Source organism: Lactuca virosa, chromosome 3 (genome assembly GCF_052849685.1).
Source record: "Lactuca virosa cultivar CGN04683 chromosome 3, Lactuca_virosa_CGN04683_v6, whole genome shotgun sequence".
NCBI classification, from domain to species: domain Eukaryota; kingdom Viridiplantae; phylum Streptophyta; class Magnoliopsida; order Asterales; family Asteraceae; genus Lactuca; species Lactuca virosa.
In genome coordinates, this window is record NC_136428.1 from 53,596,785 (window position 1) to 53,740,963 (window position 144,179).

The following is a 144,179-nucleotide window of genomic DNA, read 5'->3' on the forward strand; positions in this document are numbered from 1 at the left end:
ACTTCGCACTGCTGAAAACTCGTTGAACACTTCTGACTGCTAACCGACAACTTCTGAACCGCTGACCCTTCGGCTCCCCGAACTATCAATACCCAAAACAACATTTAGACCACAATAAACCAAAAGTCAGACATGGTCAAACTTGGTCAACGTCAACGGTCAGAGTCAACATCCAGTTGACCTGACTCGCCGAGTTGGTCCACCAACTCATCGAGTCCATATTACTCCAACCCCATAAAATCTCTGAATCCACTCTTCGAGTCTAGCAATAACTCGACGGGTTCTCCTTCAACCACACAATCGGGACCAACTTTGTCGGGCTCGCCGAGTTCATCCTTGAACTCGTCGAGTTCATCATCCATGTATGAATGTATCTAGTTTGTGACTCGCCGAGTTATATGAACAACTCGTCGAGTCCATCTTTATAAACTAAGGAGATTGTCTTAGACTCGCCGAGTTCTTCCTTGAACTCGTCGAGTAAGATGAGCTTCATAACCATTATGGACTCAGACTGGCTGAGTCCCTTTCCAATCTCAACTCATACCCTTAACAGAAGGGTTTTGGGGCAAGAACTGGCCTGACTCGCCGAGTGCCTCAACTAACTCGCCTAGTCTCTCTATGTCCAACATTATTCAGACGATTTCAGACAAGCTCAAGGCATCCACGACCCAGATCTGGCCTCCTAGGATCGAGATATCACACAAAGCTGCTACCTTTGCACCCTTGCATGGCCCTTTTTGCTCAAAAGGCCATAATAAACACTTAAACTTTGCATGGAGAGGTATAATGTAACGCCCCGATTCTCAGGTATGGATTTAAATAAAAGGTTATTTGGTTTTATGTCCTACTCGACGAGTTGGTTGCCCTAATCGTCGAGTAGCAGCGGGGTGGGATCGCGGGTTTAGTGACCTACTTGCCGAGTCCATGAAGGGACTCGACGAGTAGGAGCTGGCAGATGAAACCCTAAATCCCGGGGTTTTGCACCCTATTTAAAGGAGCCTCAGCCTCCTTTGGCCTCTTTACAGTCTTTGAGAGCTCAGTGAAACCCTAATTCATGTGGTACTCTTCTTGGTGTGATTTAAGCCTTGGAAAGAAGGTTGGCTAGGAGGGAAAAGCTTGCAGAGCAAAGGAGTTGAAGCAAGGAAGGTGTGGGAAGCAGAACTTACCTCAGCTTAGAATTGCCATTAAGTGCCTTTTTAGCCATGCATACACGTAAAGTTTGCAACTTTACGTGAAAAGCATGCCCTAGAAGCTTGGATCTGTAATTTGGAGCCATTGCATGGCTTAAATGAGTCTGTATGGCTTAAGGGCTGAAGGAACTCGGCGAGTCGCAAGGTTGACTCGACGAGTTGTATGAAGATGGCCTTGAACTCGACGAGTTGGATGAGCAACTCGGCGAGTCCGATGAAGATTGCCATAGACTCGACGAGTTGTATGAACAACTCGGCGGGTCGGATGAGTTTTCCCCAAGTTATGAAGGTGTGTGTATCCGTCGTGTTGTAAGAAGGAAACTCGGCGGGTGGCCTTAGGGTTTCGATTGAAAATCGTAGGAACTCGACGAGTCACCCCGGTGACTCGGCGAGTGGGGAAGAACTTCAAGGAACTCGGCGAGTAGTTGAGGGTACTCGGCGAGTTAAGGTCAACATGGACTGTTGACCTTGACTGAGGACTTTGACTTTGACCAGGGGTTGACTAGTCGGTTTATGGAGTACCTTGTGAGGTTAAGGACTTATGAGTATTTCGTACTATGGTGATAGGTGGGGGAGTCTTTGGCAAGTGATCCGAGAGTTGGGACTTATCTACCGAGTCGACATCTGCGAGGTGAGTTATCCTCACTATATCGATAGGGTCTAAGGTGTTAGATTTTAGTATACTACAACATCCTATGGTGCACATACAACCCTAAATACCTTGGATCTATGTTTTCTCTATTATACATGCAAATATGAAGTTTCCAAGATATTACCCTATACTAGCATACAAATATCATATACTTGGGTAATAAAATAGATAGAATACATACCTTTTTTTTATGTAACTTGTCTTCATGAAGCTTGAGTGCCTAGTGCCCCAAGTGTGACACCTCAAATGGTTCACACAACACCATGAACACTTGGAATAACCTTGAGAATAAGGATACTTTGGTTCTCTCTAGTGAAATCGGCCTTGCCCTTTTGTGTACACACACTAGTGCCCATTTCACCAACCAAGGACATCTTTATATAGTGTGGAGATTAGGGTTAAACCCTAATACCTATGACCTTTCATTTCATATGATCCATGGGTTAAACACTCCATGGACTATCCATGAAAGCTTAGCCCAACCTAAATGAACTTGGCCCATCACACACATATATCTTAGAGTCCATATTTAATTAGTTCCTTTTGATCACTTAATTAATTATAAATTAATTCTTGATCAATACTAATTAAATAATATGATTATATATTAATATATTAGAACTTATAATATATTAATATAAATCACTAGTATCCTTTTTCCTCATCTTGTCTATCCAATTGTTCCGATGCCATGCAACCCAAATGGACCATGGCGGGTCGGGTCAAGTCTTACCAATTATAGTTATGGACTTAGACATTAATCCAACATAAGGCACCAAGGCCGACCCTTTAGTTGTTATCGTTATGGTATGTTACATGTGGATATGATCTGTTAGACCGGAATCAGGATAGACAGTATGTTATGCTTTTATGATCCGTAGGGATTAATATGTTAGTGACCTGCTAGGTCAGTGCTCTAGTTATGAGTGATTGCTATGTTTGGTGATCAGTGAGATAGATATGTTTGATGATTGTATATGCCAGTATATATTAGTTATGTGCACATGATTAGTAGCTTGTTGCTTGGGTTGAGGCGGTCCTGCTCTGTGCTGAAGGCCAACACACCCTATGAGCGGTCCGGGGAGACTGTAGGCCCACGTGGCGGTCCAGTCATGCCGAAGGCTCGATATAGATTCAGTTGGACTGTAGGCCCTGTAGGGCGGTCCAGTCAGGCCGATGGCCCAGTATGTATGTTGATTGATTGATTATTACGGATATGGTATTATCAGTGTGGTATTGATATTTTGGGGGTAGCTCACTAAGCCCTCGGGCTTACAGTTTTCAGTTTATTGTTTCAGGTACTTCAGGAGTTCATGGCAAGGCGAAGGCGTGACCGTACCGCTCCTCATCCTTGTGATCTGGCTTTTGGGACACTCTGGTTGAATAATGATTTGAAAACATTTTCGTAAACAATACTATTGGGTTTTATTTATGCTTGAAAAGTTTAAATTGGGCGTAAAATTTTGGATGTTACATATAATAGCATAAAGCTTCCACCTTTATGCCTCTACTGTTGGGTTTTGAGCATTCTAACACTCCTATGGTGTACATGCAACCCTATAAACCTTGGATCTATGTTTTCTCTATTATACATGCAAATATTAACTATTCCAAGGTTTCATCCTAACTAGCATATTATGAAGCACCTATACTACAAAGTTCTAGTTAGATGACATACCTTTTGATGTAGCTTGATGTCTTCAAGCTTTAAGAGCTTAGCCCCAATAGTGTGGAAGCCTCAAATGGAATCACAAATCACCAAAACACCTTGGAAGAACTTGAGAGAATATGTATGCACACTAAAATCGGTCCACTCTTATTTTCACACACTTGTGCCAATTTTGTGAGCCAAGGACCCCTTTATATATTATGGAGGATTAAGGTTACATCCATGTAAACCCTAATACCCATGACCTTTCATTTACATAGGATCCATGGGTTAAAAGCTCCATGGACCATCCATGAAAGCTTAGCCCAACCTAAATGAACTTGGCCCATTCCATATATATAAGAGTCCATATTTAATTAGTTCTTTTTGATCACTTAATTAATTCTAAATTAATTCTTGATCAATACTAATTAAATAATATGATTCCATATTAATATATTAGAACTTATAATATATTAATATAAATCATAAATATACTATTCTCAAAAGACTATCCATATAAATTGTGCCGGTGAAGTGCAACCCAAATGGACCATGCCGGGTCGGGTCAAGTACATACCAAATATAGTTATGGACTTAGACATTAATCCAACAGTCTTCCACTTGGATAAGTCTAAAACTATTATTGAGTATGACTTCAAAACCTAACTGGCAATCGTAGCTCTTAAAGCCGCTGTCGAACTCTGACCTTGTCAATGACTTGTCCATTAGATAAGGGATCATATATTCCTCCATTCTAGATATCATATGGACTGAGACATGGATTATAATCATTCTCTCTGTCCATGTGTTGTTTCCCGATTTCGATTTATGATGACTGACTGATTGAACAAATCAAATCAGTCCTGGCTTGGCCAAGCACTCACATGTGTCATCGCTAAATCATCGAGGGGCCTACAGATATCGCTTTTATCCCGAAGGTAAAAGGAATGGATAAACTTCGACTCATATGGCTTGTTCTACTACTTGTTGAATCATACACAAAGGCACGTTTTATAACATCGAGTTACCAAATGCGTTTTCGTGCAATCAATGTATAACCAACTCATAGTAACAACTCATATCTCTAGGTTTGAAGAATATAATATATTATCGTCTTATGATCACTCGTGATAAAATCCATGAAGTGATTCAAATGAGCGCGGGTTGAATCCAATACTCAGAACTTATGAGCACCCATAAGTGTTGTAGCACCACTTTGTCCACCAACTTGGACCTCTACAAACCAACCCATGACAGTCTTGATTCATATCTACTTCCAACATATGACCGACTGTGGATGGTTTGAATAACTTAATCATTCAGTGAAGAGCGACTTAGTTATTCTGGAAGTCAAAACATGCAAAGTGAAACACAAGAATAAATGAATCAAATATGGTATCAAACCCTATGAACTGAAATTCATATATATATTCTTGACTAAAGATGATTAAGGTCTCAATCTAAGCCTTTAGAACTGAAATGAAGTATATCCTCTCCCTTAATTATAGCAAAATAGCTTTTTCAATCCCTGCAGCCTCACGAATTGAAACTTTTGTTTTCTATAATTAACAATGCTAACATGCAACACTAACAATAATTATCATGCTCCCACTAACATGATGATTATTAGCATAACACTTATGCTCCCACTAGCTTTGACATATACTCAGAAATCAGTTGGACTTCTAGAAATCAATACTTTATTGACTTTCTTACCAAAGTTCAGATTTCTGATACGAGATGCTTTGATAAAACTTTATCAAAATCATACATCTTTCCTTAGATAGCATGCATGTGTGTCTAAACAATTTCAGAACTATGAAAAGGGATGTCGTAATCATAGTCTCAATTGTTTAGACATTTTGCCATGTGCTTCAAATCTACTTGGTGGAAGTGTTTCCTCGCCATCATTTTCATGAATCGGAGAGAAACCTTATGACCCTTAGATTTTATGGTGTATGTGTTCTTATCCATGTGAATCGTCAAAACCATAGTCACAAGACAAGGATAATGACAAATCCAAACTCATATGGACTGAACTTATGCAATCTTAACTTCTTGCCACCTGGCAGTACAGGGCCTGCCATTGCTTCCAAGTTGTTATGCAACCAATTGAGAACTTTCAGAACTCCTATGCAAAGCCAACTTTAACTGGAATGGGCACAGAATATGTCAACACGATAGGTTATAAACCTCAAGTCGTGTGCTAGTGAAGAACCTCAGGTTTTATTCTTGATTAGTTCTTGAAATTCTTTTTAGGATCTTTAAGACTCCCACTATCCTCTTGACATATAAGACTATCTTGCCAAATATTCAAGAGATAGTGCGGATTCTTTATCAAGACAAACACTTCACACAATTGGCCTTAGTTGGTCTTTGTTTTATCCAAAACATCACAACTTACCAATTTCAAATGTACAAGAGTAGGACACTTTTACTCTTACATTTGACAAGTGTTTTAAAGATTTCTTTAAGATATGTCACTCAAGTTACAATCTTGGAGTATGACTCTAAGAATTGTTTTGGAACGAAGTATGACTCATCTTCCTGATCTAACCATTTCAACAATTCATGACTCCTCTTCTTAGTCATAAGAATGCACTAAGATGACCTTTAGAGGACTAATTGTGATATGATTTCTAAATCATTAAGATGATCACAAACATGATACTAAAGTACTCTCCCATCTTTTCAGATTTGAGAAACTTTTATCTTTCTGCCGAAGTTGATTCTTCCCATTCGTTCTGCCATACATTGAAACTTTTCCAATGTTTCACAATTATACTTAAACTTGTAAGTATAACCATATTTACTAAAATTTAGTAAATCAAATAGTCTTAACGAGCTTTGTGGTGGACATGACCAGTGCACAAGAATGTGTACTCGATCCCTTTAGTCCTTCACTTGACTCACACATCCATGTGAACAAGTAATTAGTCTTGATTTTCCAATGCTTGAAAGTTCTCATTCATCATACTATTCAACTTGCATGATTCCAAGTTTCGGTCCAATTGGAACTTGGGTGATGAGGAACTTTCCTGATTTGGTAAATTTATACACTACCAAAAATGAAAGAATCAAATCCATTTTCCAATATTGCTGTCAGTGGAATCATATAAGCAACAATTTTCCACAAATGCCATTGTAAGGATACTTCAAATAAATAAAATTAAACAATTTTCTTTTATTTTAAAACTTTGCGAAAAAACTTATCCTTACAATCCACATGGAAAATTGTTGTTATCTATTCCTTAGCAATATATCATAACTTCTTAAGCAACTGCTCAAAATTCTGATGCGATCGAAATTCACCTTCACGATCAGAATCAACATATACTTCCTTTAAGATTTCTCTCTATTCTTTGATTGTTAAAACATCAACATGTGACCCAGTCACATCATGTAATGAGGATCTCAAAATAGAACTTAACAGAGTTAGATAATGGGCTCTACCTGATGTAGAGTCAAACTTATTGACTTTAACATCCTTAGGTAAATTTGGCAGCTTTGCAATCAACGCCCCTTCCTTTGGCAAAATAAACATATGGACCCTTTGGTAATGGGACTATCTCAGACTTAGCCTTTCTCTTTACCATTTGGTCAACCGGGTTGACTATGGCCAATCCCTTTCCATTGGGAAGAGAATGTTTTTTCTGGATTTCCAGTGTCACCATTGTCACTGTCCATAAAGTTTTTAGGAAGTTGATCTTCTAATCAAATTTGCTTTACTATCGTTCCAAATCATTGCTGATTCAGCAGCACCAAGCAAATAGATATGATCATTAAGGTTCATGTCATAGTCTGTTTCATAGTAGTCCCAAATGAACTCACTATGTGACTTAGAAAGTGATTGAACATCCAACTTTCTCAAGACTTTGACACCCAACTCTCCCGGCTTGTCAATATGTGACTTCATCTCTATGATGTGATCACACATAGACCTTGCTTGCCATTAGGGCTTGAGTGACCTTGAACTTGTGGGTTAGGGAGAATAATTGGAGGAGGTGGAGGAAGAGAAGTATGACTTCCATGAGCCAAACTCGGGAAGTCATATTCATTAGGAAAGCTTGGTTTGGGAAGATCATTGTTGTCTAAACCAGACATCAACAATGGGAGAAATTCACGTAAAGTTGATTTAAGTCCTTAATATAACACCCAATAAGATATATTAAGGCTAGGACCCAACAAACTATTTTATAACTTGGAAGAGGGATGCCGTAATCCAAGCTATAAAATATTTGAAGGTAGGTGAATGACGATTCACCAATTTCCACCAAGATAAACGAAATGTATTATTAGGTTTTAATTGGTTTTGAAACTCCTAGATTCTTTTGAGATTCATTGAACTTTTCAATGGCATGTTTCAATCTCGAGTGTGTCCTTCAGGTTTTGTGACTGGGATGCCGAGGATCACAAAACAAGGTGTGAAGTAACCATGCAAATATACTTGGTACCCTTAATATTTACCCCTCAATCGATGTGTCGGTTAACCACACACGCTCCAACGATACTATGATAAACATTAAGTTACCCTTTGCCTACCTTGTTAAGTCCAGGTTAGTGTGCCGGTTAACCACATACGCTCCACTAACAGCTTAAACAAAGTGCAAAGTGTAATTTCATGGATTAGCACCTTATTCACATTTTCCTAAGTAGCTAAGATTGGGAATTTATAAGTGTTTAGTTACATAGTATTTATCATTATACTTATAATGAAGGGAGAATTATAGTCCTTGTCCTACCTGTTCGGCTAACAACCCTCCACCGGTCAAGGAAGCGGTGAGTGAGAGTGGACACCCATTAAACTGCCATTTTATAGGCGGTAACCTTATACCCCCCTTATAGACCGACTTCGTGAATGAGGCCTACTAATGGTAAGACGACTTGCTCTTATACATATAATATATTAAACTTTTAATATTATAATAGTATAAGGGTGTATTTTAGACATTTAAAATACTTGGTGGTTTAATCTATTAATTAAACTAGACTTTTAATTTAATTAAACTCAAACCATATATTTATGGAGTAATAATACTCTTTTAATTAAACGCTTTAATTAACTATTAATAAAGTCCATAAGAGTTAATTTGAACTATTCAACAAAACATCATAATTCCAATTATTAAACTCAAAATTAAAACCATTTAATTAATTGTTTAAGTTATGAACCCAAGAGTTTTAGAATTCAATTCTTTTTTTCATAAAAAACTTTTCTCAAATTCCAAAACTTGAGGGCAAGTTTTGTAATTCTTGAAAACCTTTGGATTCCATAACTTATGGAATTAATGGTGTTTTATGATGAAACTTTCCATGTTCCATAACTTAAGAACAAGTTATGGAATTCTTTAAAACATTAACACCAAATTTTGTAACTCCATAAAAACTTTGAATCAAATTTTTTTTTTAAAAAAAACTTTTATATCCATAACTTATGGAAGTTTCAAAAACCCTTAAGATTACAACTTAAAAAAAACTTTTGAGCTCCAAAATTTTATGACAAAATATGTAACTCCTTAAAACATTTAGATCAAACTTTTAAAACTAATAAAATAATCATATCATTTTATCTTTTACTAAATTTGACCTAATTCAACTCATATAACAAATGATTCATATTTTACAAATAACTCGTTTTTCACAAAACAAGTAATTATCTTAAAATTTGACAAACGTCATGTTTTTTTTTTTCCTTTTTTTTTCAACTTGAAAATAAAACATTTGCATCAATATAACAGAAAACAACCCATGGCTCTGATACCACTGTTGGGTTTTGAGCATTCTAACACTCCTATGGTGTACATGCAACCCTATAAACCTTGGATCTATGTTTTCTCTATTATACATGCAAATATTAACTATTCCAAGGTTTCATCCTAACTAGCATATTATGAAGCACCTATACTACAAAGTTCTAGTTAGATAACATACATTTTGATGTAGCTTGATATCTTCAAGCTTTAAGAGCTTAGCCCCAATAGTGTGGAAGCCTCAAATGGAATCACAAATCACCAAAACACCTTGGAAGAACTTGAGAGAATATGTATGCACACTAAAATCGGCCCACTCTTATTTTCACACACTTGTGCCAATTTTGTGAGCCAAGGACCCCTTTATATATTATGGAGGATTAGGGTTACATCCATGTAAACCCTAATACCCATGACCTTTCATTTACATAGGATCCATGGGTTAAAAGCTCCATGGACCATCCATGAAAGCTTAGCCCAACCTAAATGAACTTGGCCCATTCCATATATAAGAGTCCATATTTAATTAGTTCTTTTTGATCACTTAATTAATTCTAAATTAATTCTTGATCAATACTAATTAAATAATATGTTAGTGACCTGCTAGGTCAGTGCTCTAGTTATGAGTGATTGCTATGTTTGGTGATCAGTGAGATAGATATGTTTGATGATTGTATATGCCAGTATATGTTAGTTATGTGCACATGATTAGTAGCTTGTTGCTTGGGTTGAGGCGGTCCTGCTCTGTGCTGAAGGCCAACACACCCTATGAGCGGTCCGGGGAGACTGTAGGCCCACGTGGCGGTCCAGTCATGCCGAAGGCTCGATATAGATTCAGTTGGACTGTAGGCCCTGTAGGGCGGTCCAGTCAGGCCGATGGCCCAGTAGGTATGTTGATTGATTGATTATTACGGATATGGTATTATCAGTGTGGTATTGGTATTTTGGGGGTAGCTCACTAAGCCCTCGGGCTTACAGTTTTCAGTTTATTGTTTCAGGTACTTCAGGAGTTCATGGCAAGGCGAAGGCGTGACCGTACCGCTCCTCATCCTTGTGATCTGGCTTTTGGGACACTCTGGTTGAATAATGATTTGAAAACATTTTTTGTAAACAATACTATTGGGTTTTATTTATGCTTGAAAAGTTTAAATTGGGCGTAAAATTTTGGATGTTACATATAATAGCATAAAGCTTCCACCTTTATGCCTCTACTGTTGGGTTTTGAGCATTCTAACACTCCTATGGTGTACATGCAACCCTATAAACCTTGGATCTATGTTTTCTCTATTATACATGCAAATATTAACTATTCCAAGGTTTCATCCTAACTAGCATATTATAAAGCACCTATACTACAAAGTTCTAGTTAGATGACATACCTTTTGATGTAGCTTGATGTCTTCAAGCTTTAAGAGCTTAGCCCCAATAGTGTGGAAGCCTCAAATGGAATCACAAATCACCAAAACACCTTGGAAGAACTTGAGAGAATATGTATGCACACTAAAATCGGCCCACTCTTATTTTCACACACTTGTGCCAATTTTGTGAGCCAAGGACCCCTTTATATATTATGGAGGATTAGGGTTACATCCATGTAAACCCTAATACCCATGACCTTTCATTTACATAGGATCCATGGGTTAAAAGCTCCATGGACCATCCATGAAAGCTTAGCCCAACCTAAATGAACTTGGCCCATTCCATATATATAAGAGTCCATATTTAATTAGTTCTTTTTGATCACTTAATTAATTCTAAATTAATTCTTGATCAATACTAATTAAATAATATGATTCCATATTAATATATTAGAACTTATAATATATTAATATAAATCATAAATATACTATTCTCAAAAGACTATCCATATAAATTGTGCCGGTGAAGTGCAACCCAAATGGACCATGCCGGGTCGGGTCAAGTACATACCAAATATAGTTATGGACTTAGACATTAATCCAACATCTACTACTCTGAACACCTCTAAATCTGGAAGGATCTAGCTTGGGGACGTCCAAATCCCACAAGACATCCTTCTTGGACCATAAACTCCATAAAAAGGGACATAAAGAGATCTATCAAACTAGAAGTCAAGGTGAGAACTTGATTACCAGGAAATGAAGAAGATGAAGCAAACTTCCTGGATCTACAACCTTCTCCTTGGACCTTCAACCTCCTTCTTCTTCTTCTAGACTTCAAGAACACTCTAAATCCTTCAATAAGGCTCACAGACTCAAAGAGAACACTAGGGTTTCGTGGGACAGGTTCTGGATAATAGGGGCTACAAATGAGGCTGATAGAATGAGAATAAGATGCTTAAATAGGGCACCAACTCCTAATTTAGGGTTTTCCCCAAAACCTGGCCAACTCGCCAAGTCAGTCCTCTGACTCGTCGAGTAAGTCACTTATCCTACGACCAAAATCGCGCCTCTACTCGTTGGGTCACCCATCTACTCGACGAGTCACTCCCTTATCTTGAGGTTTTCTTTCCTTTCTAGGTCTTCTGAATTCAGGGTGTTACAACTCTCCCCCACTTAAACTAGACTTCGTCCTCGAAGTCCGCCATGGTCAACTACCATACCATCTGGTTACCACTTTACCACCGGCTACACACTCCGCCCATCCGATCCAAACCTGGAAGGTGTCATCTTCATAATGACCCGATCATTACTACTTCGAGTACAACACTTTTACTCAACCGGTAACCCTACCGATACTCCTGTTACACTTACCCTTGATACACAAGGAATTTACCCTTTTACCCTGCACTGTCACTGGCCTTTCCAAGGCACTTTCCACAAGCAACAAACCTTTCCAATCTCCTTCGAGGACCAATACTTTGCTGAAACCGCAATCCCGGCCACTACCAATGCCGGCCATCATACCAGTACTCACGGAATAAACCCATATACAATGGTCCAATTCTGAAAACTCCACCCAGCGTGAGAATTCAGACAATCCTTCGAGCAACATATCCCTCTCTGCTACGTTTAAGGCTCAGACGAGGACAGCATCACCAAGCCAAATCATTTACTCTGAGATCATTTGATTCCGCGGTGAGCAACTCAGCACCACCCGATCAGCTCAAGGCTTCTTGCAACAAATCCCTCACCATCATTCCTGCATGAAGTCCTGCTGACTCCCATCCGCCTACCGGATGAACCGAGACCACCCTGGTCCCAACTGATCTATCATTACTCGAAATACCGGTCCCCCCACCGGTTACCGAATGCAAGAACATTCCCTCAGTCGCTCTCAGCGACTTAAGAAGTTACAACGACTACCAGAATTGCTCTACCAACCCAGCCACTCTGGCTGTAGAAGATCTAGGATCCCCGATCCCCTACCTTACCCTAAGGTCTCTACCAGGTCTCACCTGTTGCTAATAGAACTCGGGCCTCGCCCACGGGTCTCACCCATCTATACTTCGGTGCGGCCTCTCCTACATGTCTCACCTATCCAGGGCTATGCAGACCCCCTCCTCGTCTAATCTCAACTAGCTAAACTTTCCTGATTCTTATCATGCTAACTCGGAGATACGGGCCCCCGCCCACACTCCGCAAACTAAGCTGCTAATGAATGCTACGACTTACCCGCAGTCTTACTGTTGGATTAATGTCTAAGTCCATAACTATATTTGGTATGTACTTGACCCGACCCGACATGGTCCATTTGGGTTGCACTTCACCGACACAATTTATATGGATAGTCTTTTGAGAATAGTATATTTATGATTTATATTAATATATTATAAGTTCTAATATATTAATATATAATCATATTATTTAATTAGTATTGATCAAGAATTAATTTATAATTAATTAAGTGATCAAAAGGAACTAATTAAATATGGACTCTTAGATATATATATGTGTAGTGGGCCAAGTTATTTTAGGTTGGGCTAAGTCTTCATGGATAGTCCATGGAGCTTTAACCCATGGATCCTAGGAAATGAAAGGTCATGGGTATTAGGGTTTAACCCTAATCCTCCACACTATATAAAGGGTCTTATGGTTCATGAAATTATGCTAGTGGCTAGTGTGGATACACTAAAGAGGGCAATAACCGATTTCATAGTGTGAGCCAAGTATCCATATTCTCTAAAGGTTTTCCAAGGTGTTTTGGTGATTTGTGATTCCACTTGAGGCTTCCACACTATTGGGGCTAAGCTCTTAAAGCTTGAAGACATCAAGCTACATCAAAAGGTATGTCATCTAACTAGAACTTTGTAGTATATGTGTTTCATAATATGCTAGTTAGGATGAAACCTTGGAATATTTAATATTTGCATGTATAATAGAGAAAACATAGATCCAAGGTTTATAGGGTTGCATGTACACCATAGGAGTGTTAGAATGCTCAAAGCCCAACAGTGGTATCAGAGCCATGGGTTGTTTTCTGTTATATTGATGCAAATGTTTTATTTTCAAAGTTGGAAAAAAAAGGAAAAAAACATGACGTTTGTCAAATTTTAAGATAATTACTTGTTTTTGTGAAAAAACTAATTATTTGTACAATTTGAATCATTTGCTATATGAGTTGAATTAGGTCAAATTTAGTAAAAGTTAAAATGATATGATTATTTTATTAGTTTTAAAAGTTTGATCTAAAGAGTTTTTTGAAACCTCCATAAGTTATGGATATGAAAAGGTTTTAAAAAAATTGATTCAAAGTTTTTTATAGAGTTACAAAACTTAGTCTTAATGTTTTAAAGAATTCCATAACTTGTTCTTAAGTTATGGAACATGAAAAGTTTCATCATAAAACAAGTATTTAACTCCATAAGTTATGGAATCCAAAAGTTTTCAAGAGTTACAAAACTTGCCCTCAAGTTTTGGAATTTGGAAAAAGTTTTTTTATGATAAAAAAAAAGAATTGAATTCTAAAATTCTTGGGTTCATAACTTAAACAATTAATTAAATGGTTTTAATTTTGAATTTAATAATTGGAATTATGATGTTTTTATTGAATAATTCAATTATCTCTTATGGACTTTATTAATAGATAATTAAAGTGTTTAATTAAAAGAGAATTAATAATTTCATAATGACATGGTTTAAATTTAATTAAATTAAGAGTATAGTTTAATTAATCGATTAAACCACCAAATATTTTAAATGTCTAAAATACACCCTTATACTATTATAATATTAAAAGTTTAATATATTATATGTATAAGAGCAAGTCGTCTTACCATTAGTAGGCCTCATTCACGAAGCCGGTCTATAAGGGGGGTATAAGGTTACTGCCTATAAAATGGCAGTTTAATGGGTGTCCACTCTCACTCACCGCTTCCTTGACCGGTGGAGGGTTGTTAGCCGAACAGGTAGGACAAGGACTATAATTCTCCCTTCATTATAAGTATAATGATAAATACTATGTAACTAAACACTTATAAATTCCCAATCTTAGTTACTTAGGAAAATGTGAATAAGGTGCTAATCCATGAAATTACACTTTGCACTTTGTTTAAGCTGTTAGTGGAGCGTGTGTGGTTAACCGGCACACTAACCTGGACTTAACAAGGTAGGCAAAGGGTAACTTAATGTTTATCATAGTATCGTTGGAGCGTGTGTGGTTAACCGACACATCGATTGAGGGGTAAATATTAAGGGTACCAAGTATATTTGCATGGTTACTTCACACCTTGTTTTGTGATCCTCGGCATCCCAGTCACAAAACCTGAAGGACACACTCGAGATTGAAACATGCCATTGAAAAGTTCAATGAATCTCAAAAGAATCTAGGAGTTTCAAAACCAATTAAAACCTAATAATACATTTCGTTTATCTTGGTGGAAATTGGTGAATCGTCATTCACCTACCTTCAAATATTTTATAGCTTGGATTACGGCATCTCTCTTCCAAGTTATAAAATAGTTTGTTGGGTCCTAGCCTTAATATATCATATTGGGTGTTATATTAAGGACTTAAATCAACTTTACGTGAATTTCTCCCATTGTTGATGTCTGGTTTAGACAACAATGATCTTTCCAAACCAAGCTTTCCTAATGAATATGACTTCCCGAGTTTGGCTCATGGAAGTCATACTTCTCTTCCTCCACCTCCTCCAATTATTCTCCCTAACCCACAAGTTCAAGGTCACTCAAGCCCTAATGGCAAGCAAGGTCTATGTGTGATCACATCTTAGAGATGAAGTCACATATTGACAAGCCGGGAGAGTTGGGTGTCAAAGTCTTGAGAAAGTTGGATGTTTAATCACTTTCTAAGTCACATAGTGAGTTCATTTGGGACTACTATGAAACAGACTATGACATGAACCTTAATGATCATATCTATTTGCTTGGTGCTGCTGAATCAGCAATGATTTGGAACGATAGTAAAGCAAATTTGATTAGAAGATCAACTTCCTAAAAACTTTATGGACAGTGACAATGGTGACACTCGAAATCCAGAAAAAGCATTCTCTTCCCAATGGAAAGGGATTGGCCATAGTCAACCCGGTTGACCAAATGGTAAAGAGAAAGGCTAAGTCTGAGATAGTCCCATTACCAAAGGGTCCATATGTTTATTTTGCCAAAGGAAGGGGCGTTGATTGCAAAGCTGCCAAATTTACCTAAGGATGTTAAAGTCAATAAGTTTGACTCTACATCAGGTAGAGCCCATTATCTAACTCTATTAAGTTCTATTCTGAGATCCTCATTACATGATGTGACTGGGTCACATGTTGATGTTTTAACAATCAAAGAATAGAGAGAAATCTTAAAGGAAGTATATGTTGATTCTGATCGCGAAGGTGGATTTCGATCGCATCAAAATTTTGAGCAGTTGCTTAAGAAGTTATGATATATTGCTAAGGAATAGATAACAACAATTTTCCATGTGGATTGTAAGGATAAGTTTTTTCGCAAAGTTTTAAAATAAAAGAAAATTGTTTAATTTTATTTATTTGAAGTATCCTTACAATGGTATTTGTGGAAAATTGTTGCTTATATGATTCCACTGACAGCAATATTGGAAAATGGATTTGATTCTTTCATTTGTGGTACTGTCTAAATTTACCAAATCAGGAAAGTTCCTCATCACCCAAGTTTCAATTGGACCGAAACTTGGAATCATGCAAGTTGAATAGTATGATGAATGAGAACTTTCAAGCATTGGAAAATCAAGACTAATTACTTGTTCACATGGATGTGTGAGTCAAGTGAAGGACTAAAGGGATCGAGTACACATTCTTGTGCACTGGTCATGTCCACCACAAAGCTCGTTAAGACTATTTGATTTACTAAAGTTTAGTAAATATGGTTATACTTACAAGTTTAAGTATAATTGTGAAACATTGGAAAAGTCTCAATGTATGGCAGAACGAATGGGAAGAATCAACTTAGGCAGAAAGATAAAAGTTTCTCAAATCTGAAAAGATGGGAGAGTACTTTAGTATCATGTTTGTGATCATCTTAATGATTTAGAGATCATATCACAATTAGTCCTCTAAAGGTCATCTTAGTGCATTCTTATGACTAAGAAGAGGAGTCATGAATTGTTGAAATGGTTAGATCAGGAAGATGAGTCATACTTCGTTCCAAAACAATTCTTATAGTCATACTCCAAGATTGTAACTTGAGTGACATATCTTAAAGAAATGTTTAAAACACTTGTCAAATGTAAGAGTAAAAGTGTCCTACTCTTGTACATTTGAAATTGGTAAGTTGTGATGTTTTGGATAAAACAAAGACCAACTAAGGCCAATTGTGTGAAGTGTTTGTCTTGATAAAGAATCCGCACTATCTCTTGAATATTTGGCAAGATAGTCTTATATGTCAAGAGGATAGTGGGAGTCTTAAAGATCCTAAAAAGAATTTCAAGAACTAATCAAGAATAAAACCTGAGGTTCTTCACTAGCACACGACTTGAGGTTTATAACCTATCGTGTTGACATATTCTGTGCCCATTCCTGTTAAAGTTGGCTTTGCATAGGAGTTCTGAAAGTTCTCAATTGGTTGCATAACAACTTGGAAGCAATGGCAGGCCCTGTACTGCCAGGTGGCAAGAAGTTAAGATTGCATAAGTTCAGTCCATATGAGTTTGGATTTGTCATTATCCTTGTCTTGTGACTATGGTTTTGACGATTCACATGGATAAGAACACATACACCATAAAATCTAAGGGTCATAAGGTTTCTCTCCGATTCATGAAAATGATGGTGAGGAAACACTTCCACCAAGTAGATTTGAAGCACATGGCAAAAGGTCTAAACAATTGAGACTATGATTACGGCATCCCTTTTCATAGTTCTGAAATTGTTTAGACACACATGCATGCTATCTAAGGAAAGGTGTATGATTTTGATAAAGTTTTATCAAAGCATCTCGTATCAGAAATCTGAACTTTGGTAAGAAAGTAAATAAAGTATTGATTTCTAGAAGTCCAGCTGATTTTTGAGTACATGTCAAAGCTAGTGGGAGCATAAGTGTTATGCTAATAATCATCGTGTTAGTGGGAGCATGATAATTATTGTTAGTGTTGCAAGTTAGCAATGTTAATTATAGAAAACAAAAGTTTCAATTCGTGAGGCTGCAGGGATTGAAAAAGTTGTTTTGCTATAATTAAGGGAGAGGATATAGTTCATTATCTTTAGTCAAGAATATATATATATGAATTCATGTTGGATTGGTTCAACTTAAGGAAATTCTATATATTGCGTTCTCAAAAATTCGATTATGATTACGGCATCCCTCTTCATAGTCAAATTTTGAAAACATGGCAAATAAAAATATTGTAGCAAAAGACTGGTCTAGAATCATGTCTTTATGTGAGACATCATGAATCGTGTCCCATTTGCTTTGGGTACAGGATCGATTGCATGTGCTATAATATTTGTCCTTTCTAAATTTTTCCAAATGCCGAGAGGCATTAAGAAGGGAAAAGGTCTAAAATTGGATATGACTAAAATGATTAAGCAATTGTCGAGGACAATCTAAGGTTTTACCAAAGATTGGTTGCTCAAGGACAGTTAGAAGTATACTGTTAATATTGGAAGGACCATATTGACATATTCTGGAAAAGAGACAACTCTTGTTCAGAAGTAGTAGTCAAAATAGGAATATGGAGTTGTCTCCATAGGTGGATGTTATATGTGCAAGATTAGAAAACTTAATGCAAGAAGGATATTCAAAGCAATGTGCTTTGATACTTCGTCTCCATGGAATTGACCTCCATTGGAATAACCTGTAATGACTGATGACAAGTCTTTGTGACTTTGTACATATTCATTACAAGAGGGTCTGTGCATATAAGTTTAAAATCTAAACAGATTTTGGTAAATGTTAGGAATTTGAAATTCTCACATTTTTCGATAAGGATTTGGGAGTGTGAAATTAGAATCATTGAAATTATGTTTAATTGGTTTATTTCACAAAGTAAGGATCATAGACAAACATAGAGTGCATACTTGGTGTATGGCAAAGCTATTGTTTAAGAAAAACATAGTGTACATGCTTGGAGCATGGGACAACTAGTGTTTTTAATTCAAGTATAAAGTTGATAAAACCGAAACAATGAATAATGAGTAATCAGTATGGTGATAAATAAAAAGTGTTTTATTTATATTCATAGTTTGATACCATATTAGATTCATTTATTCTTGTGTTTCATCTTGCATGTTTTGACTTCCAGAATAAATTAGGTTATTCTTCCTGAATGACTAAGTTATTCAAACCATCCACAGTCGGTCATATGTTGGAAGTAGATATGAATCAAGACTGTCATGAGTTGGCTTGTAGAGGTCCAAGTTGGTGGACAAAGTGGTGCTACAACACTCATGAGTGCTCATAAGTTCTGAGTATTGGATTCAACCCGCGCTCATTTGAATCACTTCATGGATTTTATCACGAGTGATCATGAGACGATAATATCGTATATTCTTCAAACCTAGAGATATGAGTTGTTACTATGAGTTGATAGTACATTGATTGCACGAAAACGCATTGGTAACTCGATGTTATAAAACGTGCCTTTGTGTATGATTCAACAAGTAGTAGAACAAGCCATATGAGTCGAAGTTTATCCATTCCTTTTACCTTCGGGATAAAAGCGATATTTGTGGGCCCCTCGATGATTTAGCGATGACACATGTGAGTGCTGGCCAAGCCAGGACTGATTTGATCTGTTCAATCAGTCAGTCATCATGAATCGGAAATCGGGAAACAACAGATGGACAGAGAGAATGATTTATAATCCATGTCTCAGTCCATATGATATCTAGAATGGAGGAATATATGATCCCTTATCTAATGGACAAGTCATTGACAAGGCCAGAGTTCGACAGCGGCTCTAAGAGCTACGATTGCCAGTTGGTTTTTGAAGTCATACTCAATAATAGTTTTAGACTTATCCAAGTGGGAGACTGTTGGATTAATGTCTAAGTCCATAACTATATTTGGTATGTACTTGACCCGACCCGGCATGGTCCATTTGGGTTGCACTTCACCGACACAATTTATATGGATAGTCTTTTGAGAATAGTATATTTATGATTTATATTAATATATTATAAGTTCTAATATATTAATATATAATCATATTATTTAATTAGTATTGATCAAGAATTAATTTATAATTAATTAAGTGATCAAAATGAACTAATTAAATATGGACTCTTAGATATATATATGTGTAGTGGGCCAAGTTCATTTAGGTTGGGCTAAGTCTTCATGGATAGTCCATGGAGCTTTAACCCATGAATCCTAGGAAATGAAAGGTCATGGGTATTAGGGTTTAACCCTAATCCTCCACACTATATAAAGGGTCTTATGGTTTATGAAATTATGCTAGTGGCTAGTGTGGATACACTAAAGAGGGCAATAACCGATTTCATAGTGTGAGCCAAGTATCCATATTCTCTAAAGGTTTTCCAAGGTGTTTTGGTGATTTGTGATTCCACTTGAGGCTTCCACACTATTGGGGCTAAGCTCTTAAAGCTTGAAGACATCAAGCTACATCAAAAGGTATGTCATCTAACTAGAACTTTGTAGTATAGGTGTTTCATAATATGCTAGTTAGGATGAAACCTTGGAATATTTAATATTTGCATGTATAATAGAGAAAACATAGATCCAAGGTTTATAGGGTTGCATGTACACCATAGGAGTGTTAGAATGCTAAAAGCCCAACACTTACATCACTCCTGGTCTCCAATGACCTACCGCCTTCCGAATCCAATCATATTGTGGCCCACTCACATCCGGGCGGCTGCCCGGCCCTATCTTAAACTATCTGAAAAACCTTGCCAGCGAATCACGCATCTGATACACTCGTATTGTCGAATAGGAACCGACGAATGTTATGGGCCACCCCGTAGTCTTACTATACTCGTTCTGCCAACTAGTGAATGCTACGGGCCACCCCCATAGTCTCACAACACTTCTACGCTACCAGCCAACTAACGTTACGGGCCACCCCGCAATCTCACCACACTTCTACACTATCTGCCGTCTAATGCTACGTGCCACCCCGCAGTCTTACTATACTAATGCTACGGGCCACACCGCAATCTAACTATACCCATATACGATTGCTACGGGCCACACCGCAGTCTTACAACTCCCTTACTTTACCTGCTAACTAGCGAACGCTACGGGCCACCCCATAGTCTTACAACACTCATACACTATCTGCTAACCGTTGCTACGGACCGCCCCGCAGTCTTACCACCCTTCTCTTACTATCTGACCACTGGTGAATGCTATGGCTATCCGGTAGTCTGACATCACCTTCCACACCGACTGGCTGCTAGTTGATGCTACGGCTAACCCATAGTCGAGTATACAAGCACAATCTAGTACCCCCAAGCTGTACTCATGTCCCAACTAAAACTCCCAACCGATTCTTCTGCAATCTGCTATCAGACATCCCGAGAATGCGATCTCACAATTGGCAAGTTTTCCGAACTTCCAATTCACACTATCCTCAATTCATACAGCCGCCTGGGCCGTCTTTCTCCCTGACAGGAGAGCGAAACTTATCCCAGTTTCAAAACCGCTTCTGCTCCCATAACATGATTGTTTCTCCCCCACTTAGCTTCGACTAAGTCTTTACGGCACGCGAAAATCCGAGGATTTCCATTACTTCCTCCCTTTCACAAAAGCATGATAACTACCATCGCCTTAATATTGCTAGCGATCCGTCACTAGCCCACTCCAAATACCGAATATTGGATGAACACTTCCTGCATCCCCGATACTGATAATCCCCTGAGCTCAAACTGACGTCCTTAAGGTCCGAATAACTAATGCTCAGAGCAACCTCTTTAGTGATAGACCACTTCCCTTGATGCTTCCAAAAGCTATCCCAAACATCAAGACTAGAACCACCGAACCCTGATGATGGTGGATGACTACTCCATGGACCCTGCCCACCGACCCCCACGTAACGCTCTTGAACTGTTTTCGGCCGTAACCGAGATAATACTGGACACTTCGAACCCGAAGTGAAAGATGACCTTACACTAGCTACTAATATTTCTGGTATGCAATTGGCATATGACAATTCTGAAAATACAATCCGAATATAAGCAGAGAGACAACTTATACATACTATCACCCGAGACCGAGGTAAGAACAATCCTAATACATATAGAATCGAAAATAGCCATTGATACATGCCTGCAACATTCCCTGCTGTAATCCAGATCTCCCTCATCTGTCACTGCAAGGCTCTACCCTCTCACCCATCCGTAATCCTCAAAGTTGTCGGGGCAGACGAACTCCCTGCTCCTCCCCTCATCGTCGGACAGTCGGCCTTCTTGTGGCCCACCTGATTGCAGTGAAAACATAATGGGCTTGCCCCTGTGGGCAGTCCCTAGTGACGTGACCCTCACTGCCACACTTGTAGCAGCCTGAACCCCTGGAACGACAAACTCCCTCGTGCAGTTTCTCGCACGTGCTGCACTGACTTCGGCCCTGCCGACCTACTAATCGCTGATCTGAAGTCTTGGGTCTCTTCCCGGGACCCTCCAAAGTATACATCTGATCCGACCTCCTCTTCGCAATATGCTCAAAATCAATCTCCCTTTCCCGCGCCCTGGCAATCATAGAGTTCAGGGTCGGGCATGCCGAGAAGCTGACATGCTCCCGAATATCAGCTCTCAACATGTCATGATAGCGGGTCCTCTGCATCTCATCATCCCCTGCATACTGAGGCACCAATAAGGCCCTCTCCCGAAACTTGGCGGTAATCTCCACCACCGACTCTGTCGTCTGTCTCATGTCTAGGAACTCCCTGGCCAGCTGCAGAAGCTCCACAGCCGGCGCAAACTCCGCCCTAAACCTGGTCACAAAGTCGGACCAGGTCATAGCCTCAATGGCTGAGGCTCCCAAGGAATCACCAACTGACTCCCACCAGTCTCTAGCTCTGTCCCGCAAGCATCCTGCAGCAAATCGAACCTTCGACCCCTCGGGACAGAAGCTCGTCAACTGTGCAGACTCAATGTCTGCAATCCATCTCCTGGCAATAATGGGGTCCTTCACCCCGTGGAAGTCTCGCGCGCCACTCCCCCTGCAGCCCTTAAAGGACAATGTGCGCGATTCTGACTGGCTGGATGTCGTATCACTTCGGAACGCTCTGAGGCGATCCTCCATCAGCTCAATAATCCCTTCCTTGATCGACCCGAAAATGACCGGGGTCGACTCAAGGATACCTCTCGTGATCTCAGACGCGATGAACTCGCGTAGCCCGTCATCAACCTGCTCGGTTCCTGCCCCCGAGCCTGATCCTGATCCTGACCCAGATCCTGCTCCATGTCGTGTGGTCACCATACTGAGAATAAACACATAAACGTCAGGATCATACATACTCCCAAGAGGTCTCACACACCATCCAAGTTTCCCGGTTCCATCTCGGCCCTCCTTGACTCGAGTACGGATCCTCTGCTTCCAGTAGTACGGGCCCATACTACCTTCCACATCTATCCGTACTTTCCTCAAGGATTGCTTCAACTTCACCAAGTCCCTTTGCCGATACCCTTTTCCACTAATCTCGTCCTAGGCTTTCCTAGGGCACCCTCCGACCTACTCTCCGCCATCAGCTGCACTAGGAATCCCTACTTCCTTTCCCTAACTAGCTTGCGAACACTGCTACATATCCGCTCACTAGTTAGTTAAAGTTAGTCAGGACCCCTATAGCACAAAGCAAGCAACATTTGTGCATTGATTAACCACATCAAACATAACATAATTAGGCTATCCTACTGCTGACTAGACAGTCCTAGCATGTAGCTCACACAATAGGCATTCAAGGCATCCTCCTAGATCCTCAGCCCTAACCTAGCATGCACTTCTCAGAATCATATATCAGGCATAAAAGGCATCCTCCTAGATCCTCAGCCCTACTCTAGCATGCAGTTCATATAATCATATCATGTCACATATCAAACATGTATTGGTATTTTGGGAACCACTTACTTGAGCTCGGTCGATTGCACGCATCACACACCTTTTTCTTTTCAAAGTTCTTTTCTCCTTTCAAATACTTTTCAGGTTCCTTTTGAAAATTTTCATATCAAGCCCTCAGTTTGAGTCCAGACACACCCGAGAGTGTGCCCGAATCCCTCAAACCAAGGCTCTGATACCAACTTGTAACATCCCAAAATTCAGGACCAAAAATTTCGTTTTGGATTAATTAAAAACCGCTAAATAAATCTTGATCAATCATTTAATAACATTCTCAATAAGACATTTATCAGAGTTTTAAATCCCAAAGATCATCTAGTGCGGAAAACATGGTGTGATGCGCTGCGATCTCCCCGAGCTCCTTCCTTGGAAAAACGTTAATACCTGAAACAAATAACTGAAAACCGTAAGTACGAAGCTTAGTGAGTTCCCCAGATACCACATACCATACATATCAACTGATCCATACATGCCATACGTAACCATGAGCCATACATAACAAACATATCCATAATCAAGTGAGGTGCTATGTGCCAAACATAGTCTTGCTGTATTGCCACGGGCCGCACGTGGTCTTTCTTGTCAGGCCTGGGGCCACTCCCTGGGTCTTACAGACAAGTGCCAAGGGCCACCCCCTAGTCTTATATGCAAGCATCACAAAGACAACTATACATACTACTCTACTAGGCTACTCAACATACAGTGTACCAGGAGCCACCTCCGGGTCTTTCATTCATAATAGCATACAGTGTGCCAGGAGCCACCTCCTGGTCTTTCATGCATGTTGCCTAGGGCTAACCCCCGGGTCTTCCTACCATTCATAATAACATACTGTGTGCCAGGAGCCTCCTCCTGGTCTTTCATGCATAATGCCTAGGGCTAACCCCCGGGTCTTCCTACCATACATAATAACATGGGCCGGCATTGTGGTCGTATACCCATACAAACAGTGAGGAGACTCACCTCGCACTGCTGAAAACTCGCTGAACACTTCTGACTGCTAACCGGCAACTTCTGAACCGCTGACCCTTCGGCTCCCCGAACTATCAATACCCAAAACAACATTTAGACCACAATAAACCAAAAGTCAACCCTGGTCAAACTTGGTCAACGTCAACGGTCAGAGTCAACATCCAGTTGACCTGACTCGCAGAGTTGGTCCACCAACTCATCGAGTCCATATTACTCCAACCCCATAAAATCCCCGAATCCACTCGTCGAGTCTAGCAATAACTCGACGGGTTCTCCTTCAACCACACAATCGGTACCAACTTCGTCCGACTCGCCGAGTTCATCCTTGAATGCGTCGAGTTCATCATCCATGTATGAATGTATCTAGTCTGTGACTCGCCGAGTTGTATGAACAACTCGTCGAGTCCATCTTCATAAACTAAGGAGATTGTCTTAGACTCGCCGAGTTCTTCCTTGAACTCGTCGAGTAAGATGAGCTTCATAACCATTATGGACTCAGACTGGCTGAGTCCCTTTCCAATCTCAACTCATACCCTTAACAGAAGGGTTTTGGGGCAAGAACTGGCCTGACTCGCCGAGTGCCTCAACTAACTCGCCGAGTCTCTCTATGTCCAACATTATTCAGACGATTTCAGACAAGCTCAAGGCATCCAAGACCCAGATATGGCCTCCTAGGATCGAGATATCACACAAAGCTGCTACCTTTGCACCCTTGCATGGCCCTTTTTGCTCAAAATGCCATAATAAACACTTAAACTTTGCATGGAGAGGTATAATGGCATAAAGCTTCCACCTTTATGCCTCTACTACTCTGAACACCTCTAAATCTGGAAGGATCTAGCTTGGGGACGTCCAAATCCCACAAGACATCCTTCTTGGACCATAAACTCCATAAAAAGGGACATAAAGAGATCTATCAAACTAGAAGTCAAGGTGAGAACTTGATTATCAGGAAATAAAGAAGATGAAGCAAACTTCCTGGATCTACAACCTTCTCCTTGGACCTTCAACCTCCTTCTTCTTCTTCTAGACTTCAAGAACACTCTAAATCCTTCAATAAGGCTCACACACTCAAAGAGAACACTAGGGTTTCGTGGGACAGGTTCTGGACAATGGGGGCTACAAATGAGGCTGATAGAATGAGAATAAGATGCTTAAATAGGGCATCAACTCCCGATTTAGGGTTTTCCCCAAAACCTGGCCAACTCGCGGAGTCAGTCCTCTGACTCGTCGAGTAAGTCACTTATCTTGCGAGCAAAATCGCGCCCCTACTCATCGAGTCACCCATCTACTCGACGAGTCACTCCCTTATCTTGAGGTTTTCTTTCCTTTCTAGGTCTTCTGTATTCAGGGTGTTACATCAAGTTTGTGACTGGGATGCCGAGGATCACAAACAAGGTGTGAATAACCATGCAAATTAACTTGGTACCCTTAACTTTATCACCTAATTGATGTGCCGGTTAACCACACGCGCTCCACCAATCTATGATAAACATTAAGTTACCCTTTGCCACACATTGTCAGTCCCACGTTAGTGTGCCGGTTAACCACATACGCTCCACTAACGACTTAACAAAGGTGCAAAGTGTAATTTCATGGGTTAGCACCATTTCACATTTTCCTAAGTAACTATGATTGGGAATTAATAAGTGTTTAGTTACTTAGTTTTTATCATTATACTTTTAATGAAGGGAGAATTAGAGTCCTATCCTACCCGTTCGACTAACGACCTTCCACCAGTCAAGGAAGCGGTGGGTGAGAGTGGACACCCTTTAAACTGCAATTTTATAGGCAGTAACCTTATACCCCCCTTAGAGACCAGCTTCGTGAATGAGGCCTACTAACGGTAAGATTGACTTTATCTTATACATATCTATATAATTAAAATTATAATAATAGTATAAGGGTTGAATTTTAAACTTTTAAAATTCTAGGGTTTGATTTGGAATTAAATCATTCATAAGCAAAACTTTACAAATTCCAAAACTTGAGGGCAAGTATTGAAACTTTTCAAAACTCTTGGATTTTCATAACTTATGAGTTTAATTAAAGTTTTAAAAACTTTAATGAAGAGACTCTTGAACATCCATAACTTGAGGACAAGTTATGAAGTGCATAAAACTATTTATGAGAAAAAGACTCTTCATTGAGTTTTAAGATTCATAAATGTGACTTTTCATATAACTTGAGGAAAAGTTACAAAAACACATTTTATGAACTACTTTTAGATCAATTTGGATTGAAAACAACTAACACATAATTTTTTCATTAATCTAAATTAACTCACAAAACAAGGTAACAAAAAAAACATTAGGTAATCCATAACTTGAGGACAAGTTATGGAGTCCATACAATTTCATTAAGATCAAGAATTACACTAACAAACAATTTGCATATAATTTCTATGATCTACCAAAACTCATAAGCATGAACAATCCATATCAACAATTTTCAAGAATCATATAAACATATATAAAACTTGAAACTTTGATAATGACTTTGAAATTGGTTTACCATAATCATTACCACATCAAAAACAGGTTTTATAAGTCCAAAACAGTTTAAGGTAATGATTCTAGACCAATGCAGCCTTAAAAGTCGAAAATATGATGTCAGGGGCTTCTACTCGTCAAGTGTATGAACCTACTCGACGAGTAGGATGAATTTCTTCATGGACTCGGCGAGTCCATCAGTGGACTCAGCGAGTCCGGTGCCCAGGAAGCCAAAATTTTCGATTTTTAAGCTATTTCAGCATGTATAACTTGAAAACAAGCCTAGGCTCTGATACCACTGATGGGTTATGAGCATTCTAACACTCCTAAGGTGTACATGCAACCCTAAATACCTTGGATCTATGTTTTCTCTATTATACATGCAAATATCAATTTTCCAAGGTATTGTTCTAACAAGCATAATATAAAGTACATGTAATATAAAATCTAGTAGAATTACATACCTCTTTGTTGTAGCTTGATTCCATGGAGCTCAAGAGCCTAGTGCCCCAAGTGTGACACCTCAAATGGTTCACACAACATCAAAACAACTTGGAATAACCATGAGAAGAGATACTTCACTCTAGAAATCGGCTTGCCCTCTTGTGTATGCACTAGTGCCGATTTCACCAACCAATGGGGTCTTTATATAGTGTGGCTATTAGGGTTACACCATGTAACTCATGACTTTACCCATTCCTTATGCTTCATGGGTTTTAACCTCCATGGAGTATCCATGGGTCACCACATGGGTTAAACCCAACATAAGGAATCATGGATCATAAGCCCAGATATATAAGAATGAATGATTTACACAATCAATCCCCATATATTTAATTAGTCTCTTTTGATCACTAAATTAATTCCAAATTAATTTTTGATCAATACTAATTAAACAATATGATTTCATATTAATATATTAGAACTTATAATATATTAATATGTCACAAATATCCTCTTCTCACAAAAGGTTTATCCAAATGTTCCGATGCCATGCAACCCAAATGGACCATGCCGGGTCGGGTCAAGTATATACCAATTATAGTTATGGACTTATACACTAATACAACACTAGTTATGGACTTAGACACTAATCTAGAGAAATAAGCACCAAAAATCTAGATATCGGCTTATTGACACATAAAGCAATGAACTTGAAACTCACAATAGGTCGAGAAGGTGTTAAAATGGATGATGGTGATGCTTGAATGCAGAAATGATGGACTAGATGCTCTTCCTCTTCTTCTTTACACCTCCAAAACTCCACCAAAAGTTCAAGAACACAAGGAGAGGCTAGGGTTAGGGTTTTACTGAGTTTAGGGGTGAGGGAGGCTGGTTTGGAACCCTAAAATGGATCTTATGGGGTTTAAATACGATGGAAACCCTAAAAGATCGTGGGCTTGGGCTGCAGCGTTACTCACGTCGTGAGCTCTTAATGCTCACGTTGTGAGCACAATTTAAATCAATATTTATGTTTAATCTTTTCTCACGTCGTGAGCTCCAACTACTCGTGTCGTGAGCACAGTTTTTTCCAGATCCTTTCCAACTTCGAACAGTCATATCTTCTTCGTTTCAACTCCGTTATCGACGATCCTTATATCCACAGAAAGGTGACGAGAAGCCCTACACTTCTAGCAACTGATCATAGTCTTAAAGCTTCTTGAACGAGAACCCAAAATTCATAAAGGCCCAAATTAACAAATTACGATTATACCCTCGGCTCCGAAACGCCGTCGAACACTCAGACTACTTAGACACACACAACATGGAATTCAGTGAGGAACTTGTAGGGATCTTCGTTTTCAAGGCCTCTAAAGGTTGGGAGTAGATGGATAAGACTGGATTTTAGTTCAAGGTTTATGGCTGCCGTATAGGTGATACAAAGAGGTAGTTAAGTAACCTTTTGCCTCGCCCATTGGCGAAGGGTTTGTTCGGGCGAGTTAGGTGGACCACGATTATTGTTTTTGTTGTTATTATTACCTCTGTTTCTCCTTGGTCTCCCATGGTAGAAGTAGGAATTAAGGTTTCTATGTATATGAAGTTTGAAATATTGTGAGCGGGTGAAGAGAATGGAGTGGTATTTTTGGATGAGGATGGTTGAGGTGAGAGTGAGAGGGTTTCTGTTTCGGTTTCCGACACACTTGAGAGGGGTATGTCCTCCCAAATGTTAATGACCGGAGGGGTATATGATGAAGAAGTTTCGGAACCCGGTTGCCTCTTACGAAACTTGGCTTGCTTCCATAATCTCTTTGCAGTCTTCTCTATCTCCGTGTCAATCGGAAATGGTGTGCCTGTATGAAAAGATCTAGGCATAAACAATTATTAACATTGTGTCCCCGACAACGGCACCAATTTGTTAGGTTGTCAAACCCAACAAATGATAGGGTACAATATACTCCAAAAGAACACTGTTATATTGAACTAAAAGGTAGTACAGGGCAAGCAGGGCCGAACCACAGAGACACAGGACAATCAGTCTATGCCTCTTTGCGTAAGTTACTTTGGTCACCAAAAGTAAAAAGGGGGGTTTTGTAAACAATAATTCAAGTAAAAGCTTGAAGAAACAAGAAAAATGTTGACTAATTGAAATAAATTCAGAATTTATGAAAGACTCCAACTCTATGTATGACAATCTCGCAATGTGATTCAAAGATGACATGACATGCACTCAGTTCTACCTAAGTTGGTACTTGAAAGTGTTAACAAGCTCTAACACTTCCAATTCACCAAGACGTCAAATTCATAATAAGCTCTTTGAAAATAGCATAGCCTTCTAATTTAAGTCTAAACAAGCTCTTATATAGAAATCAAAAGGTTACAATAAGCTTTATGTGAATGTTCCCAACAACACTCAATACTCCTCACAAGCTCGAGAGCGTAAAAGTGTGTGAATAAGATTTACATTAAATTCATTCAATGGAAATCAGTTTAGCGCTTGTTACTTGGTCCAATTTACAAAACAATTATAGATTTTGCAATTAGATAACTAAAATGACTTAACCCTAATTCAAATGACCAATAAGAATTACAATTAAAATCAAACATTTGATTAAGACAAAATCAAATTCACTAGATAGAAATTGAAAGAAAACATCAAGTCATATGATTGAAATCACAACTAAAACGTCAAAACATGAAGTTGGAGAAACTAGGGTTCTAGCCACACATGGCTATAGAACAATCAACAAGTCTAGAAAAGATGAAATAATCCGCAAACAAGACTTACAAATCTAATGAAAAATGTTTCCAAACGATTACAATCGAAACCTTGCAAAAACCTTTGAAATCTCCTTGCCAAATGTGCTATGATATGAAGCGTGTCTGTCCCATGTCCCAAAATCCCGAGATAGGTTAAAAAAGAAAAACCGTCAAAAGGCAGTTTTTGGGTCGAACACGGCCCGTGTCAAAATAGAGTAAATCAACACGGATCTTCTTCCAAAGTAAGTTGCTCAAAAATGCAAAACTGGACCAACACGGCCCGTGACAAAATAGGCTAAATCAACATGGGTGGTGTTCAGCATGGTCAACGACTCCTTTTTGGTCAAACACGCCCTGTGCTCGTTTTTTATTGCAAATACAACACGACCCGTGCCCACATCTGCTTGTAAATGCAAACTTGATTTTTTTTTTCAATTTCTTTGTTTCGCATCAAATCATCCCGCCATCTTCACCCGTGCTTCCCGACACCTTCCCAAAACGCGTTTCCACCTTCGGATCACCTGAAAAGATCATAAAAACGTGCAAATAAGATTGTTATAGAAACTAACATGACTTATAATAAAATGCATATAAAATGAAGTAAACTACACTAAATGGATGCATAAAATGTGCACAAAATGCACCTAACGAAATTCTACCTAAATTATTTATTTATTTTTTTCAAATTAGTTTTTAAAAGCTTTCTTATACTTTTTTTCCGACTTTTATTACATCTCTTTTCTATAACATTTTTGAAATTGTTTAAGACTTTTTACAACATCTTTTAATATATATATATATATATATATATATATATATATATATATATATATATATTATAGCTTTTTGTATATTACTTATCACTTTTTTTTTAAAAATCTTCTTAAACTTTTTTTACAATATTTTAAACTTGTTTTTACTACTTTTTCTAAAATATTTTAAACTTTCATACAACCTTTTTTACATACTTTCTTTATAAAAAAAAAATTCTAAAAACAGTATAATAATATAAATATTTTTGTTTATCCTTTTTTTTCGATTAAATATGTTAAAACTTTAAGGTATAAACGAAAGCATATATATTGATATATTGTTTTTAGAAATATCTTCATTTAAAAAAATTAAATAAAGTATATATAAAATGAAAGTTTAAAAAAATTATAAAAGCACATTTAAAACGTTATAAAAATGCCCTTGTAAAAAGTGTACAAAAGCAATAAACGTAAACGTAGAGGTACCATTCAATGTTCAAATGTTTATAACAAAAATTTCGTGAATTGTAGTTTATTTTAGGGAAATAAAGGTTGGGCTCGATGCCGAAGAGTAAAAATGAATCCAGTCCACTTCTACTAGACCACCACCGATCAGCATGTCCTCGCATTCTATTACCGCTGCCACGGCAGCGGCGGCCGCCGTTAAGCAACTGTTATTTCATCCTTCATTCACCTTATCGCCGTTGCATTGCTACCGCCGCCAAATTTCCTCTTCCCTTCTCGCAGTCGCCAGTTATTCCACTACCTTATCTGCTTCTACTCGTAACAAGAAAAAGCTAAACAGAAAAGATAATTCCGTTACCGGTACTAGTCGTAGAGTTCTAATAGATTCTGTAGTGAAGAGGAGGACTCGGTCGGATAAAAAGTTTGATGAGGAGAGCTTTCGTCAATTTGGTGACACCGAGAGTCATATTCCGGTGATGCTAGGTGAGGTATTGGAGGTTTTTGATTCTCTCAAGCTTCAGACGTTTGTCGATTGTACCCTTGGAGCCGCCGGACATTCATCCGCCGTATGTGAATCTGATTCCCCCTTTCTCTATTTTTTATTACATGCTTGATTTTCGAATTCATTTTGTTGTTATTTGGTCAAGGATCCTTTGATAATGTGTAGCCCTGGAATTTGGAAAAGGGTTTTGTCGATTGTACTCGTGTCTTTTGGGTCTGATGTTAATTTCTTGTGCTGGAGCTAACAGATAATTCAGGCTCATCCCGAGATGCAGTCATATGTTGGACTGGATTTTGATCCTGTTGCCCATGAAAAAGCAAAAGCCAGGATTGATTCGATCCAAAGTTCCATGTCCCATGACTCGACTTCCAACCTAAAAACACATACCTTTTTGCGAAATTTCAAGAACATCAAGTCCACAATATCTGAGGTAGATGAGAAGCTTCTGACTTCAGGAATTGATGGGATCCTAATGGACTTGGGAATGTCATCCATGCAGGTATGTAAACTGTTAACCATTTCACACATGTAAAGATCCATGACCTTCAATATTAATGTTTTACAAGTATATATATGCAGGTGAACAATGCTAAAAGAGGATTTAGTGTGCTTTGTGATGGACCCCTTGATATGAGAATGGATCCCCAGGTGAGAATCAGAATTAGCATATGTAATTAATTAATTAATCATTGTCTATATATCTTGTTCGTTTAACTGATTAGAACAGGCATATTACTATTACTATTATAGGCAAGTTTGACAGCTGAAGACATACTAAATTTATGGCCAGAGGCTGAAGTGGGACGAATTTTACGTGATTATGGGGAAGAGAACAATTGGCGTGCACTTCAGAAGAGGATTGTTAAGGCCCGATTAACTGGTGGATTGCATTCTACTAGTGATCTAGTAGATCTTATAAGGAGTTGTACATCTGGTGGAAAAGGTGAGTTCAATTGTTACAATCTGTTTGGTGTGATGGAATGGAATCAAACAGGAATGAGAATGAGTAATGTATTTGTATTTGTTACAGGAGGGAGGCAAGGTTGGATAAAGACAGCAACAAGAGTGTTCCAGGCTTTAAGAATTGCTGTTAATGATGAACTCAAGACACTCGAGGCTTCGTTATATGATTGTTTCAGGTGTCTTGCACCCGGTGGGAGGCTTGCTGTTATATCTTTTCACAGTCTGGAGGACAGAATCGTAAAACAAACATTTCTCGATATCATCAAAAGCAATTCAGTTGATGGAAGTGGAAGCGCGTCCCCTGATCTGAAAAATGTTGAAAACGAGCCATGGATCAAACAGATGATTGGAGGTGTTGGTGGGACAATCCTTACAAAAAGACCCATAACACCCTCTCAAGATGAAGAGAAACTCAATGTTCGCTGTAGGAGCGCTAAGCTCAGGGTAATACAAAGGGATTGAAGCAAGATAGATCCCTTTGTAGGCACCATGTGATGGTGACTCATACATTTAAGTATCTGTCAGACACACACATACATGATGTGATGTGTCTGATACATACAATATGCAGTATGTGTCAGGCACGTTAATATTAACGTGCCTGATACATCAGGATCTACAAAATGTCTATTTGAGTACTAACCAGCTGGTGATACTTTGATCGGTTAGGTATTTGTGATTGGAATGTCATCTATTTGAGTTATAAATAGAGACTATCGTTTTTGTAGAATGCATAGAATATGTTTCTAGAAAGTATTTAGAGGCTTGGAAACGGCTTTGTTTGTATGGACTTGTAAAGAGCGCGATAAGCTTTGGAATGGTCGTTGGCTTATTTTCTGTTTACACTATATAATATATTTACTTGGTTTATATGTGTTGAACCAACTATGGTTTCTTGCGAAAATGTTGTAAAATTGTTATGGTTTCTAAGAATGAAAATTTTAAATAGATTAAGAAAGTCTTTAATAAATTACTTCAGTTCAAATACATGTAATCGTTACCGATATTTACTTCAAAAATGTATATTTGTAAATTATTAGTGTAAAATATAAAATAAAATAAAACTTTTTTTTTCGTTGAAGATACATATATATGTGCTTTTTATTATTTGTATTTGATTATAAATCAATTATTTTAAATTTATGTCGAATAATTTTTAAATGAACTTAAAGAAGTATAGCATTTTTTTTTAATTTCAGATGAATATATATATATATATATATATATATATATATATATATATATATATATATATATATATATATATATTTTTTTTTTTTCTTTTTTACAGCAACAGTCGTTGGCGGGTTGTTTGGTCAATAGCAGTTCTCTTTATCTCTCTCTGACACAAACACTCACTCACAACCACACACCATTTCCACGAGCGATCAGGTAAATCGGGTTCTTTCTTAGACCATAGACATTGCTTACCTTTTTCTAATTTCTTTCTAGTTATTGCTAAATGCATAATTGAATAGCAGGAGTATATATATTTCGTATTGGAATGATGAAGGTTTTCAAATTTGAAGCTTCCCTGATTCTTCCAAAAGCTTTTCATTCCCAGGTTCTTTACTAACTAACTACCATTGAGTTTTAAGAAATACATAAATTTTGATAGATATCTCCAATTTTCATGTTCTCCTCCCTTCAACGAGAGCTCCCAATGCACAATTATAAAAAAGTTGGAATTGGAAATTGAAATTACAGCGACATCAGTTCAATGGCCTACATTTCATGATTTCAAACATGTGGAACCTTAACTTGATAATTGTGAATTTGTGATACAGTTATTTAATTATCTTATGCTAGTATAATCTTTAATATTCTTTTGTTTTGGCACTAGGAATCACGTAATCGATTTTGTTCCAGGAGGAGATTAAGCATTATTTCCAATAGCAGTAATGAGAAATTTGACTCTAATGTCAAAAAGGCTAAATTATCTGCTAGGAAGAAGGATCGAGTCAATATTCCAAGCTACAATGACCTACATGGAAGAGGGAAAAAAATATATCCAATTAGGGAATTTCTAAGCCATCCATCTGGAATTGAAGCACTTCTAAATACTCAAGCCCTGCAAAAATTTGAACAACTCGATCTTACCACTTACAGGTTCGCATTTTGCTGCTTTCTTTATAACATAATGATACCATTTACAGGAGTTGCTCGTGTTCTTGCTTTTTAATGAGAATTGTTTTGCAGGTGTACTTTGCCACAACTGAATTTGCTAAACTTTGAGGTCTCTCCTGTGATAGATTTGCGTGTGACCCCAACAACTGAAGATTGCATGGTGGAGTTGTTATGTTGCAAGGTAACTAACTAACTAATGCCCGGAATTTAGTTCCTGGAAACAGATACAATATGAAATGATAATGTAAATCTAGGAAAAAGGTTTTTCAATCAAAGTTTAAATTCATTTTTTTATTTATACATTTTCTGCAGTTTGAGGGTTCCGAAGTCGTGACACAACAAAATGAGCATTTTTCAGGTATTTGCTCAGACTTGATATAATTTTGATAATGATGTTGTAAACTTTGTTTAATTTGTGTATACAATTACTAAAAACATGAAATACTTTGATCCAATTAAATTACAATGTTTGACTTGATACGATTTGATCGAAGCAAAAGGTGTGATTATTTGTCAAAAATCTTAGATACCCACCCTCCCATAATAACAAAGAGACGCAACATCAATTTGCTTGTAACAACAATAATGTCTTCTATAATATTATGGATTAATTGTGTATATAATACAGCGGAGATGACAAATTACATAACTTGGTGCACAAAGAACTCTGAACCATATCTGGATGTTGACGTGAAGCTAGATCTCACTCTTGAGGTATTTTCTCTACATTAAACATATCATGTATGATTTGTGATTTACCCCATTCCATGCTAGATTATGCTTTAATTCATTAATTTGTTGATTATGTAGATATACACCCAACCATTTACCATGCTGCCAACATCTGCTGTAGAGGTTCCAGGCAGCTTGTAAGTACATTTACTCTGTTTCATAGGACTTGAAACATGCAGTAATATTAAGTTTTTTTTTTTGTGACATATTATTTTATATTACAGAATGATGCAAGCTTTAGTAGACAGACTTGTACCCTTGTTACTCCAACAATTGATACAAGATTACGGGAGATGGCTGCTAACACAGAATCCAGAATCCAACCTCATCACATCAAATTTAGCATAACTACTGTTTTCTCATAATTCTGTTTACAAAACTAATAACAACAATTTTTTATAAGAAAAAGTTAAGACATGTAGTTATAGCCTTGGCATGAAAATGAAAAATCTCATATGGAAACCAAAAGGCTGCTAACATTGTAATGTAGGTGAGCTTACTGACCAATCGCACAAAATATATGTGATTGGCTAATTAGCCACCAAAACTGTAATTATAAATCAGAAATGATTATAAGATATGTAGTTAATAGACTTGATGTGATACTAAACGAATTCCAGTCCCACATAATAAGACTGTTTAACACAATAATGTTGGTGAGCTTACTGACCATTCACATATCGATTATCATCATGTGAATGGCTAATTAGTCACCGTGTAAAGCTTTCAAATTGGAAAACCCTAAGGACACAAAATAACGTTCTTCAATGGCAGATTATGAGCATTTAAAACTCACAACCTAGAAATGAAGCATGCAGGTGAATCCTACTGTTAATCTACCAAGAAACAATAAATAACTATTTTACCCAATTACATTTATAATCTAATGAATCATGTCATTCCTATGAAACGATCCTACCTGACCCATAAGTTTATGAATTATGATGGATAACAATGCACAAAATGAAGTGCAAAAAATCAAACTCAACAAAATCGAAATAGAGAAAACAAGGCATAAGGAGAAACATATCAAACCAAGTAAGCGACTACAAAGCGTATACACATTTTGAAGGGAAGTGAGAGTCGAGACGGAGATATTATTATGTGTCCTGTCCTGTGCGATGCTAGGGTTTGGGTGGGCCGCTAGCGTTTTTTGGGCTTTGGGCGACTAGAGCAAAATAACTGTCGGCCAACCCAAGCACCAGAGTTAAATTATGGTTTGTTTATTAAAATTAAGGGATAATGTTATTTTAAAAAAAGAATTAGGAGCTTTTAAAAAACTCGAATTAAAGAAAAAACATGTGGTTCGACAATATAAATTTTTAACTTTTATTTTAACAAAAGAACTATTAATTCAAAAATTATTTTAAGTAAATTTTCGGAGCTTTTAACTTTTGATTTTTATGTAATTTTTTACACTTCTACAACTTCCACGTAGTTTATCGAGCATTTCTACACATATAAAAGCTTCGGTTCCAGCTACCGACTGGTTTCGTCAAACGCATGTCATAGATGTGGTGTTCAGTTATTTTTTCTAGATTTTGGGTTAATCAGATATTTTTTTGATAATCATGGTCATATGTTGATATTTTCAGAAATTGTGGTTATTAGGTGAGACATGTGTAAATAGAATTGACTTTTGAAAAACAAGCTATTAAACTCGGAGAAGTTCGTCGACTTTATGCTCGGTTCCACCATGGCATGCTCGGCAAACACCGGCCCACAATGGTGGCATGCCAAAGTGAGAGAGAGCCCACGACAATGGGTTGTTTGGGAGAGAGGACAAGTTGAACTTCCACCTATATTTTGACCATATTGAATGTCATTTTTTTACCCACACATCTAAATGGTATGTTGTGTTTGTAGTGTGGCAAAATTGATGATGGCTGATAATTGAGATGACATTGTCACAAGCATCCCTACAATCTCAGTGGGAGTAAAAAGAAGTTTAAAAAAAATCATTAAGTAATGACGAACATTTAATATTTATTTTAACTTATAACGGTGATAAAAGAAAAAAAAATCAATAAATCGTTGCAAAGCACAATCCTAAACATCCTCTAATAAAGGCACTTATCTAACTTCTTTTTTATAGGCATTGAGTCTAAACTGAATAAGTTTGTTCAAATTTGTTGACTTATCGTCTAATAAAGATGCAAATGTCTATATGTATTAAGTAGATATATAACCAAATGCGATTAGGTTGCATAGAAAACACAGTATCATAGATTCGTGGGTCTAAAAATTAAGTCTAATATCTGGTTTTGAACTCTCACGCAATTAGCATGCGCGTAATAAAAAGGCAAATGTTGAGGGCTTAGTGATTAAGAGGTGTTGCTCATTCACTCATTGGATAACATACATAATTTTTTTTTTCTTTCTAGAAATACTCTTTATATATGTACAATCAAATACTGACGTTGGCTCTTATTCAACTCATTAAGAGCTAAACAAAAAATCACTAGCCAAGTATCCGTAATAAATAATGATGGGCCAATAGGTAATTTCACTAAAGGACTTAACAGAAATATTGTATATTTATCGCAACTCAAAACAAAAAGGTGCTGTGTTTTGTATTGCATGGGGATATTTTTCAAGGTAAAACGTAGACATTGTATTCATTGTAAATTGTGTTATATCATATGTTCTTTTTACTTTATATATGAATAATACGATCCCTTACTTGCAATTGAAGGATAGATCCAGATAAACATTTAAATGGGGCAAATTCAAAACAATGAAATGTTTTATGTATAAAAAATTATAAATTAAGCGTAGCAAATAGTTATCATTTCCTTTTTGACATGAGAAAAGTAGAATCGCTAGAATGGCTTATATTTAATTTTCACAGTTTTTGAAAAAAGAAATTCACGTTAAACATGTAAGGTTAAAATAATTATCATAATTGTATTTGATAGTTATCACCTGCTAGTTTTGAACGGAATAAAAATCTCAATTTTGATTAAAATATGTGTAACAATAAATTCTAGAGTAAATTATAGTTTTGGTCTCTATAGTATACATCTTTTTATAGGTTTGATTCTTGTTTTAGAAATTTGATACCACTGTCCACTGATCTTTATGGTTGGTAAATCCTTTAGTTTTGATCCTTGAGACATGATCTTTATGGTTGGTAAATCCTTTAGTTTTGATTCTTGAGACAGTTACCGTTAGTCTTGTTATTTCCTTTAAAATGACAAGATTGCCCTCAAACTAAAATTGACAAAACCTAAAACCACGAGGACCATTTCAATAAATTCACAGGAAACTCATATAAATCCTTAAACCCAAGGCCCAAACATTGCATCACTCACCTCTCTCCCTCATCAACCTCCACTATGTCGTCGTTTCCATCTCCATTGACATTACTGCCTTCGCCTATGCCGCATCTATCTCTCTCACTCCAGTCTCACTCGTCTCTCTTGCTCCTGTCAAATCTGACACCCACTCGAGAAATCATTTATGAAGAAGATCGTATCCATATACGGCGACGCAACCACCGATGCCTCCATTGCCTTTCACATTCGTAACGTCTATCTCGCCCGCTCATGTCAACTTTGTAACGTCCCAAAATTTCAAACAAAATTTTCGTTTTGAATATAAGTAAAATATTCATTTTCCATAAAAAAGATAGAATTACTAAAGTGCTTAACATCATAAAACCATGCCATAAAAAAGAATGTATCATAATCATGTCAAACCAACGAAATTCTAAATCATAATCAATAATGATGTGCGTGCAGTGCAATCAAGTTGAGCCATTTCCTCCGATAATAGAACTATCTGAAAAACATTTAACTTTAAAATGTAAGCACAAAACTTATTGGGTTCCCTAAAATACCACATACCTTGGGCATGTGGGCTTTTGTCATCATCCCTCATACCTGTAGGCTCACAGCACAACACCGGTATTGCCATCATCCAAACGGACGTGTAGGCTCGCGACACAACACCGGTATCGCCATCATCCAAATGGATCTGTAGGCTCACGAAGCAACACCGTTATTGACATCATCCACACGGACCTGAAGGCTCACAACACAACATCGATATCATCATCATCCAAACAAACATATAGGTTACAACATAGCACCGGTATCTCCATATTCCAAACGGACCTATAGGCTCATAACACAACACCGATATCAAACATCATCCCATACTAAGCATGTAAACAAACAGACAATACTTAACTAGTCTAACTAAGCATACGATCACATCATAACATTACACAAGCATTCTACATACACTAAATCCAATAATGACATAAGTAATATAGTGAGAAAATTCACATTAATACGAAGATATGAAATCACGCACTCACATGAACCCGCAAAATGAATCAAATACACACACCACCTAAGTCAAATAGAGGTCAAACCTCGGTCCACAATTCAAATCCTCAAAGTTTAACCAAAAGTCAATGGTCAACGATCAAAGGTTAACACGTTGCGACCCAAATACTAGTTGCTTCGCGATCACATGGCAACCAAAAAATTGTGATTTTCTTCCTAAACTCGCGTTGCGACCCTTCCTTGGTCGCGTCATGATTTTCAAGGCATAAGCCTTTTTCTTACTAAGCAATTAATCCCTTCAAATTAGGGCTTATACTTTCATATTTGAATCTCACAATGGACTTGATGGATAAAGTTTCCAACTTTATCAAGATCTATGCCTAATCACATTCAAACTCAAACCCTAACGCATAAATGATCCAAAATGGCTAAGAACTTGTGTATAGATCAATGGGAGCCCATGCATGCCCTCTGTCACACCCCCAAACCTAGGATGGCGGAAACGTCCGGGGGTGGAGGACTTCATGTATAGTATCACAACAACGAACATAATAATGCTCAAAGTATAGACAACCAACATAAATATAATTGAAAAAGTTATATCATAGTATATGTTTACATGTTTCTGAATCAATTACATTATGTTGACAAAAATACAATGTTTGACGCCTTAGCGTTCCATCCTCCAAAAGCGGCCAATTACATGTTTACTGATTTCCTGAGAATACAAGTAGTTTTGAAAAAGTGTCAACAATTAAGTTGGTGAGTTCATAAGAGTTTTGTTTGAGTAAAAAGTCGTTTTCCTTGTAAAAACGATAGAGTATGATTCCAAAAAATCCAATATTTTCCTTATAAAAGTCATGTAGTCTTAAAAGTCACGACCGAAATGTACAAGTATTTTTCCATACTTAAAGTAATTCATGCAGGTTTAAATCGACATAAACTCGTTTAATTTAGAAGTAAAACTCGTAAATCTTATGTTTTGTTAACACCCCATGTGAGTTATTATAACCATACTAAGACTCAGACGACCTCATAATACGACGTTCTTCAGGCGTCGCAAGTTAAATGATACTTGTCACCTCAGACCTGCCGGTCTAGCTGTTGCATGCAGCTCAGGTGCGGGTTTGTCAGACCCAATATAGATCTATACACAACTATCACGCTCTCCATACAAGAGACTCTGGTTACAATTTACAGGACTTTTGACTTTGTTACTATGAAGGTAACACGAAGCGAATGTCTCACAAATTTATTCATTAACAGATTTACGTGAACTGAACTGAAAACCCCTTGGTAATGAGTTTGACCGGTTAATGAAACATAAACTATACCTATTATAGTTTAACATAATTGTTTGTAATGTGTATGAAACATAAACTATACTAACCATAGTTTATCATAAGTGTTTGTAATGTAAAAGAACATTTTTCTGTGATGTAGATTTATAGCAAAAACATAACTAGGTTTATTATGCCTCATTTTGTAATAATAAGGATTCTTACAAATTAATGTCTATTTTTTTGTTATATAATTTTATCATAACAGAAAACACATGCAAAATATGAAGTCATCAAGGTTTAACACTTTGCTCAACATGTTACAAGTGTTATGAAAGTTGTAAACTGTAAATTCGTTTTTACCATTTTTGCACTGATTTAGAAAATCACAGAAAATTCATACGAAACCGAAAACTAGATCCGTAAACTCTGAGAGTTTAGAAAATGTGTCTAGTTTGTTCATAATTTTTATTATGATTTTTAGAAGTTCCTAAACGGTGTGAAAACGTTCATATTCACTGACTGGTCCGAATTCATAGCTACAGTGATAGGCAGTTTTGTAAAAATCACCATAATTAGTAGAAAAGTCGTATGAACGTGTGCAGGTAGTCATTTTAAAGGTATAAACCTGAACTATTTGCATCTAATACAGTTTTGAAAACTAAAATGTTTAAGTTGACCAAAAAAGTCCGTGAATGGAGTTAAACTTTTCTGATGAAAGCTGTTGAATGAGTTTAGTTGTGTTCTTGGTGTTTTAACTTGTATCCCCCCCCCCCATTAAAACTTAAGAAAAACATGAAAAGATAGGGGTATGAACTCACCTTGTGTGATTTCAGTGGGTGGATGTTGAAGAAAGGTAGTGTTCAACTCAAGAACACTTAGAAGGTTGCTTGAAGATTCGAAGAACTAACACAAATATGATGAAGTTTGTGTAAACAACCTATGATTGGAGTAGAAAGGAGTGAAATAATCATATGGAGGATGATAATACTTACCAAAAGTAAAAGAAAAGTCTGGAGAATAGCCTTGAATCTCGAAATTTAGAGAGAGAAAGTGAGAGAGAATGAAGTTTGTTCTTTGGTGGAAAATGAGGGGAATGAGGGAAATGTGAGGAGAGGGGAGGGCTTTCCAGCTCTTGACCAAGTGTGTGGCTGAAAATGGTGGGAAAAGTACTATGGAATGACTAGGTATGGTGGAAGGACAAGGGTGGTTCATGGAGTGGGCATGGGGTGGTTACTTGTGTCATACACTAAAGCAAAGTCAACACTCCACCTCTAAGCCTTACCCATTAGATTTTTATTCTTAAGTAAGGATTTTCCTAAAAACATAATTAAATATGAATATTTAGGGTTTATTATGTTAAAATACGAGTTTGGGTGAAAATCCCGTGTTAAAATCTCGAAAAACGGGCTCAAAACGCTAAAAATATTGAAAACTGGGCAAAAATTGCCAATTTTCGAAATTCAGGGCCGGAGGTTCGGTTCCAGCTCATAGAACCGAAAGTGGATGAGGAACCGAGAGTAAGGTTCGGCTGTGAAGAGTCGCTTCTCGGACCGAAGGTGCGAGGGGAAGGGCCGAAGGTCAGGTCTCGGTCCGACATAACCAGGGAACCGAAATAGACCGAATCCTCGGTCCATTTCGGCTGAGAGGGTTTCGGTTCTGATGCCAAGTTCGGTCCTCAAGGTGCTTCCAACAGCTTCGCTTCTGACAAGGTTTTGGTTCCTTAAGGGAGGTTCGGCTCCTTAAGGCTGTTTTTCGGGTAGACTTCCGGTTTCGAGCGGTTTTCGACTAAATTAAGGGTCGGGATGCCCCGAGTGATACGAAGAAGTTGAGAGGGATTTTGAGAGAGATTTGGGAGAGATTTTACACTCTTGGAGAGATTTCTCATACAGAGAGAGATTTGGGAGAGATTTCGCATACTTAGAGAGATTTCTCATACAGAGAGAGATTTGGGAGAGATTTCACATACTTGGAGAGATTTGGGAGAGATTTCACATTCTTGGAGAGATTTCTCATACTTAGAGAGATTTGGGAGAGATTTCACATACTTAGAGAGATTTGAGAGAGATTTCACATACTTAGAGAGATTTGGGAGATATTTGACATACTTGGAGAGATTTGGGAGAGATTTGACATACTTGGAGAGATTTTGTATACTTAGAGAGATTTGGGAGAGATTTCACATACTTAGAGAGATTTGGGAGAGATTTCACATACTTAGAGAGATTTGGGAGAGATTTCACATACTTAGAGAGATTTGAGTGTTTGGCTTTGAAACGCAAGGTCCGCAAACCTCGTTTAGCCATGTTTAAGGGTCTTACACACCCCCGAAGGGTATGTAATAGTGTTTTATCGCTTTACTACCTCACTTACCCCGATTAGGGTTCAAGAAATCTAAAAATACAAACTTTTCAAGTGATGATTTCTTATTAAAATAGTGAGTTGTACAGTAATTACATAAAGTGAACCCTAGTATACAAGAGTTAGTAGAGTTGACCGGTTTGACTTGTTGACTTTAATTGACTTTGACTTGACCAGAATTTGACGGTTGTCACACCCTCTTTTCTGTCATATTAAGTCCAAAAATCATCTTAATACACTTTATAGGGTTCTCGAGTTGCTCAAACTCCAAGAACGTCCATCAAAAGGAACCAAAAGGGACATATCAACAAGATTTATGAACTAAAAATCATAAATGTGGAAGCTTTATATATTCTAAGGGTCCAAACTCAATCATGAACACTCTCAGGGGATAGGGTTTGTTTTATGAGGAGATGGAGGTTGTGAAATGATGAACCCTGGGGTTAGTATCTTTATATAGGGCCCAAGTGAAAGAAGAGGTTGGATCTTCTTTGATTTCCCTTTCTTTCTTCCCCTGCAACTATAATCTCTTATTTTTTAATTTAATTAGTGGTTTCATTTCCATTCATTATTTTTATTTGATTATATGATAAGATTTTGATTTGATTCTAATTTTTGGTTTGTGATTTAAATTTGGTGCAGGTGATAGTATTAGCGGTGCTAGTGGTTGGTGGATGATGGTGATGGTGGTGATTGGCGATGGTGATAGTGGTGATTGGTGGTGGTGACAATGGTGTTTGGTGTGGTGAGTCCGACAACGATATTGGTGGAGCGGTAACAACAATAATGGTATAATGTGGTTATGGTGGTGATACAGAGATTATATAATTTAGTAATAATACTAGTTTTAAGAAACAGAAAAGACAAAATCAGAAAAATGCAAAAATATGGTCACTTTAGTTATTTCATACGTACTTAACGAAATAACATCGACGAGAAATGTGATACTGATGGGGACCAAAACTGAAAGATTTCCCGACCATAAGAAGTGTCAAATTTTATTTTATTTTTTTGAACGGCGAAATTTTTATTAAACCGCTAGCAAGCAGCTAGGGCAAAGTAGAACAGTAGAAAAGACAAAAGTACAAGAATTACATCAAAGGGAAAATGCACCAAGAAGACCAATTTAAGGAGGTACCCCTCTCCTGTTTTTTATCCACATGAAAAGAGTTCGCCTTAATATCTTCAAAAATATGGGCCTGAGATGGAGTAATATTGTTAAAGGAGCAGTCGTTTCTGGCTTTCCACAAAGACCAAAGAGCAGAAAAAATGATCGCGTGAGTCATCTTTATTTGAGAAGGCGATTTGGCAAAGGAGTGGGAGGCAGAGAGGAGATGTTCAACAGAATTAATATCAGAGAGATCAAGCTCGCACCAGTATTGAACCATACTCCAGACATCTCGAACCCAACAACATTCCCAGGGAAGATGTATAACATATTCAACACCTGCACCACATAGATCACATGTACCAGAGTTCAAAACAACTCCTCTTTTTATGAGATCAGTTTTCACAGGTAACCTATTCAGTACAGCTCGCCAGGCAAAAAAGTTGATTTTAATAGATACCAGATTATTCCAAAAGTGTTTATACTCAAGTGGGGGATAGACTTTTGACTCCCAAGCTCCACGTAAAGAGCTCACAGAGAAAACCCCAGAACTGCAACCACGCCAACTCCATTTATCATATGAGGTACCGATAGAAACCAATGAGAGGTCGTTCAAACAACTATCAAGTTCCAACAGTTCTGTGATGGAGCTAGGAGGACTCCGCCAATTCCATGAGACAACCAACGAACCGTCCATTTTCTGACATCTATCTGCAATGGAACAAATTTTAAAAGGATTCAAGAGCAAAAAGAGAAGGGTATTTAGATCTAAGATCAGAATTCCCAGCCCAATTGTCGAACCAGAAAGAAAAAGAGTTCCCAATCCCTATTACTCTTTTGAACATGTCTTGAAGCGTAATATTTTGAGAACCGAAATCAGAAATAGTGCCAACAATATTTTTCCAAACCCCGGAAACACCTAGCCGAACATGGAACATTTTCCAAGATCTATGTAGGGAGTGCAGAGACTTGATCAGATTGGACCATTGGGCAGACGATTCCACTTTAAGCCTCCAAATCCATTTGGCCAATAGAGCCAAGTTTGAGGCTCTCAAATTTATCACACCCAAGCCACCAAATCTTTTAGGCGTTAGAACTTTATCCCAGCTAACCCAACAGATTTTGTTTCTAGAGTCACACCCACCCCAAATAAATTTTCTACGGATTCTATCGAGGTCATCTATAATCTTCAAAGGAGCTTTAAAGAGCGAGAAGTAAAAAAGGGGTAGACTCCCTAAGACCAAATTAAGTAGAGTAATTCGTCCGCCAAAAGAAAGTGTTTTTGCCTTCCAATTTGACAACTTGTCACAGAATTTGTCGAGGACGGGCTGCCAATTCCGAACCAATGACATATTGGACCCAACCGATAAACCTAAGTAAGTGAATGGAAGAACAGAAGGCTGGCAGTGAAGGAAGTGAGTGAAAGTTCCACAGTGCTTGAGTTAACACCAATACCAAAGACTCGACTTTTTGAAAAATTTACCTTAAGACCAGAGGCTAAGTTGAAGCACCTTAGAATTCTCGCAAGATTGAGGAGATTAGCTTGTGACCATTCTCCGAATAAAAGAGCGTCGTCAACATAGGAGAGATGCGAGAGACGCGGGCCATCATGAGGGAGGTTAATCTCTGAAAAAACACTTAGATCACATGTTTTTGTCATAACCGCATTCAGAGCCTCCATTGCAACCATGAAGAGAAACGGGGCCAGGGAGTCCCCTTGCCTAACGCCCTTGGAGACTGAAAATTCAACAGTTGGGGAACCGTTTACCAGAACCAAGGTGCGAGATGAAGAGAGGCAACCCATGATCCGTGTGCGCCAAAGCTGAGGAAAACCCAATTGTTCCATGATCAACTCCAGGAAAGACCAACTCAAGGAGTCGAAAGCCTTATTAAAATCCACCTTAAATAGAAGTGCCTGTCTTTTAGATCTTTTTAACCAAGAGATGACCTCATTGATCATAAGAGGCCCGTCTAAAATGTTGCGTCCCGCAATGAATGCAGACTGAACCTCTCCCACAACCGAGCCAATAATAGTCCTGAGGCGATTGGCGAAGACTTTTGCAATCACCTTATAAATGCATCCAATTAGGTTAATCATGCGATAATCCGATAGAGAAATCGGATCCTTGGTCTTTGGAACTAGGGAAATAAACGAGGAGTTGCACCCCACGTTGAGAGTACCACCTGTGTGAATCTGGTTAAAGATATTCACGAAGTCAGCTTCAAGAGAGCCCCAAAAGAATTTAATGAACTTGAAAGAGAAGCCATCGGGCCCGGGGGCTCGCTCATTACCACAAGCCCAAACAGCTGCTTTGATTTCAGAGGATATGAAAGGGGCTGTTAGATGAGCTGCATCAGAATCCGAGAGAGTGCGATAAAAATTACAGGAGAGCTTTGGTCTAGATATGAAGGGTTCGGAGAACTTATCATTAAAAAAAGAAAACACCTCATTTTTTATAGCAGCAGGATCAGTTGTCCATATCCCATTAATGGAAAGGCCATGAAGACGGTTATTTGATTGATTGGAATCAATAATCCCATGAAAAAATTGGGAGTTTTCCTCGCAATCCAATGCCCACTTGATCCTAGCTTTTTGTTTGAGATCAAGGCACCTGTTTTGCTCAAGCTCTAGTAATTTCTTTTTCCATTCCAGCCGATTCTCAAGTTTCACACTAGAAAGGCCCCTGGATTCTGCAATAAGATCAAGGGCATCGATCCATTATCTCAGTTTAATCAGCTCACCTAATTCCAATTCTCTCTTTTTGGCATTCCAATCCTTGATCATATTCTTGATCCGCCTAAGCTTACAAGATAGGAGTTTGTCGGGAGGACCCGTGAAAAGAAAAGATCCATTCACGATGTTAACAACCTCCACCAAACTAGTATCATTAAGCCACCTGTTGAAAAATCTAAAAGGAGATGGACCGAAATCCACCACCGCAGTGCTTAACAGGAGCGGACAATGATCAGAAAATTCCCGTGGTAGTCCGTCAAATTTTATAAACCTAGAATCTAACCTACACAACAATATATACCTCACGGACCAAAATAGTAATTTACTAAAAATTCTAATATCATGTTTTTGTTCGGTCAAAGTTGGAGGAGATATTTTGAAAAAGAAAAAAACATGACACGGGTTATGGTCCAACAGTCCAACTTATATGAAGCGAGCGTCGGTCGCACGTATGAACAATCGTTCTCCCACGTGCGACGCCACTCTGTGCTAATTGGTGACGCTGATGCCCTGCCCCATATTTATGTCTAGAGCATCTTCTCTCTCCCCTTCATGATCACACACACACACTCCTTTTTCTATTAGGGGTTTCTCTACTTTACAGCTCAAACTTCCGGCTTCTACTTGCTCAACTCCTCAATTGCAGATCCAAAACACGGTGACTATCAGTTCTATACTGATTAAATTTGTTTTTTATCGGCTTAATTTCAGTAGCGATACATGTAATTTACTTGAATGAAGCAAAAGTAGCTCCAGTTATAGCTGCCTTACTAGCCTTCTGATTGTGTCTAGCCACAATGATGATTTCTGATTTGCTAATAGTGGATAACGTTTGAATGTCTTTATAGATTACACTGTCATTTAGGGGTTTTTGCATATGGGTTTAATACCAAAGGGGTGATAGTAATGATTAGAATAAGGGGCATGTAACTATTATTTCCTAAACGTATCGTTGTGATTGAGGACTATATCAGTACCATGTTAGGTGTTGGGTAGCTATCTGAACATTGTACTTATTCATGGGCAGGGAAGGAGGACATTTCGGCCATACTGCTGCAGAATTTGTACACCAGAAAGAGGAGAGATTAGAAGCCACTTCAATGGTATTATCATCTTCATCTGTATATGTAAAATCCTCAAATCCTCAACATGTGTAAACTGTAACATACATTCATATTCATAAATTGCAGAGGGTTTTAAGCTCGTGACTTCCTTTTATCCTCGTAGATTATTGTTAGCTTAGACATTCCAAAATTCTGTTGTAATGATTGTTCACGATGTTCTTGGTTTACTCTGATAAGCATAATCTTGCTGCATAACATTTCTACTTTATTTTGACCAAGTTACCTTCTAGGATAATATGGATCACTTGCTTATGTTGCAGGTGCATACATGTTATTCTTCTGATAACTCTAGTCATAAGCTATGTGCACTCTGCGGGGTTTTCTTAAAATGTTTTATCTTTAATTATTTCATCATTTTGCACCTACCTGGAAGCTGTGGTATATTGTATTGGAAATGCTTAAGCCTGATTTTCACAAAAGGAAATGTGGTACCCTTAATTGATGCTTTTTCTTTGTTTCTTTATTCACTCTCTTATCCATTTTATAAATCTTATTTCTTGGGTGGTGCTGATGTAGATATTTTCCTTATCTCTCTCTTTCTCAGGTTTCTAATAATAATAGTCGATGAACTTCTGGTCTTCAGCCTAAATAGAAAGTTGTCTTCTGCTGCCAGGTTATACTTTCATCTCAGAGCAATCAAATCAACAAATTATTAATTTTTAAATCTTTCACGAATCACTTGTCCTAATTCACAAAAGATGCATATGATGCAATAATGGTTGTTACTTAATGCAAATAATTCTTGTGATAAATTTATATATTTTCTTTTCGTGTTATTGAATTATTCTCTTAAATGGAAACTTGTACATCCTGCAGCTGCTAGATGGTCACGTTAATCAGCAAATGTGTTTCCAAGGGAGATTTTTTGATGCCTTGTGTATCAGATGATCTGTAGGAATTTTATTTATTATGCTCAATCAGCACAGCAATGGGAATTCTCCTTAAAGATTTTCAAGGGTCATTGCCATTGTACATTCTATTGCTATGTTGTTTGGTGGACATATGCCAAAGTCTCACTGCAGATGGTATGTCAACTTTATTCCTTCTTATTTGTTGTTGTTTTTTTTTAAGGATGTAAATGACCATCTTCAAATCATAATCATATTTTGATATCAGTATGTTTTCTATGATGCAATCTTTTAAGAATTTTAGAATGTTTTGTGTTAATTGTTTAGGTGAAGCTCTTGTGAACTTCCGGACAAGCATTATTAGTTCAGATGATGTTCTTGGTCAATGGAGACCAGAGGATCCTGATCCATGTGGATGGAAAGGGGTAATATGTGATCAAAAAACCATGAGAGTTATATCTTTGAATGTTTCCAATCACAAGTTAAAGGGACTCATATCACCAGATATTGGAAAGCTAGATCACTTGAAATTCTTGTATGTGATTTTTAAACTCTTTTTAACAACTTTTTGCATGCTTAATAGTTAATACAACTACTGATGCTGTATATGTGACATGCTGTAGAGATCTTCATTACAACAATTTTTATGGAGAAATTCCTCCAGAGTTGGGAAATTGTACAGAGCTGCAAGGATTGTAAGCACAAGTTGTTGTAATATGATATGATTGGATTATATTCTTGTTTTTTGAGATATTGATGATCGCTTCCTTTTTTTTTCTGTTGTTATTATTTTGACAGATTTTTGCAGAATAATTACTTGAGTGGATTTATTCCTACTGGATTGGGAAACCTTTCGAACCTTCAAACATTGTAAGTTAACTCTTTTATGGTAGCTTTTGAACACTTTAAGTACAATTATAAAAGCTGTGCATTTGAAATTGTATCATCTGATAACTAATATACATTTTGCTTCTTGTTGCAGGGATATTTCTAGTAACTCTCTTGATGGTAGAATTCCCACATCACTTGGGAATTTGAGGAACCTTCTAAACCTGTAAGCATGATTATTTTCTTTTCCCCATTTGATCTTTTTTAAAATATTATTTTCCAACCTTCTACTGACTTTAATTCTTTGTTACCCATGAAGCAATGTCTCATCCAATTTTCTAGCTGGGCCAATCCCAACAGATGGTGTTTTTGACCAATTTGGAAGTAACTCGTGAGTTCTGAACTTAAATTTCCTAATTATCACATATTTTATTATCTAAAAAAATGAAAATAAAAATGTGTTGTAAGGCAAAGTTGGTGCTTACTTTTGGTTGGATACCTACAGGTTTGTTGGAAACAGTGACTTATGTGGGAAGCAAATTAATAAGTTATGCAAAGATGAAGTTGGAAATCAACAGCCTACAGGTTTTATTTTCTTCCTTGTAAAAGTTGTTGGTTGACTTTTTACATTTGAGTGATTTATTTTGTTTGTGTAGGGAGTCAAAATGTGAAAAAGAATTCTGGAAGGTTACTTATTAGTGCTTCTGCTACTGTTGGTGCATTGCTTCTTGTTGCCCTCATGTGTTTCTGGGGTTGTTTTCTCTATAAAAAACTTGGGAAAAATGATGCAAAAGGGATTGCAAAGGATGTGAGTGGAGGTAAGTAAAGATTGAAATAAGTTTTAAATAGAATAATATGAGCTTTATAATTATTAATAAGAGTATTTTTTTTGTTATTGATTGGTTCAGGTGCATCGATTGTGATGTTTCATGGAGACTTGCCATATTCATCAAAGGATATAATAAAAAAGCTGGAAGCTTTAAATGATGAGCATATAATTGGTGCTGGAGGATTTGGAACAGTCTACAAGCTTTCAATGGATGATGGAAACGTTTTTGCTTTAAAAAGAATCGTAAAATTAAACGAAGGATTTGATCGTTTTTTTGAGAGAGAGCTTGCAATTCTTGGAAGCATCAAACATAAATACTTGGTGAATTTGAGAGGATACTGCAATTCTCCAACTTCAAAACTCTTGCTCTATGACTACTTAGCAGGTGGCAGCCTAGATGAAGCTCTCCATGGTAATAATTTTGTTTTATAATAATTTTGTTGTTGTGATTGAGATTGAGGGAGGAATTATTTGTTATCAGAAAATGGTGATGAACAACTGGCATGGGAGACACGGGTGAAGATAATCATGGGAGCTGCAAAAGGGCTGGCTTATTTGCATCATGACTGTTCCCCTCGAATTATACACCGTGATATAAAATCAAGCAACATTTTGCTTGATGGAAATTCCGAAGCTCGGGTTTCTGATTTTGGACTTGCAAAACTGCTGGAAGATGAAGAATCTCACATCACCACCATTGTTGCAGGAACTTTTGGATACTTAGCTCCAGGTAACAAACCAACATCAATCAAAAAGTATATGTACATGTTATTTAATTATTGTTTGATGCAGAATACATGCAAAGTGGTAGAGCAACAGAGAAGACGGATGTTTATAGTTTTGGTGTGCTGATGCTTGAGGTTGTAAGTAGAAAGAGGCCCACGGATGCTTCTTTCATAGAGAAAGGCCTTAATATTGTTGGCTGGGTATGTCATGTGATGTCATCCATCTATTGTTTGTCTTTTGTGGTAAGATACATGTTTTTTTTATTTCTGTTATTTGATTTAATTTTTGATTTTATTGCAGTTGAATTATTTGGTGACGGAGGATAGGCAGCGAGAGATAATTGATGGAGAGTGTGAGGGGGTGGAGGCGGAGACATCTGATGCTCTGCTGTCGGTTGCAATTCAGTGTGTGAGTCCGAGTCCTGAAGATCGGCCCACAATGGACAGGGTCGTCAAAACACTTGAATCCGAGGTTATGACTCCATGCCCAAGCGACTTCTATGATTCTGCATCCGATTGAATTCCATTTTCTGCAAAATTCATTTTCCACGTCATCACCCAATTCCAATCCATTCTTTCAAGCAGTAAGAAGAGTACCAATTTTTTTTGGGCTTGTGTTATTACAAATTTACCCCACCCCTTCCCCTTCCCCTTCCCCTTTTGTGATGATATAACATTTACTTGGTAATTAGTTAGCCACATGTGTATAGGTAATAGGACCTCTTTCTTTCTTGGTGATGATGCCATTTCTGTATAATATGCTCTGCTCACTCTTCTTATTTATTTAAAATTCAAAATGCAAGTTTTTCATCAATAACATTTCATTTCTCCTGCAATAATAATAGGTCCTGTGTCTTTTTCATAACAGAAGAAAACATGATTGCAGAAATTTGTATTGTATTTGTGAGGTGGATGATACATGTCTCAAAACACATTAGCGACCAGATCACACTCTCACAAAAATAAGTTAATCACTCACTCTACTTGTACATAATTTTCAAACTTCAAAAATTAATCTTATTATTATTATTATTTTTATTCTATTTCTAAATTTATACCTTTCGTCCATAATAGAACTTAGAACCCTCATCACAACATTTGAATGGACACCTATATGTTGATACAACTAGGTCAAAAAGAGAAATAAACCAAAGAAAAATCAATTCATTTTAATGCCCTTGCTGTTTCCAAGTCAGGGTTTTTATAAGATAACATACAAAAAATGTAAGGGAAAATGACGTATAGGCCCTATAATGTTTTTAGGGTTTATCTATTTAGCCACTTAACTTATTTTGTGGCTTAATAAGGTAACAAATTACTCTTTGTCGGGTCGATTAAGTCCTTATTTCAATTGTGAAGGAGTTAGCCGGTCATTTTAAGTCCACCTCCTTCTACTAACACCACATCGGATGCTGACCGTGACTTTCGTCTAATGCCATGTCATTAATTAGTCGCTTCCTTCTTACTGTCGATATATGCTTTATAAAAGAACCCTTTTACCTCCACTGTTCAACACTTCATCGATAAACCTTTTTTTGTGAGCTGCTTCTGCATCCTCAAGCATGGAACCTGTATTCTTACAAGTAGATGTCCACTTCCAAGGAATGTTCGCCAGAAACCCCATACGCTACACCGGTCGAATTACTCAGAGGTTTTCGGACATCGATTTCGCAGGAATGGACAAGGATGGGTGTGTTGCGTTCATCGAAAGGTTCACTGGGGAAAAGTGTGAGAAACTCTATTACTGCCAACCTGATATTGATTTTCCAAAAGGTTTGACTCTAATCTGCAATGACCCCGATTATTACGACTTCATAGCAATTGCATATGAATGTGGTGTTATACTCCCTATGTATGTAGACCATTTTGGGAATAGTAACACACAGGAATGGTTGGATGAACACAAAAATGAGTTTGTTGGTAACGTACAGGAAGAAGTACTTGATGGTGTAGGACTGGTTAAGGAAGTTGCAACAGGGCATCGGGATGTGGGTGACACAAACGATGAGGAAGCGAATGGCGGCGATGCTGACGACGAGGATGAGGATGTCGATGACGATGAGGATGACCATCATAAGCCTCATTTTTTTATAAAGGGTAATGAGATTCAGGTAGACATGGGTGAGAAAGCAGGTGTATGTGAGGCAGTAGAAGAAGACATGGGTGACAATGAAGATGTTTATCCCGAATTGCCAAACATTTTCAATGATAAGCTCAATTGGAAGGAGCAGGAACCTGTTTTAGGTATGAGGTTTGAGAGTCCTAAGCAATTGAAACACATGCTTTGTAACTATGCTGTCGCGAATGGTTATCAATTATGTTTTGTTAAGAATGATACTAGGCGATTACTTGTCAAATGCTGTGATGGAAAATGTACTTTTAGGCTTTGGGGTTCTTGGATGAGTGTTGATAAGTATTTCCAGATAAAGTCTCTTATCGGTGAGCATAATTGTGCACAAAATTTCAAATTCGGATCAATTGTGACTTACAAATGGATAGGGACCCACTTTAAGCACCAATTTTATAACAATCAAAAGATGAGCGTCCGATTACTTAGAGAGGAGGTAAAAACCGCTTTTGGGATTAATGTGAGTATGAGTCAGTGTAGGCGAGCCAAGAATTATGCATTGAGTCTAGCTGAAGGCACAATAGCTGAAAATTATGCAAGAATATGGTCATATGGTGAGGAGATTAGAAGATCAAATCCTGGATCGACAGTTAAAATTTGTGCTGATTCAATGCCTGATGGTAAGAATTATTTCAGCAAAATATACATATGTTTTGCTTTGGTAAAAGAGGGATGGGGGGAGGATGTAGGAGGATCATTAACCTGGATGGTTGTTTTCTGAAAAGTTTTTGTCAAGGGGAGTTGCTTTGTGTTGTGGGTAGAGATGCTAACAATGGAATATTCCCGATTGCTTGGACAGTTGTTAGTGTGGAAAACAAAGATAATTGGAAATGGTTCATAGAAACTCTTTCAGAAGATTTGCAATGTTGGAATGATGGACATGGTATGGTTCTAATTTCGGATCAACACAAGGTATGGTTCAAAACTAGTGCATGTTCTAAAATTACTAATTGCTATTCTAATTTCAAACATTAATGTGACTTATGTAGGGTTTGATTGAGGCAGTAAAGGAAGTATTTCCAGCAACCGAACATAGGCAGTGTGCTAGACATATCTATGCGAATTTTAGAAAGAGATTTAGTGGATCCAAGTTTGAAAATATGTTTTGGAAAGCGAGCAAGGCAACAACTGAAGCACAATTTAATGTAGTTATGAAAGAGATTGGAAAATTAAATCCGGAAGAAGTTGTGCATCTTATGGATAGAGATCCAAAGACTTGGTCTTTGGCTTTTTTCAGAGTTCATAATTCTTGTGAGTTAGTAGAGAATGGTTTTTCAGAGAGTTTTAATAGTGTGATTTTGGATGCCCGGCAGAAACCAATAATAAGCATGTTAGAGGACATTCGTATATATGTGATGCAAAGGATGGTGACTATGAAACTAACCGGACAAGGATGGAATCGTTATTCTGTTTGTCCAAATATCAGAATACAGTTGAATATGCTCCAGACTGAGCAAAGGTTTGTACATTTATCCAATTACATTAGTACCTTACTCTTCACATCTCATGATATTTGCGGTTTTCATCTATATATGTAGGCATTGACAGGTCATATCTTGTGGGGGGATGAAGTTTGAGGCAAGGAAAATGGACGAGGCGTTTACTGTTGATGTTGAAAAAAAGGAATGCAGCTGCAGGCTATGGCAACTTAATGGATATGGCTGTGTACACTCAGTTGCCACCTTAGCCTACTTAAATATCACACCTGATGGTCCATATGTAGATCCAATGTACTTGGCTGCATTATACCATAATACTTACAAACAGCCAATCCATGGTATGAATGGAAAAAATTTGTGGCCTTCTACTGACTTGATACCCCCTTTGCCTCCATTGAAAAGACGTATGCCAGGCAGGCCAACAATAAAGAGAAGAAGAGATGCTTCTGAACGGATGGGAAAACACACTGTCTCCAAGGCAGGGAAGAAAGTTTCTTGTAGTATATGTAAGGAGAAAGGAAACAACAAGGCAACTTGTAGTAAAGGTGTAGGGACATCCAAACAAAATGGAACAAAGAAACAAAAAACTATACCTACGCAGGAGTCTGTAAACGTTGCCACAGGGGTTGGGGATGATGAGGTAATGGTAGATGCTAGTGATGCTTTGGAGAGGACTGGTAAGGAAGAGCAGATGGTGGGAGTCAATGGACAGGAGGAAGGGGTGAAGGTCAATGCTCGTGTTCATCAAGTCAAGCATGTTAAACCGCTTAACAAACGAAAGAAGTCAGAAAGAATCATTAAAATGAAGCTTGTAAAAAATGTGGGAGGTGAAGGTAGCAGTCTTGCAACGGCCATGGAGTTGGATTAGATAATTGTTTGTTATTTGTAGTGAATGTGTGTTGCAATAAACAAATGATCTACGTATGTTCTTTTATGGTCAACTATGTTGTTTTGTTATGTGGTAAGTTGTTATATGGAATGTTATTGTTGTCCCGTGCCACGAATATGTAGGGCTTTTATGGGCATTTTAGTCATTACAAAGTAAATTGACCAATTTGGATGTGGGGGTAATTAAGTCATTGTAAATTGACCATTTTGGGTGTGGGGGTAATTACGTCATTGTAAATTAACCATTTTGGATGTGGGGGTAATTAAGTCATTGTAAATTGACCATTTTGGATGTGGGGGTAATTAAGTCATTGTAAATTGACCATTTTGGGTGTGGGGGTAATTAAGTCATTGTCAAAAACAGGGTACTTGTGACTTAATCCATTCAACATGAAAAAAGTCCATCTTTAGAAAACTTCCCTATATTTTTTTTCCAAAAAAGGTTTGCAGACAAGCAGACACAATGCATCGTGTGCAAAGATATTGTTTAGTTTTGTCCCTTTTCCCAAACTGCACCATTTGTGGTCCCTGTCTATGTGCATTAAAAAAGTATATTCATTTTGCTTTGGCTTGTGGTCCCGTCCCAGTCGATGGACATCCACATGATTGGCTTGGGAACAAGTTCTTGAAACATATATAATCCCCAAATGTTTCTTTCTTTCATGCACACATACAGATACAGGTGTAAGACAAATTTTTTTAATAATAACATTTTAAAACACATTTCAGTCATGGGTTTGTTTACATCACTTTCTGCTATTGAATAACCTATTACAGATCATCGACAAAAAATTTCATCAAAAAACGATGACCATCAGCAGCCCAGGCAACACCACCACCAAATCTACACACCAACATCACAGACTAATACCAGCAACACACTAAACAACATAAATAACACACCAAAACACAAACCCAGGACTGAAATGCTTCAACCTACACAACTTTTTTTAGTTAAAGAACATATACGTCACCACAGACACAGTAACAACACCAACAATCCCAATACAATACTTCAGCTTCTTACGTTTGTTGTGCTGGAAGACCATCTTCACATATGCTCCTTGCAAAGAAACGAAATGATTTTTAAGATCAGCAACGATATTTGAGATATTCGACTGACCAGCGCGAACGTCATCGACCTCACGGTTCATGGCATCCAAGTCTCGATTAACTGCCTGACGGAGCTCACGCAATTGGTCTTGGAAGTCCTCCCGTATAAGAGATAGTTCCAGCTGGGTTTGCAGTAGATTGATGGCCATGTCTTCGTTGGTTACACCATTCGAATGATTCTCATCCATGTGACGACGGTAGTTTGGAGACCAGTTGTGTTCTGCATGTGCGATCGAAGGCATTTTGGAGTAAACTTAGAGACGAGATTGGGGTAATGAAGTTTGCAGATGTGCCATTTTAGGTCAAGAAAGTCTTGATTTTATATGGAGTCGCTTGAACAGTCGATCCTTGCTCCTTACGATTCACCTTCAATACGACGTCGTTGCGGTAGTTCGACGCCTTTAAATTCTTGCCATGTCATCGCTTACGTGTTAGGCTAGGTTTATGTGGCAACGTATACCGGCTACAATAGGTGAAAGGGATTATATTGATAGGTAACAGATACTTCGTTCCCTTATTAAACCACAAAATAAATTAAGTGGCTAAATGGATAAACCCTAAAAACATTATAGTACGTCATTTTCCCAAAATGTAACCATATATCTTTCCAAGTCCTTGTCCCACATTGACAAAGTTAAATCACAATTTTATTCGCCCAAAGTCAAATCTCTATAACCTTTAACATACACGTTTTTTAACAGTTTAAAAATGTCCGATCCACCCCTTTGTTTGTAGGTATGATATATTTTGTGTCTTATAAGTTACAAAAGATTTTTGTAACTTGTCCCTTATTTGATTCTAACCTTATAAGATTAACGCTTAAAAGTTAATTATAAATGTACATCTTCTAAAGTACATTCATTTTACATGTAATTTGCCTATATGGTATAAATTCATATTTGTTTATGCATGAGATCTAGACAACCATATTTATCAAACACATATTTATTTTTAGAAGACTATGAAGCATGTAAACACTTGCAAGTTAAGATATATCGTTGTTACACATCTAGAAACTCAAAATGAACAAATACACACATCCATACATTTGATTAATATCAGTTGACTTTTCAAATTTCAAAATTCTAACACTTAAAAAAAAGATTTCCACACAAACAAAAGGGAAAAAACAACAGAAAAAGATAGTAAAAATGAGATGTGAATATATCAATATGATAGAGATAAGGGCAAGTAGAAGCTTATTTGGTTGCCTGTGCAATTATATTGCTTATAGAATTTGCTTCTTCTTTAGCAGCCTCCACCAAAGAATCCTGCAAACACAAAAACCACCAAAACTTCAGCCACTCACAACCCGCCACATGGACATGTGCCACCGGGATTTTTAAATCTTACCTGTGCTGCCACTAGACGGGCCACCGTCTTCTTGCTCGATTCCTGAAGCTCTCCTGCTATTAGCACCTCATCCAGTATATAATAAGCCTGCAACAAAACATGACAGAACACAACAGAACAGGTTGTACTATCATACTGTGTTTGACTGTTTGACTTTGACTGAGACTGATGTGAATAGGACAAAAACTGAAAGCGAAAACATACCTTGTGAAAATTAAAGATCAGGTCCAGCTCACAAACCTATCATACACAAATTCAAAATTTTATAAAATACTAAACAACACATTTCCAATATTTCTTATAGATTAGATGGCTTACACTTCCGAAATAGCGATCTAGAATCTCAACATAATGATGAATAATTTCAAGGACTTCCAATTCATTGTCTTCCTGGTTGATGCACATACAGAAGTAGAGACTGGCATATCTGATAAGTTTTTTTATTTTTTTTAAAAAAAAAGTTACAAAAAAATGAGCAATAAAGCTTCTTTAAAAATGGAAACGTTGTATTAATTTTAAGGGATACCGTTTATAAACGACTTTAAATCCTCTCCACTCAACAAAGTTGCAAAGCTTGGGACCACGTGTGAGAATCATCCCACTCAGCTCTCGTATTACCTACATAAAGTCCATGAATGTCAGTAATATTATGAAACATAAGAAAAAGTGAAATACATAAATCAAAAAGATGACAACTTGTTAATTCTTGCAATTACATACCTTACTTCTTTCTTTCTGGGTATAAGGTGAATACCATTTTGTCAACCTGACTTTTCCTTGTCGACTTATTAACAGAACAAAATGAATCTGCAACAAAAAATTAGTTATAACATATCATTTCCAAGTTTCAATGCCACAAATGCTCATATCTATACATTTACACCAATTGCATAAATGATAAATCTAAATTCCTGATTTTATAAACTTCTGATCCTTACTACTCTTGTTACATTTGACCTGCACTTGCAGAAAACCTAGTTCACAACATGATAGATTTAGATGTCACTCAATTAAGTTCATGGGATGCATCACCCCACCACAAGAACCCTAAAAGAGAAATAACACAGTTCTAGTCGTTGTATAGTCCCTTTTGTTCCACAATTAATGCTCATTCTAGAAAGAAGCATTGTTTCAAAATAATTAGCGTGAAAAAAGGCACTATCCTAGTTCCTGAGCACAATCAAATGCATCCTTGGTCTATGCGAACATTGAGAATTAATGATGATTGTTAGATGGTTTTTTCTAGATATGTAAGCAACTGATGATAGAAACCCTAATTCAATAAAATGGTTATGAAAACGCAACTAGTTAAAAAGGATTTACAAGCTCTCACCATGGCTCAAACTTCTGCGAGAAAAACCTCGTTTGCCGTCAGATCCGATCGAAAACTCTACTGAAGAAGATGAAATAACCTCGCATTTATTACAAAACTTGCCCAAACTAAAAGAGAAAAAAATCTACGTGTATATGAAAATTCAATCAGAATTTAACAATTATTTTGAATGATTAAAACATAAAGTGGTCGGGATCAAGAGATAGAGAGGAGATGGAAAGTAAACCTCGAAGAGAGAAAATTGAAGGGTTGGATTTGCCTTGATCGTCGCCGGTGGAACAGAGCACTTCTATACAAAGGGACTTCTATTTTGTTGAACAAAGTGTGAATCTATTTCTTATCAGCTTATTATTACATGTATTATATTACACGAAAAATAATTTATTTTTTAGAAATTTTTATAAGAAAAATAAAAAATAGTTTAGGCATGTTGTTCGGATATACCTGGCGGGTTTCGGGTTTTGGGTAAATATCAAGTAAAACTATAACCGAAACCCGAACCAAATTGAATTTTGGGTATTTGGGTTTCGGGTTGGGTCGCGTGAATTTTAAGATACATGCCTATCGTTCGGATATATCCGTCGGGTTTCAGGTTTTCGGGTAAATATCAAGTAAAATTATAACTGAAACCCGAACCAAATTGAATTTCGGGTTGGATCGGATGAATTTTAAGATACTTGGTTTTTTAAACAATAAATCAAAATTTCATTACAAAAAATATACATACATACTAGGCCTATTTTTTAATTAAAACAAGTGACATGTATATATTTTATTATAAAAATTAAAAATCATAAGATAAAATTGCAAAAATGTCCTTAGGTATGCATTTTTTTGGGGTTTCAGTCTAAACCTTGATTTTTTTTGGATTCATGGTCCTTTTGGCCTAGTTTGTACGTAGAATTTGTCCCCAGACTTAACTTCCGTTAAATTGTTGTTGTTAACCCCCTCATGTGCCTCCCACATGAGGGTATATTTGTCTTTTCATTTCTAAAGGACCATTTTTGCACCTGAAAAAAATATATCCCCATTTAAAAAAAAAAAATTAATACCTATTTATTTATTTTAATAATTAAAAAATAAAAGAGGTCTCTCTCTCTCTCTCTCTCTCTCTCTCTCTCTCTCTCTCTCTCTCTCCATCTTCCCTTTTCTTCTTCCCAAAAAACATTGTTGAAGAAGCATCACCCAAAATCCCATGTCGAGCATCAAACAAACAAACACGCCCTTGGATGGCTATTTCAGGCGAGATCACGAGGAGCTACAACCCCAAACACCCCACCTCAACCGTTGTTGTTGTAGCTGTTCTGATTCCCTTCCGAATCGTTGTTATCGATGACGAGAAAGAAACCACGATGAGGCTCGCCGGGGAGCAGCCTCGCCACCTCCTTCGGTTGTTCATCGCATCTTCCCCCCTTCGCACATTTCCTCACCAAAGTTGCTATCGCAGCTTACCTGTTTCCCTCGGATCTTCCTTCCTTCCTTCTCCTTCGCAGATCAATGCTTAAGCAGCCCTTGCTGTTTCCGATCTTATTCTTCCTTCATCGGTCCCGATTGAGCACCTGTGACACTCCCTTTGATCGGCGACTGCATATGCCTCCCTCCCATGTGTGTTTTGATGCCGGATCGGGAAAAGGAACAGTGAAGGAGGGCTCGTCGGAGATCGACGCCACCCCTCCCCACAATCGCCAGCCACTGCCGGAGACTCCAATCTTCAGTCTCGTTCGTTTCTTTCCTTACTCGATCTGAAAACCACATTTATTACAAATCTGAAAACCAGGGTTGGAGATGGTGGTTGAAAGGTGGTGTATGGCGGTGGTTTGTGTGATATGCTTGAAAGATGAAGACGTTGAAGATGATGAAAATTGACTTGAAGGTTTGTGGCAGGGAAATGGTGTGTAATGTGTGTGTTTCTTCAGGTTTACCACACAACGAGAGAGAGAGAGAGAGAGAGAGAGAGAGAGAGAGAGAGAGAGAGAGAGACATCTTTTATTTTTTAATTATTAGAATAAATAAATAGGTATTAATTTTTTTTAAAAAGAATGAGATATATTTTATTCAGGTGCAAAAATGGTCCCTTAGAAGTGAAAAGACAAATATACCCTCATGTGGGAGGCACATGAGGGGGTTAACAGCAACAACTTAACGGAAGTTAACTCAGGAGACTAATTCTACGTACAAACTAGGCCAAAATGACCATGAATCCAAAAAAGTCAAGGTTTAGACTGAAACCTCAAAAAAATACATACCACAGGGACCGTTTTTGCAATTTTGTCGAATCATAATGTGAACAAGTTACCATTCCTCTTCACATGGTTGGTTTTCATCTATATATATATATATATATATATATATATATATATATATATATATATATATATATATATATATATATATCCTTTTTCTTTTTCTTCTTAATTCAATTTTAATCTGTTTTTTTTTCTTGATTAAAAGATTGTTATTACAATTGTGATTTTCTTGACATTTAAGCATTTGGGTATATGCTTCTTTGTGAGGTAAACTTATTATGATCATGAGCAAAACATTTTATCAATTGTTTTAATACTGGGAACAAAATTTTACCCTCCAAATAGTTTATATTTTACCTATAAATTTTGAGTTTAATTACCGATTTACCTATTTTTATTGTTATAAAAGATTGATTTTAGACATGCTAAGTGTGTTAACATGGTCCACACATTGGAATTGAGAAATGATCACTTACCCAACTTTTGCAGCTGATCTTTATTTTTTTTTAAATTCCTCTCTGGGTACTAGTAATTAGTAAACACCAAAAGGGTAGTTTAGTCTTTAGATATATTCGTGGGTACTAGTAATTAGTAAACACCAAAAGGGTAGTTTAGTCTTTAGATATATTCGTAGGGTTCGATGGAAGAATCAAGAAATAGACGAGGATTTTTTTGACGTGAATGATTGGGAATGAGAGTAAATAACATTATGGATAAGCGGATATTAACTAACTAGTTTATAATCCGTGGGAACCATAGTTACAAAAATAAATTAAATTTTTATAGTAAAAACTCAAAATTATTAATCAATTATTTTAAATAAATTCTTAATTAAGAGATTTTTTTTAGTTATATAACATTATAATCATTGATTTAAATAAATATGTGAAATTATATCACTTTATAATTTGTATTAATTTTATTTTAATTTCTATTTTAATGTTATTAATTTAATGTAATTAGAGTGAGAAATTTAAATTTTAAAATAGAGAATCAATAGGTTGACAAGTGGTATGCATTAATTAAGATGCATAATAGGGTGACACATGGCAAAATGAGAATAAAATATGCATTAATTAGGAGACTAATAGGATGACACATGTCAAAAGAAGAATAAAATTATTCTTTTATTAGAATAGGAAGATGAACCCTTTATTTTTAAAATAAATCGGGTATTACCCGAAAATATATCTGACCTAATAAAAAATTAGGTTACCCGAATACCTAAAAATATATACCCAACTTACCTAACCTGATTTGCCCGAATTGAAAACGGGTCGGACGGGTAATTCGGGTTTCGGTTATTTTCGTGTAACGTCGAGTTTCAGCTATGTTTCTTTTTAGTAAGTTTATATGTTGGATGTTGGATTTCTGGTGGCCACGGCGTGGTGATGGAGTCCCACGGCGTGGCCAAGGCCAAAGTTGAGCTTTGAGCTAGCGCCACAGCATGACTTCTATTCGCCACAGCGTGGCCGTTGTTTAGTGGCAAACCCTAATCTGGGGTTTGAACCCCTTTAAGGGAATGTGATGGCTAGGGTTGCCCACCCTCATCCTCAATCACTCTCCCTCAACCTCCAAGTGAAAACCCTAGCCTCAATTGCTACGCTTTGAGCTTTTATGTGTTTTGGTGTTGTTTTGAAGAAGAAGAAGGCACCCTTGAGCTTTGTTTCAGCAAACAACTTTCCCCATCTACCTTGAGCACGTTATCGGACTCTTCTAAGTCCCCAAGATCCAATCTTTATGTTATTTGTCTCTAGATCTAGCCCTTTTGTCCCTAAATCTTCATGGTGTGAGAAATTGAAAGGTTGGATCTCATAAATTTGACAACTTTGTGGATCCATGTGGTCATTTAGTGTCATATGTTCCAGATTTGAGAATCTATGGAGTTTTTGGTCCCATGCTCAAGCTTAAGTTCCTTATTTCCATGTTTTTTTTACCTAAAATGGAAAGGACGTGCATTGGAAATGCATGTTTATAAAGCTACGAACTTTATGGCTTATTAGGTGTAAGAAACCATTCTGGAAACCTTGGGTGAACAACTCTAGAGATTGGATGCTTAATGGGTGACTTTATGCATTTAGTCACCTTTAAGGAATTAGGGTTTGGGATCTTGACTTTTTAAGGTGTCTTAATGGATAAAGTTGGAAACTTTATCAATCAAGACCATGGGCAGGACCATATCTGAGCTTTGAAGCTCTTGAAGTTGTAGGAAAATGGCTTAATGGATTAAGTTGTCCAGACCAGTCCCCACGACGTGGTCTTAGGTTTCCATGACTTGATGACTAGGTAAGAACCCGTCTGCTTTGTCGTTTAGCGGTCACGACGTGGCCAACGATGACCACTGCGGTGCCATGATCGACTGCGAGGGTCAGCGCGTGGTAGTTCGAACCCCAAGTGGGGGAGAACTGATTATTTATGGAGAGGGCACCAGGGTGGGTTCAGAGTTTTGTTCTGCAGCCATGGCTCGACAGTATATTCAGAACAGGTGTGCAGGTTACTTGGCCTGTGTGGTGGATACACGAGTTGGGGACCGGGTGTCGGTTGCTGATGTTCCGGTTGTCAGGGAGTTCGTTGATGTATTCCCAGAGGAGTTACCCGGCGTGCCTCCAGAGAGGCAGGTCGAGTTCAGGATTGACCTCGTGCCAGGTGCGGCCCCGATTGCCAAGGCGTCGTACCGGTTGGCACCGCCTGAGATGCAGGAGTTATCATCTCAGTTGCAGGAACTTCTGGGCAAGCAGTTCATCAGGTCGAGTAGTTCTTCGTGGGGAGCACATATTTTATTTGTCAAGAAGAATGATGGTTCACATCGGATGTGTATTGATTACCGGGAGTTGAACAAGTTAACGGTGAAGAACCGTTATCCCCTTCCGTGGATTGATGACCTCTTTGATCAGTTGCAGGGTGCATCTTGGTTCTCCAAGATAGATCTGATGGGTTTTAGGTGAAACAAATAAACTAGAAAACAATTCCTAAGTTCACATGCAACCTACTTTGGATCTATGTTTTAACTATTGAACATATAACTTTGAATTGCAAAACAAGAACCCTAGAGGAGAGAGGCTATTTTCGAAAATAACTAACTAGGGTTTAAGAGTTACATACCTTTCAATTGTTATAGCAAACAATTGATAATCCTCTTGAACTTGATCTTCTTGGAAGCCTAGCACCACAAATGTAATGCCTCTAATGGAATCACACCCAAGAACTAGCAAGAAGGAAACTTGAAGGAGAGAGGGTAGGGTATGCAAAAATCGGCCTAGGGTTTCTTCCAAGGTAGGAGTGGCCGAATTTAGGAGCTGGGAGGCTCCTTATATAGCTGAGGGGTATAGGGTTTAGGGAAAACCCTAATACTCCTTTGCTTGGGGCCTAAGCTAATCCAAATGCCTTATCCAAAGCCCCTTGGACGAAATCCTTAGGGTTTCCCCTATAGATTTCGTCCACCTCCTTCCAAGGAGGTTCTGGAGCCTTCCACTCAACTATCTGATAATTGCAAACTAGTCCCTGCACTTTATAATTAATACTTTTAACCCCAAAATTAATTCTGATTAATTTCTGGCTAACTATTAATTAAACATAACGATTTCTAATTAATATATTAATCTTTTAACATATTAATAAATCATTTATATTAATTTATTAATCTTATAAATTAATATCTCTCCTTTCATAATTTCCTTGTCCAGTTGCTAGGTTTGAGGGCAACCCAAAAGGACTGTGCTGCTATCAATTCAAGTACATACCAATTATAGTTATGGGCTTAGACACCTAATCCAACAGTCTCCCACTTGGATAAGTTTGTAACTATAATTGCTAGTATGCCTTCTAAATTTGCCCAGCAAATTGTAGCTTCCAAAAGCTACTGATGAACTCTGACCCAGTCAGTTACGTGTCCTTAGATAAATGATCATATAATCCTTCGTTCTGCAAGATATCCCTAGACATAAGACATGGAACGTAATCAATCTCTTTGTCCAGAATCTATGTTTCCCGATTTCTGATTTGTGATGATGTAGGACTTCTAATTGAACACATCAATTTAGTCCTGGCTGGGCCCAGCACATAAGTCAACACCAAATCATCGAGGGGCCCACATATATCGCTTTTCCGGTTAGGGCAAAAGGAACGAATAAACGTTGATTCATATGCTTGTATCTTTTACTCATCAAATTATACATGACAATACGTTTTATAACACCAAGTTACTAATGCGTTTTCGTATCACCAATGTATAACCGACTTTGTAAATTACAGCTCATATATCTTCGTTTCAAGATTATAAGAATATTATCGTCTCAGTATTACTCGTGATGAATTCCATGAAGTGATACTCTGAGCGAGGGTTTATCCAATACTCAAATCTCAATTTCCGAGTACTCATGAACATTGCAGCAATTCTATTGCCATGTCTATCCTCAGACAATCTGCAATCCAATTCACGACAGTCTTAATTCACTACTTACTTCCAAAAGTACGAGCGACTGTGGAGTTTGAATAATCTTATTATTCGGGAAGTAAAACATGCAACATATGAAACACAATAATAAACAATCGACAAAAGGCAGTAACCAAACTTATAAATAATACTTTATTATTTAATCACCAAAAGTCAATTACATTTACTTTGTTACAAGTTTCAGAACAAAACTAATCTAACTACTAAAACTAATATCATCTTTCAGTCCTATGCTCCGAGCATGCTGAATATGCTTAGCCCTACTCAGACCCTTTGTGAGGGGGTCTGTTGGGTTATCTTCAGATGACACCCTCTTTACTACAAGATGGCCTTCTTCTACTCTATGTCTGATAAAATGGTACTTTTTGTCGATATGTCTGGTTTTACCATGATCTCTCGGTTCCTTTGTTAAGGCAACCGCTCCCTCATTATCGCAGAACAGTTCCATAGGCTCCTGGATGGTTGGAACAACTCCGAGATCTCCGATAAAGTTCCTTAACCAAGCTGCTTCTTTCGACGCTTCACTCGCTGCTATGTACTCTGATTCACAAGTAGAATCAGCCACCGTATCTTGCTTGGAACTTTTCCAAGTAACCGCTCCTCCATTCAGTAAAAATACCCAGCCAGATTGAGAACGGAAGTTATCTCTATCCGTTTGAAAACTGGCATCACTGTAACCATCTACTCTCAAAGTATCATTGCCACCAAGCACAAGGACCCAGTCCTTTGTCCTTCGCAAATACTTGAGTATATTCTTAACCGCTATCCAATGAGCTCTACCCGGGTTTCCCTGATAGCGACTGACCATGCTCAAAGCAAATGCCACATCAGGGCGAGTACATGTCATAGCGTACATGATCGATCTGACAGCGGAAGCATAAGGTACACGACTCATGTCTGCTATTTCCTCATATGTACTTGGGCATTGAGTCTTACTTAATTTGGTATTGCTTTGGATAGGTAGCTCTCCCTTCTTGGAATTTTCCATACTAAACCTCTTTAGTACCTTATCCAAGTATGTGCTCTGACTAAGTCCAATTAGTCTCTTCTTTCTATCTCTCAATATTCTAATCCCAAGAATATAGGCAGCTTCTCCAAGATCTTTCATGGCAAAACACTTTCCAAGCCAAGACTTAACATCTTTCAAGGTTGGAACGTCGTTACCAATGAGTAATATGTCATCGACATATAACACCAGAAAAGTTACTATACTCCCACTATCCTTGATATACACACAAAACTCATTTTCACTTCTAGAGAAACCAAACTCTTTAACTTTCTCATGGAAGCAAAGATTCCAGCTGCGAGATACTTGTTTCAATCCATAAATGGATTTCTCAAGCTTGCACACTCTATTGGGAAACTTTGCATCAACAAAACCCTCTGGCTGATTCATGTAAACATCCTCAGCCAACTTCCCGTTAAGGAAAGCAGTCTTGACATCCATCTGCCAGATTTCATAGTCATGAAAGGCAGCTATGGCGAGCAATATCCTAATAGATTTAATCTTAGCTACTGGCGAGAAGGTCTCATCATAGTCAACCCCTGGGGTTTGAGTGAAACCTTTTGCAACCAGTCGAGCCTTGAATGTGTGCACATTTCCATCCATGTCTGTCTTCTTCTTGACGATCCATTTGCACCCAACTGTCTTACGACCTGGTGCACTATCAACCAAATTCCAAACTTGGTTGTCATACATGGACTTAATCTCACTGTCCATTGCCTCTTTCCACTTGGAAGCCTCTGGGCCTGCCATTGCTTCCTTATAAGTAACTGGTTCATCTAAATTTACCAGTGTCCTATCACTGATGAATGTGTCACCGTCTGAAGTAATATGAAAACCATACAACTCAGGTGGCACACTCACCCTAGTGGATATTCGAAGAGATAATGAGTTATCAACTGGTTCAACAGGAACTGTTTCCTCTGGTTGAGTGCTAGTGTCATCTAAGGTTCCTTCATTGGCTAACTCTTGAATTTCTTCAAGGTCAATGGTGCTCCCACTGTCCTCTTTGAATATGAGCTCTCTTTCTAGAAAGACTCCTCTTCGTGCTACAAAGACCACGTTTTCACTAGGTCTGTAGAACAAATATCCAAAAGACTGCTTTGGGTAACCAATGAAAACACATTTCTCACTTCTAGCTGCTAGCTTGTCGTGAGTCTCCCGTCTTACGAAAGCTTCACAACCCCAAACTTTAATATGTGCTAACGAGGGAACTTTCCCCGTCCACATTTCGTGAGGTGTTTTGGCAACCTTCTTTGTAGGGACAAGATTGAGGATGTAGGCGGCTGTCTCTAAGGCATACCCCCAGAAGTGAATAGGAAGCGAAGCACGACTCATCATAGAACGAACCATGTCTAACAAGGTTCGATTACGCCTCTCAGCTACACCATTTAACTGTGGTGTCCTAGGAGGAGTTAATTGTGAGACTATCCCACATTCTTTCAGATAGTCGTTGAACTCGATACTAAGATACTCCCCACCTCTATCGAATCTAAGTACCTTTATCTTCCTGCCCAATTGATTTTCGACCTCATGCTTAAACTCTTTGAACTTTTCAAAGGTTTCTGACTTATGTTTGATTAAGTAGATATAACCATATCTGCTATAATCATCAGTGAAAGTCACATAGAATCGATTAGCATCCCTTGTAGTTGATCTGAAGGGTCCACACACATCTATATGTATAAGATCCAACAGACCTTCACCTCTTTCACAAGACCCTGTGAATGGTGATTTTGTCATCTTTCCCAAAAGACAAGATTCACACATATCATCTGATTTTAGGTCAAATGATTCCAACACTCCATCCTTTTGGAGTTGGGCTATGTGTTTCTTGTTAATGTGTCCAAGACGACAATGCCACAAGCATGCCTTGTCTACACTATTAGACAAGTCAATATTAAATACACACTATTTCCTAAGCTATCAACACAAGTCACTGTTTCATACACACCATCACAAGGCAAAGCTTCAAACACAAAAACACCATTCTTATAAATAGAAATTGAACCATTAAAATCATTAAAAGAATATTTAAAACCTTGTCTGAACAATGCATGAAATGAAATAATGTTTCTTGTCATCTCAGACGAATAGCAACAATTTAATAAATCTAATCTAACATCATTACTAAGCAAAAGTTGATAAACTCCGATCTTGGTCACTGGTGAAGACTTTTTGTTTCCCATGATCAAGTTTATCCTTCCTCGCTCTATCTCCTCACTTTCTTTTAGCCCCTGTAAATCAGAACAGATGTGAAAACCACATCCTGTATCAAGGACCCATGAACGAGAAGATAATGAGTTATTAGAAGAAATAGTGTAAATACCTGCTGAAGATGGCTTCACTTTGCCATCTTTGATATCCTGTAGATATTTTGGGCAGCTTCTCTTCCAGTGCCCATTGTCATTGCAATAAAAGCAATCTGCATCTTTTGGATCAGAAACATGGGGAATGGTAGCATTGGGCTTAGCCTTTGGGCCATTACTAGATGACCCAACTTGAGCCTTGTTCTTCCAGTTTTGCTTAGGAGGACCTTTCCTCTTTTTCCCCTTTCCCTGTCCAATAGCCAAGACAGGGGCACTTGCAGGAGTGGAGGCTATACTTTTACCCTTCATCCCTGCTTCAGCTGTCTGCAACAAGTTGTGCAATTGGGCCAGTGTCTGCTCAGTGTTGTTCAAATGGTAAGTTAGAATAAACTGACCATAACAATCAGGTAATGAGTTCAAGACCATGTCAATGGCCAATTCCTCATCAAAGTGAATGTTGAGCTTGACCAAACGCTCTATGTAGCGTTGCATTCTTTGCACACGAGACACAACCGACTCCCCTTCTTTCATCTTGCAAGCCATGAGTGACTTGACTACTTCAAACTTTTCTTGACGAGCTCGCTTATGGTACTTTTCCATAAGGTCCTTGTTCATCTCAAAGGGCCAGTAGTCCTCATAGTACCTCTGCAGTTCTGGGGACATGGTTGCGACCATGATGCATGCCACTTTGGTAGCATCATCATAGTGTTTCTTGTAGGCAGCATATTCTTCAGGAGTAGCTTTAGACTCATCAAGCTCTTTGAGCTCCTTTTCAAGGACATATTCTTTGTCCTCAAATCGAAGCGCCATCTTGATGTTACGCATCCAATCGTTATAGTTAGAGCCATCCATAACGACTTTGGAGCAAATGTTGAGCAAAGAGAAGTTGTGGTTGGAGGATGATGAAACAGAAGTGTTTCCAGGAGTAGACATCTTAAAGGAAAGAAAGTTTTAGTTAGATTTCAAGATACCTCAATATAATAACCCAAAGATATAATATTAAGGTTAGGATCCAACTATGAAGATTCACAACTTAGAAATGGGATGCCGAGATCCAAGTGTAAATTTCATAAAGGTAGGTGAATGACGATTCACCAATTCCACCATTAGACGAAATAAACGAAGTGAAATTCCTAATTCTTTTGAGATACATTGAAACTATTCAATGACATGTTTTAATCTCAGATTATGCTATCCTATTTGTGACTGGGATGTCGAGGATCACAAACAAGATGTGAATAACCATGCAAATGTGCTTGGTAACCTCATTGTCTTTATCATTAACTATTGATGTGCTGGTAAACCACACACGCTCCATCAAAATGATAATTATGAGATACCCATTACTACTCTTTATTAGTGCCTTTTAGTATGCTGGTTAACCACACACGCTCCACTAACGACCAATAAAACATAATGTGCAATTTCATGGATTAGCATACTTTTCACATTTTTCCTAAAGTAACTAGAGTTGGGATTTTGTAAAATAATGTTCTAGTACTTTCTTTAATAACATTATACTTTTAATGAGATGTAGTTGTCCTATCAAACCCGTTCTGCTAACGACCCTCCACTAATCAAGGAAGCGGTGGGTGAGAGTGGACACCCATTCAACTACCATTTTATAGGCAGTTTCCTTATACCCCCCTTATAGACTAGCTTCGTGAATGAGGCATACTAGCGATTTGATTGACCATATTCTTATACATATATAATATTTAACTTTTAATTATAATATATATATATATATATATATATATATATATATAAGGTGTGTTTTAAACTTTTTAAAACTTTAGGGTTTATATATAAATTTCGAAAATTAAGACATTAATTTTAAATTTAAAATAAATCAAATAACTAGATTTAATATTTATCTATTAATTAACTTTTAACTAATTTATTAAATCTTGTAAGGATTATCTAATTAAATTAAACAGTTAATTTAATCCTAATCCATATCCCTTCTAGATTTCGAAAATATGGGGATAGGATAATTTCCTTATTTTTCTCAATTATTCAATAAGGCAACTATTATCCAAAACAAAGAAACCCTAAAAGGGACTAGCAAATTTCAAAATTTTAAGGGAGGAGGCAAGGGTTTCCAAAACCCTAACCCTAATTTCGATTAGGGTTCATGGAGGCTAGGGTTTTTCGAAAACCCTTTGAACCAAAACCCTAAAATCGAAAATTTTGGCCTCTAGGGTTTAATGGCTATAAACCCTAATTTGCAATTCAACTATTATAGCAATTCAATTTAAAACAAACAATGACTCTGATACCACTGATGGGTTTGAGGTGAAACAAATAAACTAGAAAACAATTCCTAAGTTCACATGCAACCTACTTTGGATCTATGTTTTAACTATTGAACATATAACTTTGAATTGCAAAACAAGAACCCTAGAGGAGAGAGGCTATTTTCGAAAATAACTAACTAGGGTTTAAGAGTTACATACCTTTCAATTGTTATAGCAAACAATTGATAATCCTCTTGAACTTGATCTTCTTGGAAACCTAGCACCACAAATGTAATGTCTCTAATGGAATCACACCCAAGAACTAGCAAGAAGGAAACTTAAAGGAGAGAGGGTAGGGTATGCAAAAATCGGCCTAGGGTTTCTTCCAAGGTAGGAGTGGCCGAATTTAGGAGCTGGGAGGCTCCTTATATAGCTGAGGGGTCTAGGGTTTAGGGAAAACCCTAATACTCCTTTGCTTGGGGCCTAAGCTAATCCAAATGCCTTATCCAAAGCCCCTTGGACGAAATCCTTAGGGTTTCCCCTATAGATTTCGTCCACCTCCTTCCAAGGAGGTTCTGGAGCCTTCCACTCAACTATCTGATAATTGCAAACTAGTCCCTGCACTTTATAATTAATACTTTTAACCCCAAAATTAATTCTGATTAATTTCTGGCTAACTATTAATTAAACATAACGATTTCTAATTAATATATTAATCTTTTAACATATTAATAAATCATTTATATTAATTTATTAATCTTATAAATTAATATCTCTCCTTTCATAATTTCCTTGTCCAGTTGCTAGGTTTGAGGGCAACCCAAAAGGACTGTGCTGCTATCAATTCAAGTACATACCAATTATAGTTATGGGCTTAGACACCTAATCCAACAAGATCTGAGGTCCGGGTATCATCAGGTCAAGGTGAGAGAGGAGGACGTGGAGAAGACCGCGTTCCAGACTCGTTATGGGCATTACAAATTCGTGGTGATGCCATTTGGGCTCACCAACGCGCCTGCGGTATTCATGGATTTGATGAATCGGGTATGCAAGCTAATGCTCAATCGTTTGGTGATCGTGTTTATTGATGATATCTTGGTATATTCCAAGACCAGAGAGCAGCATGAGGAGCATCTTCGCGAGCTCCTGGGGGTTTTGAGGCAGAACGACTTTATGCTAAGTTCTCAAAGTGCGAGTTCTGCTTACAAGAGGTTCGATTCCTTGGACACCTCGTTAACCAGGATGGGATTTTGGTCGATCCGGCCAAGATCGAGGCGATGATGCAGTGGGAGGTTTCGAAATATCCCTCAGATATCAGGAGCTTCTTGGGTTTGGCAGGGTACTACCGGAGATTCATTCAGGATTTCTCCAAGATTGCAGTACCCCTCACTCGTCTGACGAGGAAGGGGGTGGATTTCCAGTGGGGCCCCGAGCAATAGACAACACTCAAGACTCTTTGGTAGAGGCTTTGCGAGGCCCCAGTTTTGACCCTCCCGGAGGGAATAAAGGATTTTGTAGTTTTCTGTGATGCGTCAATTACTGGGTTGGGAGCAGTACTCATGCAGATAGGACGAGTGATAGCTTATGCTTCGCGGCAGCTGAAGCCACAGGATTCGAGATATCCCACTCATGATTTTGAGTTGGGAGCTGTGGTTTTTGCCCTCAAGATTTGGAGCATTACCTTTATGGGGTCCGTTGTACCATCTACACGCATCACAAGAGTTTGAGACATATTATGGACCATCCGAACCTGAACATGAGGCAACGCAGGTGGTTGGACGTAGTCAAGGATTATGACTGCGAGATCCTTTACCATCCGGGTAAAGCGAATGTGGTGGCGGATTCTTTGAGCCGCAAGTCAGATGGACCTTGTATTGGGGCGTCATGTATGAGGATATATGTGGATTCTCCTCTTGTGGGATGATTAGGGAGGCTCAGATCGAGGGTGTTCGGGAAGAGAATTGGAAGATGGAGAGGATCAGGGGCGAGATCACCAGGTTTGTTCCGGACAGCCGTGGTTTGTTGACCCGTTGCGGTCGGGTATGGGTTCCTGTGTCTGGTGGGGTCAGGCAGATTGTGTTGGAGGAGGCTCACAAGTCTCGTTTTTCTATCCATCCGGTAGCCACCAAGATGTATCGGGATCTGAGGTTGGGCTATTGGTGGCCGTGCATGAAGAGCGAAATCGTCTGGTACGTCGAGAGGTGCTTGACCTGTAGGATGGTCAAGGCCGAGCATCATAGGTCGCATGGCAAGCTGCAGCCTCTGGAGGTTCCCATGTGGAAATTGGAGCAGATTTCGATGGACTTCATCACCAAGTTGCCGAAGACGGCAAGGGGTTTTGATGCTATTTGGGTCATCGTGGATCAACTGACCAAGAGCGCCCATTTTCTAGCAATTCGGGAGAGTTCTTCGGCAAGCCCGACTTAGGGCAGGGGCAATATGGGCAAAGGAACAGAGACCAAAATTTTCAGAGGCCCATATATATATATATATATATATATATATATATATATATATATCCCATATATATATATATATATATAGTAGATTATGTATCGTTCAGCCCAAGCAATCCAACATCATCGGAACAGCGCCAAACCAAAGACAACAGCGCACGAAGCAACAAACGATTGCAGCAATTGAGCAATAGTTTCATTTTTGTTAAAAAAAAAGTTTGATTGCAGCAATCACACGCCTCAGCGACAACAATCATCGATTCATCATTCATCGTGCATCCTCCGATACAACAAATTCTATTCTAGGTGAGGGTCGATCACATATTCACTTTATCAATGATTCTTCTTCTTCATTCTTGATTCTTGGTCCTGCTAGGCTGCTAATGTAATAGATTATGAGAAATTAAGGAATGAGGAATAAGGAATTAAGGATTATGACTTTATGAGTTTGTAAATTATAATTGTCAATTCAATTGCATACTTGAATCAGTTGAATGCTTGAATGAATTATAGATTAAATAGATTATCAATTTTTCAGATTCATGGTATGTTTAATTATGTAATTGTTTAACTGTTTATCTTTTAACTCTTCAATGTTTTAGATTCTTGAATGTTATTCATGAATGTTTAATTATTTATCACTATGTTGTATTGTCATTATGTCATATTATCATATTGAAATCTGATTGAATGATTCACAATGTTGAATGAAATCAATGAATGATTTTGAAATAGATTATTAAACAGAAATTAAATTATGAGATTATGTTTATTGTATAATTGTTTATCAGAAATTTGGAATTCAGAAACCATAGTGTTTAAAAAATCAAATTATGTTTATTGTTTGTAAAATTGTAGAGATGAAGTCTAAACAACCATCCGGTAGTCAAAAACGTAAAAAAAGAAAACTAGATGAAGAAAAGAGAAAGGCTGACGCTGGTGCTCTAGATAAGTTTATCCATAGACAACCTATTGAAGAGCATGTTGAAGAGCACATTGAAGAGCACATTAAAGAGCACATTGAAGAGCATGTTGAAGAGCAAGAGCATATAGAAGTAGAAGAGCAAGAGCCCGTTAAAGAGCTTGTTGATATATATGATCCAAGAAAGTGGGAAAAACTTAATTCTGAGGAAATTAAACTTTTGGTCCAGAAAGGTCCTAAAAGAGATAATAGTATTATGTATGGTCCCTACGATAAATTTGGTAGACGGTTTTCTGACAATAACTTTACCAAATTTGGAGAAGTGTGATAGAGAATGGCTAGTATATTCGAAAGAGCTAGACAATGTATTTTGTTTCTGTTGTAAAGTGTTTAGAAAAGGGATTTCAAAAGGTAAATTGGATGGTGAAGGTTATACATATTGGCACCATGTTACCACTTAGGGTTAAAGAACACTAAATTTCATTGGATCATCTTACAAATAGGAATAATTGGTTTGATATGCGTAAAAGATTGAACTTGAATGAAACAATTGATAAAGTTCAATACGAACAATTCAAGAAAGAAAGAGATTACTGGAAACAAGTCCTTTTGAGAATCATTGCAGTAGTGAAGTTTCTTGCTAAACATAATTTAGCATTTCGTGGATCCAATGAAAAGTTGTATAAAAAAGGTAACTATAAATTGTAATTTTTTTGTTCTAATTCCACCAAATATCTTTTTGTTAATTATTATGACTAATTTCACTTCTTATTTGTTAATTGTATATAATACGTAACGGAAATTTTTTGGGTGTCATTGAAATGTTGGAAGAGTTTGACCCGGTTATCAAAGAGCATGTGCGGCGGATCACAAGTGATGGGCTTCATGTGCATTATCTTGGCCACTTAATCCAAAACGAACTAATATCTTTGCTAGCTCAAGAAATTAAAAAAAAGAACTTACCAATAAGATAAAGGAAGCAAAGTACTACTCAATCATACTTGATTGTACTCCCGATTCAAGTCACCAGGAACATATGACTATAATAGTGAGGTATTTAACGTTATCATATAATTTTGTTACTGTTGATGAGCCATTTTTAGGTTTTTTGTATGTTGATGATACCTCTGGAAAAGGACTATTTGATATTACACTTGAGGAGTTAAAGTCAATTGGTCTTAAAATTGATGTTATGTGTGGTCAAGGCTATGATAATGGAGCAAACATGAAAGGAAAACACCAAGGAGTGCAAAAGAGATTTTTAGATATAAATCCTAGAGCATTTTACACTCCTTGTGGTTGCCATTCTCTTAACCTAAAATTATGTGATATGGCTAACAAGTGTGTTAAAGGAAAGAACTTTTTTGGATTCATCCAACGCATTTGTACTATCTTTGCAAATTCTACTAAGAGGTGGGAAATTTTGAAAGATAATGTTAAAGCTTGGAGTCTTAAGTCATTGTGTCAAACTCGTTGGGAAAGTTGGGTTGAGAGTGTAAAGGCTATTAAACTTCAAATTGTGGATGTACGGGAAGCTTTACTTCAAGTTGGAGAAAAAGATAATGATGTTGCAATTGCAAGTGAAGCAACTTCACTAGCAGAAAAAGAACTTGGTGACTTTGAATTTTTGGTATCAACTTTATTTGGTATGAAGATTTAAACCATGTGAATATTGTGAGTAAGAAGTTATAATCAAAGGATATGCATCTTGATAATGCTATTACAGAAATAAACAAATTGATTGGGTACTTCAAGGATTATAGAGAAACTGGTTTTTCAAAAGCGATTGTTGAAGCTAAGGAGATTGCTATTGAAATGGGTATTGATCCAATATTTCCACAAAAGCGTTTGATTGAAAGGAAAAAAAGGTTTGATGCGAGTTCAACTAGTGAAGAAATTTCATTTACACCTGAAGAGAATTTTAGAGTCAGTTATTTCTTATTCATTGTTGATCAAGCTATTTCTTCTCTTGAGACAAGATTTGAACAATTCAAAGAGTATGACAAAGTATTTGGTTTTTTATTTCCACATAATTTGAGGGGAATTGAAGATAAAGATCTTAATTCGTATTGTCATCGTCTTGAAAAAGCACTCAAGTTTGAAGAAAGATCGGATATTGATGCCGATGAACTTTATACAGAGTTGAAATTATTTGAGACACTGGAAACCGATGAATTTAGAAACCCTATAGATGTTTTGAAGTTTTTTAAAGAACTTGATTATTTCCCAAATGCAAGCATTGCATATAGAATATTGTTGACTATTCCAGTAACAGTTGCATCTGCAGAAAGGAGTTTTTCGAAATTGAAGTTTGTGAAATCTTACTTACGCTTCACAATGACACAAGAAAGACTTAGCGGTTTGACAATAATATCTATCGAGAACGAAATCTTAGAAAGTATAGACTATGAAGAATTGATCAACCAATTTGCAATCAAGAATGCTAGGAGAGCTTCACGGATCGTCGGTTAGCTGTTAGGATATGTAATTACTCATTAAAATACTATGATTTTTCTTTGTTTATTGCTATAAAGTTTATCGTCATTTTAATAAAAAAATTAGTTTATTTAATTACTCATTAAAATACTATGATCTCGGTAGTCTGCAGGACCACCTCGGTCCGTCCCATCACCCTGTGACCAACCTCACCCCAACAGACTGGGGTGCGACATCTCCGTCCATACAACAGCTCATAAGGTGGAGTACCAATGCTGAAGTGAAAGTTGTTATTGTAGGAGAACTCTGCAAGGGGTAGGTAGGAGTCCCAGCTCTCACCGAAATCAATAACGCATGCTCTCAGCATATCCTCGAGAGTCTATATGGTCCACTCACTCTGACTGTCCATCTGCGGATGATAGGTTGTACTGAAGTGCAGCCGCGTGCCCAACTCCTCGCGGAACTTCTGCCAGAAACCGGAGGTGAACCGAACATCACGGTCTGACACGATAGAGTTCAGAACCCCATGGTGAGCAACAATCTCGTATTCTCGTGTATATACACATCAGACAGTTTCTCGGCCGATGAGCTCTCCCGAATGGGCAGAAAGTGAGCACTCTTGGTCAATCGATCCACGATGACCCATATAGCGTCGAACCCCTTCGCCGTTCTCGACAATTTGGTGATGAAGTCCATCGTGATCTGCTCCCATTTCCACATGGGAATCTCTAGAGGCTGCAACTTGTCATGCGGTCTTTGGTGCTCGGCCTTGACCATCCTACAGGTCAGGCACCTCTCAACGTACCAAGCGATCTCTCGCTTCATGCATGGCCTCCAGTAACTCAATCGCAAATCCCAGTACATTTTGGTGGCCCCCGGGTGAATAGAGAAACGAGACTTATGAGCCTCCTCCAATATAGTCTGTCTGACCCCATCAGACATCGAAACCCAGACCCGACCACAACGGGTCAATAATCCCCGGTTATCCTGTACAAACCGGGTGTTCTCACCCTAATCCTCTCATGCTTCCAGTTCTCCTGACGCATACCTTCAGCCTGGGCTTCCCTGATCAAGCCCACAAGTGGAGAGTCCATTGAAATCCTCATGCACGTAACTAGAGTAGAAGATCCAACTGACTTGCGGCTCAGAGCATCCGCCACCACGTTCGCTTTACCAGGATGGTAAATGATCTCGCAGTCATAATCCTTGACTACGTCAAGCCACCTGCGTTGTCTCATGTTCAGGTTCGGCTGATCCATGATGTGCCTCAGACTCTTGTGGTCCGTGTAAATGGTACAGCGGACCCCATAGAGGTAATGTATCCAAATCTTGAGAGCAAATACCACCGTTCCCAACTCTAGATCATGAGTAGGTCGTCTCATGCGACTTTAACTGCCGCGATGCGTAAGCTATCACTCGCCCTCTCTGCATGAGGACCGCTCCCAGTCCTGTGATGGATGCATCACAGAACAACACAAAATCCTCAACTCCTTCCGGGAGAGTTAATATTGGAGCCTCGCATAGTCGCTGTCTGAGGGTCTCAAACGCCCTCTGCTGCTCGGGGCCCCACCGGAAATCCACCCGCTTCCTCGTCAGATGAGTGAGGGGTACTAAAATTGTCACACCCCCAAACCAGACGGCGGAAACGTCCGGGGGTGGATGACTTCATTTGTAGTATCACAACCATTGCATTAATAAGTATAAGTTTTTACATGTGTTCAATCAATGTATATTAACACCAAAATAGTTATACAAGCTCCATCTTCTCAAAAGCTAGGGGAGTACCTGACTACTGATTCCCTGAGAATACAAGTAATTTGAAAAGAGAGTATCAACATAAAGTTGAGTGAGTGCAGAAGTATTTATGTTTGAAAGTATGTTTTCTGTTTCTTGAATATGTAAACTGTCCCAGAAAATCCTATATTTTCTGCTGCATATGAAAAGTAGTTTTAATCACATAAAACCGTTATGTTTGTAAACCAGTGTTCTGTATTTGAATTCTTTTGTATAGCCTGTAAAACTGTGTGTGTCTGGCTTTACCAACTGTTATTGTAAACCAAGATGTAATATTGTAAATTGTATTTTAGTAAACTGGTACTTTGAAAATGTACTCATGTTTAGTTAATTATACACTAATCGTATTGTTAATATCTTTTTAATGAGTTATTATAACTATACTGAGACTAGATGGCCTGAAACAACGCTTTGAAGGCGTCAAACCTGTTGATAACAATTGTCACTCGTAGGCGTGTATGCCCGGCTGTAGCTAGCAGTCTGAGTGCGGGGTTGCCAATCCCAATATAGATCTATACACACTTGTTTCGATCCCCAACTGGAGATTCTGGTTATAATGTCAGGACTTTAACTATGTTGTTTAAATAAATAAACAACCTGAATCTATTGACTCATGAAAAGCATATACACGTTACGTGTATAATAGAAGTGAAAACCCAATCATTCTGAAATAAATGATTGATCCTATGCTTCTGAATTAGTATTCTTAACATGTATTTGAAAGATGTATACTCTTGATTAGTTTTGAATCAAACCCTTGTTCTTGTAAAATGGTGTACTCTAGTATACTTGGATCGTGAATTAATGTTTTATGAATCATAAATTATACCTATTATAATTTATATGTACTTTCTGAATTGATACTAACTGTTCATGAATGTAACCCCTTGCTCGACATGTTACAAAGGGTAATGAAATTGAATTAAATAACCTTTATATTTATATACATATACAAATATATATAAATAAAAGTTAAACGACAGTCGGACAAATGACCGATACTCTAAGCCCACATCCAAACAAGGAAAATGAAATAAAGCGAGTTATCAGTCCTAAGCCATTTAAATCTTATATATATATATATATATATATATATATATATATATATATATATATATATATATGATTTTTAGGGAAAATATAAGTTTATAAAATCATTTAAAGAATTTAACATTTTGAAATACTTTTGGTGACTTGATGTCATTTTAACACAATTTAAAACCATTTGATTTGATGACAATTGAAATTCATTTTGGTAATATATTTTGAACCATTTGCTTGTAACACAAATCCTTGTGTTAGACTTGTATTCCCCCCCCCCCCCTCCTCTTTAAAACAGTAAAAACTATGAAAATACGGGGGTATGAACTCACCTTTTAGAGGGTGATTCAAATGATGATTTGATATAGGATGTTTACTTCCACAAGTGTAATCCCGTAGTAAAACAAGTCCTATATAGTAATTTGTATAGCATATATGCAACCAATTAGCTAATATAATCATAGGAATGATTAGAAATTGGACTAATTTGTAAGTATAACTTACAAATAGGAGTGTTAGAAGCTAAAATGGAGGCTGAATGGTGTTCACGGCCAGGAGGGGTGCTCACGGCCCAAGAGCATGAAGGGTTCACGACCCTGGAGGTGTTCACGGCCCTAAGTTCTTGATGAATGATGAACACTTGATGATCCTAAGCAAGTTTCTAAGAAGATTCAAAGGTTTCCTGATGTGTGTTCTTCGTGTTCTTCGCGTGTTCTTCGTGAAAACTAGTGAAATCAATGGATTTTAGCCTAGTATAAGAAGATGGAAGGGTGTTCTTGAAGTGATAAGAAGATCAAGAAATGATACTTGTTAGATGTTATGAAGAACTAGTGATTAACACTTGAATATGATGAGAAAGGATGATCCTAGCATGTTTTTGAGGAGAGAGAGTGTTCTTGCTTGATGATACTTGAGAGAAAAAGGTTGAAATCTCGAGTGAAAGTGAAGAAATGAAGCAAAAACTAGCTGGAAAATATATATATATATATATATATATATATATATATATATATATATATGCGAGGGTTCACGGTCCGAGGGGTTCACGGCCGAAGTCTGTTCTCGGTTGCAAGGTTTCTTGGTCCGAAGGAAAAGAAGGAAGAAAGATAATGTGAAATTAGTCGAATCCAACTTACTCCTTTCTCATACATTTAATATTCTTAGGGTTTTAAACATGTAAAGGTTATTATATTAACCTTAACAAACTCCAATATAACAAATAGGACTTTAGTTGACCCAAGTTTGACTTTGGTTGACTAGGGTTGACTTTACAAGTATAAAATAATGGGATGTTACAACAATCTTGGAGAAATCATGTATGAATCTCCGGTAGTACCCAGCCAATCCTAAGAAGCTCTCCTACTTGGCACACTGAACGCCCTACTAAATTTCTGAGAGACAAACGACTGACTCGCCCCCGAGTCAAATAATACCAAAGCAGGTAAGGAGTTCACTAAAAACGTACCTAATCACATGTACAAACATATAAGCATAAAACCGATATAATCAGTAAGATAAGGGATAGAAACATACCAGCAACCACATTTGGTACTGCCATGGCTTCCTCTGCTGTAAGTTGGAAGGCGCGTCCCTGAGCCCTCGGGGACGTTTCTCGACCCCGACTCCCGTCAGTAATCCTCAGTGTAGCCGGTGCTGGAGCCTGCGCCGGCCTGGTTGCGAGCTGTGGACAGTTGGTCTTCACGTGACCAACCTGATGACAGTAGTAGCAGATCCTCATATACTAAATCAGGGCTATCTGGCGACAATCCTTCGCGTAAGGCCCCTCCCTGTCGTATTTGCGGCACGCACTGCTAAACCTGCAAACCCTCGAGTGACCCTTCCAACACTTGCCACAAGTGCGGCCCTGCTGTCCCCCTGACCTTGAATCAGCGGTCTTAGACCGCTTTGGTGCCGACTTTGACTGTGTCGGGGACTGCCGCTGCTCCCTCAACTGCAGCTCAATCTCCAACTCATGCTGCCTAGCGGCCTCCTGTAAATCCAGAAGCGTATCACAATGCTGGGTCGCCACAAACTGCCAAATATCAGTATTGAGCATGCTCAGATAACGTGTCATTTGAGCCTGATCAAAAGCAAACTCCGGGCAGAGAATCGCCCTTTCTGTGAACATGCGGGTGATCTCCGTCACCGTCTCACTGTCCTGTCTCAAATCCAGAAACTCCTGAGCTAACCGTTCCCGCTCGACTCGTGGAATGTAGCGAGCGCGGAACATATCCCTGAACTGATCCCAAGTAACCGCAACTCTCTGATCATCCGAATACAATCCAGTCATCAACCTCCACCAGTCCTTTGCCCCAGACCTCAGCAAGTTCAGGGTACATCTGACCTTCTGGGCAGTAGGACATGAACACGTAAAGAAACACCCCTCCACGTCAAATAGCCACCTCATGGCTTTGATGGGGTCCTGAGTCCCATCAAAAGCAGGGGGCTTCGTGTTGTCGAAGTCCCGATGCTGAAAAAGCCTGACTGGCTCCTACCCCTGTCGTCGTTACAGCCGTTGTGGCTGCTGTGGCAGCCGCCTCAGTGAGGGCTGCATAGTGATCATCGAAATACTCCACCATGGCGGTCTTGATGGACCCAAACATCTTCGGTAACTGAGCCCAAAACATCGCAGACACCTCATCATGCAGGATCTCCCGGATCCTGGCGTCCATCTCGTCTGGCCCCATATGACTGATAGTCTCGGGCGCTGTCGGTGCCTCCTGTCCGCTTCTTGATCCTGACCCGGATCCAGTCACAAATCGTCGAGTAACCACCATGCTGAAAAATATACCAGGAAGATATCAGATATCCCACATAACAATCCGGGAACCAACTCCCAACAAAACCCTAGGGGTTGTGACTTCCTTGCTACGCGTATGGGTCCTGTGCTTTCAGTAGTACGGGCCCATACTACCTTCCACACCTACCCATATTTGTCTCAAGTATCATCACAACGCCCTAAAACTATACATAAGCATGGCATACACTCAATCCTCACTCCTAGAGGAAGGCTAAATATCTCATAACTGGTGGAGTCATCCCAAACAACCCATCCATGAAACTTCCACCAACCCTGCAGCACTCGTGTATGCTAGCCATACATAATGCTGGACCCTATAGACTTTCGAATACCTGATCCTACCCTAATCCCTTCATCAAACAAGAACAGGAAATAAGGCCAAACCAAACATTCTCAGGCTATAAGATCTTAATTATGTACTGTCATGATGCATACACTAAGCAACTACAGTAATGATGTCAACTTCATATACAGAAAAACCCTAGGCTATCAGGCATCATATAATCATGCAATTCTATCATGCAATTCCTGAAGATCTCTAGCCTAGTACTAGCTAGCTGTTCTAACATATCACATAAATCAAATAATCCGTAGGGTATTTTGGGGTCTATCCGCGAGCTCCGGCTGATCGTACACTTGCATCCTCCTTTATTATTTTGAAAACATTTTAAGAAAATCATTTTAAAATCTTGTCCTCAGTTTGAGACTGGATATACGTGAGTGTTTCCTCCAATTCACTCAAACCAAGGCTTTGATACCAACTTGTAACATCCATAAAAAATCATACCAAATTTAAACTTTTTAAATCATTTCAAAACCAATGATTATTACAAAACTTGTTTTCAAAATAGCATAATGTCAGAGTATCCCAGAATCAAATCATGAAAACATAAGGAGGTGTGCGATCACGCCTTTGCCTTCCCGCGATCATCAGAAGTACCTGAAACAATAATTGATAAATGTAAGCTCGAAGGCTTAGTGAGTTACCCCCAAAATACCAACTCCATGAAACATATCAATAACATATAAGCAAACAGCATGCATAATGAGCCTTCAGCCTGACTGGACCGCCTCGCAGGCCTTCAACCTATCTGGACTGCTCTCCGAGCTTTTGACACGTCTGGATCGCCTCGTAGGGCCTACAGCCTATCCAAACCGCTTGTCGGGCCTTCGGCCTGACTAGTATGCCCTCCCGGGGCTGTAGTCTATCCGGACCGCCCTGGGTATGTTGGCCTTTAGCACAAAGCAGGACCGCCTCAACCCAACCCCCAATCAAACAAACATGTGCACATAAATATCATACGCTAGCATATATGACAGTCAAACCGATCTAACAGATCACTAATCATAGCAACATCCTATAACCAGGATATAGACCTAACCGGTCACTAACATAGCATCATCATATATACCAGGATACCGACCCAACTAGGTCACTAAGCATATCACCATCCTAACTACCAGGATGTAAATCAATAAGCATATCATGCAATAACCCGAATACAAATCTGAAAAGGGTCGGCATTGGTGCCTTAGACCCTGTTGATATAGTGAGGAGAACTCACCTCACAAGTGTCGAAATATAGCGATAAAATCAACTCCTGAATCACTGTCACGAACCCCACCCCTATAACCACCATAGGACCAAGTCCATCAGAATCCCAATTTACCAAAATACCCTCAAAAGTCCAACCGGTCAACCCTTGGTCAAAGTCAAAGTCAACGGTCCATGTTGACCCGAATCGTCGAGTGCAGCTAGCAACTCGTCGAGTTCCTCAAGGAACCAGGAAGTCATAAAAACCTAACTGAATCACCGAGTTTCCAACCAACTCATCGAGTCCATGCGTGTCCAGATACCGGGGAAAACCCTAACTGACTCGTCGAGTCCTCTTACTGACTCACCGAGTTCATGCAGAATCAGACACGGACAACCTTCATCTGACTCGCCGAGTCAGCTAAGTGACTCATCAAGTTCATGCAGTCCATTTCTTATACAGATGTTTTTAAGCCACCCCAAAGCTCCATATTACAGATCCAACCTCCTAGGACATGGTTTCCACGTAAAGTTGCAAACTTTACGTAGATGCATGGTCCTAAATGACTAAGGGAAAGGTTAAATCAAAGGAAAAGGCCCAAGCTTGCCAAATCTCATAACTTTATGGCTATAAGGACAAAGGGGAGTCCATATCTGAAGTTACAACTTCGGATCTTGCACAAATACCCAAAATGACTCCCAAATATCCTAAAGATGGCATTAAGCTTAAGCATGAAGAGATCTAATTAAAGATAAGCCAAGGTAACAACTTGTTACCTTCAAAATGATGCCAAGATGGAGTAGAGTCAGATCTACAAGCTCCTCTTCGCTCCAAGCTTCTTATACTTCACACCTTCTTCACAAAATGCACAAAAATTACTCTTTAAGCCCCACAAACACTCAAGAACAAGGTTAATAGCGATTAGGGTTTCTTCTAGCCATCACAAGGGTAGTAAGGGGCCATAGGAAAGGACTTAAGGTCCTTTAAATAGGGTGAAAACCCTAAAAATTAGGGTTTCCATGCACAACCCCTACTCGTCGAGTAGGAGTCAAAACCCACGCAGGATGACTAGGTTCTACACGACGAGTTGGGGCCTCCAACTCGTCAAGTTACTTCAATAAAATGAATAGAAAGCTTTGAAAAATATACCTGGGAGTCGGGGTGTTACATTACTATAGGAGCTCAACGAGTTCATTGGTGCACTCGACGAGTTGGGTCAACATGGACTGTTGACCTTGACCGTTGACTTTGACTTTGACCATGGTTGACCAAGTTTGACTTTTGAGGGCATTTTGGGTATTTCGGGGTTTTGATCGAATTAGTCACATGGTGGTTGTAGGCATTTGACTCGGGAACTGAGATTCGGAGTTAGATCTTATCAGTTCGACACTACTTGTGAGGTGAGTGTTCCTCACCATACTTATGGGATCGAAGGCACCAAGGCCAGCCCTTTTGGATTGTTATCCTGGTTATTGCATGATTGATTACTGTTGTGATCTATTGGATTTGTATCCTGGTAGATAGGATGATACTATGCTTAGTGATCTGTAAGATCTGCCTGTTTGTATGTTGCCTAGTTATATGTTTATGTGTAATGTATATGTCGACATGTTATATGTGGTTGGGTTGAGGCGGTCCTGCTTTGTGCTGAAGGCCAGTAGGGCGTACCAGTCAGGCTGAAGGCCCGGAGAACGTTCCAGATAGGTTGAAGGCCCAAGGTGGCGTACTAATCATGCTATAGGTTATGTGAGCGTACCAGATAGACTGTAGGCCAGTGGGGCATTCCAGTCAGACTGAAGGCTCTGTATGCATGTTGTTTATGATATTATTATGGTTTTGTGTGGTGGTTGTATTTTGGGGAAACTCACTAAGCTCTGGGCTTACAATTTTGGATTATGTTTCAGGTACCTCATAGGATCGCGGGAATGCGAATGTGTGATCGTGCACATCCTCATGTTTTGTTTCTTGATTTTGGGATTTCTCTGATGTTTAAACTCGTTTTGAAAACTACGATGTAAACAATTATGATTTTTAGTTGATTGAAAAAGTTCAAATTTTCATGAATTTTTCTGAGTGTTACAAACTGACACTGCAAACATACCAAAACTCAAACTGGCACATCCCATACCCTATAAACACCGGTCTTCGCATGCAAAATGGCATATGACAATCTATTGAATAATAATAATAACCAAGCAATTTTAACGAAACTCTGATTCTTAGATGGAGACTTAACTAAATCGATCATAACGTCTCACACATACCATCATATGATCATAAACATAAATAATAAGAGCATGAAGGGTTCAAATATGATACATACATGCGAGGTATTGAGGTCCTGACTCCGCTTCCTAGAAAACCACAAATGATGGAGTCTGAGGTACTCCGGTCGTCAAATGTGGGCAATTTTCCCAAAATATGACCAGACTGATGACAACGATAACATAATACCGCCTCCAGGGTGCAATCTTGGTGAACATGGCCCTTCCGTCCGCACATACCACATTTGAACTTACAACGCACATGCTCATGGGTTCCTCCAAACTTAATGTGCTTGGGATGGTCCTTCTGGCATCCAGTACCTAGGTTAGCAACATCAAACTCTTTGCCCATCATTGAAAATGTCGAACCTGGTGCCCGATTTCTTTTCCCTTGACGCGCTCCCACCTGAAGTTCTCTCCCCTCAGTCGCCTCATCAGTCTCTTCCCCAGTTCGAAAGGCTGCAATTGGTTCCTCAAACTTGACAATCAGTTTGTCAGTGAGGTAACTGTTGGATTAATGTCTAAGTCCATAACTATAATTGGTAAGACTTGACCCGACCCGACATGGTCCATTTGGGTTGCATGGCATCATGCATTTGGATAGACTAAAATGAGAGAAATAACACTTAAAGTTTATTAATATATTATAAGTTCTAATATATTAATAAGGTTATTTAATTAGTATTGATCAAGAATTAATTTGGAATTAATTAAGTGATCAAAATGAGACTAATTAAATATATGGGTTGATTGTGTAAATCATTCATTCTTATATATGTGGGCTTGTAATCCAAGATTCCTTATGTTGGACTAAGTCCATGGGGTGACCCATGGATACTCCATGGAGGTTAAAATCCATGGAGCTTAAGGAATGGGTAAAGTTATGAGTTACATGGAGTAACCCTAATAGCCACCATATAAAAGAATCCCATGGCTCAAGAAATCATACACTATGTGTGAGTGTGAGGGCTAGACGATTTCAAGGAGTGTTCAAGTTTCTCTCAAGTTATTCCAAGTGTATTTGGTGTTGTGTGAACCATTTGAGGTGTCACACTTGGGGCACTAGGCACTCAAGCTTCATGAAGACATTCTACATCAAAGAGGTATGTATTCTATCTTGTTATATTTATTATTTTGTATGCTAGATTAGGATAATATCTTGGATGTTCATAATTGTATGTATAATAGAGAAAACATAGATCCAAGGTATTTAGGGTTGCATGTACACTTAGGAGTGTTAGAATGCTCATAACCCTACAGTGGTATCAGAGCCAGGTTATTTTTCAATTATACTTGATGCAAGTTGCTGGAAAAAAAACTGAAAAAAAATCGAATTATTATTATTTTTTTGGCCTGTTTTGGATTAGAATCATTACCGCAAAGTGTTTTTGTTCATAAAATTTGTTTTTGATACTATGGTAATGTTTATTCTCATCCAAATAAAAGATAATAATCAAAGTTTCAAGTTTTATACATGTTTATATGATGCTTGAAAAATGTTGATTATGAATGTTCATGTTTATGAGTTTGTTTAGATTAATAGGAAAAATTATGAGATAGTTGTTTTCAATCCATTTTAATCTAAGAGTTGATTCCAAAGTGTGTTTTTGTAACTTGTCCTCAAGTTATATGAAAAGTCACATTTAAGAATCATAAAACTCATAAAAGTTGGCAAAGGTTACAAAATGAAGAGTCTAGTTCTAATTAAATGGTTTTATGACTCCATAACTTGTCCTCAAGTTATGGAGGTTCAAGAGTCTCTTCATTAAATTAAAAAAAAGGTGTAACCTTAATTAGTTCCATAAGTTACAATAAAAAAAAAGTTATTTTTTTTATTAATTAGTTTAAAGTCTTCCATAACTTGTCCTCAAGTTATGGAACTTGAAGAGTTTTTTTTTTAAATTAAAACTACTTTAAATTCATAAGTTATGGAATTAATTAGTTTTGAATAGTTTCAAAACTTGCCCTCAAGTTTTGGAATTTGAAAAGTTTTCACTTATGAATACTTTAATTCCAAGTTAGCCCTTAGAATTTTAAAAGTTAAAATTCAACCCTTATACTTTATAATATTATAAGTTAATAATATTTATATATATGTATAAGAGTAAAGTCAGTCTTACCGTTAGTAGGCCTCATTCACGAAGCCGGTCTATAAGGGGGGTATAAGGTTACTGCCTATAAAATGGCAGTTTAATGGGTGTCCACTCTCACCCACCGCTTCCTTGACTGGTGGAGGGTCGTTAGCCGAACGGGTAGGACAAGGACTATAATTCTCCATTCATTAAAAGTATTAATGATAAATACTAAGTAACTAAACTCTTATTAATACCCAATCTTAGTTACTTAGGAAAATGTGAATTTTGGTGCTAACCCATGAAATTACACTTTGCACTTTGCTTAAGTCGTTAGTGGAGCGTGTGTGGTTAACCGGCACACTAACCTGGACTTAACAAGGTAGGCAAAGGGTAACTTAATATTTATCATAGTATTGGTGGAGCGTGTGTGGTTAACCGGCACACAGATTAAGGGGTAAATATTAAGGGTACCAAGCATATTTGCTTGGTTATTCACACCTTGTTTTGTGATCCTCGGCATCCCAGTCACAAAACCTGAAGGGCACACTCGAGATTGAAACATGCCATTGAACAGTTCAATGAATCTCAAAAGAATCTAGGAGTTTCAAAACCAATTAAAACCTAATAATACATTTCGTTTATCTTGGTGGAAATTGGTGAATCGTCATTCACCTACCTTCAAATATTTTTAATAGCTTGGATTACGGCATCCCTCTTCCAAGTTATAAAAGTATTGTGTTGGGTCCTAGCCTAAATATTTCATATTGGGTGTTGTATTAAGGACTTTAAATCAACTATCTTGAATATCTCCCAAAAAGATGTCTGGTCTAGACATTTATGATCTTCCCAAATCTCTTGAAACAAGCTTTCCTAAATGAAGATGATGTCCCATGGATATTATACTTCTTTCACCTCCTCCAATTATTCTCCCTAACCCACAAGTTCCTAAAAAGTTTAAGGTCACTCAAGCCCTATTGGCAAGGCAAGGTCTAGGTGTGATCACATCTTGGAGATGTAGTCACATATTGACAAGCCGGGAGAGTTGGGTGTCAAAGTCTTGAGAAAGTTGGTGGCTCAACTACTTTCTAAGTCACATAGTGAGTTCTTTTGGGAATCCTATGAAACAGACTAAGACAAGACCCTTAATGATGTTATCTATTTGCTAAGATCAACTTCCTAAAACGCTATGGACATTAACAATGATGACATTGGATATCCAGTAAAGCTCTCTCTTCCCAATGGAAAGGGATCGGCCATAGTCAACTCGGTTGACCCAATGGTAAAGAGAGAGGCGAAGTCTGAGATAGTCCCATTATCAAGGGTCCATAGGTAACTATTGCCAAAGGAAGGGGCATTGGTTGCGAAGCTGCCAAATTTACCTAAGGATGTTAAAGTCAATAAGTTTGGCTCTACTTCAGGTAAAGTCCATTGTCTAACTCTATTAAGTACATGCTGATTCTGATCGCGAAGATGGATTTCAATCGCATGGTTCGGTGATCAGAATTTTAGGCTATTACTTAAGAGTTATGATATTTATATTGCTTAGGAATAGATAACAACAAGGTTTTCATATGGATTGTAAGGATAAGTTTTTCCGCAAAGTTTTAAAATAAAAGAAAAAGGTTTTGATTTTATTTATTTTAAGTATCCTTACAATGGCATTTGTGAAAAGTTGTTGCTTATAAGATTCCATTGATAACAATATTGGAAAAATAGATTTGATTCTTTCGGTTGTGGTAGTGTCTAATATTACCAATTAAAGAGAGATTCTCATCACCCAAGGTTCAATTGGACCGAAACTTGGAATCATACAAGTTGTATAGTATGATGAATGAGAACTTTCAGCTTGGAAAATTAAGACTAATTCCTTATGTGAATAAGGAAAGGACTAAGGGATCGAGTACACATTCTTGTGCACTGGTCAAGTCCACCACAAAAGATCAAGAAGACTATTCGTCATGATTTACTTAAGTTCAGTAAATATGGTTATACTTATAAGTTTAAGTATAAGTCTGTAGCATTGGAGAAGTTTCAATGTGAGACAGAACGAATAAGAAGAATCAAAGTATGGCAGAAAGATAAAAGTTTCTCAAATCTGAAAAGATGGGAGAGTACTTTAGTATCATGTTTATGATCATCTTAATGATTAAGATACCATATCACAATTGGTCCTCTAAAGTCATCTTGGTGCCTTCTTATGACTAAGAAGAGGAGTCATGAATTGTTGAAATGGTTAAATCAAAAAGATGAGTCATACTTCGTTCCAAAACAATTCTTAGAGTCATACTCCAAGATTGTAACTTGAGTGACATATCTTAAAGAGGGTTTGTTAACACTAGTCAAATGTAAGAGTAAAAGGTTATCTACTCTTGTACATTTGAAATTGGTAAGTTGTGATGTTTTGGATAAAACAGAGACCAACTTAGGCCAATTGTGTAAAGTGTTAGTCTTGATAAATAATCCACACTGTCTCTTGAATATTTGACAAGGGAGTCTTATATGTCAAGAGGACAGTGGGAGTCTTAAAGCTCTTGAAAGTTTCAAGACTTAATCAAGAATAAAACCTAAAGTCCTTCACTAGAACACGACTTGAGGTTTATAACCTATCGTGTTGAAATTTTTGTGCCTATTCAAGTTGGCTTTGCATAGGAGTTCTGAGAGTTCTCAATTGGTTGCACAACTACTTGGAAGCAATGGCAGACACCTGAGCTGCCAAATGGCAAGAATTTAAGATTGCACAAGTTTAATCAATATGAGTTTGGATTTGTTACTAACCTTGTCTTGTGATTATGGTTTTGACAAATTCACATGGATAAGAACACATACACTATTAAATCTAAGTGTCATAAGGTTTCTCTCCGATTCATGAAAATGATGGTGAGGAAACACTTTCACTAAGTAGATTTTAGCTACATAGCAATTGTGATATTTGCATTCTCAAAGTCGTTAGTGGAGCGTGTGTGGTTTACCGGCACACTAACATGGACTTGTGAGAAGTGGAAAAGGTCTAAACAATTGAGACTATGATTACGGCATCCCTTTTCATAGTTTTAAAATTGTTTAGACACACATGTGAGCTATCTAAGAGAGGTGTATGATTTTGATAAAGTTTTATCAAAACAATCTAGTATCAGAAATCTGAACTTTGGTAAGAAAGTCAGCTGATTTCTGAGTACATGTCAAAGCTAGTGGGAGCATAAGTGTTATGCTAATAATCATCATGTTAGTGGGAGCATGATAATTATGACAAAGGTTGCAAGTTAGCAATGTTAATTATAGAAAACAAAAGTTTCAATTCGTGAGGCTGCAGGGGTTGAAAAAGTTGTTTTGCTATAATTAAGGGAGAGAAAATTATACTTCATTTCAATTCTAAAAGCTTAGATTGAGATTTTAATCGTATTTAATTAAGGATATATATATGAATTTCATGTTGGAATGGCTTAACATAAGGAAATTCTATATATGGGTCCATTATTTGCGTTCTAAAATTCGATTATGATTACGACATCCCTTTTCATAATCTGAATTTTGAGAACTTGGCAAATTGAAATGGAAATATTATAGCAAAAGACTGGTTTAGTCTTTATGTGAGACATCATGAATCGTGTCCCATATGCTTCGGATATAGGATCGATTACATGTGCTATATTTATCCTTTCTAAAATTTTCCAAATGCCTGGGGCATTATGAAGGGAAAAGGTCTAGAATTGGATATGACTAAAATGATTAAGCAATTGTCGAGGACAATCTAAGGTTTACCAAAGATTGGTTGCTCAAGGACAGTTGGAAGTATAATGTTAATTCTGGAAGGACCATATTGACATAATCTGTAAGGAGCAACTCTTGTTCAGAAGTGATAGTCAAAATGGAATATGGAAATGTTTCAAAGTTAGAAATTGTTCAATAAATCTGTGTAAGATTAGGAAACTTAATGCAAGAAGGATGTTTCCAAGGAGTTGATCTCCTTTGGAATGCTCTGTAATGTTTGTTGTCAAATCTTTCTGACTTTGTGCATAATCATTACAAGAGGATCAATGCATATAAGTTTAGAATCTAACAGATTTTAGTAAATGGCATGAATTTGGAATTCTTGCATTTGCAGTAAGGAATTGGGAATATGAAATGAGAATCGTTGGAGTTATGTTCAATTGATCTATTTCACAAAGTAAAGATCATTGACAAACATAGTATGCATACTTGGTGTATGGCATGACTAGTGTTTAGAAAAACATAGTGTACATGCTTGGAGCATGGGACAACTATTGTTTTAAATTCAAGAATAAAGTTGATAGCTGAAACAGTATACAATGAATAATGTGTAATCATATGGTGATAAATAAAAGGTGTTTTATTTATATTCATAAGTTCTGAGACCATATTGGATTCGATTATCATTGTGTTTCACTTTGCATGTTTTGACTTCCAGAATAACTAGGTCATTGTTCTGATGGACTAAGTTATTCAAACCATCCACAGTCGGTCATATGTTGGAAGTAGATATGAATCAAGACTGTCATGGGTTGTCTTGTAGAGGTCTAAGATGTTGGACAAAGGGCTACAACACTCATGAGTGCTCATAAGTTCTGAGTATTGGATTCAACCCGCGCTCATTGGAATCACTTCATGGATTTTATCACGAGTGATCATGAGACGATAATATCTTATATTCTTCAAACCTAGAGATATGAGTTGTTACTATGAGTTGGTTATACATTGATTGCACGAAAAAGCATTGGTAACTCGATGTTATAAAACGTGCCTTTGTGTATGATTCAACAAGTAGTAGAACAAGCCATATGAGTCGAAGTTTATCCATTCCTTTTACCTTCGGGATAAAAGCGATATCTGTGGGCCCCTCGATGATTTGGTGATGACAAATGTAAGTGCTCGGCCGGGCCAGGACTGATTTGATTTGTTCAATTAGTCAGTCGTCATAAATCGGAAATCGGGAAACAACAAATGGACAGAGAGAATGATTATAATCCATGTCTCAGTCCATATGATATCTAGAATGGAGGAATATATGATCCCTTATTTAATGGACAAGTCATTGACAAAGGTCAGAGTTCATCGACAAGGTCAGAGTTCGACAGAAGCTTTTGAGAGCTACGATTGCCAGTCGGTTCTTGAAGTCATACGCAATAATAGTTTTAGACTTATCCAAGTGGGAGACTGTTGGATTAATGTCTAAGTCCATAACTATAATTGGTAAGACTTGACCCGACCCGGCATGGTCCATTTGGGTTGCATGGCATCATGCATTTGGATAGACTAAAATGAGAGAAATAACACTTAAAGTTTATTAATATATTATAAGTTCTAATATATTAATAAGGTTATTTAATTAGTATTGATCAAGAATTAATTTGGAATTAATTAAGTGATCAAAATGAGACTAATTAAATATATGGGTTGATTGTGTAAATCATTCATTCTTATATATGTGGGCTTGTGATCCAAGATTCCTTATGTTGGACTAAGTCCATGGGGTGACCCATGGATACTCCATGGAGGTTAAAATCCATGGAGCTTAAGGAATAGGTAAAGTTATGAGTTACATGGAGTAACCCTAATAGCCACCATATAAAAGAATCCCATGGCTCAAGAAATCGTACATTATGTGTGAGTGTGAGGGCTAGACGATTTCAAGGAGTGTTCAAGTTTCTCTCAAGTTATTCCAAGTGTATTTGGTGTTGTGTGAACCATTTGAGGTGTCACACTTGGGGCACTAGGCACTCAAGCTTCATGAAGACATTCTACATCAAAGAGGTATGTATTCTATCTTGTTATATTTATTATTTTGTATGCTAGATTAGGATAATACCTTGGATGTTCATAATTGTATGTATAATAGAGAAAACATAGATCCAAGGTATTTAGGGTTGCATGTACACTTAGGAGTGTTAGAATGCTCATAACCCTACAGTAACCAATGATACCAGGCAACTCTTCCAGTAAAATCTGCGAAACCTCATTGGTAATCCAATCGCGTAATTAGGTGTTGTCTACATCAATCTCGGAGGACTCTTCTCCCCATCCAAGCACCGACATCCTATTAAACCAGACCAAAGTTTCATCACATAACCAAAATGTCATCACTAATCCATCACATTTACCCACATTACAAAAATCTACATATAAATCCTCTACTGGCTTCTTAGAATCCTCGTGACTTTCCTCTATTTGAGTATGGATCTCGTGCTTATAGTAGTACGGGCCCAATACTACCTTCCACACCTATTCATACTTTCCTCAAGAATCATCCCGGATCTTCCAAGTCACATCCTCATAATGGTACTCCCAAAACCCGCTAAACAACGTCACAACCGCACTAAAGCACTTCCTAGGCTCTCCTAGGATCCCCACCTCACCCTGCCATCAGCTGCTGAGAAACCCCTATTAATTTCAACTAAACTCTTCATGAATACAGTTACATGCAATAAAACTTAAATAATCTTTCGACTAAAAGACCCAACCCTACAACGGTTAGACTCAAATGAGAGTTGCGCAATAGGGCCGAATCAATCATTCTAAAATTATTTAACCCTTGTTTCATGTAACTTAATATATTCATTTGATAGTTAACTCACATAAATATGAGTCCCATAAAGCACAAAGCAAGCAACACTTGAGCAGTGAAACCGTTTGACACTAAGACACCATGAAAATCAGGCAGATCCTTACACGCAAATTCCGAACCACTAGGCCCAAGGATCAAGGATACACAAACACCTTATATCTACTCTTTCAAGAGTGGCTAATCATTCATCACGCTGGCTTGCTATAAACTGTACTCACTCATGGAACTTCCACCAACCCTACACCCACTCGTGCATGCTAATCATACATAATGTTGGATTCTATAGACAATCGAATACCTGATTCTACCCTAAGCCCACAACTAGACGAGGAACAAGAAATAAATCTAAATCAAACATTATCAGGCTATAAAATCTTAGTTATGTATAACTATGATGCACACACTAAGCAACTACAGTAATGATGTCAATTCCATCTATCATACAAGAAATTCTCCTAGGCTATCAAACATCATACATCAGGCAATTCTATCATACAATTACTGAAGATCCCAAGCCTACTACTAACATGCAGTTCTACAACAATCATCATAAACAAAATACATTGTGGGTATCTTTGGGTAAACTTTCTTGCTTCGACTGATCGTACACATCTCATCCTTCTTTGGTTAACCTTGAAAACCATATTTGAAAACAATTTTGAATTTTTTTGAAAACTTTTACATATCCTTAGTTTCAGTATGGATTTACACAAATGTTCATCCAATTCTCTCAAATCAGGGCTCTGATACCAACTTGTAACCTCCCAAAAATCAAGGTAAAAATTTCAAATTTAAAGCCAACCTAAAAGCCATAAATGTTTACAAAACATAGTTTCCAAATATCAAAAACATAAATCAGAGTTTTGCCAAGAACAAATCTCATAAAATCCGAAGGATGTGCACGATCAAGCCTTCGCTTTGCCCCTATCTTATGAAGTACCTGGAAGCATGACAATCAATATGTAAGCCAAAATTTAGTGAGTTCCCATAAAGTACCCCACACCACCAAACGGATAACAACATGCATATATGAGCCTTCAACCTGACTGGACCGCCTTCGAGGGCCTACAATATATCTGGACCACTCTCTGGGCCTTTGACCTGAATAGACCGCGTTTCAAGCCTTCAGTATATCCGACCGCCCCAAGTATCTTGGCCTTCAGAATAAAGCACGACCGCCTCAACCCAACAAACCATAACATTTCGACATATACAATAGCAATCAATAACCAACAATATAGGTAATCATATAGATATACCAATCTAACGCATACTCAATGAACATAGGTAATCATATAGATGTGCCAATCTATCATATAACCATCATAACATCAATCCAATATACCAGGATACATAATCCAGTGGGCTGGCATTGGTGTCTTCGACCCACAAGTAAAGTAAGGAAAACTCACCTCACAATCCAAAATGTAGCTGAACAGATCACAGCTCCAACTATTGACTCTACCGTTCGCCTATACAATAAACAATGACCTAAGCTCAAACTACTACCCAAAATATCCCAAATGACCTAAGGTCAAACTTGGTCAAAGTCAATGATCAACGGTCAAAAGTCAAAGTTAAAGTCAAAGCCACATCGTGGCCATGCCAAAATAGGTCAGCCATAATTTTTGACTTCGCCACGCCGTGGCTACCTTTGTCAAGCCATGGCTATTGGAAAAATGTTATTTCTCTCATTAAGAGCTTAATCCTTTCAGATCTAAGCTCACACTTTCAAATCTTTTCCCCCACACCGACTTAATGGATAAAGTTTCTAGCTTTATCCATTTGGACTTCATTTCATGGCTAGATCTAGCATTTAATGTCCCTTAGGTCCTTAATGAGGTTGCAATTTCCATATGGACACAAAATACACCAAGCATGGTCCTTTTTCTCAATCAACAAAAATATAATGACCTAGAAATTCAATCACAAGTCCTGTAGTTCTTCAACCCCAAAGCATCCAAAGAAAGGACCAAAATCATACCAAAAAAGACCCAAACTTGCATAAAGAAGAACATAAGTCTAGATTAGAACTTTATACCTTCAAACACTCAAAAATTTGGAGAAGATAGTGAATCCAAGTTCTCTCCTTGATCCCTTGCACCAATATGGACTTCATTCCTTCACAAACTTCACCAAATCAAGGGAACAAACCCAAAATCAAGTCACCAAGCTCAAACTCATGGAAAGGAGGCTAGGGTTTCGAGATGGGGAGGTGGAGGCTGAAGGAGATAACCTAGAGAGGGAGCTAAAGTGTTTATATAAGAGAAAAACCCTAAAAATCCCAAATTTAAGCTGCAGCGACTGCCATGGCGTGGCCCCTGATGCAACGTCGTGGCACCTCCCCAAAACACGCGTTCATCAAATTTCACGCCACGTCGTGGGCACCATGACCCACGTCGTGGTTGAGCATTTCCTCCAAACCCTTATTTTGACTTCTTAAGTATTATCCAACCTTCTTGGAACACGGGTGTTACAACTTTTGTTGGTGATCTTAGTGTTATCAACATATTTTAGTGTAATTATTAATTTTGAGATAAAATAAATTCTATTTACTGACCGGCGGGATGCACAATCGGAGTGATAAATGTGAACTCGGGGATACGGTAGTCCGGTGGTAGCGTACCTGGGTACTGGGTTCCAAAGGGTAACGCTTCTTGTGGGGTCCAAGGGGTAGAGCCCCTAGCGGTGGTTCCGCTGACCAGTTGTGACATGATTATGATGTTAGAATTGGTTATGCCCTATAACCGCCTTTGCAATCAACTATTTTGGCGCCATTTTGAGTATAACCAACTTACAACCACCATCTTCATTCTATAAAAGGAAGATAGATGTTCAGTGGAAAGGAAGATAGATGTTCAGTGGAAAGGGTTAACACTTTTGATACCCAAACTTGATACTGTGAATCTATTTATCTCTCAAAACGTCAAACAACAAAGTGTTTTTTGTGTTTCAAATTTGGAAGTGGCCTAAATTCTAAATTGTCATTTTTGGATTATCTAAATTCAATTTCGTGATACCACAAACAATAAAGTCAAAATCACAGATTTTGGAAAGTAATTGCAATCACAATTCTTGAATTATCCAAGTTTATATTGATATTTTTAGACCTAATATCTAACAACTTTGAACGTTGAAATCCAAAATACGAAAAACTTGTCTGAAAAGGATTTATGAAATGCTATAATTCGGATAAATCAACGTTCTTATTTTATAAATCCAATAAAATATAAGAAGCATAACAACGTTAAGTTATCTTTAGTAGAAATGTTAAAAAATAGCATTTTCTAACACCAAAATCAGGAGTTTCGAAGTGCAAAACTAACATATAAATACTTAAAGAAAAAACAGCTTGATCTAATCGAATATATATTCCGATATAATGGCATGAAAATGTGTCCTTGTGTTGCAATAAAGGTCAATGAGGCAACGGTTAAGGGAGTTTCTTTTTTCATATGTAAGATATAAATAAAAAAAGTATTTTATATATTATATATGTTTGAAATCCAAATTTCTTTAAAAAATGTCTAAAATTTGAATCAATTACATATTATCAGTAGTTATTTTTATGATTATCCAAAATTTATAGGTTACATGACATCTTTAGTACTGTTTTACTTTTACACTTTGATAACATTTATTTATATATTAAATATTTTTCGAAAAAAAGAACATTTATATATTAAATAAGCTAAATAGTTATTGAATGTTTGGAAGAAAGGTACCCTTATATTTATTGAGAAATCAAAACAAAATAAAAGGTTATTGCATACTCATTACTTAAGTGCTTTTGACTCGCTCTTTTTTCGTCGATTCGGAAAACACACTGAGTCACTGAACACCAACATCGTTTCTCTTCGCCCATCGCGAATCTCAACACCATGGCTCCCGGTTCTCAGGCACCCGCAGATGTTCCAGCCGGCAGATCCGGCGGAAAAATCTTGAAAGCGAGGAGAATTGCTGCTAGGAAGACCCCATACGACCGCCCAAATCCGCCTCAGTCTGAGCCTCCACTTCTGCAATCAGAAAGCCCTAGTTGGCTCGGTGGACTTGTTTTTCCGGCTAAGTTTGTTGCTGGTGGTGCTAGTAAAATTTTATCTTCGTTTTGGAACCCCAAGACTTGGGCCGCGGCTTCCTCCTCCTCTTCTTCGGACAGTGATTCCGAATCAGGTAGATAATCTTATTTTGGGGTTTCTTTTAATGTGTTTTAATTAATTGTGTTTTTCATAGTATAATTGTTCCAAATTAGGAGTTTTGTTTAGCGCGAAACAACCCAATGTCCTCGAATCACAACTCACAGTATTTTTCCCTTGAATCTTTCTGAATTTTGAAAAACTGTCGTTATGGTATGGAGGGAATGTTATTCATCAGATTTAGTTATAAATGCATGTTAATCTTTTAGTATACGTATCTATCATATAACCAACCTTATTTCCGCTAGTGATTGTTATAGAATTTAGAACACATCACACATTTGTTGGAGAAAGTTTTATCAAAGTTCATTTGGTGACGAGGAATTAGGAAACACAATGTTAGTATGGAAGAAATTGATGTAACACTATTTCAATGAACTTGAAAACTTGGGTAATTCATGAATTTGATATTGTTATCTTTTGCAGAAGATGATTCTGGAGATGATGAAAACCCTTCTGATGGAGCAGCAGAGTTGAATCAGAATCAGGTATCTGCTCACTTCTTTATTCTCATAATTTGTTCCATATGCAGTGATATCACTTCAGAGTGTAAAGTAAACCACTTGTTATGAACTTGATAATTAAAAAAGGTTGCATCACAAATATTTGAACTATATTTTGTTACATCAGCAGAAGGACAGTTCATCTCAGAAGGGTGAAATTTTGCATTTAGTTGAGCAGCTACTTATGATTGAACGATATTCAAGGTATGTTTTGCTCAATGTATTTTCGTATTACTCCATATAAGCTTTATGCTCACTGATAATTCCATAATTTCCAACAGGGAAGAATGTGATAAATTAATAGAGATTATCAATTCACGAGTTGTAGATTATGCAGGACCAAGCATGATTCATAGCAAGAGTAACAATGGTAAATCCAGAAGCATCAGTAACATTTTCATATCTACTAAATTTCTTTGATATGATTATGAACAAATAGTTATTTTTAAGCAGAGACCCAAGCTATCATAGAAGCAAGAAAGTGGGTTGCAGAGAGTAAAGTTAGATCTGGTAAAAAGTCAGATTTGGACAATGGACTTTATGCTCTTAAGTATATTATGACACCACAGGTTAATCTTAATCCCTCACATGCATATTCTTCAAATATATAAATGTATATGTGCATATATTTTATATTTTTTGTTCATATCCAGGCTACTGAAGAAGAAGGGTCGCCAGTTGAAGTGGCAAAATCATATATGAGAACTCGTCCAGCATGGGCATCTCCTTTAAGACGTGATAATTCATTAAGTCCATCTCCAATAACAGATTTGTTCAAGGAAAGAACACCCTATTCTTCTGATGCTGGAATTTCTTTCCCATCAACAAAGGTGAGATAGATAATTCTTTAATCATATTTGTAAATTGTAAGTTATCTAATTTAAAAAAATAAAAAATAAAAAAATTGTACAGAGGGATTATCTTTCTGGTGGATCATGGAACATTGAGGATGAAATACGCAAAGTGAGATCAAAGGCAAGTGAAGATTTGCTAAACAGCCATCGTTCTTCCATGAAACATCATCTACAACATTCCTTGGATAATGACAAGTCGAATGAAATTGTGGACCTTACTGCTGAAGGTATGGTTGCTTTCAGATTATTTGAAAAAAAAAAATAGATACTAATTTAATCTTGTTGTTTAGGCAATAAGAAAGAAATGAGGGGTGTTAGTGAAGGGAATGGAATGGAGAATGAAGAGGGGAATGGAGTGGAGAAGGAAGAAGGGAATGATGAGGTGGAAAAGAATTGTTTTTTATCGACAGAATCAGTGGAAGTACCAGTTAATAATTCTCAGGACAGCTTTAATGGTGAAGACGAAAGTTTGGTTGCAAAAGAAAAGGCAGATGGAATGGCTGAAAACCGAATGACTAGAGGTAGAGGTAGAGGAAGAGGGAGAGGAAGAGGAAGAGCCAAGTGACTCAATCTGAATGTAGTCAGGTCAGTTGATTTGTGTTGATTTATTTGTAAGGTAGAGTAGATATAGACTCTTTTGTTGTTAAGCTCCTGTATTATCTATTATGTCATTGTTATCACTTATCAGTTATGTATAACTGACTTGACTAATTTAGTGTTTCACAGACTGTCTGACCATTTGTAATTTAAAACAAATCGTATTGTAGCCTTGTAGGCGTACTAGCTGATTTCATGTATTGTAACTTTTTTATTTTTTTATTTTTTATGCCACTTCATTTTGTTTTTTGGTAGTTATAGTTAGTTGCTTGCTTGCATATTAGGGATGTATTACATTTTTAAAAATAGATGAAAACTTATTGATGAATTTGAATTCAGAAGATTCTCTATGTACATTGTACTATAATCATCAAAAAGCATTTAAGAGATTGATTAATAAATCAATTACTTTGTTAGAAAGTAATGATTTATGAATCATTTAATATCAAATATACACTTTAATAAAGAGAAAAGAAATAGCAAAGTAGACGTTATTAATAACTTAATGGTTAAAAGGTAAAGTTAATGAAAACTTGATCTCGATGGCACAGCACATTTTCTGAACCAATAACATGCATGTTGAATAGAAACACAACATAATTTACAAAACCTTGGATTATGTAAAAATAAAAATGTCTAAGCCATTCACAGCTAATTAATTATTGCTCACAAAACAAAACTATAATAATATTTAGCTGAATGGTATTCAGCTCGTCCCCTACTACGTACTTATTTTGCTAACCTACAATCGTTCGTACCTAATAACGCCCCTCTAAAGAAATAAAAACTGTTTAGACAACTAACTCTTATAAAGCAAGAGCTAAGAGGACGAGAAAAAGACCAAACATTGATTACAAAACTTTCCTAACTCACATTCACATTTCTATACACATACACATTTATGATCTATTTACACCCTGATTTTATATCACTCCACATACTGTTCAAGACATTGTTTTAAGTTCTGAAGTGTAACAGGCTTTGTAATGAACGAATCCATACCATTCTCAAAGCACTCTTCTCCACTTTCCGACATTGCGTTTGCTGTCATCTACTCAGTCGACAATTAATAAAACTTTTCGTTAGTCATATAGTAAAGACTCAAGGGTATTTTAGACATTTCTTGGTAGTTTGGTACTTACTGCAACGATGGGAATTCTCTTTCTGGATATTTGATTGTGAAAAGGAGAATCATGATTATGATCATGTGGTTCTGGTTCCACTCCAGCCTTCCTTGCTTCATCCCAATTCCCGGTTTTTTCATATGAACGAATCAGTCTCGTAGCTTCAAGCCCATCCATTACAGGCATGCATACATCCTGCACATTCATTTAGCGATCATGATTTTTTTTTTTTTTTTAAATTAATTTGATTGATATGAAGATATATATATAGTAGTAAAAATACCATAAGAATGAGATCATAAGCACAACTCTGAACAGCACGAACAGCTTCAGCTCCATTATTCACAACATCCATGTCTTGATTCAACTGTCTCATCATCCTCCTTGCCACCATCACATTCACCATATGATCTTCCACAAGAAGAATTTTAGGTTTTCTTGTTGACCTGCCATTGCCAACGTCTTCCTGGTTACCAGAACTACTACTACACTCTGAGCTTCTATTTGAATCCTTTCTTGCCTCCCATGTGTCACATAAATCTGTTTTTGAAGAAGGCGAACATGAAGCAACGACTATGGAGGTCGTATTTTCATTCTCCGAGTTACATTTCAAACAACTTTCAGGTTCCGATGAGGTATCAAAACAAGAGGAATCGTCATCCATGGAATTAATCTCTTTGAGAGCAACTTTACTCGAAGGAATGGAATACAAATTATCCGGAAGCACACTGATTCTGTCTTTAGAAGAGAACACGGAGCCTAACGTGTGTGGCTTGAATTGGAAAAAGCCACAAGTGATGTCTTCATCTTCAGACTCGTCGTTATCGGCCATGTCGCCGAACTCATCAGTGTCATCTGAACCATCACATGGATGTGAAACTTTATGTGGTAAAATGAAAGTAAATGTGGATCCACAATGTTCTTTACTCGATACAGTCAGATGCCCTCCCATCAGCTCAACCTGCAATAAATCACAGATTTTAGGTCAAAACCAATTTCATTTTCTCACTTTCACATTCCGAATCCAATCTCTTACCAATTGTTTGCAGATCGCTAAACCTAATCCAGTCCCACCGTATTTCCTAGCTGTATCTGCTCCAGCTTGCATGTATTTTTTGAATAAATTGGGCAATGCAGTTTCTGACATCAAATCGATGAATAAAATATTCTAGTTAACATGATTACTAAAGCTACGAAAATGAGAAATTAGAAATTTGAAAGGAAAGGTACCTGGTATTCCTATTCCTGTATCTTTAATATCACAGCGTATCCAGACTACTGTTTCATGCGATTGAGGTTCATTCTCCTCATGTCCATTTAACAGGAGATCGTTTTTTGTTGAGATCGATGAGTCATCTGTGTTTATATTCTTCGCTTCTTGTTGGCCTTCAGGATATGGATCTGCTATTACGTACAGATTTATCTCAACCTTCCCATGGTGAGTGAACTTGATAGCATTGCTGCACAAAATTAATGTGTTTAGAACTTGGTGTGTATGCTGCATTTTGACCTGTGTTAGAAATACCTGATCAAGTTGGTGAGAATCTGTCGAATCCGTAGAACGTCACCAATAATCTGAAATTGTTTAACAGATGTTAACATAAATGTTTTCTTTTTTGTAGCAAATTGTATCAATATTATAGACTAAACCTCCAATGGGACATCATCTGCTACGTGTCCTTCCAAAATCAACATCTTTTTCAACGATGCAGCAGCAGTTTGAAGAACATGCTTGATTACTTCTCTAGGCCTAAATTTTGTAGCCTCCAGCTTCATAACTCCTGAAAATAATCTTAACTTTTAAATGCTACACAGTATAAAAATGGGGTTTGAACATCAGTCTATTTAAAAAAATACCAATTATAAAAGGGATGAAAAATAACCTGACTCGACTTTGGAAAGGTCAAGAATGTCATTTATAAGTTGAAGAACTAAATCACCAGAAGATAACATAACACCCAAGAGTTGTTTTTGATCCTTATCGAGTTTTGTAGTTGATAAAATCTCTGCCATGCTAACGACCCCGGATAATGGAGATCTTATCTCATGTGACATGGTTGCCAACATTTGTTTTGCTCTCATTGTTTCCTCTAAAAGAAGTTGATTTAGGCAAAATGTTCGATAAACCATTTTCATATAGAAAAATAAAATAAAATTTATAAGTTTTAAGAGAAAGAAAGCTTACCAACCTGTAATATGAATAGTTTTATTAAGTTCTGTCTCTTTAGCCTTCTGCACAGCTATTTCTTCCCGTAGTTTTGCCATCTTTTCTCTCTTTTTTACCTGTCACGTGATAAAAAAATATATCAAATTATAAAACTGAATTGGGTAGATTTTTATAAGTACAATGTTGTAATAAGAAGATGCTATAATAAACGAATGAAAGAAAGTACCTGATCAGTGATTTCCATGCCCATGTAATTTACACCAATTTTCTCTCCATCTTTGCTGAAAACAGGTTCAACATATATTAAAAATGTTTTGGCACCAAATAATTCGGTCTCAAATGTTATTTCTCTTTTTCCTGGTAATCCTTTTTCAAGAACTTCTCTTTTGAAGTCTTGGGATTCCTTTACACCGCCACCTTTGAATATTTCTACATCTGTTTTCCCAATTATATCCTGTGCATAGTATTAGGGGAAAAAAAAAAAAGACATGGTTCAAAAATCTATTAACTTACAACAAATAATAACTTTGAATTAATAAATTTGATAATGATCATATTACCTCTTCTCGTAAACTTGGAAAATGATTATAAATGAAGCGATATCGCAACTCGTTGTCCTGAGATATTTATATTACAATCATAATGTAAAAAGGGCAAAAAAGGAACAAAATAAAAAGAGCTTGAGTGAAATCAAATTACCTGATGGCCAATAACAACGGGTGCATTTTGAAGAACAAAATGTAAAAAATTATCAGCTCTTTTCAAGATCTGGGACAGTTCTTCAACAGGCGATGATTGTTTTTCAAGGTTTTCAATGCTTTCCTCCAACTTTTCCAAAAGTATATGCTCTCTTTGAACACTTTCTTCCAACAATTTTCCCAAATGCAATGCCTTTTGCTTCCAATATATAACTGTATCATATTCAGCATCTATTTCTACCCGTTTATCTTCAACAATAACATCATTTCTTTTCTTGGGTACATCTTGAAATATTTCATAAACTCCATCCAGCACAGAAACCGGACGTTTATCACCTTCATAACTTTCCTCAAAACGATGTTGCTCAAAGATTTCTAATTTTTTAAGCTGGACTTCATGTTGTTGTTTGCTCAAGTTTTCAAGCTCTTCCCTCAAAAGTCTCACAGCATTTTCTTGTTTATATTCCCAGTTTTTTACAAGGTAAGCTAACTGTGAGGACCCTTTTTCACTGTAACTTGTGAGTTCTACTAGCCTTTTGAAGTCAACTATACTAGGCTCTTCAATGAAGGCAAGATCCTCTAACATATCTTCATGGAGTCCTGGTTTTTCTACATTGAACTTTTTTCCAGCTTCATCAATGTCTTCAGGCCACATTGAAGATAGGACTTCAACCTCCATATCTTCAACATGATCATCCTCCATCTCGTTCACCATTTTAGAACAACAACAACAATAATAATAATAATAGTACAAAAAGTATCGATGTCTGTTTACTTTGAGGAAATTGTGATTTTGAGCGTCAATGAAGTCTATACGCAATTAACAGATTGTTTCTGCAGATTGAAATTTATGAAATCACGATCGAGAGAAGCTTACCAACAGAAGGGGAAAATGTAATTGGAGAAGCATGATACTCACCATTGACATGATCCGCAAATTCGAAATGAAAGAAGAAGAATCATCGATACTTGTCAAAATTCTGCAAAAATGGCGGAAACCGATAAAATTTACCGACTGGAGAAGGAATGATTGAAACGCGATAATCATTTCCACGAATAAGTTTTGTTTATCGGATGCCACTTAGATCAGAAAAGCGAAAGAAGTTGAGATTGGGGAAAATCCATCTGGCCTTGCGATTCATGTCATCTCGTCAGCCTCTGTAACCCCCCTTTTTTCACTGTAGATCTGGAAAGTATCTTAGAAGTGCTCAGTCAATGAATAAACAAAAGAAAAACAAGTTTACTTAATTCAATTAATCATAGAGAGAGAGAATGTGGAGAGACAAACCATGTGAGAGGGAAAGAAAAACAATTGTGGAAGAGCAGAGAAGAGTAGAAGCTCAAAAGGCCATGTGCATTTGAAAACAATTTATATATATAGTATATAAGATGACACACAATACTGAATTGAATGAGAGGTTTTTATATTGTCGAGAAGTTTTTTATTGCTTATTCGAGAATCTCTCACAGACATTTATACAAACACATTATGTTCATTCATCATTTACACAGACACAAACACACACACTGAAAACACCTACACTCTGTTCCAATTTAATTCTTTGTGGAGAACATGCATGTAGATGGATGGGAAATTGTTAATTGATAATGGGGTTTTCTTTATCGCTTTTCCTGGATGTACTCCATCAATCAAAACGCAATATCCAAACATAGGGGAGGTATAAAATATTGCATAAACAGGAAGAGATTAGCAAAGGTTGGATTTTTTAAATTGGCAGGCAAAGGCATACCAGGCTGTTCCCCGCCACCTTCCGAGGTTGACGCATATCCAGGGCGCGTTGGGATCCACGCGCTTACTTGGAGGCTGCCCTTTATTTTGGCCCTTATTATCAGGCACTTTAAACTCCAACAAATAACTGCTTTTTTACCCCCATTTTACTTCAACCCATTTCAGTAAAAATCAAACGCTGTAAATGTAAATGACACGTCGACGGGTTGTAATTTGCAAAATTATCAGTCCGTTTATTATAAGATACTGAATTGTAAAAATAATAAACATGTCATCATGTTTATTTTAATACGTTGAGTATAAATTTCTAACACATTTAGTTAAACAATGAAACAAAAAACAACCCAAGCCAATATGCACATTGTCACATGTGATTAACTTATTCTAAATGAAAACGAATAAAAAATTATGCTTGTTTGAGTTGATAACATATTTTGTCGTTTTTTGACTTTATAGATAATTACGACTGATTCTATAACATGATTTTATGAAAAAGGGCAGATTGCAATTTTTTGTCTGGGCTATTCCTTCATCAGCATGTCTACTCAATTGGCACTTAATTTTTTAGCATTGGAATCCGTAATAATAAGTTTTTACCGACTAAATCTGAATTTTCAAAATTAATGAATTCCATAAAAAAAAATCTTGTGCGAGTCACATGTATTACAACATTTATAATAGCCTAGTGGGAGCTCATCACATGTATTAAAGCATCTACTATAAAAGTTTATGTTTTTTTTGTCAAATAAGCTTTTCAAAATCATAATTATAATATATTTTTTTTATTTACATGGCTTTTTATATCTTGGTAGGACTCGCATATAAGTTTTGTTAAAAACTTTACTATGAGATAACGACACAAATAAATTTTGTAAAACTGTTTTTCAATCGCGAATGCTCTTTAAAATGATCAAAGTGATGCTTTTTTTTTTTACTTTTATGTATATGTTTGCGGGTGGAAAGATATTCGGAAAAAAAAAACTGTTTTTTTTGTCCGAAGACGAAATACAAAAAAAGAAAAAAGAAAAAATGACTTCTTTTTCCAAAAAAAATAGCTTATGATTTTGGAAAATGTTTTATAAGCTCTAGAGGTGAGAATGATGCGGTGTTATGCAAGTTTTGACTAAAACCAAACTTAAAACCGCATATTTCGGTTATGTTGTTTTCAAAACTAAAACCACACAAAACCGCATGGTTGCCGTTTTTCGGATTTAACCAATGTGCTTCAGTTTTTCTAAACCCAAACCGCAACTATAAATTTTTATAAGCCAAAACCGCAACTATAAAATTATATACTACAAAATTTTTTTTTGGTCTCAATCAATGTTAGATTAGATGTAATCAAACTCCAAATCTTAATTGTTATTTTATAGATGAATAAACTAAATGTTTTTATATCCCCTCGATCAATGTTAGATTAGATGTAATGTAGTGTAGAAGTTTGCAAATGGATCAATCCATATTCTAATAAATGAATAGTTTTAATCTTCATTTGCCAAGTGTCACTCTAATACAACTCTTCAATAATATTACGTCATGTGTCATGTAGATATATTAGGCAACTCATTTTAAAATTTAAATTTAAATTTTCTAATTATATGTTAAATTTGAATTTATAATATATCTCCTAATTAATAATTTATTTAAAATGATTTATTTAAAATAATTGACTAATAATTATAAATTTTTATTATGAAAGTTTAATTAATTTTATAGCCGTGGTTCCACGAGTTATAAACTAGTATATTTATAAACACACGGAATTTTACTACCATGACTAAAATCAAGTAAACTAAGCTCATGTAGTGTAGATGTTTACAAATGCATAGATATATTTATAAATAGAGAGGAAGAAAGATTTTAACTACAACAACTAAAATCAAGTAAACTAAGCTAAAAGAATTTGAACACCATACCTTAAATTCATATGTTTATCACCTTAACTAATTCGTCATGGTGTTAGTTGCCGTAGGATGACGTAAATTTATATACAATATTTGTAAATTAAATGTATTTATAAGCATTTTAGACAAATATGAAATCGGCGAGATTCGTTTTTTTTTCTTCAATTTTCTAATTCCTAAAATTGAAAGTGAACTAAGTAGTTCGGATTTTGAAAAAGTAGAAACCAAGCCATCGGATTTTTGTATGCTTCAATTTTTCGATCTCGGCTTTTCGTATTTTTTTTTTTTGGAAAGTTTTGGTTTACGGTTCGGTTTTTGCTTTCTAACCCTAATGTCATATTTCTTTTTTCACCATCGCCACTGTCGTCGCCGCCACTGCCACCACCACCGCCGTTGTCGTCATCACCGTCACTGCCTCTGCTTCCGCCATGTATGTTGTTGCCTCCACCACCACCGCCGCCGCCATCACCACCAGCACGCAAACTTTAAAAAAACAATCAATTTTTTAATGAAGATTTGGAAAGACTTTTGGTGAACATCTTATTCAAACCGAAAATATATTTCTCTTAAAAAACAAACACCACCTATATGTAAGAAATAACATGTTTTCGTACACCTTTTATTATGTTATCATATTTCTATATATTTTTTATTATTACATTGTGGTAGCTTTATTTTGCATTTAAGAGACATTGAATTATCCAATTAAACAATTTTGATTAAATTGTAGTTTGAAAATTTGAATGTTTGGATTGGTTTGAACATAAACCCAATTAGCATTTTTAATTTCTAATTGGTTTTGTTTATTTAAATTAAAACTGAATAATCCAAAAAATCAAATTAAAATATTTTATATTTTTGTTTATATTTGTTGTTTTTAGTATATACAGGGTATATCTTTAAGAAATTTTTTAATATAGTATTATTTACTAATCCAAAGTTATTTTATTTTCTTAAAATAAATTTAAAAAAAAAAAGGAGTCCAAAACCTTCAAAAACCCAAATTTGAATATGAATCGTCTCTCACATGGAAAGGATCCTCTATCATCGCTCATCTCTCACAATTCACTCATACTCATACAAGTACAGACGCATGCTCGGAAAATTCTTCCATCTCTAAATCTGGTTTGGTGCTTAATTCCTCACTTGCCCAGATTTTTTGTTTTGTGTTTGTGATGTTTCTGACCTACACTATCTGCCTTTTTGGATAAATTGTGCATTTGATTTTTGGATAAAAATTTGGGTAATACTATATAGAAGAGAAACAACAGAATTGAGAGTTGAGACATTAGCCTTTTAAGGAGCTATATATGCTTGGCTTTTCTTATAAACAAATCACAGTTCTTGTACGAGTGCAAAAGAAAAGCATTGTACAAAAATGAATTGTTCTTTTCCCTGTACTGTTGGATCAGTTTTTAAAGCAATAATGTGGAATTGCATATAAATTTATAAAACAATTGTTTGAATATCAATTTAACTGAACATGTTGATCAATATTTGGGTCCATTGTGTAAATATCAAACGTGGCTAAGTTTATTCTAATACAAGCATAAACTACTAACATATGAAACAAATATCTACTTTTACATATGTTTTAATTATTTTGGTATTTTTCAATTGTAGGTATACTAACATGAACCAAGATCAACACAAGTCAATATAAACCAGATTATCTAACCTAATAAATGAAAATCATTTTGCCAAATGTCATGCTCTCAATGAATTTGACACGTCATTTTGTAGGATTTTTGAATTATTTCTTTTCCACTTGGCATTTTCTTATGTTTTCAATTTTCTTAAATTAAAAATCCACATTTTAAGTAAGAGTTTATATATGTTATGTATCCATTGTATTAAAATTGACAATAAATGACAATAAATTCTAAGAGATTTCATTATTTAACAAATTCTAGCTAGCATATAATTGTAAAATATTTATTTGTATTTGTTTCTCCATTTAATATATTTTAAGGTCCAAGAGTTTATGAGTTTATGATGGTTAGTGTATCTTTGTACCCATATGTCATGATGTAAAGAGAGGAAGAATTGAATGAAGAAGAGAAATAAATAATTAAATAATTTTGTTAATGTTTTGATCTGATTATCTATTATTGATCGTCTCTTTTGTGAATTTGTCAAATTTAATATTCTTTGAAATTTAAACAAATTAGGTGCACAAAAATTGTTGTACAAAATTAGGTGTTTGGATTTTTGTATTTTAGGGGATAAAGTCATAAAGACATCTATTTTCAATGTATTTTAACTCATCATAAAGCCAAACACCTTAACCTACTAAAATGAAATTAAGAATGTTTTCATTTGAAAAAAATAATTATCTTATCTAAAACTGCTGGAAAGAGATTTTTTTATTATTTCTCCAAACCAAGTATAGAAAAAAATAAAAGATGAACTGAATGAAATTTTTGCGAAAAAAATCTAAAATGCGTAACAAATACGGTGTATGATTTTGTGAATTGCGGATGAGTTAAAATAATGAAAAAAACTTTTAAACTTTTCATTGCATTAGTTTCTTTTCGATTAGCCTTTTCAATACATTTTGGTTAGAATTTTCTAAAAATCATTATTGGTTAAAATTCATAACTAAATAGTTAATAGTTATAAAAAATTAATAGAGTATCTTATAAATTAGAATTTATTCGTCTTGAAAAGAAAGTTCCATTAAAATGTTCCACTATTGTGGAGGTTTTTGGATTTACGAGTTGATGAGATACGTAATAGGGTATAGATTTAAACCGGAATCGGAACCGTTAGAACCGTTTTGAGTTTCGGGTTTAAAGAATGGGCTTATCAGGTTCGGGTCCATCAGGTTCGGGTAAACCGGGACCGGAACCGGTGTTAGGAACTGGAACTGATTTTAGGGGTGAAACCAGTTTATGTGAAAAGTTTAAAACATACATATCTAATTCTTTTGAAATCGGATTAGCATGCGGCTTTTCCCAGTGTGTAGCTTAGAGTTTGTATATGATTTTAAAATATGATTATCTCAATTTTGGTTTAATATTCAATGACTTAAAATTCTCTGAAGTCACGATATCAAAGATAGATTAAAAAAATACTTAATGTTTCCATTTTCATTTTTTCAGCTTTATTATTTAAAATATGACAATAGTTTTTTTTTAGTATAAGTTGAATTACTTACTTATTCATTATATTGTTTATGTTTATTTTTATGTAAAAATATAAATTTAAAAAATGTTTAATGTTTATATATTGATACTAAACTTTTATTTTTAATAAACTCGTGTAATACACGGGTCTCACACCTAGTGTAAAAAAAAATAAAAAAAAAGGCGAATGAATAAGAGATCTAGTGATTGGGATCTACTTTTACATATGTTTTAATCAGTTAGGTCCTTTTTATTGTAACTTTTTGTTTTTGTATGTTGATGTAAACTCTATTTGAGATTTATATATAGTAGGAGTTTCATAATTTTCAAAATTAATAATTTTTATTACAATAATAATTAAAAATTTTAAAATGTATTTAATTTGCAAATTTTAATCATTAAGGTCCAAAAAAACCTTTTAAACAATGAATATTATATATGTAACACAATGTTTAGTCGATATAAATAATTATTATTTATTGTTAGATAATATATTTAATATGTTAAATTAAATGTCATCTTGTTTGATAACATATTATATAATCAAAAAATAATATAATTTCAAATAATAAAAATATTGAGAGTTTAATATTACATTCACTTACTTATTTTAAATAACATATATACAGTTCTAAGGACGTGTTCTACAACGAGATTTTGATAGATTTAAAAAATAAATAATAAATAACTTTGTTTCGGAAGGATTTTACAATTTGTTTGTGTTCTTTAGAGGTTAAGATTTACGGTTTCAGTTCATTATAATGGCGGTAGAGATTGATGGTGGTTGTCGGAGAATACATAGAGAAAGAGGAAAAGGAAGATGGAAGAAAGGGAAAATGAGGTATTTGTGGGTGTAAGTGTGAGGGTGTGTTCGACAAAAGTAGCTAGTAGTTGGTAACCAGTAACTTGTAGCTAGAATCTGGAAGTTTTTATTTATATAAGAGTGTTCGGTACAAATAACTAGAAACTTTTGAAATATATAAAATTACATAAATATAGATATAAATTAAAATCAAAATATATTGGTGACAATTTATTTTTTTCTAAACTACAAGTTTCAAAAGTTAAAAACCATCCAAAATTTAATAATATGTACACCGGTCAATCTTCTCAATTGATATTTTTTTGCATGTTAGTAAATGGTGATTTTTTACAAATAAAGTAAATAAGACTTTTCAACTTTATAAGAATCCATGTCAAACATCTTTTACATATTATAAATGTTTTGAGGTTCTAAAAGAAATCATATTATTGTATAATATTAATTTGGTTTATAAATTCATATAATAAGTATTTATTATTTTTTTAGATGAAGATTAAATTATAAAATCCATTGATATAATTGTTTCAAATAAAAATATCATAACTATAAAATTATATTTAAGCGTATAAGATATATTTTGTTTCAAATAAAGACATCATAATTATTAAAATATATTTATATTTAATCATATATGATAATAAATAAAAATATGAACATGACTTATTTATTTTAAAATTTATTTAAGTCAACTTTTTAAAATCTAAAAGGACTTTTTGTTAAGTGTTAATTGAAATAACTTTTAAATTTAGATCTTTTTGTTTAATTGAAAACTAAAATCTCATGTTGTGGAATTAAACTTTTTTTCTTAAAAGCTGTCAGCTAGAAGCTTCTAAAAGCTGCCCTAAACACGTCTTTTTTGTTTAATAAATACTATAAAAGATTATTGAAATATAAAAGAAATAAAAAAAATTTAAAAGATAAATCATGTTTTTAAATCTGAGGAGGACCGTATAAAAAAATCTATAAACCACATAAACCAAATTTGCAATTTGCTATTATATAACAAGGTAATAACTAGTTTGTTTTGTATTTTTTTACTTGTCTTTCTCCAAAACAATGTCATTATTAAATTAATAAGATAAAGTTTATGATTTATTCTAATACTAATATTTTATGTAATATATGTTAGTTTTTAATTATAGGTCTAAATATTATTTTATGATATTTTATACTTATTATTATTATTATTGTTATTATTATTATTATTATTATTATTATTTTGTCAAATTTAATAATATTTCATACAATATACTTTAGTTTTTTAATAATATTGCATCAAATATTGTCTTATAAAAAAACGTTTTTGAGTGGTCATTAAATCCCCTTCTATTTAGGATTATTTGATGATTAAAAGTAAATCTCGGATGGCGTAGGGCGTCCCACAACCCATGGCAATTTCTTCGGATTAAAAAATTACCGACTCATTGGAAACAAACCTTCGTAATTTTCGTTAAAGTCGACCTATATTTAACAATTACCAAAGAGCTCTAGTTTCTTGTCTTCTCTGCGGGCCCTCTTCCGACATCACAACTTCCACTAACGTTCTTCTAACAAGGTAATAGATCTCTTCACATTCATTATAATTCTCTTTATCATTTACAATGGGTACTTGGTTTTCGAAACAATACTATTTGTATTTTCCATATAAGCATTTGTGAGAATGATCTTACAACTTTTTTTTTTTTTTTCATATGTAGTGGGACCAAAAAGCTTGACTAGGAGAATAATCATTTTTCAAACAAATGTTTTCCTACCTTTTTCTAATACTTATATTTATACATACATTATTATTTTGAATGTAGGTACTCTTGTAGTTGGTGGTTTGATTTTGACCAATGTCGACAAAAGGAAGGGATACCAGCATGAAGGAGAAAAGAGGTAGGTCTCTAATGTTGCCTCGAACAGTTAATGACGGGCAACATGAGACCAAAGGGAGGTCTCCTTCGTTGTCTCTAAAAACTAAGACCGGGCAACGAGAGAGATCTCTAAATCCTCCTTCGATTCTAGAGCGAAAGAAGACATCAACCTCTATAGAATCTAGAAAAGTTCCTACTATCCCTAAGCCTTCGGAAAGTCGTGGTCCTTCTGCTCAGAATCCTAAAAAACAAGTGTCCCAACCCAAAACCAAATCTTTAAGACGACCATTAGACCAGTCTACACCACCTTCTAAAGTTGTGTCTACTAAATCAAAATCTAGCCCCAAAAATATTATAGCATCATCCATGAAAACATCCGATTCTATGAAACCTAAGGGTTCTGAAATATCTCGTTCTCCTCTCAAATCGAAGAATTATATAAATGTTAAGGCCAAGAATGGTAGTATTAAGAATCAAACGACAAGGGGTTTGGGAAGCACGATTATGGCTATTGAAAAGAAGCCAATCATATCGGATGCCCTCTCATCATCTCAAAACAATCACAACATCATAACCCATGATCAGGAACCGCACAATAATAGTGTCGTAACTCTTGGGAGCAATGATATCTTGCATGGTGAAGTGAAATTTGAATATGGTGGCCAGATTTGTGTTTGTGAGCCTTTAGATTCCGTAGGTTTAGTAGGAGATCAAGATATGCTTGGCTCCGAGATAAGTTGTGATGATAATGTATCGTTTGCTGAAAGTGTTGATAATAAACATACTTATGATCATGATAAACATATCAACCAACAAACTCAAGCGGACGAGACCTTTGATATTATTAGTGACCACCTTGATTATCCTATAGTAGATCAAGAACATCAAGAAATACCAGAAAATGAACAAGTGGCTAAAGATGTAGACGTTGGATCAGTAGATGAAAATAGAGAAGCTAAAGATGAAGATATCAAAGAAACCAGATTGGAAGAATTTGAAGATGTTGAAGTCGAACAAGAAGATCAAGAACAAGAAGAAACCGAACTAGAAAGCGAAGAAACCAAACAAGAAGAACCAGAACATGAAGAAACTGATACAGAAGAAGCAGAACATGAGGAAACAAAACCAGATGAACTAGACATCAAAGAGGATGATGTAGAGGTACCAAAAAATGAAGATACGACATTAGAAACGGTGGTCAAGAACCAAGAAGTTGTTATGCATGGGAAGAAGGATTCTGCGACATATAATATTGTAATAGAGGAGACCGTAAGTAAGCTTCGGGAACAAAGGAAAAATAAGGTGTTAGCATTAGCTGGTGCATTTGAAACTGTGATTTCACTCGAATCCGATGTGTCACCCAAGGATTTCTCTCCAAAACATTTGTCCCCGAAGTTATCCCCCAATAATATATAATTGATTCATATTAATAACAATTCACATTTCAAAAATATATTTGGATTGCTTTGCGTGTATTATAAAATGATGTGGTCGTAAATATAAGTTGCTAGGTCTTTTTAAGCATTTGTTTAAGCTTGAAGGATGCTATTAAGGCCCTAATTCATTGAAATACCTTCACTCATGATTTATAACCAAACTGAGACTAGAAACGTCAAAAATTAAGAAACAATACGAAGTCTATATTTATCTAAAAGGCCAAGTAATTAATATCATACAATAGAACTTACCGTATGTGGATGCCAATATTTTTACATATAGGACGTGCATATCCTACTTGTTCCCCTCGGTCAACAAAAGGATCGTTAATTGATTTGGGCTTAGGTCTGACCGTGAACCGTTTAAATATGTATCCCACATCGGCGTGTGTGTATGTGTGTGTGTGTGTGTGTGTGTGTGTGTGTATATATATATATATATATATATATATATATATATATATATATACTAGTAGCGTACACGCGCGATGCGACGACGCAAGATTGTTCCTGACGGCTGATAGTTTTAATGCGACGATTAGTTTCTTTTTCGTTTAAGCCTTTTGGCGGGTTGTTGTGTGTTAGATAATCATTCCCGACGATTGGTTTCCTTTCGACAGGCATCAAATAGATTATGATTGGTGAATAGTTTCTTTTCGATGAATAGTTTCCTTTTCGTGTCAGATAGTTCGTTTCAGCCTTTTGACGGATTGTTTTGTGTTGGATATTTCTTTCAGTAGATAGTTTCTGGCTATGTACGTAGATGCGACAACAAATAGTTTCTTTTCAGCGGTTAGTTTTCTATCGCTAAGCGGTTTCGGAATAAAAATTAAAGTACGTTGCTAATATGGACTCTTTTAGCCTCTTAATTTTTAAGGTTGTAAGAATGATTTTAATTTATTAGCCTCTTAATTTTTAAAGTAACTATAAATTTGTAAGATTGATTTTGATTTAGCGGCCTCTTAAGTTTTCTATAAATTTATAGACTCTAGTCATCAAGTTTCTTTGTAATTTTAATAGGATTTCTTTTATTTACATGGTTTTCTATTTTAATAACTCTTACAAATATTTTTTTTGAAAAAAAAAGATATTTTACAAATATTAATTTTGTTTAGTTGATAATTATGACACAAAAACTAATAATTGTTGTGAAAAAGTTGTAATATTATACGAATATTATTTTTTGTTTAGTCAAAGAGAGCTAGCTCCCTTTTTTTATAATATAAATTTTACATAACATAATGAAAATCCATTACATGTCTTGTCATATTGAGATGCTTCTTGCATTCATTCAAGTAAATTTTAATACATGCAAGCTGCACTATAACATCCAAAGTTTTGTCATTTGTAGTCCTTGGGGATGGAAGGGTAAAGCCAAAAGAGCCTAGTACGTTGGGCGTACACTTGTGTACGCTGGGCGTACTCATAACAGAAGGAAACCCTAATATCTCGGGTTGGGGGGCTATATGAACATCCTTATGGCTCATTTTATCTCCTCCTTCTCAGCCTTCATCTTCCAGAACGTCCCCAAACCCTAGTTCTTGTGTGTGAAAGTGAGTTGGTGGGTATTTTGAGCTCTTGAAGGTGAAGCCATTGCAACAAATAGTTGAAGAAGGAGATTGGCTTGTAGATCTGAAGTTGTGTTGTGCCCTAGAAGCTCCAGAAGGTAAAAAGCTTCAAACTTTATGCTTGTAGGTCATAGATCTAGCCTTTCTAGCATTATGGAACCATTTCTTGTCCCAAAACCCCAATATGGTGCATGATGCATTTTGGACGAGATAAGCTGTCCTTTATGGACCGTGAAGAGGTCTTAAGTGATAAAAATGAGGTCCCAATGGCTTATGATGTCCCATGCATGCAGTAGAAGGGTCTTAATGGATTAAGACCTTGGATTAAGAGCTTTTTGGACGTCCAAAGTGATAAAGTTCGAGACTTTATGAGTCCTAGGCACATTTGGTCACTGGATCTGGAGTTTGGGTGTAAGTGCTTAAGACATTGGTTTACAAAATAAATAAACAAAACAATATTGGTTTTACCTGAACGCAAACTATTATTAAAATCATTGTATCTTTCAAGTTAGAAGACACAACCTTTCGTGGTGGTTTATGCTTGAAGGTAGGTTGGATCTACACGTTCCGTACTCAAGACTCATGAATCTTCGGACTGGAAACAAATATCTTTCATATTCAACATAAATTCGATATTTAGAAATCAAAATAGATTATGAGAGTAGGTGAGAGTTGATATCATAAGTTGCAACATCATACACAATTTCAGCAAACAAATTACCCAAACTGAGGTTATCTATACGGTGGAGAGGGAAAAGTAAAACAGAAGCCCAAACCTGATCTACTTCTTCTTCAAAATGTGGCCTTAAAGAACAGAAATTCGGAAACCTCCAAACATCATCAACAGTTGAATGAGAAAAGCAAAAATGGGAAGTTTTGGGTTTAAATCTTGAAGCATAGTAACAAATTTTTTTTTACCTGAAGACTTCGAGAGATCAGTGGTTCATGGCTTTTCCCGTCGGTGAGGGTGAGTAAATGTGGTGATGGCGATGAGGATGTGGCATTAGGTATTTAGGGTGAAAGTTTTGGGTGAAAGCGGTGATGGTAGTAGATGGAAGAGATTGTGAGGATGACGGTGTATAAAGGGCGATGGGCGATGATAGATGGTGAAATGGTGGAGATGATGGAGGTGGCATGTAATGGGAAGATAGGAGATAAAGGTCGACGAATAGGGTTTCTAGAGAGACCCATGCCAGATTAATGTGAAGAGGAAGTGACGGGGAGCTTCTATATGAGTGTGTATTTATATGCATAATGAACAAAACTACCGAGATACGGGGAAACGTTGGGATAAGAGAATGAGCCATGTCAAAACAATAAAGCGGTCAATAAGAGCTTTCTTGACTTTGTCAAACGTTTGATCAGATATTTCTTAGTGCATAAAATGATTGTAAATATGTAGTAAAGATTTGTACCTCTTAAAATTCAGCAAAACATGCTAAATGCTTATTAAGGTATAATATATATATATATATATATATATATATATATATATATATATATATATATATATAACTCCGAATTTTATGTATGCTTTAGCTGACTACATTCAACTTAATATATTTTTGTTAATCTTTTTTTTTTGAAACGACGGGATTTTATTATAAAAACCACAACCTAAAAGGACAAGGTACGACAGGAAAAAGAAAACAGAAAAAATTACAAAATGTTGAAAGGACAAATACTGAAATACACCAAGTAGCCCAATTACAATTTTCAAATTTACCCCTGTGCTTAACCCAACTGAACACCGTGGTTATTATATTATCTACCAAGCTTGAAGCAGAAACACAAGCTTTATTAAAGATCTTATCATCACCGGCCCGCCAAACATCCTAAAGATGACCATAAATAATAGCTAATATGATCTTTCTTTTTTTGGGACAATTACCCCAATGAGCTGCAAAATTGACCAGATCAACAACCGAGACAATTTGAGGAGAAGAGATGCTACACCAGATAAGAATTATGTCCAAGGCATCTCGAGCAAAAGGACAACCCAAAAAAATATGATCAATATCATCCTCATCCGTATTGCAGCTGTAACAGGAGGTAACAGGGACATTAATTCCTCTACGGGAGAGAGCGATTGCAGAAGGAATATATTCATCACCGTATTAGGTCTACATTTATGTTAAGTTCTTGGAAGTTCAACTTTAACTAAACCATTTAGCATATTTTTCCTTAATTATTTGCAAGTGCACTTATATTTATTTCTCTAAATGATAATCATCAATTAAATTTTATATATTGAATTCGGGACTTACAAAAAATAGAAATATTATTATTTCTTGTATTTAACCATAGTGTGTAATACTCGATTGGATTCAAAATAAAACTAAATTACATGAGCAAATTGCCCAACTCAATCTCGATTTTAATAAAATCCAACTAATGTGGTATTTTATAAGGATCATGACTTTTATAACCGTCTCTAACAGCTTAATAATTGTTTTTTATTTAGGTTGTTAATTTTTTTAATCGAACAATTCAAACCATCATCTGGCTTATGTTCTTCACGTATCACTCAGACCGGATGACTTTATGAAATTACGTTTAATCATGATGATTATGTGGTTTACTCAAATAAACTAGCAAGATACATGGTTTGCTCAGATAACTAGTTTGAACTAGTTATTGAGTTTTGTACCAAAACATTGTATTTTAAATTTTTTTTACCACACTACTAGAAAACAGACCTTTAATGACACGTAATTTATGATACGCATTGATTTATGATACACAAAAGTGCGTGACCTAAAAATAATGTCAGCTCTCCAGAAATTTGAAGGATTTAGGACGCGCATTTTTGCGTGCCCTAAAATTAGTGTCGTAAAAAAACACGGAGGACGCTTATTATAAAATGTGTGTCATCTAAGCATGTCGTTTTATAATTTTTAATGAAATGAGCGTTTTAATAGCCTTGGGAGGAATGGAATCCCCAAGAATTAAAACCCCCGCCTATTCGATCCAATCTCAGTCTCCCTTGTTCTCTCTGATGCCTCCACCTACTGCCATCTATGTTGATCTTTGAATTAGCAAGAAAGAAGCCATAGGGCCTTCGTCTTCACCCACCTCCAGCGCATCCAACCCTTCTTCATTCATCCATAACAACTCAAACTTTCTCTACAAGAAAACATCCAACTACATCCTCCACATTAAAAAAAACCCTAATTGGCGGCCACATTTTGACGTCAGGTACCCTTGGGATGAAAGCCTCATTTTGACGTCGGGGTCCCCTTGGGCTCTTCTGTTAGGGCCGATTGCTCATATTTAGTTCATACATCCCCTCTAACCAAACCCTTAGCAACCTAACCCTAATCTTCTGTTTGTTCGTCTTGGCGGCTAGAAAGGGAGTTGTTCGAGTTTTTGTGTGGGGTTGTCGAATTTTTGGGTCACCATTGAGGGAAGAGGAGGAAGAGGACCTCGGGACAAACTTTGCTCCAGCCTAACGTATCGATGGCTATTCTTTTCTTCTCATTATTTTTTTTCCCCGCCAAGCACCACCTAACACCATGTTCGGCAGCCTAGGCTTCTGGCGTGTTTCTCTGCCACCACCATTAGGTGGTTGTGGTTGTATGTGTGGGTGTTCTAATGTGTATGGTATTCAGATTCATCCTTTCCAAGTCATTAGTTTGTGTGTACATGATTTTTTTGTTTTCTTTTTGTCCACCACCGTGAACCACCATAAGACCACCACTGGCAGCCTCCTGGCACCGGTGTGTTACACCTCGTGCCACCATGGGTAGGTGGATGTGGATTATGTGCTAACAATATGCTATATGAACTTGTTAAAGTTAAATTTAGGTGAATCATGTATGTCGTTAGTTTCTATAAATCGTATGTGTGCCTTAGCTGCTAAGTTCTCCTGAGCAAATATGGACATTGTGTAATTGAAGATATAGATTGGTATTTGTGTTCTAAAGTAAGAAAGGTGTACTCGTAGATTTTGAATCTCATTTTAGCTAATTACATGATATTCCAAGCATTAGTGTAACGCTTGGTTCAGGTATGAAATAAATACATTAATTTTCAAGTTTTTGGAATGGGACTCGACGAGTTGGGAGGCTCCAACTCGTCGTGTAGAGAGCTTTTCTACCGTACATCTTTTAGGGTCTACTCGACGAGTTGGAAAGCCCCAACTCGACGAGTTGAAGGCTGAACATGAAACCCTAGTTTTTAGGGTTTGCACCCTATTTAAAGGCCTTAAGCCTCATTGTTAGCCTCCCTTATCGCCCCCTTTGTCCAGAGAAACCCTAGCTCGTGCTTTTCCTACCATTTTGAGTGTGTGAGAGCTTAAAGAGTGCCTTTTTTGTGTTTGTTTGAAGAAGCTTGAAGTAGGAGGTGCATAGCTAAATGGAGAGGTTGTAGATCTGGTGTCTTCTCTGTTGTGGCATCCATATTGAGGTATAAAGTTGATACCTTGGCCATTTATTTGCTAGATCTCTTCATTGGGAGTTTATGGTCATTATTAGCTTATTTTGGGATCATTCTTGGATTTGAGCATGTCATGAAGCTATGACTTCAGATCTGGACATCTCATGGCCTCTTTTGACTTAAAGTTGCCATTTTTATTAAGTCTTGGCCCTCCTTCATGCCCTAAATCCCTTAATAAACTATGATTGAGTGTTTTAGCCCCTTAATGCCATGCATGGACGTAAAGTCAGCAACTTTACGTAGTATATCAGCCCTAGGGGACCATATCTATAGTTTAGAGCTTTAGACTCGCTTAGAAAGTGGCTGAATGAGTTAAGACTGGAAAAACTCGAAGAGTTGCCTTTCCAACTCGGCGAGTTGGCCCGGGGTTTCCTCGATCTTCTAGATACTGTTCGAACTCGATGAGTTGATGTAATAACTCAACGAGTTGACTATAGTTTTTCCAGGTTTTCTGAGAACTGAAGGAACTCGACGAGTCAGCAAGTGCACTCGACGAGTTGGGTCAACATGGACTGTTGACTTTGACTTTGACCATGGTTGACCAAGTTTGACTTTAAGGGTATCTTTCGTAATTCGGGATTTTGATGAAGTTAGTCGCATGGTGGTTGTAGGCGGTTGAGTTCGGGGCTGTGAGTTGGGATTTGATCTTACTAGTTCGACATTCTTGAGAGGTGAGTCTCCTCACCATACCAATGGGTCGAAGGCACCAAGGTCGGCCCATTTTGTGATATGTGGTATACTAGTTGATTTAGTAACATATGGTATTTTAGTTGGTTATGTGATATGTGGTGTGCTAGTTGTCTCTGTGATACTTGCATGAAAGACCATGGGGGGAGCCCATGACACTTGGATATCAGACCATGTGGGGGAACCCATGACATTCCAAGTACATACCATGAGGGGAGCCCATGGCACTTGGATATCAGACCATGTGGGGGATCCCATGGCTTTCCAGGTAAAGACCATGGGGGGAGCCCATGACACATAGGTGTAAGACCTTAGGGGGAGCCCACGACATCCTGGAGTAAGACCCTGGGGGGAGCCCACGGTATCCCTATATGTTATATACATGGATTATGTGATTGATATGGTTATGTGATTATATGGATTATGTGAGGTATGCTCTGGGGGAACTCACTAAGCATTAGCTTACAGTTTGTTGGTTGTTTCAGGTACTTCATGGTCTAAGGGCAAGGGCCCGACGTGATGGCACGGCATGCACTCTCTGGCGTTTTATTTGGGACACTATGATATTATGAATAATTTATTTGATGTGATGGATTTTGAAAACAAATGCGATTGGAATTTTATATCTTATGAAAATGATTTGGTGAAATAAAAATGAAATTTTTTATTGGAAATTTGGGCTGTTACAAGTTGGTATAAGAGCCTTGGTTTGAGGGATTCGGGCACACTCTCGGGTGTGTCAGAACTCAAACTGAGAAAATGTTAAAATTGTTTTCAAAATCAAAAGTTAAAAAAAAAACTTTTTAAAACCGGAAAAGGGAGAGTGCAATGCGCGTAATCGGTCGAGCTCAAGTAAGTGGTTCCCCAATATGTTAGCCATGCTATATTGATATTTGGAATGTGATAGTCGGATGGATTTTGCTATGTGTTGCTTTAAAAATTGTATACGGTTAGGATCTTATAGCCTTAGAATAATTGATTTGGTCTTATTTACCGTTCCTTGTCTGGTTGTGGTCCTAGGGTAGAGTCTGTTATTCGACAGTCTATGTGATCCTGTTTTGTGTATAATTTGCATGCATAGGGCAACTTCTTATGATTGATTTGAGTTCTGGTTTGATGGGAATGGAGCAAATCTTAGGACAGCCTAGGATTTAAGTTATGCGGTAGTTTATGAGATATGTTTTGTTCTGGGACGAATTAGGGTTATTAGGTAGAGCCTTGGGGAAGGTACAGGTATGTGTGGAAGGTAGTATTGGGCCCGTACTACTGAAAGCACAAGACTTGTACCTAAACTAATGTTAGATCTAGAAGCTATAAGGAGAACCGATGTGGAGGGATCCCCTTTTTGAATATCTTGATCATTCTGTCTTATGGTATTTCAGATCAGAATGATGGTGACACTTCATGGAGCAGGGGGATCGGGATCAGGATCCTGATTTGGGTCGGGCTATGCTACAGAGCCCATTGACGAGAGGCTGTGGGAGCTTATCGCAACCGAGATTACGAGGGGCATTCTTGACACTACCCCAGTTATTTTTGGGACCGTCAAGGAGGGGATGATGGAGATCATGGAGGAGCGACTCAGGTCTTTCCGAGCCAAGATTGTTGCGGGCCAGATCGGGGCCCGAACTCCCTCGTTCTGGGAGTTCAAGGCATGTGGGTCGCCTGAGTTCTTCGGGGTCAGGGACCCCATAGTTAGTCGACGTTGGGTGGCAGACATGGAGAACGACCAACTTACATGCTCTTGCCCCGATGCAACAAATGTGGGGTTTTTTTCATGTATGTTGAGGGACCGAGCTAAGGACTGGTGGGAGGAGGTGACCAGCCAGGTGGGATCAGTCGGAGTGGCTGAGATGTCATGGGAGGAGTTTGTTAGGCGTTTTGACTTGGAGTTTGCACCATCCAGTGAGGTGCAATAACTAGTGAGGGAGTTTCAGGAGCTACAGCAGACCACCGAGATCGTGGCGGAGATCACCGCCAAGTTTTGGGAACGAGCACTATTGATTCTGCAGTATGTTGCGGATGAGGATATGAGGAGGACGAGGTATCATTCCATGTTGAGGGATGATATCCGTGAGTTCGTGAGCTTTTCAGGGTGCAAAATCCTGAATGAGATGGTGGAGAAGGCTCGGGAGTGGGAGATGGAGTTGGACTTCCGCACCAAGCGGAAACCAGAGCAGGTTCAGATAGTTGTAGGTCAAGCTAAAAAGCCTAAGACCTATGATTCTTCCAGTAGGGGCCAGCAGGGTCGTGGCTGGTGTGCCAAGTGCGGTAAGCCGCACAATGGGGCTTGTCAAGCAGCGGGCTCTGGATGTTACACGTGTGGCCAACTGGGCCACCTGAGCAGGGATTGCCCCAAGAAGGGCTTGATTTGTTTCCACTGCAACCAGACCGGCCATAAAAGGGCCGATTGTCTGAGGTTGTAGGGAGGAGGAGGACCAGTGGCAGCGCCTGCGCCCGCCATAACAATGATCACTGATGGCCGCCCTGTCAAGGTGGATGTTCCTGCAGTGAAGAGTCGCACATTTCAGTTGACTACCGAGGAGGCTCGGGCAGCACCAGACGTCGTGGCTGGTTTGTAATCCGTTTTCCCTGCCTGATATTTATTTGTTATGATTATGTATATATGTACGCTTATATAGGGACCTTTTTGGTCAATGGTATGTCGGCTCGTGTTCTTTTTGATTCGGGAGCTACCCGATCGTTTGTATCTCTTGCGCTCAGCAAGAAGTTTTGGGATGCTTCGGGGTCTTTGGATTCCCCGCTTGAGGTTGAGATTGCGGATGACCGCACTGCGAGTACTGCGAGGGTATATCGGGGTTGTGTCCTGAATGTGTTTGGGGAGAGGTTTCGGGTCGATCTGGTTCAGATACCATTACGAGGGCTGAAGGTGATCGTCGGAATAGACTGGTTGGGGGGCAATGGGTCCATGACAGACTGCGAGCGCCAGCTGGTGAGAGTTCGAACCCCAAGTGGGGGAGAACTGGTTATTCATGGGGAGAGGGCCTCGCAGGGGCCAACCCTCTGTTCAGATGCGAGGGCTAGGAGACTTCTCCATCAGGGTTGTTCGGGATTTTTGGCATATATCTCGGATATGAGGATTGAGACCACGACAGATTTGGACAATGTATCAGTTGTATGGGATTTTCAGCATGTTTTTCCTGAAGAGTTGCCCGGGGTGCCTCCGGAGAGGCAGATAGAGTTTCGCATTGACTTAGTGTCGGGTGCTGCTCCGATAGCTAAGGCACCGTACCGGCTAGCTCTGCCCGAGATGCAGGAGCTGTCTATGCAGCTTCAGGAGCTGCTAGACCGAGGGTTTATTTATCCGAGCAGTTCTCCATGGGGAGCACCGATCCTGTTCGTGAAGAAGAAGGACGGGTCACACAGAATGTGCATCGATTACCGGGAGCTGAACAAGATAACGGTGAAGAGGCTGCAGTTATTTCTTTGGATGACATCCAGGTGGATGAGAGCCTGAACTACATTGAGAGGCCCATTTGCGGTTTTGGATAGGAAAACGAAGTTTATTCGTAACAAAGAGGTGACGCTAGTGAAGGTGCAATGACAACATCGGAAGGGCTCGGAATGGACATGGGAGCCGGAGGATGAGATGCAAGAGCATTACCCGGATCTGTTCGTGTCAGCAGACTTCGAGGACGAAGTCTAGTTCAAGTGGGGGAGATTTGTAATGCTTGGTTCAGGTATGAAATAAATACATTATTTTTCAAGTTTTTGGAATGGGACTCGACGAGTTGGGAGGCTCCAACTCGTCGTGTAGAGAGCTTTTCAGCCACGCATCTTTTAGGGTCTACTCGACGAGTTGGAAGGCCCCAACTCGACGAGTTGAAGGATGAACATGAATCCCTAATTTTTAGGGTTTGCACCTTATTTAAAGGCCTTAAGCCTCATTGTTATCCTCCCTTATCGCCCCCTTTGTCCAGAGAAACCCTAGCTCATGCTTTTCCAACCATTTTGAGTGTGTGAGAGCTTAAAGAGTGCCTTTTTGGTGTTTGTTTGAAGAAGCTTGAAGTAGGAGGTGCATAGCCGAAGGGAGAGGCTGTAGATCCGGTGTCTTCTCTGTTGTGGCATCCATATTGAGGTATAAAGTTGATACCTTGGTCATTTATTTGTTATATCTCTTCATTTGGGAGTTTATGGTCATTATTAGCTTATTTTGGGATCATTCTTGGATTTGAGCATGTCATGAAGCTATGAATTCAGATCTGGACATCTCATGGCCTCTTTTGACTTAAAGTTGCCATCTTTATTAAGTCTTGGCCCTCCTTCATGCCCTAAATCGCTTAATAAGTTATGATTGAGTGTTTTAGCCCCCTTAATGCCATGCATTGACGTAAGGTCAGCAACTTTACGTAGTATCTCAGCCCTAGGGGATCAGATCTATAATTTAGAGCTTTATACTCACTTAGAAAGTGGTTGAATGAGTTAATACTAGGAAAACTCTACGAGTTTCCTTTCCAACTCGGCGAGTTGGCCTGGGGTTTCCCCGATCTTCTATACATTATTCGAACTCAACGAGTTGATGTAATAACTCGGCGAGTTGACTAGAGTTTTTCCCGGTTTTCTGAGAACTGAAGGAACTCGATGAGTCAGCAAGTGCACTCGACGAGTTGGGTCAACATGGACTGTTGACCTTGAGTGTTGACTTTGACTTTGACTATGGTTGACCAAGTTTGACTTTAAGGGTATCTTTCATAATTCGGGATTTTGATGAAGTTAGTCGCAGGGTGGTTGTAGGCGGTTGAGTTCGGAGCTGTGAGTTAGGATTTGATCTTACTAGTTCGAAATTCTTGAGAGGTGAGTCTCCTCACCATACCAATGGGTCGAAGGCACCAAGGCCGACCTATTTTGTGATATGTGGTACACTAGTTGATTTAGTGACATGTGCTATACTAATTGGTTATGTGCTATGTGGTATGGTAGTTATCTCTGTGATACTTGCATGAAAGACCCTAGGGGGAGCCCACGGTATCCCTAAAGACCATGGGGGAGCCCATGGCTCATAGGTGTAAGACCTTCGGGGGAGCCCACGACATCCTGGAGTAAGACCCTGGGGGGAGCCCACGGTATCCCTATATGTTATATGCATGGCTTATGCGATTGACATGGTTATGTGATTATGTGGATTATGTGGGGTATGCTCTAGGGGAACTCACTAAGCATTAGCTTACAGTTTGCTGTTTATTTCAGGTACTTCACGGTCTAAGGGCAAGGGCCCGACGTGATGGCGCGACATGCACTCTCTGGCGTTTTATTTGGGACACTCTGATATTATGAATAATTTATTTGATGTGATGGATTTTGAAAACAAATGCGATTGGAATTTTATATCTTATGAAAATGATTTGGTGAAATAAAAATGAAAAATTTTATTGGAAATTTGGGCTGTTACAATTAGTAACCAGAACCTGAGTCTGATTGGCAATCGAGATGATTAGTGCACATCAGAGTTTGTATGGTTGTGTATCTGTAAATAGAATTGATGGATCTACATAATTCATATATTCTTTTTGAAATTGTACTTTATGTTAATATCATGAATATGAATCTGTGTTGAATTACTATTTGTGTGAATTAAATGAACATAAGGTAGAAATACAGAGCTTTAGACACTTTTAGTCTCTCACCTAATAATTGTTTATTTGATGTAAGGAATTAAACAACTTGTCTCCTCACATGAAGTAAAAACTTTATAGTTAAACTAAAAGAGCGGTTTCATTTTCACATCTACTTTCTTTTTTTAACTTTTTTTTTATCATTTATCGCCTAAAAGTTACAGGCAGTTAAAGGTGAGAAACATTTATCCTATGTTTCCTGTTAATCTACATCTGTTTAGACAATTCCTGCATCTCGGGAGGAGCCAACCAATATGGTGCCTTGGCTATCGGAGCCGCATCGGGGACTAGGTCGATCCAGAACTCCACCTGCCTCTCCGGAGGCATCCTAGGCAGCTCCTCTGGAAATGTGTCTGGGTACCCTCGCACCACTGGCACATTGCTCACGGTCGCCTTGCCCGCTACCCGGGTATCCATAACGTAGGTGACGTACCCTGCGGAACCCTGCTGAAGGTAGCGCCTTGCCCTCGCAGCTGAGCACAAAGTTGGTCCTCGTTGCGGCCTCTCACCCTGAATCACCAGCTATCCCCCACTTGGGGTACTGATACGCACCAGTTGTTGTGCACAGTCGATCACCGCCCCATTAGGGCTCAACCAGTCCATACCTATGATAACCTTGTTCCCATGTAACGGAATGGGAACCAAATCCTCGAGGTAACGCTTGTCATATAACCTCAAAACGCAATCTTTGAAAACTTCTGATGCCCGGACAGATCGGTCTTCAGCAATCTTAACCTCTAAAGGACAATCTAACATGCCTGAAGACTCATAAAACCTCTTGCTAAGAGCAAGAGAGACAAATGATCGGGTAGCCCCCGAGTCAAATAATACCTGAACTGGGATGTCGTTCACATGGAACGATCCTAAATATAACACAAACACAACACATAAATATCATAACTGACATGAATTAAGAGTTAGGGAGAAGAAAACATACCTGTCACCAGATCTGATGCGACACGCGCCTCCTCGGCGGTCAGCTAGAAGGCTCGGCTCCTCACGACTGGAGCATCTGTCTTGCTCTGTTGGCCATCCGTGATCCGCAGGGTCGCTGGAGCTGGCGCCGCCACTGGCGTTGCTGCTGTCAATCTCGGGCAGTTGGTCTTTTTGTGGCCCTTCTGATTGCAATGAAAGCAAATCAGGTCTGATGTATGAAAGGTGGGGGTGGGGGCAGTACAATCCCTACCAAAGTACCCAAGCTTGCCGCACTTATAGCAGCCCAATGATCCCAGCCTACAAACCCCCTCATGAGACTTGTCGCATTTCCCACAGCGGCTCCGGCCCTGCTGGCCCTTCGACCTAGTTTCGGATCCCTTGGGTTTCTTCCCCGAAACCCCAGCAACCTGCCCAGTCTCCGCCTCCTCTTCTGGATGTGCTCGATATCAATCTCCCTCTCTCTCGCCCTGGCTATCATGTCCACCAAAGTCGGACATGCAGAGTAGCTGACATGTTTCCTGATGTCAGCTCTCAGCATATCATAGTACCAGGTCTTCCTCATCTCCTCATCCCTCGTGTACTGAGGCACCAGTAAGGCCCTCTCTCTGAACTGGGCGGTAATCTCCGCCACTGACTCAGTCGTCTGCCTCATGCCAAGAAACTCTCTGGCCAACTGCTGAATTTCCACAGCTGGCGCAAACTCCGTCCTAAACCTGGTCACAAAATCTGACCAAGTCATAGCCTCAACGACGGGGGCTCCTAACGAATCGTTGACCACCTCCCACCAATCTCCAGCTCGGTCTCTGTAACGCCCGTGTTTCAAGGCTAAGCATTGATGCGATGATGTAATAGTCTAGGTCAACCATTGTAACCTATTTTAAAGTAATAAAGATGAATTATTTGAATATTATGTGAATTATGTACTTTTATGTGATTATATACTTGTTTATAAAGATATAATAAAATAAGCATCAAAAATAAAATGTTAGATAAGCCCGATATCGATGAAGAAAGTTGTAGTGGTCGTGACAACGATTCCGGAGATATCAAGAACGCCGAAATCCGAGTTATAACGAAGAAGTTATGACCTGTCGAAGTTTCGCGACAAAACCGGCACGACGTTGTGTGACGTAAAAAGTGAGTTTACGATAAAGTAATTTTTAGCCTTAGCGATCTAAACGAAAGTCGTAGTATACGTTAAACCGAGAGCGTGCATAAAAAGAAGGTCAAAATCTGACTTCGTATGAGGAAGTTATGATTTTTCTAAGATTTAGCATAGCAGTGCGCAACCCGGAATTCGAATTTTAGATCGATCGATTTTTGGCCAACACAACCTAAATGAGAATTGAATATCTCATTAATAGGAGCTCAACGATAAAAAGACAGATGAAAACGGAGTCTGTATGTAGAAGTTATGAATTCTACACGGTCGTTTAACAGTGTAATCTTCTCATACTGTTAAATTTCAAATCGGTCGAGAATTAGCCGATGGGGTCAAAAGAAAAGTTTTAGATCTTGTCATTACCTACGCGTGGATATAAATAACGTCGAAAACGGAGCTCGTATGCGAAAGTTATGGGGTTTAGAAGTCGGCAGGGTGCTGCAGCGAAGTGGGTGACGTGGCACAATCTGATGACGAAACGTGGCACCAACTCGACGAGTTGGACCAGCAACTCGACGAGTTGGGTGTCAGAAACTCGACGAGTTGGGCCAGAAACTCGACGAGTTCACCCCTTTTTCAGCCTATAAATACCCCCCGAGAGTTCCTTCATTTTTCATACCAAAACCCACTTATTCTTCTTTCTACTCACTCTCTAAACCTCCCAAAACACCCCAAGAAGCCTAGGAAACCTTTCTAGATATAGAAGGAAGCCTCGGAGAGCTCGGAGTCTCTAAGAAAAAGAGTTTTTCGGTTCGAAACTCTGCCCGTGTAGAGCCCGGTTTTCAAGCAAACTTTCCGGTTTCGTCAAAGGAGATTATTTTAAGAAGCGAAGTGCTGTCCGAATCACTCCTTATCAAGTGAGTGCATAGTCACTTTCATCTTACACATAGATATGAAGTATTTTATATAAATTATGTGCTATGTGTCTAAATATATGTTGTCTGTTTACCTGAGATGTTTGCTGGATGAAAGATCAGAACCTCTTTCTTTTCATATCTGAACTTCTTCCTTTAGATCTAAACATTTTATTCCAGATCTGAACTTTCTCCTTCAGATCTAGATTTTCCTTCGGATCTAAACTTTTTCTTTTTTTTCTGATCTAAGACTTTTCTTCAGATCTAAATGGTATATGTATTTTTTTGTCAGATCTAACCCTTTTCTTTCAGATCTGAACTTTTTCCTTCAGATCTGGAATTTCTCACTGCAGATCTGAACTTTTCAGATCTAAACTTGATCTATGGATGATTTATACTTGAGATCTGTGCTGGATGAAAGATCTAAACTTCTTCCTTTCTAGATCTGAACTTTTCTTCAGATCTAGACTGTATATGTAGTTTATGCTTTGAAAGATACGATGAAAGATTTAAACTTTGTTTTTCAGATCTAGACCTTTTTCTTCAGATCTGAACCGTATATGTGTTTTCTTTACAGATCTAAACTAATTCTTCAGATCTGAACTGTATATGTATTATATATCTACAAATATGTTGGGTAAAATATGGGTTGATGAAATAGTTGGTGTGTGATGAAAGATGAGTTAGATGATGAGATAAAAGGTAATATACATTATGAGATGAGGGTGAAAAGTGAAAAATGAGAGAACCCTTTACCCAAACGATGGCCCCGTCATCTAGCAGAGTACAGATGACAACCATGGACTATTCTAGACAGTCTGTGGAACACTAGCAGGCTCGCTACCTGTAGGTGTTGTGAACGATATGTTCACCCGGTGTACTCTAAAAACCCATTGACATGTATTGCAGGTGGACTCCCGCAAATAATATTGTCGATAAATGAGAGCTATGGACTTAGCACCCGTTGGATGAAACCTGGAAGCTATGGATTTAGTGTCTGTTGTATAAACCTTGGCGACGATGGACTTCGTGCCTATTCCTTAGGAAAATCCTTAGGAATGAGTGATAAATGATCCTTAGGGTAGATCCCTAGGAATTAAAGAAGATAATGGGGATGGGTAATTGGGTTAATTGTTTGATGATAAAACATAATAACTTTATTATTGTGAGTTGAAAACCCTATGTACTCACCAGGTTTCCCAACCTGACCCACTCAGTTTATTTGTATCACAGGTGTCGATATAAAGCTACACTTCACTGAGGGGTTAAAGAGATGTAGATCACTAGTGTAAATGAATGTAAGTTTTTTTTATGCTTATGTTTCTGTATTGACGTTGACATCCCAAGGTTTTAAAAGGAATAAAATACACTTCTTCGGAAGTGCTTTGATAACATATTTATCATGTTTTCCTAGGAACAAAATTCCGCAACACTTTTATTAAGAAGTTTACTCTGATTTTTTAAAAAGCATAAACTAAATCGGTCTTTTCTGGCCGTAAAAATGGGGATGTCACAGTTGGTATCAGAGCATTAGTTTAAGCGAACTAGGAATTTGTAGGATTTCTAGACTTAAACTTAGAATGCTAATCGATGATTGTGAGATTAGTGTCTACCATATTTTAGACACGAGCACTAGTTTATTTTAGGAAAGATGCCTAAATTGCTTTATGTGCTAAATGAATTATGATGCTTTATGATGCTACCGGATCTATGGTCTGTTGCCGATCGGATCTGGAAATTTTATGTGTACATGTTTCTAAACGTTTGATTACGGATTTAGAATTGGCATGTAACTTTTCGGAGTAATAAGGAGATTTATACGTCTATCATAAATAAATCTTTTCTATCTAAATTCTCGTCACTACACGTCGAACGTCTGATTTTGGTGTATAGATCGACATGGTGAGCACTCGAAGTGGATTCGGAAACGGTAACCCGCAACCTGAGCCACAAGTGATTGAGAAAGCACCAGAAGTAGCAGTTACACCTGAACCAATCACGATGGCAGGAGTACAGACAATGGTGCGGATGATGTTGGATCAACAGATGGAAGAGACAAGGCATTTACTTCAACAAAGTAAGGACAAACTTACTATGCCGGTACGCCAAGAACCAACTCTTGAGTCAACCATCTGGGTTGCTAAGTCTATTGAAGAAATAATCAACGACAGGACTACCAACAAGGTTGACGTTGGCAAGAAGAGGAAATTTGAGGGGTCTTCAAGGTCCAACAAGAGCAACATGTTCTCAAAATCTGGAAAAGGAGGAGGTAAAGAAAAATGGTGCGAAAAGTGCAAAAATAAACACTCTGGAAGGGAGTGACTTGCTTCAAATGTGGAAGGACTGGGCATTACGCCAATGAGTGTACATTTAGTAAGAGGGTGTGCTACGGTTGTAGGGAAGAAGGACATATTTCTAAGGACTGCCCCAGGAAAAATGAAGCCGCAAGAGCAAATACGCCTCCAAAGCCGAAGGCAAGAGCATCTCATACAATCCTCGACGAAGAAGGTGACAATGCAAGGAATCACGAGTGAGGATTTTCTATCCGAAGATCAAGATATGTAGTAACTATGCAGGTAGTATCTTATGATGTAGCCTAGTAGAGTCATAGTCTAGGGTGAACTTGAACACCTATGTGATCGTTTCAAGGAATAATATAAAACCTTCGTTTTTCTATCTGATGTGTTAAGCTGTTGTGTGATTTTCATGTATGGTGACTTGGAAAACTGCGAGACAATATTTAGGACGAGTATGAGTATGTGTGAATGGTAGTAGAGGCCTATGCTACCGGAAGCACAGGACTCGCACTTGGATCAGGGAAAGTCACAAGGTTACCAAGGCACTAGTAATTGATTATGTTTTGTTCATATCTGTTGTTACCATCGTTTCGGTAATGACTAAGAAGATGGTTGTTAATTCGACCCTAGTGGTCATATCAAATCGAGTCCAAATAAGATGAGTATGTTACACGGTTCAAAGAACCAAGATCGATGTAGCATCCGATTTAAGCCAAAAGATTGAAGTGAAAGATAATCGAAGCGATCAATAGAAGTATTGTAAAAATTGTTAAGCTAAGAAGCTTGTAGCTAGAAGTGCTACATGCTAGAATGTGATTATATCGCATTAAAACATGAAGGAAGGTATATTCTGTTCTGGAATTTGACTCTAAATGACCTGAGTCTAAGCGTTGCATCATACGACGAGATGTCACTAGGACATGTCCCATTGGTTTGTTACAGTAATCGAAGTAAAGAACTTATCTTAATTTAAGTTTGTTTAAGAAGGAGCAGGAGTCTCCAATAAGGATTGAGTTTGTAACTCGAAGGTTACGATTGAAAGTCCAACATGGGATGGAGAGCGGGTGCAAGATCGAACACCACCTACAGACAAGAATTCCAAAAGTTAGATACTCATTCGAAGGAACATAATAGTTACGACTATTACCTAGGATGAAGAGATAATGTATGGAATCACTATACAATCCCTGTCTTGTTGATGATTCCGGGACGATTTGAAAACTTCGTAGTCTATGGAGACACATCGGGAGTTGGGTTGATTTGTGTTCTGATCCAAAGAGATAAGGAGATAGCGTATGTATCTCAACAACTGAAAGATCACGAAAAGAACTACCCCACTCATGATCTGGAGTTTTCAGCGGTAGTATTCGCTCTAAAGATATGGAGACATTATCTTTATGGCACAAAGTGCAAACTTTTCACTAATCATAAGAGTCTCCAGTATCTCTTTGATAAAAAAAGGATTGAATATGAGGCAACGACGTTGGCTAAAGTTACTCAAGGATTACGACGGTGAGATAATTTACCACCTCGGTAAAGCAAATGTTGTAGCTGATGCTCTAAGTCGAAAAGAAAACCTTGAAAGAGAAAGGCCAAGAACGTTAAGAATAGAAGTTGTCTCAACGATTGAGGAAAGCATCAAGAAAGCTCAGGAAGAAGCTTCAGAGGAAAAAAATGGCCGAAAGGAAGAGCGTTTTGGCAAAACGTTGGTGTTCGGTACGAATACCCAAGGCTTGAAGGTATTCTACGATAGGATTTGGGGACCTAAGACGGGAGGAGTAAGAGATCTTCTGATGGAAGAAGCCCACAAGACCATGTACTCGACTCATCATGGCAACACTAAAATGTATAGGGATCTGAAAACTTACTACTGGTGGCCGACGATGAAGCTCGATGTTGCAAAGTATGTGGTAGATAGTGTAACATGTGCAAGAGTTAAGGCACAACATCAGAAACGATATGGGATTTTAGAACCTTTATCTGTACCCATGGGTAAATGGGAAGACATCACCATGGATTTTATGACTAAGCTGCCCAGAACAAAGGACGGTCACGACCTGATTTGGGTGGTCGTTGATCAATTCACTAAGAGTGCACACTTCATAGCAGCCAATGAAAGATGGTCTATGGATAAGCTTGCAAATGCTTACGTGAAGGAGGTAGTAAGACTTCACAGTGTTCCTTTAATGATTGTATCAGACCGTGATAGTCGTTTCACGTCGAGGTTTTGGAGGAGTCTACATGAGGAATTGGGTATGAAATTGTGTTTAAGTACAGCTTATCATCAGCAAACTGATGGTCAGAGCGAAAGAACGATTCAAACGTTGGAGGATATGCTAAGAGCGTGTACCCTAGAGTTCCAAGGTAACTGGGATGAACATTTACCTATGGTAGAGTTTTCCTACAACAATAGTTACCATTCGAGCATTAATATGTGTCACACCCCCAAACCAAGGATAGCGGAAACGTCCGGGGGTGGAGGACTTCATGTAAAGTATCACAACAATGAGTATAATAGTGCTCAAAGTAAATACAACCATCATAAATATAATTGAAAAGGTTACACCATAGTATATGTTTACATGTTTCAAAATCAATTACATTATGATGACAAAATAAACTGTTTGACGATTTAACGTCCCATCCTCAAAGTGCTGATGTTTTCCTGTTTCACTGATTTCCTAAGAATACAAGTAGTTTTGAAAAGTGTCAACAATTAAGTTGGTGAGTTCATAAGAGTTTTGTTTGAGAAAAAAACCGTTTTCCTTGAAAAAGCGACAGAGTATGTTTCCAGAAAACCCAATATTTTCTTAACTAAGTGTGAAATGAATGTTTTTGTATTAATAAATAGTGCATCCTAGAATTTCCTATAGTTTCCTTCTATAATCTCTAAGTGTATATAAGTTATATAAAATTTAAGTTAAATAGACCGTCGAATGTAATTGGTCTGCCCTAGGCCCACAACCAAACAAGGAACAAAAAATAAAGCGGACCCACCAATTCTAAGTCGATTGTGACTAGATTCTTATATAACTCTAGCATATACACTTAGCAATTTTAGTTGAAGCCTAACAATTCTAGATAGAATGTAGTCTTAAAACCAAGGGCCGAGACTATGCTTATCATAGTTCATCAAGTAGTGGTAGTAGACATAAACTATACATATCATAATTCACCAAATAGTGGTAGTGATAGTGAACATGAATTATGCATATTATAGTTTATCAAAAGTGGTAGTGGTAGTAAACATAAACTATACATATCATAATTCACCAAATAGTGGTAGTGATAGTGAACATGAATTATGAATATTATAGTTTATCCAATATATTTGTAATGTATATGCAACCTAACTATACCTATTATAGTTCTAGCATGTTTGTTTGTGATGTATAAGAACTCTTTTTCTATGTAAGTTGAATGTATAGCAAAAATATAACTATGTTTATCATGCCTTATTCTTATACTAATGGTAATAATGGAGAATTCTTACAATTCAATGAGTATTTTCTGTCATATGATTATACCACAACAAGAAACACATGTAAAATATGAAATCTTCAAAGATTTACACTTTGCTCAACAAGTTACAAAGTGTGATGAAAGTTATAAGCTGTTATCTAAATTTTTACCTTTCTACACTGTTTTAGAAAAAATCATATATTCCGTAAGTTCTGAGATTTCACAAAATGTGTCTAGTTTATTCATAATTTTTATTATGATTTTTAGAAGTCTTTAACTTGTGTTAAAATGTTCATATTCACAGACTGGTCCGAATTCGTTTCTGAAATGATAGGCAGTTTTGTAAAAATCACCATAAATCGTTTAAAAATCGTATGGAGATGTGAAAGTAGTCATTTTAAAGGTATGAACCTGAACTATTTGCATATTAAACAGTTTTGAAAGATATTAAGTTTAATATAGTCAAAACAGTCCGTGAATAAGACTCAACTTTTCCGATGAAAGCTGTTGTTTGAGTTTAGTTGTGTTCTTGGTGTTTTAACTTGTATTACCCCCCTAAAACTTGAAGAAAACATGAAAATGTAGGGGTATGAACTCACCTTGTGTGTTCTTAGTGGATGGATGTTGAAGAAAAGAAGTGTTCTACTCAAGAACACTAAGAAGATGCCTTGAAGGTTCGAAGATCTAACATGAACGTGATGATGTTTGTGTAAGATATCTATGATTTGAGTAGAAGGAAGTGAAATAATCTTGTGGAGGATGATAATACTTACCAATAGTAGAAGAAAAGCTTGGAGAGTGGCCTTGAATCTCGAAATTTGGAGAGAGAATTGAGAGAGAATGGTGTTTGTCTTTTGGAGGAAAAATGAGAGAAATGAGAGAAAGGTGAGGAGAGATAAGAGTTTTCAGCCTTTGACCAAGAGTGTGGCTGGTCAAATGGTGGGGAAAGTACTCTTGAATGACCAGGTATGGTGGAAGGACAATGGTTGGTCATGGAGTGGGCATGGGGGTGGTTGCTTGTGTCATACACTAAGGTAAAGTCAACACTCCACCACAAGATCTTACTTAATAGATTTTTATTCTTAAATAAGGATTTCCTTAAAAATATGCTTAATTTATGAATATATGGGGTCTTATATATCAAAATATAAGTTTGGGTGAAAATTCCTCGTTAAAATAATTAAAAACGGGCTTAAAACGGAGTCGTGGTTGAAAACCGGGTGGAAAAATGGGAAATCTGAGGTCATGGCGTGGTTCCGGTCTTAGCAGCCTTAAGTCCGCAGGGAAGGTTTGGCTGGTGAATTGGATCCGAAGTGGAAGGGACTGCGGTCCGAGCAGGTACCGCAGGCGGATTCGTCAGGAGGGACCGCAGGCGAAGGTCGGATGCGGTGCTCCAGTTCCGGGTTCGGTTCGGCGCTGCGGGTCTTCATCAGCCTCGGTCCTCAGCAGATCCGGTCCGGTCCGATGGCTGCGGTTCGATGGCTGCGGCTACTCAAGGGGACTTTGGTCTTGGCTCTTGGGGCTTCGGCTCAAGGAGGGTTTGGTCCCTATAGAGGGACTTCGGCCCTAAAAGGTTATTTTCCAAGGTATGATCCCGTTTCGAGTGGTTTTTCACCAAGTCAAGTGTTACGATGCCCCAAATGATTAAAAAAAATCAAAAGAGGTTTTGAGAGAGATTTGGGAGAGATTTGACATACTTGGAGAGATTTCGCATACTTGGAGAGATTTGGGAGAGATTTGACATTCTTGGAGAGATTTTTCATGCAAAGAGAGATTTGGGAGAGATTTCACATACTTGGAGAGATTTGGGAGAGATTTGACATTCTTGGAGATATTTCTCATACAGAGATAGATTTGGGAGAGATTTCACATTCTTGGAGAGATTTCTCTTACTTAGAGAGTTTTGGGAGAGTTAGAGTGAAAGAGATTGGGAGAGACTTCTTTTGTGACATTTTTGAGTGTTTGGCTTCGCAACACAAGGTTCTTACATTCAGTTAAGCCTTGTTATGAACGTTATACGCTCTCGAGGGGTATGGAATATTGTTTTATCGAGTAGATTCATCACTTACCCTGATTAGGGTTTAGAATTTCCGAACACGTGAAAACTCTAAGTGATACTTTATATTAATATTGCGAGTAGTACAATAAGAATCATAATGGAAACCCTAATATACAAGGGTTAGATAAGTTGACCGATTTGACTTGTTGACTTTAGTTGACTTTGACTTGGCCAAAAATTGACGGTTGTCACAATATGACACCTTATCAAGCCTTGTACGGACAGAAGTGTCGTACGCCGTCTTGTTGGCTTGAAGCCGGAGAAAAGCAGTTTATGGGCCCCGAGATAGTCCATCAGAATGCTGAGAAGTTAAAGGTGATCAGGGAAAATGATGTTAGGAGCTCAGGATCGTCAAAAGAGCTATACTTATAAGAAGAGACGACCGATGACGTTCGAAGTTGGGGATTCAGTTTTGCTCAAAGTCTCACCGTGGAAGGGACTTATAAGATTTGGGAAACAAGGAAAGTTGAGTCCAAGGTTTATTGGACCGTTCAAAGTTCTTCAAAGGATTGGGAACCAAGCTTACAAGCTCGAATTACTCAAATAACTAGATGGTATTCATAACACATTCCATGTGTGTTATTTGAGGAAGTTCATGGGAGAAGTTCCCGACATAATTCCAATTTCAGAGTTAAGGATGGATGAGAACAAGAGGCTAATCGAAGAGCCTGAGGCGATTGTTAACGTAAGACGATGAAGTTGCGATGCAAGATGATCGACTTAGTACTTGTGCGATGGAAACATTCGAATGGGCCAAATCTCACCTGGGAAACGGAGAGTGACATGATGAGTCGCTATCCACATCTGTTTGCTGATGCATGATTCCGGGACGGAATCATCCTAAGGGGGAGAGAATTGTAACGCCCGTGTTTCAAGACTAAGCATTGATGCGATGATTTAATAGTCTAGTTCAACCATTTTAACCTATTTTAAAGTAATAAAGATGAATTATTTGAATATTATGTGAATTATGTGCTTTTATGTGATTATATACTTGTTTATAAAGATATAATAAAATAAGCATCAAAAATAAAATGTTAGATAAGCCCGATATCAAAGAAGAAAGTTGTGCAAGGATTCCGGAGATATCAACAACGCCGAAATCCGAGTTATAACGAAGAAGTAATGACCTGTCGAAGTTTCGCGACAAAACCGGCACGACGCTGTGTGACGTAAAAAGTGAGTTTACGATAAAGTGCTTTTTAGCCTTAGCGATCTAAACGAAAGTCGTAGTATACGTTAAACCGAGAGCGTGCATAAAAAGAAGGTCCAAATCTGACTTCGTATGAGGAAGTTATGATTTTTCTAAGATTTAGCATAGCAGTGCGCAACCCGGAATTCGAATTTTAGATCGATCGATTTTTGGCCAATATAACCTAAATGAGAATTAAATATCTCATTAATAGGAGCTCAACGATAAAAAGACAGATGAAAACGGAGTCCGTATGTAGAAGTTATGAATTCTACACGGTCGTTTAACAGTGTAATCTTCTCATACTGTTAAATTTAAAATCCGTCGAGAATTAGCCGATGGGGTCAAAAGAAAAGTTTTAGATATTGTCATTACCTAAGCGTGGATATAAATAACGTTGAAGACGGAGCTCGTATGCGAAAGTTATGGGGTTTAGAAGTCGACAGGGTGCTACAGCGAAGTGGGTGACGTGACACAATCTGATGACGAAACGTGGCACCAACTCGACGAGTTGGACCAGAAACTCGACGAGTTGGGTGTCAGAAACTCGACGAGTTGGGCCAGAAACTCGATGAGTTCACCCCTTTTTCAGCCTATAAATACCCCCCGAGAGTTCCTTCATTTTTCATACCAAAACCCACTTATTCTTCTCTCTACTCACTCTCTAAACCTCCCAAAACACCCCAAGAAGCCTATGAAACCTTTCTAGATCTAGAAGGAAGCCTCGGAGAGCCCGAAGTCTCCGAGAAAAAGAGTTTTTCGGTTCGAAACTCTGCCCGTGTAGAGCCCGGTTTTCAAGCAAACTTCCCGGTTTCGTCAAAGGAGATTATTTTAAGAAGCGAAGTGCTGTCCGAATCACTCCTTATCAGGTGAGTGCATAGTCACTTTCATCTTACACATAGATATGAAGTATTTTATATAAATTATGTGCTATGTGTCTAAATATATGTTGTCTGTTTACCTGAGATGTTTGCTGGATGAAAGATCAGAACCTCTTTCTTTTCAGATCTGAACTTCTTCCTTTAGATCTTAAACATTTTCTTCCAGATCTGAACTTTCTCCTTCAGATCTAGATTTTCTTCGGATCTAAACTTTTTCTTTTTTTCTGATCTAAGACTTTTCTTCAGATCTAAATGGTATATGTATTTTTTTGTCAGATCTAACCCTTTTCTTTCAGATCTGAACTTTTTCCTTCAGATCTGGACTTTCTCACTGCAGATCTGAACTTTTCAGATCTAAACCTGATATATGGATGATTTATACTTGAGATTTGTGCTGGATGAAACATCTAAACTTCTTCCTTTCCAGATCTGAACTTTTCTTCAGATCTAGACTGTATATGTATTTTATGCTTTGAAAGATACAATGAAAGATTTAAACTTTGTTTTTCAGATCTAGACCTTTTTCTTCAGATCTGAACCGTATATGTGTTTTCTTTACAGATCTGAACTGTATATGTATTATATATCTACAAATATGTTGGGTAAAACATGGGTAGATGAAATAGTTGGTGTGTGATGAAAGATGAGTTAGATGATGAGATAAAAGGTAATATACATTATGAGATGAGGGTGAGAGGTGAAAAATGTGAGAACCCTTTACCCAAACGATGGCCCCGTCATCTAGCAGAGTACGGATGACAACCATGGACTATTCTAGACAGTCTGTGGAACACTAGCAGGCTCGCTACCTGTAGGTGTTGTGAACGATATGTTCACCCGGTGTACTCTAAAAACCCATTGACATGTATTGCATGTGGACTCCCGCAAATAATATTGTCGATAAATGAGAGTTATGGACTTTGCACCCGTTGGATGAACCCTGACAGCTATGGATTTCGTGCCTGTTGTATAAACCTTGGCGACGATGGACTTCGTGCCTATTCCTTAGGAAAACCCTTAGGAATGAGTGATAGATGATCCTTAGGGTAGATCCCTAGGAATTAAAGAAGATAATGGGGATGGGTAATTGGGTTAATTGTTTGATGATAAAACATAATAACTTTATTATTGTGAGTTGAAAACCCTATGTACTCACCAGGTTTCCCAACCTGACCCACTCAGTTTATTTGTATCACAGGTGTCGATATAAAGCTACACTTCACTGAGGGATTAAAGAGATGTAGATCACTAGTGTAAATGACTGTAAGTTCTGTTTATGCTTATGTTTTCGTATTGACGTTGATATCCCAAGGTTTTAAAAGGAATAAAATACATTTCTTCGGAAGTGCTTTGATAAAATATTTATCATGTTTTTCTGGGAACAAAATTCCGCAACACTTTTATTAAGAAGTTTACTCTGATTTTTTAAAAAGCATAAACTAAATCGGTCTTTTCTGGAAGTAAAAATGGGGATGTCACAGTCTCTCAAGCACCCTGCAGCATACCGGACCTTCGACCCCTCAGGGCAGATGCTCGTCAACTGTGTAGACTCGATGTCTGCAATCCACCTCCTGGAAACAATGGG

General features: G+C 37.5%; 8 protein-coding genes across 16 annotated transcripts; 6 read left to right on the forward strand and 2 right to left on the reverse strand.

Annotated features, from left to right (window-relative positions):
• Positions 1 to 31,577: 31,577 nt before the first annotated feature.
• On the forward strand, positions 31,578 to 33,864 carry LOC145165702 (uncharacterized). The gene is made up of 5 exons (XM_079084507.1): positions 31,578 to 32,095; positions 32,279 to 32,530; positions 32,611 to 32,679; positions 32,782 to 32,974; positions 33,062 to 33,864. The coding sequence occupies exons 1-5, from the start codon at positions 31,682 to 31,684 to the stop codon at positions 33,454 to 33,456; spliced, it is 1,323 nt and encodes a 440-aa protein (XP_078940633.1). The 5' UTR covers positions 31,578 to 31,681; the 3' UTR covers positions 33,457 to 33,864.
• Positions 33,865 to 34,296: 432 nt separating this feature from the next.
• On the forward strand, positions 34,297 to 36,270 carry LOC145165703 (DUF1997 family protein, putative (DUF1997)). Of its 2 annotated transcripts, XM_079084510.1 has the most exons (8): positions 34,297 to 34,386; positions 34,476 to 34,558; positions 34,838 to 35,103; positions 35,194 to 35,302; positions 35,434 to 35,479; positions 35,750 to 35,835; positions 35,932 to 35,990; positions 36,078 to 36,270. In XM_079084510.1, exons 2-8 carry the CDS (start codon positions 34,499 to 34,501, stop codon positions 36,199 to 36,201), a joined length of 750 nt encoding a protein of 249 aa, XP_078940636.1. In that variant the 5' UTR covers positions 34,297 to 34,386; positions 34,476 to 34,498; the 3' UTR covers positions 36,202 to 36,270. The 2 variants fall into 2 exon arrangements, with proteins under 2 accessions (XP_078940636.1, XP_078940634.1); XM_079084508.1 differs by lacking the exon at positions 34,297 to 34,386 and having other exon boundaries at positions 34,415 to 34,558.
• An 11,869-nt stretch (positions 36,271 to 48,139) lies between these two features.
• On the forward strand, positions 48,140 to 52,802 carry LOC145165704 (LRR receptor-like serine/threonine-protein kinase FEI 1). Of its 3 annotated transcripts, none has more exons than XM_079084512.1 (15): positions 48,140 to 48,289; positions 48,659 to 48,758; positions 49,300 to 49,368; positions 49,572 to 49,780; positions 49,931 to 50,138; positions 50,227 to 50,298; positions 50,402 to 50,473; positions 50,586 to 50,657; positions 50,751 to 50,822; positions 50,937 to 51,016; positions 51,088 to 51,249; positions 51,340 to 51,672; positions 51,742 to 51,990; positions 52,053 to 52,228; positions 52,287 to 52,802. In XM_079084512.1, exons 4-15 carry the CDS (start codon positions 49,684 to 49,686, stop codon positions 52,503 to 52,505), a joined length of 1,812 nt encoding a protein of 603 aa, XP_078940638.1. In that variant the 5' UTR covers positions 48,140 to 48,289; positions 48,659 to 48,758; positions 49,300 to 49,368; positions 49,572 to 49,683; the 3' UTR covers positions 52,506 to 52,802. The 3 variants fall into 3 exon arrangements, with proteins under 3 accessions (XP_078940638.1, XP_078940637.1, XP_078940639.1); XM_079084511.1 differs by having other exon boundaries at positions 48,659 to 48,734; XM_079084513.1 differs by having other exon boundaries at positions 48,659 to 48,734; positions 52,053 to 52,186.
• Positions 52,803 to 58,482: 5,680 nt separating this feature from the next.
• Positions 58,483 to 60,574, reverse strand: LOC145165705 (AP-1 complex subunit sigma-1). 3 transcript variants are annotated; one of them, XM_079084514.1, is made up of 8 exons: positions 60,466 to 60,574; positions 60,240 to 60,299; positions 59,627 to 59,713; positions 59,433 to 59,524; positions 59,225 to 59,333; positions 59,111 to 59,146; positions 58,907 to 58,993; positions 58,483 to 58,824 (listed from the first exon to the last, which is right to left on the reverse strand). In XM_079084514.1, the coding sequence occupies exons 2-8, from the start codon at positions 60,240 to 60,242 to the stop codon at positions 58,753 to 58,755; spliced, it is 486 nt and encodes a 161-aa protein (XP_078940640.1). In that variant the 5' UTR covers positions 60,243 to 60,299; positions 60,466 to 60,574; the 3' UTR covers positions 58,483 to 58,752. The 3 variants fall into 3 exon arrangements, with proteins under 3 accessions (XP_078940640.1, XP_078940641.1, XP_078940642.1); XM_079084515.1 differs by having other exon boundaries at positions 60,240 to 60,363; XM_079084516.1 differs by having other exon boundaries at positions 60,240 to 60,346; positions 60,466 to 60,566.
• Positions 60,575 to 75,806: 15,232 nt separating this feature from the next.
• On the forward strand, positions 75,807 to 78,340 carry LOC145163521 (uncharacterized). Its single transcript, XM_079082359.1, has 4 exons — positions 75,807 to 76,156; positions 76,372 to 76,559; positions 76,972 to 77,514; positions 77,595 to 78,340. Exons 1-4 carry the CDS (start codon positions 75,807 to 75,809, stop codon positions 78,338 to 78,340), a joined length of 1,827 nt encoding a protein of 608 aa, XP_078938485.1.
• Positions 78,341 to 100,173: 21,833 nt separating this feature from the next.
• On the forward strand, positions 100,174 to 102,762 carry LOC145165706 (protein KAKU4-like). 2 transcript variants are annotated; one of them, XM_079084517.1, is made up of 8 exons: positions 100,174 to 100,563; positions 101,013 to 101,074; positions 101,217 to 101,293; positions 101,371 to 101,459; positions 101,543 to 101,658; positions 101,743 to 101,919; positions 102,002 to 102,170; positions 102,234 to 102,762. In XM_079084517.1, the coding sequence occupies exons 1-8, from the start codon at positions 100,275 to 100,277 to the stop codon at positions 102,506 to 102,508; spliced, it is 1,254 nt and encodes a 417-aa protein (XP_078940643.1). In that variant the 5' UTR covers positions 100,174 to 100,274; the 3' UTR covers positions 102,509 to 102,762. The 2 variants fall into 2 exon arrangements, with proteins under 2 accessions (XP_078940643.1, XP_078940644.1); XM_079084518.1 differs by having other exon boundaries at positions 100,175 to 100,563; positions 101,220 to 101,293.
• A 411-nt stretch (positions 102,763 to 103,173) lies between these two features.
• LOC145165707 (histidine kinase 5-like) lies at positions 103,174 to 108,277 on the reverse strand. Of its 3 annotated transcripts, XM_079084519.1 has the most exons (14): positions 107,818 to 108,277; positions 107,449 to 107,715; positions 106,531 to 107,363; positions 106,392 to 106,448; positions 106,058 to 106,285; positions 105,854 to 105,947; positions 105,548 to 105,754; positions 105,315 to 105,445; positions 105,190 to 105,239; positions 104,895 to 105,124; positions 104,701 to 104,804; positions 103,948 to 104,625; positions 103,683 to 103,859; positions 103,174 to 103,591 (listed from the first exon to the last, which is right to left on the reverse strand). In XM_079084519.1, exons 3-14 carry the CDS (start codon positions 107,242 to 107,244, stop codon positions 103,469 to 103,471), a joined length of 2,793 nt encoding a protein of 930 aa, XP_078940645.1. In that variant the 5' UTR covers positions 107,245 to 107,363; positions 107,449 to 107,715; positions 107,818 to 108,277; the 3' UTR covers positions 103,174 to 103,468. The 3 variants fall into 3 exon arrangements, with proteins under 3 accessions (XP_078940645.1, XP_078940647.1, XP_078940646.1); XM_079084521.1 differs by having other exon boundaries at positions 106,531 to 107,715; XM_079084520.1 differs by lacking the exon at positions 107,818 to 108,277 and having other exon boundaries at positions 107,449 to 107,800.
• A 7,307-nt stretch (positions 108,278 to 115,584) lies between these two features.
• Positions 115,585 to 117,443, forward strand: LOC145162317 (uncharacterized). The gene is made up of 2 exons (XM_079081496.1): positions 115,585 to 115,689; positions 115,937 to 117,443. Exon 2 carries the CDS (start codon positions 115,970 to 115,972, stop codon positions 117,404 to 117,406), a length of 1,437 nt encoding a protein of 478 aa, XP_078937622.1. The 5' UTR covers positions 115,585 to 115,689; positions 115,937 to 115,969; the 3' UTR covers positions 117,407 to 117,443.
• Positions 117,444 to 144,179: the final 26,736 nt, after the last annotated feature.

Bases quoted from the DNA above. Each gene is read 5' to 3' on its own strand.
- LOC145165702 (XM_079084507.1), top strand. From the start codon at position 31,682: ATGTCCTCGCATTCTATTACCGCTGCCACGGCAGCGGCGGCCGCCGTT. The intron at 32,096-32,278 runs GTATGTGAATCT...TGGAGCTAACAG, and splicing joins CCGCCGGACATTCATCCGCC to ATAATTCAGGCTCATCCCGA. The intron at 32,975-33,061 runs GTGAGTTCAATT...TATTTGTTACAG, and splicing joins TTGTACATCTGGTGGAAAAG to GAGGGAGGCAAGGTTGGATA.
- LOC145165703 (XM_079084510.1), top strand. From the start codon at position 34,499: ATGATGAAGGTTTTCAAATTTGAAGCTTCCCTGATTCTTCCAAAAGCT. The intron at 35,303-35,433 runs GTAACTAACTAA...CATTTTCTGCAG, and splicing joins TGGAGTTGTTATGTTGCAAG to TTTGAGGGTTCCGAAGTCGT. The intron at 35,480-35,749 runs GTATTTGCTCAG...TATATAATACAG, and splicing joins ACAAAATGAGCATTTTTCAG to CGGAGATGACAAATTACATA.
- LOC145165704 (XM_079084512.1), top strand. From the start codon at position 49,684: ATGGGAATTCTCCTTAAAGATTTTCAAGGGTCATTGCCATTGTACATT. The intron at 51,017-51,087 runs GTTTTATTTTCT...TTGTTTGTGTAG, and splicing joins TGGAAATCAACAGCCTACAG to GGAGTCAAAATGTGAAAAAG. The intron at 52,229-52,286 runs GTAAGATACATG...ATTTTATTGCAG, and splicing joins TCTATTGTTTGTCTTTTGTG to TTGAATTATTTGGTGACGGA.
- LOC145165705 (XM_079084514.1), bottom strand. The intron at 59,147-59,224 runs GTAAGCCATCTA...TGTGTATGATAG, and splicing joins TAGATCGCTATTTCGGAAGT to GTTTGTGAGCTGGACCTGAT. The intron at 58,825-58,906 runs GTAAGATTTAAA...TTGTGTTTGCAG, and splicing joins CCCGTCTAGTGGCAGCACAG to GATTCTTTGGTGGAGGCTGC.
- LOC145163521 (XM_079082359.1), top strand. From the start codon at position 75,807: ATGAAGTCTAAACAACCATCCGGTAGTCAAAAACGTAAAAAAAGAAAA. The intron at 76,157-76,371 runs GTTTTCTGACAA...TCTTACAAATAG, and splicing joins TACGATAAATTTGGTAGACG to GAATAATTGGTTTGATATGC. The intron at 77,515-77,594 runs GTATGAAGATTT...ATGCTATTACAG, and splicing joins TTTGGTATCAACTTTATTTG to AAATAAACAAATTGATTGGG.
- LOC145165706 (XM_079084517.1), top strand. From the start codon at position 100,275: ATGGCTCCCGGTTCTCAGGCACCCGCAGATGTTCCAGCCGGCAGATCC. The intron at 101,294-101,370 runs GTATGTTTTGCT...AATTTCCAACAG, and splicing joins ATGATTGAACGATATTCAAG to GGAAGAATGTGATAAATTAA. The intron at 101,460-101,542 runs GTAAATCCAGAA...ATTTTTAAGCAG, and splicing joins TCATAGCAAGAGTAACAATG to AGACCCAAGCTATCATAGAA.
- LOC145165707 (XM_079084519.1), bottom strand. From the start codon at position 107,244: ATGGTGAACGAGATGGAGGATGATCATGTTGAAGATATGGAGGTTGAA. The intron at 105,240-105,314 runs GTTTAGTCTATA...AAACAATTTCAG, and splicing joins CAGATGATGTCCCATTGGAG to ATTATTGGTGACGTTCTACG. The intron at 103,592-103,682 runs GTAAGTACCAAA...TCGACTGAGTAG, and splicing joins AGAGAATTCCCATCGTTGCA to ATGACAGCAAACGCAATGTC.
- LOC145162317 (XM_079081496.1), top strand. From the start codon at position 115,970: ATGTCGACAAAAGGAAGGGATACCAGCATGAAGGAGAAAAGAGGTAGG.